The 122694-nt window shown below is 42.2% G+C and overlaps 1 long non-coding RNA gene across 3 annotated transcripts; it reads left to right on the top strand.

Moving 5' to 3' along the window:
* Positions 1 to 1129: 1129 nt before the first annotated feature.
* Positions 1130 to 65763, top strand: LOC111769107 (uncharacterized). Of its 3 annotated transcripts, XR_011428860.1 has the most exons (6): positions 1130 to 1256; positions 21148 to 21229; positions 46002 to 46282; positions 47550 to 47605; positions 62550 to 62742; positions 65365 to 65763. It is a non-coding gene; the product is annotated as an uncharacterized lncRNA (long non-coding RNA). The 3 variants fall into 3 exon arrangements; XR_002801877.2 differs by lacking the exon at positions 47550 to 47605 and having other exon boundaries at positions 1136 to 1256; XR_002801879.2 differs by lacking the exons at positions 62550 to 62742; positions 65365 to 65763 and having other exon boundaries at positions 1137 to 1256; positions 47550 to 48069.
* Positions 65764 to 122694: the final 56931 nt, after the last annotated feature.

The following is a 122694-nucleotide window of genomic DNA, read 5'->3' as shown; positions in this document are numbered from 1 at the left end:
TCCATAGTTTTAAAGATCTTGTCTTTTTAAAAATCATTTTAAAAGGGAATAGGAAATCTGCTAGTGCTGCTACAAAAGCAGCGGAAGCAAATTGAAAGCATTTCAATGTATCTGAAATGTGATTTACTCAAGACCTTTGAAAACTAGATGATTGCCTACCTTGCAACAGGCTATATTCCTGAGGAAAAGTGGTTTTCTCTGCATGGTGAAATTTCAAATTATACTCCTTTGTTGGCTTTTTTTTTCTGATATATCTCCAAAAATTGTGTTAGTTGAGTAACAAAGCATGATGATGAAGAGGGTAGGGAAGAAAGACAGAGCATCTTCTTAATCACTTGAAATTTTCATGGGAAAATGGCCATTAATAAACACACAGAGAGGCAATTCCAGAACTATAGGAATCTGTTGGGAGGAACAGACTGAAAATATGTTTCATAGCACTTTGGATAAGATCGAGACAACATCAATTCCAGTTGTCAAAGATGGGGGGGGCCAGCCCAGTGGCATAGAGGTTAAGTTTTCAAGCTCCACTTCAGTGGCTTGTGGTCCACAAGCCTGAATCCCAGGCATGGACCTACACCCTGCTCATCAAGCCATGCTGTAGTGGCATCCCACATAAAATAGAGGAAGACTGGTACAGATGTTAGCTCAGGGCCAATCTTCCTCACAAAAAAAAAAAAGAAGAGGGCCGGCCCAGTGGCGCAGCGGTTAAGTTTGCACGTTCTGCTTCTCAGTGACCTGGGTTCGCTGGTTTGGATCCCGGGTGTGGACATGGCACCTCTTGGCGCGCCATGCTGTGGCAGGCGTCCCACATATAAAGTAGAGGAAGATGGGCACGGATGTTAGCTCACGGACAGGTTTCCTCAGCAAAAAGAGGAGGACTGGCAGTAGTTAGCTCAGAGCTAGTTTTCCTCAAAAAAAAAAAAAAAAAAAGAGGGAGAGTGGCCGATAGAGATCATGGCCAAAGTTTCCCCTCCTCCGCTTTCACCTGGACATCTCCTCTAGCCACTAAAAGGTGACGTTCCACATGGCTGCAGTCTAGGCTGGGATCTCACCTATTTCCATGACAGTATAAAACTGGCTTTCTGACGTCACAGAAGAGCAAGGCCAGATGGCCTGGAAGAGGTTTACAAGCAGACTTTCGAAAAAGCCTTCCTCCTTTCCCTCTGACAACACCGGTCAGTGGGACTGGTCCAGCTAGTGACTCCCCAGATATACACGACTCTACACGAAATGGCACCAGCTGTATAACTAAGGTAAACATGTTAACTGTGGGCCCTCTTGCAAAAACTGCTTTTTTTTGGTTATTTTATTAAGGTAGGGTAGTACCTTGTTTCTTTAAAATAAAAACACAATTATTTCCTAATTTTTTAAAAATGATGTTATTTTTAAAGTGCCATATATTTTTAAAATGTATAGGTGCCCTGGCTGAATGCAGCTCTAATAAATTCTGTACAGTGAAGTTAATAAATATTTAGACTTTTCAGTGCATAAAAAAATGAAGGTTGATGGGCACTGAGAAGAACAGAGACATTATTTAAATTTCCTGCATTTTAATAAAAGAAATGGCTCAGTTGTCCTTCCTTTCTTCAAAGCAATGATTTTCAGGCTTGGCTTTTCAGCACCCTATGGGATCACCAATTATCCCAAGGGAGGCCACAGGATTGTCATTGCCTTGGGTTCGGCTCATCCCATTCATTGATTTAATAGGTCCACCCGGACATTTTTCAAAGGTGGTAATTGAAAACGCAGGCTGACAGGTTAGCAGGAGTGGGGGACTGGGCGGGCCTGGGAGGCAGGGCTGCAGCGCAGGCTGGTGATGGCTCGCTCATCAGCCACTCCAGTGGGCACATCGAATGCTGGTGCCGAGGATGCTGACCCAGGGGCTCCCTGAACACCCGAGGGTGCAAGACAGGGGCTTCCCTCCTGCTCCTGACTGACCTCAGAGAAGGGCCGAGACCCGGGAGAGAGGCAGGAGACTCTGTGACAAAACTCAACTGCTTGCCGTGGATCTGCTAAGATCAACAGCAGCCACGTTACAAAGACTACGTGTTATTTTCTCCTTTCCTCATTATCTGACATCTTTTTTCTTGGCTGGGTCTCAAATGTAACTAATCTAGATCTATTTACACACATCCATTATTATTGTTGGTAGCAATAGTGGGATACTAAATTTTATAAAACATTTTGTTTTATAAACTATTAATGGGAGTTCTCACCTCTGTGTCAGTGTTTTCCACTTCTGCCTCCATCCCTGCAGGCATGGGGGCAGTTCTGTGCTCATTACCTCAGGGGAGGATGTGACTCAGCGGAGAGCTGGTGAGAGCATGAGCAAGCTAAGCCCACGGCCTCAGGGAGCGATGAGGGCTTTGAGGGAAACCAGATCTTCAGGAAGGAGTTTACGGGGAGATGGCTCCTCTGGGGACTGGGCGGGATTTCCCCAGAACCAGTGGAGAGACCAGAAAGCAGAAGAAAGATGTTTCCTTCTTGTTAGTAACTAGGAGCCCAAGAGACAATCTTAGAACCAGGTGACAGATGAGAGAGGAGCTGTCGAGCCCAGGGACAGGAAGACCTCAGAGAGGGACTTCAGAGTGAATATAGGAAGAGGGTTCCTACATAGCCTCACAGAAAAATTCCCATACCTCCAAGGAGGTACAGACACAGTGGGGAGAGCCACGGGGTCTACAGGTGCCAGTTGGACAGAAAGAAAGGATATGTCACTGGCAACTTGTGTGGGTCAACAACTAAGGACAAGTGGACACCCCAGCAGACATCTGTGTGAAGACTCTCAAACCCGGTGCCCCACCCCTGCCATACATTGGTACTCTGTGCACCCCCAGAACCTACAGTCAATTCTGTAGGAAGGAAGCACACGAGTGACTAGACTGTTTCTAGGCTTGAAACAGACATTAAGTTTAGCGTTAGAAAATAAACTATGTTTTTGTACATCTGAAATATGAACAAGGTTACGTTGCCCATAGTGTTATTTGTCCTTATCCTGTTTTGTGGATGTTAGAATGATAAAACCTACGGTTGTAGATTTTGCCATTTCAAAGCATTTCTACGAACTTGTTAAAAATGTGATATTCCCCCAAAGCATGTGATGTCAGCAGGAAGGGTATTAGGCTCCTATCATAGACGAGGCTGCTGGGAAACGGTGAGAGACTAAGGAACGTGTTCAACACCACACAGCTGATACCCTCGGCCAGTTTCACTAGATCAGTGTTTATCAGTCCTTCTAGCCCATCCTACCGCCGCCTTCCACTACCCTGCCCTTCTCTATGATAACCTAAGAAGTTTCATGTCTTCTTTAGCCTGAGTTTTTACAATCTTTTAAAACAAATTAAATAGTGTATTTAAGAAACCATCAAAGCAATGGGACAGAGAATTGCTTTGCTTTTGAAGTGTGTCCCACGCACCCCCATGGTTCTAAAGATCGTATAATTGGTAAACTTTTTGAGGGCAAAGGCCCCTCTTATTCATCCCTTACTATGTTTTGCATGGAGTCAAATCAGTGAGTCATCCCCTGATTGGTTCCTCGTTACAGAGCTGTCAGGGCAGCATCAGTTGGAAATACCCAGAAGGACGGGGCTGGGAAGACTTTGACCACCAGCTCAACCCCCTGCGTGTGCAGCGATAAATGTAACGATTGTTCAAGGTCACACGGCCAGACAGGGGCACGCTGAGTAGTAATAAAAGCTGGTCTCCATATTCCCTATACACTGCATGGCCAGTCAGCTTGAGCAAAAATAAATTCAAACTTTGATGAATTTAGCAACGTCCCCCAAACCCCATCTATAAAAAATAGCCCTCAAACTAAAAAAAAAAAAATTTGTTTAGCACATAATGCTCTCCTTACTTGAGATGCTTTAAAACTTTCTTCTCCAGAGAAAAAGGAGCCACAATAAATGTCTCATATGGAAAATGTCAAGTTCCCATTTGTTAAATGATGATGTCAGTGACTACAAAATATGAATTTCTGGTTTAGGCTATAAACTCTGAAAGGCCTTGGATTCCAATATCTGTAGAGATACGAGTGATAACTAGGAAGTTGCTTTGCAGGAGCTGTTTTGACATAGTTGTGATGACTGTCATTGTTTGCAGCAAGGCTGTATACAAGCATGTCTGAAAGAGAGATTGCCACTGCTGATATTGCACTTGTATTTGTCACTGTCACCCAACTCTGAAGCAGATATTACCAAAGGGTCTCGTTCTAATGCAAGAGACTATGGCTGACAACAGGAAGGACAAGGCACCAATGTTTGTTGAGTCTCTAACACGTGTAGGGACCATCACAGGAGGTGGTACTTCCATTTCTGAAGGAACTGGCTGGCCTGCAGGGGCTTCAAGACACTACGACTGACTCACATGTCATTCATCGGTACATCCATGCACCAGACAGTCTACAAGTATGCACTGGGCTCCTGGGTGTTGTTCTGGGCGCTGGGATACTGCAGTGAACAAGCTAAACTCCTTGCACTCCTGGAACTTACATTCCAGAGAGTAAAGAAAAGCACTAAAAAATAAGCAAATAAAAGAACAAGCTAATGCCTCTCTTTCTGCACTGCACTGAGGACTTAATTGCACCATATCATTTAATTATTAGAACAACCCACCTGGGTGCTACTATTCATTTAACGTTTCAAATGAGTAACATGAAAGCCACAGAGGATAAATAATCCTTCCCAGCTCTCAAAGCCCGTGAGAGGCAGAGATGAAATACAAACCCAGGAAGCCTTATTCCAAGCTCCTGCTCTTAACCATTATGCCATAAAACTTTGTGAAAATCACCTATCAAATGCTAGGACTGCTCCTCCAGGCTGGTGGGGGAGACAGAAAACACAGTGTGACAGGTGGCATATGTCGGCAAGCAAAGTTTCAGCAGGCGCATGGAGGATGGGCAACACATCCAGATTGGGGTGTCGGCAAAGGTTTTCTGGAGAAGTTAAGGCCTGATGTGAGTCTTGATGAGTAACTGGCAGTTAACCAGGGAAAGAGAATTGAAGAGCATTGCAGCCAAGAGGGCGACTTTAACTTGATGTATGGCCCGTGGTGTCGGGGAGCCAGGAGACAGGAGCCTGAAGGAAGTCAAGGGCTACATTGAAACGGCCTTGGGTGCCACCACCTTTCCTTCTAAAGGTAATGGGAGCCATTGACTGACTTTAAGAAAGAGAATGATGTGATCCCATTTGCACTTTAAATGGTTCCCTTTGGGCTCCTTGTCCTCCAGGAGCTTGGTAAGAGTTGAGTCCCTTTCTCTCCTACCCCCTAACCCTAGCTCTCAGGATCAACCCGGGCCAGTATGGTAATAATCACCCAAGACATCCTGCCACCAGTAAAACATTCTACTGTTGAGATAAAGAAACAGATTTTGAACTGGGATGCAAGCTGGCTAGAAGATATCATGGTCAGAAACTATTCTGAATCATGGATCTTTTCTTTTTCTTCTCTTGCCTTTGTCATACCTAATGCAAACCTCGAGACCAGCAAGCTAACAGTTTAATTGTGTGCAAGCCTCTCAGCACTCCTCAGGTCAACGTCAGTCCTAGAGCCTTGCGGACTGAGCAGAGCTGGCCGGGGAGACTGGCTGAGTAGGAGGATGGCTCAAGATCCAAGAGGTTTTCTCTGGCTTCTCCCTAGTTAAGAAAGCAGTTTTGCAGGATGGAGAGACGTTTGAGCTTTGAAGTCTGGTAGAATTGGATTCAAATTCCTCCTATGAAGGCGCAAACTGCATGGGAGCATACTAACTTCTGTTGTTGTTGTTGTTAAATAAACAGGAGGATAAGAGTGTCTATTCATTTTTTGCTATGTATGCATACACAAACTCTGGAAACCAGCACCAAGAGGTATGGCAGCTGGGAGAAGGAGAGCTGAGTAGATGGAGGTGGCAGAGGGAAAATTTCTCGGGTTATGTATACATGTTTTTAAATCTTTGAATTAAGAGACTAAGTTACCCATTCCAAAGATATCTTGTCTCTAAAAGGGATATAATTGTGCCTACTGATTAGACTGTGGAGAGGACTGAGATGAAGCATGTGAAATAATAGGGCCCTGAAACCCAGGGTGAAGGACGCAGCTTCCTTCTCCTTAAGGAGGGTCACGTCCCTCATTGTTGGGGGGCGGTGTAAAGATGATGGTAAACCTAGGAATGTACTTCTTGGTCACAGTACAGAAGGCACAAGATGGTGCCAGAAGAGTTACTGACTTGACCACAAACCTGCCACTCAATATAACACAGAAAAATGACAGTTTTCTCTTCCAGAATGATCGGTCAGCAGCCACTCCTTTTACTTTTTTACGTTACAAATGGATTTGTGAGCTGGAGAAGTGTCTCATTGTTTCCAAATGGGAAAAATGTGGACATTTTCATGCAAAAGAAATCTATTTCTCAGTAGAAGTATCTTCTGTGATTTCCTTCCAAGCCCAGACATTTTGATTTGGGTAAAAATCTATTTGAGAAATATGTAGTTGAATGGCAAGTGCAAAAGTCAGAAAAAGGCGTCTTGGTGATTTCAGGCAATACTTGTGAAATTATTTGAACTCTTTGTAAAAGGTGATTAATAGCCACAGTGATTCATGGGTTTGACTTAACTTTTGCTCCTAGTTTCATTTTAGCAAATATTTATGGAGGGCTCCCTACATACCTAACACTGTTTTAGATGCTAAATAAGCTTTTTTTTCTTTGAGGAAGATTAGCCTCAGCTAACATCTGCCACCAATCCTCCTTGCTGAGGAAGATTGGCCCTGAGCCAACATCCGTGCCCATCTTCCTCTATTTTATATGTGGGATGCCTGCTAAAGCATGGCTTGATAAGTAGTGCGTAGGTCTACACGTGGGATCCAAACCGGTGAACCCTAGGTTGCGGAAGCAGAGCCTGCGAACTTAACCATTACACCATCGGCCAGTCCCACAGATGCTGAATAGGCTTTTAAAGAAATACTGCACGCAGTTCAGTCCCTATCTTCAACAAGTTTTTTTTTTGTTTTTTGCCTTTTGGCAAAAATATACCAAACAGCATGGAAATGAGTCTTCCCTCATATGCAATAAAACACCAGGGCAGGGAGAAAGCCATGTTGGATGGGGTTGTCATGGGGAGAGGGAACATTAGACAAATTTGAAAGGATTAGGCAGCCAGGATGTGAGAAGACACTAAAATGAATTATTTTCAGCAATAAGAGTAATCTCTATTTCTTCATGGCTAGACAGACTCAAATGTTAATTGTACTTTGCAATGGAAAGATTAAGCAGAGAATATAAAACCATGCAAACACAAGGACAACTACATCTTCCTGCTTCACCATTTGCTCCATAAGTCACTTTTTTATAAGGAGTTGTTATGAGAAAACTGGAGGCAGGAGCTGGCTTCTGAAAACAGGAAAATAAACTCTCTGAGGTGTGAAAATTAAATCCCTTTCTACTTCCAGCCCTGGGATTGTGGTGGACCCAGACACAATGGGAGCACTCCCCTGGGGTTGGCAGGAGCTTATCATGGGCACCCTAGGAAGAGCTTGGGAAATTAGTTAAAAAGTGTTTAAGGGGGACTTTGAATAGTTGCCATCACATAGATTATAAATTTGATAAAGGTACTTAACAAATTGTTATTTTTTCTGAGAGTAACGTCTTTTGATTAAAAAAATATAGATATGTATATGTACTTAAGAACACACACATATGCATACACATATATGTATACTCATATTATTTCATAATTTAAAAAACAATAATCCACTGATAAGGCTGTCACTCGATATCTTGAAGCCACAAATCACAACATGGTGGAACTGCGCCCTCTCCCTACTCTCCGCGGGTTGTGGGCGCCCGCCCGCCTGGCTAACGGTTCCCATTCGGGGCCTCCGCAGGCCTGACCACTGCAGGAAATGAGAAATGCAAGGCAGAGATAGCAGGGCTGTGCAGCTCAGAGCCACGTCTTCTGTAAAGTGTCTCCCCTCCATCCCACAAGGGCTTATCTTTAAGCCTAGAAGCCGAGGGGGACTCCTTCGAATTAGGCCAGTGGTCACCATCGTGGTTCTGATAAAATTAATGAAATGACTAATTAGATGCAGAATATCATGCCATTGTTACAGTCCACTAAGGAGTAAAAATGTGACAGTCTCCGCTTAGGAAGCTTATGGCAGAAAGGAAATACAAACAGACCTCAATTTCCTTTTTCCTCACTTGAGTGAATATATCCTACACCATTCTGTCAAATCAGAAGGCCCTGTCAGGCAGAACGGCTCCTTCGATACGCATGCAGAAAGAAACCTGAAGACTTAGAGGAGAAAGCACAACACGGTCACCTGTCCCAAAGGCTGGTAAGGGCCCCTTGAAGGAATAGCCTTGAAGTAGAGATGGTCTAGTCCTCTCATCCCTGGGGTTGAATCCGAAGCCTGTGCAATTCACCTTAGACGCTGAAGAAAGTCAACTTCGAAAGACAGAAAATTAACGGTTGTGAACGCTCTAAAAAGAGATTTTATTTTATTTACCTGAATTACTATTATTTTCCTTGTGAAATTATGGTGTTTTACATCGGGTGACTCAATGCTGTAATGTTTGTGTACCTGAAGGGAGAGCCTCCAGGTACCCGAAGAGCTGCATCTAACGGATAGGAACATGAACCATGATGCTTTTCTCAGAGGGCAACCCTCTAATTTCAGTAAGAAGTGAGCGACATGGTGTTTTTATGTGAATAACCGCAGTGAAGGTGTGCCAATTGTGAATAAAGGAATTAAAACATTTCTGAGAATAAACACTGATGATATCTACGAGGGTGGTTTTCCCTAAGTTGTTTTTGAGTGAAAATTGGAGGTATTTGTTTTAAGAATTCTGTTCAGTTGTTTTCTGCGGGTTCCTGCCTTTCTCCCTGCTGTCTAAGAAAAACTGCTGTGTTTTCCTTTATTCTCTCAATTTGGTGGACACCTGGTGTATGGTTTTTTCCCCACGCTGACCCATTCTGACACCAGCTGAGTGTCCTACAATTCAATTCAGTTCTGACACTATTTACCTGGTATTAGCATGGATCAACTGCCCCTACTTCAGACACTAATCGCAAGTCACCCATACTTCTGACTGACCGGCTATAAATCGGGGTTTCTGCGACCTCCTCCTTGGATTTGATAATTTGCTAGAAGGGCTCACAGAGCTCAGGGAAACACTTACTTACATTTGTTATAAAAGATATGATGAAGGATACAGATGAACAGCCAGCTAAAGGGACGGATGAGGCAAGGTCTGGAAGGGTCCCAAGTACAAGAGTTTCTGTCCCCGTGGAGTTAGGGTACACCACGTTCCCAGCACATGGATGTGTTCACCAACCCAGAACTTTCTGAACTTCATACTGTAGGGATTTTTATGGAGGCTTCATCACATAGGCACAATCGATCATTAACTCAATCTCTGGCCTCTCTCCCCTTCCGGAGAATGGGGAATGAGGCTGAAAGTTCCAAGCTTCTAATCATGGCTTGATCTTTCTGGTGACCAGCCCCGATCCAGGAGTCCAACAAGAGTCACCTCATTGGAACTGTCAGGGTAGAAAAATTTTCCTCTGTCCTTCTAGGTTCTTCTGGTGGATCTAAGAATTAAATTGACATGAGACATTAACAGGAGAAAATCAAATTTAAGTGCATACATATAGAGACCTCATAAGAATATGAGACCCAAAGAAATGACCAAAACAGATAGCTTTTGTACTTTTTAGACAAAGAAACAATAAATTTGCGGAGAATTGACAAGACAAAGAAGTTTGGGGTTGGGATAGCAAATTAGTAAAGAAGTAACAAGGTTTATTTACGCAGCCTTCTCGGCCCCAAACTCCCTAACTCTGGTGATAAGGACGTCTCTCTTCCAGGGAAGTTTCACGTATTAAAAGCTGGTCTGGTGGCTGTGGAGAGAAGAATCGGGTTAGTAGCTGAGTGGTAAGAGATCTGCAAAGGGAGAAAAGAACGTAGACTAGAATGAGGATGAACAAAGAGAAAAGAACAAATGGAAGTACATTTCCCCACAACCCATTAAACCAGTCCCCGGACCCTGGGAATAGATCAGTCCAGTGAACTGGCTGTGTTTCCGTTATCTGACGGAAAGTGTTAATCTTCTCTTTTAATAGATGTGAGCCAGATATTACTTGTCCTGTTTGATTTACATAGAAGCAGATTTTTCACTGATGATCTCACAAGCTCCTCGTTGCTGGGCAGACATGGATCTAGGACATGAGGATTTTGGAGTACAGCAGAGGCTAAGCTGCTAACTCTGACTGGAGAATTCCCAAAGTTTGCGTTGTGGCGTTGAACTCTTGTTCTGTTACCATGGAAAGATTTAAGATCACTCTGTCCATTTCGTAAGTTCCAAAGCTTGGAAATAAGGCCCTTAATACTGAAAAGAAATAGGAGTGGTGATACACAGGAGGGTTTTCTAAGACTTCTCATTCAATATGTACGTGGAGTATTTGGTGACAGAAGGAGCTAGATATCCCAGGTCACCATCCTGACCATTTAGTTGGGAACCCTTCATATACTTTGTCACCACAAAAGATAAAAAGTCCAATGTGATTCAAAAATAGAGTCAGAGTGGAATCTAGATCCGGGGCATTCCATGACCTTTGCTACTAGTAATGTTAGTATCCTTGCATCTCCATCTTCCATGTACTCCTGTCAGTTTGTAAGAAGTTAGGAAATATCTGATATAGAAGCCTGAAGTCTGGCTTTGGGAGTTATAAAGCTTGGTTTTGTCACTTGACCAAGTTAGTCAAGATTTTTGGTCCACTCATTCACAGTTTGGGGGTATTTGGAAGTCTAATCAGGGAAGCAGCTGAGATACCCAAAGTTGGACAAGGCTGGCCTTGAACCATCCAAAACATTTGGTGATCTGGCAAACATCTGTGCCAGAACCACTTTTAATCTCCTTGACAGGTTTGAAGATGCCATCTAAGGAATCAAACCACAGAGTTTGATTGCAATAGTGTCCTGGTATGTCTCCCAGGAAAGGTCCAATGAAATGTCTGTTTTTAATACAAAGGGAAAAATTTTCACCCGTTGTCTTTATCTGGGCAAGGGACAGTCTGTGAGCTTCTGTAGAGATTTTCCTGATCCCAACTAACTCACAAGAAGAAGAGGCATAGCAACGTTCTAGTCGTGGATACCATACCTTGTTGTTCATCCATCTTTGTGCTTAGTCCACCAGGTACTCACATTGGCAGGAACAAAAACCAGTTCAGGTTCTTTTGCACTATCTACATGTTGGCATAGCCAACAGTCACATTGATTAGTTAACATAGCCAGAGTTTGGTAAACTGGCGTAAGTTTACCCTTAGTCTGTGCCTGACCTGTTGAAAAAGTAAAAGTTTTCAAGACCCAGTCGTTGAAAGAGAGCCCATAGTGGGGACTGAGAGAGGGGAGGTAGGACAGAGAGAAACAGCACTCTCTGGCCAGCCTTCTGATCAATGACTAATAAATGTGGGGCAATGTTCATTAATAAGAGAAGGAGTTTTTTAAAAAAACTTCTCTCATTTTTTTGTATGTGTATATATAGGGAATCTTAAATGGGGGGAAATTGGTGGAAGTGAGGTTTCTTGATTCATGATCTTGGGAAAACCGTCTACTTCATGGTGATGTCTGCTTCTGGGGCCTGGGAATTGGCCCTGGAAATCCTGAATTTCAGGTCACCTGGAGGGGTTGTCTCCCAGCTGTCTTGAAAGTGATGATCTGGGTCTATTGTGGTGTGGCTTGCATGAATTCAGGAGGATTTTTCTTTATTTTGATGGCAGTGTGGGTGGTTAGCAAAACCTCCTAAGGTCCTTTCCAGTGAGGCAATAGCACATGTTTTCTTCTCAGGACCTTAATGTACACCAGGTCTCCTGGTGGACAGAGATGGTAAGGCTTCTCAGTAGATGGAGGACGTACCCCTTTACCTGTTGGCGCTATGCCTCAAGTTTACTAGTTAGTTGTTGTGTATTGTATAGATTCATGTTGTGTACAGTCATAGCATCAAATTGTTCACTTAAGTTCTCATAATGTTCACTTAGTCCAGGAAGGGAAGGTTTAGCGATGCCTGTAGGCATTGGGTATCCAAATACCATTTCAAAAGAGATCAATCCATGTCTCCTACTTGGAGTATTCTGGATCTTTATAAGGGCCAAGGACAATGCTTCTGGCCATTTAAGTCCAATTTCTTGATAATCTTTCCTAAAGTCCTTTTTATGCCTAGATTTTTACGTTCCTGATGATGGAGGAATGGTATGGGGTATGAAATTTTAATGAGTACCCCAAAGTTTTTGCAAGCAGGTGATTTATCTCTGCTGTAAAATGATTTCCTTGTCTGATTCAATTCATAAAGGAATGCGAAAACACAGAATAATCTCAGTTATTAATTTCTTTGCCACTTTTGAGGCATCGGCATGTCTCATCGGATAGCGTTCATTCCATCCACTAGACATGCAGACAATAACCAAATAGTGAGAAGGGCCTAAGTCTGGGGGCAAGTCTATAAAATCCACCTGGAGGGCCTTGCAGGGCTTCCTGGGCTATATTGATTTCTTCCAGAAGTTTGATGAGACTTACAAATGGTGCACTGGGAAGTAATTTGGTGAGAAATTTTGTGGATGCCAGGGCAAAACCAATTGTTTTTTAGTTCCTTAACTATTCCTCATTGGTGCATATGCCTCATTTGGTGGGAGATAGTGCAAGCCAAAAAGCCAAAAGAAAACGAGCTACAGGAAGTCCGTCTGGCCCCATGTATAACCTATCTGATAATTGTTTATCACCCTTTTGTGTCCATTTGCCTTTTTCAGATTGTGGGACATTTACCTGATAGTGAATAATGTCAGTCAAGGATAAAGGCAGGTTTCAAAATTAGGTGGAGAAAGGACAAGGGGGTCCACTGTGGGCTGCATGGTGAGCAGCTCTGTCAGCCCTGTCGTTTCCTAAGCATACAGCATCAGTCTGCTTAGTACGGGCTGAACGGTAAACAATGGCAGCTTTAGAAGGTAAACGGCTTGTAATACGGCAGCTAATAAGTGTCCATTAGCAATAGGAGTACCACCGAAGTTAAGAACCCATGGGATTTCCAAGTTGTGCCAACAGCGTGGCAGCCTCCAAAAGCAAATCTGGGGTAAAGAGAGGCAGTTTTTCCTTTTCCAAATATGCAACCTCTAGTAAGAGCTATGAGTTCAGCAGCTTGGGCTGGTTTTACAGTGGGCAAAGAGCATGCCTCAAGTGTTTCATGTGGGGAGACGGTGGCATAACCAGTTATTATGTTTCCGTGGAAATTTCAGTTACAGGGGCCATCACAAAATAGAATTAAGTCTGGGTTGTCTAAAGGCGTGTCCAGCAGGTCCTCTCGTGTGTGGCTTTGAGACCATTTCTGTACCTGCAGGGCCATCACGTGGATGGAGAGAGGCGCTCCATCATCAGGGAGAATAGTAATGTAGCTGGATTTAAAGTGTTACAACCACGCGAGGTGATGGAAGGCTCAGTCAAAAGAGCCTGCTCATAGGTGGTCTGACGCCGCGTAGAGAGGTGCTGTGTCCTGTGAACTTGTAAGACAGCGGACACAGCATGGGCAGCATGGAGATGGATGGTGAGGCTAATGTGAGAGTACTGGCTTTGCCAGTCAGGGTGGCAGCTGCAGCCCCTGCACGTAAGCATGGGGGCACACCTGATGCTACAGGGTCTAGTTGGCATGAGAAATACGCTATAGGACCTATCTAAAGATTGTCCTAGAATGCCTGTAACAATCCCATTATTTTCATGGCAGGATAGATGAAAAGTTTTGTCAAAATTAGGGAAGCCAAGATCCAAGGGTGTAGAAAAAGCTAATTTTGAGGCTTCGAAGGAGGTTAATGCCTCTAAAGACCAGGAAATAGGCTCTGGAGTGACATCTGGGAGAAGGGCACATGGAGGTTTAGCAAGGGCTGCAGAATTAGGAATCCATTGATGGCAGTAACCAGCTGCTGCTAGAAATTTATGAGATTATTTTTACATTCTGGGGAGAGGGGTGGACAAAATTGACTCACGGAGTTTTGGGGTGAGCTTTTGAATGCCCTGAGCTATCTCATGTCCTAAGGAGGTAACTGTTGTTTGTTTCTTATGCCCGTTGGAATTTAGATTGGGAGACTTTCTGGCCTCGGGCAGCTGGCGTTTTGAGGAGGATAAGCGAGTCTGTAAGGGCTCCCCGTAAAGGTCATAGACATCCTGGACAAGCGTGGAGGCTTGCGTAAAGGCTACAGAGCCCAAGTTGGCTCCAAGGACTCGGGAAAATATTGAGAGAGACTCACAATATCCCTGAGGTGAGTGAGTCCATGGAGTCTGTCCGTGTTAATTGTCTCCCTTTAAATGTCAACGCAAAAGGAAATTGCGAGTCAGGATGCAGTGGGATTGAGAAGAAAGCCGAGCAGAGGTCCATTACTGTAAACCAGGCTGATCAGCAGGAATTGAGGTGAGAATGAGGGCTGGATTAGGGACTACAGAGTGGCGAGGCATTACAAAAGAGTTGCCAGCTTGTACAAATCTATAGATCTGGTTCCCGTCTGAGCCACTTTACCTCTTTCTTTACTGGCGAGATGGGAGTGTTGCAAGGTGAGGAAGTGAAGACCAGTGGACCTGCAGGAGAGGGTCTATCATAGATTCAGTTCATCTCTCTGCAGCTCTGGAGAGAGGATGCCGGGCCACTGATGGAAACGGTGTCTTCTTTTCCAGGTAATGCACACAGGCTCTGCACTCAGTAACAGCCCAACTTTATTTGCATGTGTAACCTAGAGACTAACTGGGACGTCTTTTAATGACTCATCCTCTTCAGAGGAATTTAAATCAGAATAAGTTTACAGTAAGGAAAGGAGGAAATTTGGGGCTTGGTCTGAGGGCGGAGAAATAAAAACGCCTTTCTCATTACATTTTATAGTGAAATTCAATTTACATAGCAAATCTCTACCAAAGAGATTTGCTGGTGAGGACCTGGAAACCAGAAAGTCATGATGGGTGTTAAGAGGCCTCAGGATATTGGGACAGGCTGAGGTGTGGGCAATGGAGCAGGCTGCCCAGAGACTCCGACTGCTTGAACAGGAGCAGAGGTGGCAGGCAGAGATAAATCCTCTGAGCAGATGGGAGAGATAGTCACCCCAGTGTCACTTAAGAAATCCAGTTCCCCATCTTCTATTTTAGGTTTAATGCTAGGCTCGAGGGTGTGACTGAGGATTGACTGGCCCCTTCATTTGTGGGGGATTTTTCCCTCAGGAGGAGAAAAACAAACTTCCTGAGGGTGCTCGGGTTCAGGGAAATTGCTTCTTAAATTTTCCTCTCTTGAGTGCGGGACAATTTTTCTTCCAATGTCCTGATTTTCTACAATACCTGCAATTGTCTGGAAGCAGATAGGGAGGGCTTGGAGTGGGTTTTGAGTTACTCTCAGAGTCATCCTCTTGTTTATCTAAAGATTCAAGTTGCAAAGCAAGAATTGTTGCTTTGGACTCTTTTCTCCTTCTGCATTTCTGCAAGCTGCTTTCAAAGAATTGAGTCGCAGCCTCCATTAGGACGCTCAGCGGTTGGCCCAACCACCTGACCACAGTATTTTGAATTTGTTTTTTACTGTTGGGGAGAGAATTTCCTGCTAACGTGGACATTAGAAGGTTCCAGTGCTCCTGGGCTTCCAGATTTAATGCAGTGTGCCTTCGAAAAGTCTGTATAAAACGCTCAACAAAGGCCTTTGGAAGCTCTCCCTTCCGGGTGCGTAATTGAACCTTAGACCAATTTACTCTGGGGGGACCACCTCTAATATTGCTCCTCCTGAGCCCTGAATATCGGCCTCTAGCTGGGCCACTTGCTCGTCATTTGCCGGAGGGCCTGGCAGAGGGGCTGGACTTCTGTTTCCTCTGTGAGGGGGATTTTCCCCAGGGGGTTGTCTGGCATCCTGAGCAGGAAGAGCACCCTTACAGCCAATCAAGGTCCCTATGAGTGGGGTGCGAATAGTCGCTAATCTTTCTGATTCCTCTCTCAATGTTGTAGGATCTTCTCAAAGTGGAGGTAAAAGGGCTTTGTAATTTAAAAGATCTGCTTCTCTCCAGGGTTCATGAATTCTTTGCCATGGAGTCCAGGATACACTGCCGAGGTTGCATAGGCATGCCTGAAGCTAGCAGAGCCCCAGGACAGAGCCCTGGAAAGTAGGAGCAGCTGTAAGGGGCGGCAAAGCCGGCCTCACCGTCAGTCTCAGGTGCTTCTGCTAATTTACCTCCTGGCTTTCAGCATTTACACAAGTCCCCTGTGTTCTCCAAGCCTGGAGATCCGGCCAGCGTGTTCCCTGTAAATCTTGTAAAGAAAGAGAGGTCACAACAGGCAGCTGGGTGTTTAAGAGATTTTTCTGGGGAAGTTGGAGAAGTTTTAGGATCTAAGACAACTGGCTGAGGAGGTGGGGCTGGGTTTTGAGAGGGGGCGTTTAGACCAGGGGCTCAGACATCCGAAAGAGCTTCTGGAGGGTCAGGAACAGGGAGTTGGTATAAAGTGGTGTGTAAGAGGGAGGGGAAGAGGAATTTATGTCAGATTTGGTTTTTAATTTTTGTTTTAAGTCTGACTTTTGTTCTTTTATTAAAGGATTCCCTAAGGCTAGCTTTTATACTTTTTTGTGTTTTTTTAAATTTGATCCCCACATAAATACCAGTAAACCAGCTATTTAGGATGAGAGCTCCCTAAAAAAGTTTTCAGATATAGTTTTTCTGATTCAAAAGCTCTGTCCTCTGGCCATTGATGAGTAGGATCTCCATTAATATATTTATTCCATAATGACTTAATCCAATAAGCCTTTTCATGGAAAGATCAGAGGTAACTTTCCAGGCTTAGAATAAATCTTTGCTGTAGACACAAGAGGCGTCGCTGGAGTGGGTGCAGATGGTGCAGCCCCGTGATCCAAAAAGTTCACACCCAGAGATAGTCTAAACAAGCAAAGGCCTGCACTGCACAGGCAGTAAGGACGGTACAGTGAAAAGCTGTGTCTCTGGTCTCGCATGGGAACGTAAAACGCCTCCAGTTACAACCCCACTAATCTGCGATGCTGGGCAGGTGCTACTGGAACGGGACTTTCCTGCCACTGACAAATAAACAAAGGTTGAGATGACAAAGGTCCCTCATGGACTGGGACTCCCATGACAAACTGAGGGCTGGCACGGCCAGACAAAGACAGTGCTGCTTGTGACTTTGTGTCTCGGAACCCCACTCTTTTCGACGGGCCACCGGATGCACCCCAGTAAGTATACCTTCTGGATGGCAGGGACCAGAGAGAATCTTCTCACTGGCCACAAAGCCGAGCTCTCAGGACATAGAACAAGCTAAAAGGAAAAACCTCATCTGTTTTTTTTCCCCCCAATTATTTACTGAGGTCTTAATGGTTTATAACATTGTGTAATTTCAGATGCACATTATTATGTATCAGTTTCTGTATAGACTGCATCGTGCTCACCACCAATAGTCTAATTTTTATCCGTCACCATACTTATGTGCCTATTTACCCCTTTCACCCACCCCCCAACCCTGCTTCCCTCTGGTAACCACTAATCTGTTCTCTTTAACCATGTGTTTGTTTACCTTCCACATATGAGTGAAGTCATGTGGTGTTTGTCTTTCTCTGGCATATTTCACTTAACATAATATCCTCAAGGTCCATCCATGTTGCGAATGGGACAATTTTGTCTTTTTTATGGCTGAGTAGTATTCCATTGTATATATGCACCACATTTTCTTTATCCATTCATCAGTTGATGGGCACTTGGGTTGCTTCTATGTCTTGGCTATGTGAATAGTGCTGCACTGAACATAGGAGTGTACAAGTCTTTTTGTATTGTTGACTTTTACATAGGGGACCCAGAGCAAAGTTGTCTAAACGGATGCTTGCCTGATGAGAACTGTGAACTCACCAGTCTGTGGGGCCAGCTTAAACAGTAGGCTTATAGAGCCAATGCTTATGTTCTGCCCTGTGGATTTTCCTCCTATGACAAATAACAGACAGAGACAAAGAAAAAAAATGACCATTTCTAGGGGGAAAAAGATCAATAAAAACTCATTACCAAATTTTTTCTGCCGGAGTCACTATGCCAAAATTGTCTCTCACAATTTTTGCTTCCGCCTGCCCCTGTGGTGAGAGACCTAGGAGGCTGAATATCATAGGAAATCTTACCTTCTGCTGGCTTTTTGTCAGAGGTCCTGGGATCTCTTTATCTGTAGCAGTTCTGGGAGAAAGCAGGATTCAGCCCGTGAAGAGGCTGCCAACTACACCAACTGTTGGGGAGGAAAACTTTCCTCTATCCTTCTAGGTTCTTCTGGATGGTCTAAGAGTTAAACTGACATTAGACAGATTAACAATAGAAAATCAAATTTAATTATGTATGCACAGAGGCCTGGCCTCATAAGAATATGAGACCCAGAGAAATGACCAAAGCAGGTTTTATGCTTTTTAGACAAAGAAACAATAAATTTGTGAAGAATTGACAAGGCAAAGAAGTTTGGGCTTAGGGTGGTAAATTAGTAAGAAGTAACAAGATTTGTTTACACAGCCTTCTCAGCTCTAAATTCCCTCTCTCTGGTGATAAGGATGTCTCTCTACCTCCTGGCATGGGGAGGGTACCTTTCACACGGGAGATTTATTTCCTGCTTTCAGGGGGACAGACAGGGTCAGAGTGTCCTTCTTACACTGGCTGTCTCTCAAGTAACTTTAATTTAAAATAATCACTATACCACTTTGGCACATTTGGGGGCAGCCTGCCCTGAGCTCCAATAGAGCAAAAGATGCTCCTGTCATGCAGAAAGCTCCGCGGGATTTAGGAGCTCTGTGTCAGGAACTGGGGTCAAAGACCAAATATTAGCAAGAACTGGGGGCAGAGACCAGTATATATATTTTTTATTATTTCACACCTGCCATGTCGGCTTCCTGAAGTTAAAGGCCAACAGCATATGGTCCATTTAGGGATCTGCATTAAACTTATGTGTATGAAAGGAGAGACGTATTAGGACAAGGCGATCTTCACACATCCTCCTTTCAGGGTGCTTTAAGATCAGGCAAGGCCGGGTGACCATCTGGGTGTCACACAGAAAACCTTCCAGAAAGCGAAGGGACCTCAGACCAAGAGACCCTCAGTGTCAGCTTCCAGATCTTGCACTGTTTTCCAGGCCCCTTTGAGCCGGTCCTCTCCCACCTGGGGCATGATTTGGAGTTGTCTTATTTGGTCCTTTGATTTCAGCTTTTGCTTGGATTCCTGTTCCACCTTCCCCCAGCCCTATGCAGCTTTCTCTTTCCCCAAAGTCTCTCTATTGGATGAGGTCAGAGCTTGTTGTCTGCTTTTGTGTCTCAGCTATACCCTGGGTTCATCCTTAATTTTGTACTCTGAAAACCTTCAATTTTGTAACTCTGAAAGCCTTCAGTTTTGTAAGTTGGGAAAAAAGTACAATATCCCTGGGGTGGGGAGCCTGTTGTGGCCTCTATAGCCCTCTTAGACATCTGCCACAGGAGTGGGACAGGTGGGGGCTCTGCCTCTGGGCTCCTGGCTGCAAGATTTCTCATGAAACTGGGTACCATAGTGGGTGTTAGCTTGTGAGTTCCAGTATAGAAAGCAGAAAACAAGAAAATGTACACTAGAAAAAGTGCTTTGAAAAAATGTTTAAAAACATCTGAGTTTTATGTTCAAGTACGGGATACAAATTGCTTGATTATCGTAAAATGTGAATATGACAAAAAATATTATGTGGGACCAACATCTGGCTGTTCACATGTTATGGAATTAACGAGATTTAAAGGTCCTTTTGATAAAAAAAAATCTCCCCTAGCGGCCTGTCATTGAGTCTGAAAATTTGCATTTTCATGTCCAGAAGGCCTCTGTTCAAATGCAACAATCTTTTCTGAGAGGTACACATTCAAATTAATCACCATCAGTGTATTAGTGCAGTGAGTGGTACTGTGTCCTAGCTGAACAGGCTCTGAGAAAAATCAAACATGGAAAAGCAATATTTTAAACACAGAGTGAGCTGAGAATGTTTTAGAGCTGTGATGTCCAATCTGAAGGATGCTAGCCACATGTGGCTACTTAAACTCAAATTTAAATTAATTTAAATAAAATAAACAACTCAGTTCCTTAGCCGCATTTCAAGTGCTGAGTGGCCACATGTGATGAGTGGTTAGTATATTGGACAGTGCAGATATAGAGCATTGCTACTGTTGCTGGAAGTTTTATTGGACAGTGCAGGTCTAAGAGAAGGGACTTAAGGCAGAGGGCATGTCTAAATGGGCTGTTCCTATGCTGTGCTTGCAATCCGGAGAACAGCAAAGAAAACACTGGAGACGAGGTGGGGGAGGGGGAGAGCTCCAACAGAGAAATGGAATCCCATAAAGTGGGGGTGGCCTAAAGACCAAAGGCAAGCATTACCTACTTCACAATTTTGCCTGGGGTCTCCTGATAATGTATTCTACTGGGGAAAGGCAGAATTTTCCAGTAAGTCATGGGTTCAAATTCTAGCTCTGCCAAACACTAGCTCAGTGGCTATGGGTAAGTCTTCTTAATCTTTCCTCATGTGAAAGATAGAGATTATAATTCCTACCCCGCACCAGGGTCATGAAGATCAAAGATAATATATGTGAATCTGGTACATCGTAGGTGCTCAATAAATAGGAGCTGTTGTATCGTAAAGCCCATTAGCTGCTTTGGACCACTGACCTTGACTCCCACATCTTTGTACCTTTCTCAGTGCCCAGCATGCAGTAGGCACTCCATACACAGTTGTTCAAGTTAATTGAACTGGAGTACTCCCTGTCTCTTTTTTTCACACCCTTGCTTTCACTATGAATAAACGTTCTGTGAAAGAAAGATGCTGTGCAAACTCTGGTGTTATTGGTATTGCAAGAGTAATCAACATGAAATAGGATCAGAAGACAAGAATTCCTTGAAAGCTAATCCTTTTAAGTTAATGGAATTGAAATATTGTAATTCATGAAATAGCACTTAAATGGTACTGCTCGGACAGTTACTGCTTGCTATTTATATACGTTGAATTTTTAAAATTACGCCCTGCACGGAATCGCTTGAGGGCCCAAGTACAAAGAATTAATACATTAATTATCATAAATGAATCATTAAACAGCAACAGTAATTAATAGCTTAAGCTATACATACATTTTTAATTTTTTTTCAACAGTGGCCTTAGTGCTCCTCTGCTGGAAAAAGTTGGTTAGAAGAGGAGCTGATTGGTAGAAGACTGGAGGTGAAAATGGAATCATGTGAGTTCATCGTGTCTGTTCCACTGCCTTTGTATTTAAACCAATGTGGACCGGTGACCCCTCATTGTGAAGCTCTTTATAAGATATTTTGTAATCTTTCGTAGGCCTGCACTCGTTGTCGTGAGTTTTTTCTTTATAAATATGTAAAAAGACTATTAATCTGTTCCTAGGCAGTAATGAGCATCATCTGGGTCTTCACTTCCGAATCCATCCAATGAATTATTTGAAACTCTCACATGAGAAGTTTTGAAACTTGGCTCCAAGGAGGCCAGGAGCGCTGGAGGCCTTGGAGGACAGAAAGGAGGATGGGACGTGTGAGCAGGCTGGAATTTGCACACCCTCTGCCCAGCGCCAGCACTGCCTCCCAACCTCGATTAAGTCAACACAGCTTGAATTTTAGATATTTAATATGTTTGCTTTAAGGGAGTTTGAAAAAAAGGCTCCAACAATTTAAAAATAATTATTTTGAAAATCACCAAATTAGATAATTCTAAATTTCCTGTTCACTTAGGTGCTCTCGTTCTCAACCCTGCCGCTGCATTCCACCCCCATGTACTCTGATCCAGGGACCTTGACATTTTAAGAAATTTCCCCAGAGGATTTTAACTTGTAGCGAGGGTTGAGAACTACTTTTTAGTCCAACTGTCTTGATCTCTTTTTAAGTAGAAATGAGTAGAGGTCAGGTCTCATTTTTTTTGTTAGAGAACAGAGTTTTGCCCAGGAGAATTAATGTTTGTGGAGCTTATTTTATTCTTTCTTCCCATATTCATACGTAAATCAACATTCCCACCTTGACACCCAGCAAATAATAGTTGCTATCACTCTCAAACTGTCTCACTTCACCATTTAATTCTCCTGATGTGCATCTGTTATCAAGAAGAGGTGTGTTTGATTCAATTAAGATGATCTATTTTAGTAAATCTGTAAGTGCCCACATATAAATGTTAGTTTTGAGATGGCAAGAACAAGAGTTATTTTTTAAGAGTGTATTTTGCCTTACATGTGTTATTTTTTTTGCCAAAATTGAACCTATTATTGTACCTTGCATGCAGTAGGTTCACACTGAATGATTACTATCAAAACAGGAACCCAGGCATTGGTCTACTTATCTGTTAGAACATCTGTAAAGATTCAGCTACTACTATGTACCATGTACTCTGAGCTGGGTGTTTGCCATCACTGTAGGACCAGCATCAAGTTGACAAGGTCAGGGCCTTTTTCTTACCCCTTTCGTGCCCTAGTTAAGTAGCTACAAATTTGGTAAACAGGCACCCAGGTGACTAAGGAAACCTGGAGCAATTTTCTGGTCTGAACAGATAGATATAGCATTTGTATGGGTGACTCCATCAGAGGGAATAAAATCCTCTTCCTCCCTTCCATTCCTCCCCTCCTTCCTTCCTATATTCCTCCCTTCCTTCCTTCCTCCCTTCCTTCCTTCCTCCTTTCCTTCCTTCCTTCTTTTCTTCTCCTTTTGGAAATATTCAAGGAAGCAGAAAAATATAAAAACTAATATCATAAACACCCACATACCTATCACCTAGCCTTGTCAGATCTTAACATTTTGGCACATTGGATCCAGTACTTATTTTAAGAAATAGAAATTCACAGGCAGAGCTAAAGTTACCTGTATAACTACCTGCCCTTAACTTGTCTTCTACCCTAGCAGTTCTCAAACTTGGCTACCCATTAGAATCACCTGGAGAGATTTAACGCTCCCATTGCCAAGGTCTCATTTCATTTCAATTAAATTGGAATATCTCGGGGAGGCAGCCAGGCACTAGTATTTTTTGAGATTCCTAAGTAATTATTGCAATGTGCAAAGTTTGAGAAGTCCTGTCCTATCCCAGACTCTGACAGTAACTACTATTATACATTTGATGTTTATGTTCTTGCTACATATGTGTATTCATAAGTAATATGCCATTTTCCATGTTTTAAAAATGTATATAAATTGTATAATACTGTATGTTCTGTGACTTGCTTTTTGTACTCAATTTTGCCTATTTGAGGTTAGCCGCGTTGACGCATGTAGCAATAGTTCATCATTTTAACTGCTATAGAGTATTCAACTTTTTAATAAACCACATGTTATTTGTCCATCTCCTTACTAGTGGATGTTTGCAATATGACTTTCATTCAAAATGAATGAATTCAGGAAAAATGAATTTCATTCATGTCTCCATTTATTTAAGTCTTTCTTTTTACATCTTGGTAAAGATCTTGCACATCTTGTGTTAATTTTTTTCCTAGTTTCCTCGAGTTTTTGTACTACTGTAAATGGTGTCCTTAAATCATGTTTTGTTTGTTGCTGGTTCATAAAAATAAAATCAGCTTTAGGCGTTGATTTTGTGTCCAACAGCCTTGCCAAATTTTCCTATTAGCTTTAAGAAATTTTGTGTAGATTCTTTTAGATTTTGTTTGAGACAATCATACTACTTGTAAGTAGTGACAGTATTTTTTTTTCTGACCTTTATAAATTTTGTACTTTTCTTTTATCTTCCTGCCTTGTTTAGGACTTCCAGTATAATGTTTAATAAAAGCCATGAGAATGGAAACCCTTGGCTTCTTTCTGACTATAAAGGAAATGCTTCTAATGTTTTACTTTTAAGAATTATGTCTGCTATAGGTTTTTTGTGAGTTCCTGTCACAGATACCCTCTGTCAGGTTTAGAAAGTTTTCTTCTCATTTTGCTAAGAGTTTTTCTCATGAAAATATGCTGAATTTTACGATGTGCTTTTATTTGCATCTACTGACATATCATATGGTTTTCTCTTTCGATTTGTAAAGAGGATAAATTATGTGAATATACTTAAAAAAATATTATCGTATGAAATTTTATTATTGTTGATTCTTAGTTTTAAGATCGTTCTTGCGTGTTGTCTACTGTTTCTGTTAGAGCCTTTGACATTCATCACAGTTAATTTAACTGTCCTGTTTTATAATTCCCACGTCATTGTCATGTCTCAGTCTGGTTCTGATGGTTACTTTGTCTCTTCAGATTGGGGTTTTCCTGCCTTTTGGCATGCCTTATCCTCTTTTGCTGAAAGCTGGCTGTGTTATATTGGGTGATAGAAATTCAGGTAGATGGGCCCGTATGAGGATTTGTGCTAATCTGGCTGGGTGTTGCGTTGTGTTGAATGTTTTTTGTAGCTATAGGTGCCAGAGGCTCCAGATTCCTCCAGTGTTCTTGTTTTCATCTCCTCTCTTGACTTTGGGCGTCTCTTATTCTTCTTCCTCAGAGAAAGTCTATGTGTTACAGCTCTTTTAGCAGCATCCGCTGTTATACTGGAGCCTTGTGGTGAGTGCTAAGGTATGAGGGACAGAAAGCTTTCTATAATCTTCCAGTTGAATCTCAGTCTAGTGGTGAGCCTGTGTCTGGTGTCCTTCAGCTTCAGAAGTATTTCTCCAGTCGTATAGTTTTCCCCCATCTCGTAATCCTCTTGCTAGCTGCAGTATTTCCAATCTATTTCCTTTGAGCCTTGACCTCTGTCACCTGCATTTTCCCCTCTTTATGTGAAACAGGAAGATCAAAGGGGGCTGGACTTGGAGAATGCCCTTTCTCTTGCTGGGCTAAGGCTCTGGCAAAGTCTTTTCCCCCAGAGAGGATGTCTCTGGATGTATTTCACGATTATTCTTTCTCTCCTGTGGCCAGAGTAAAAAGGGGATCTCTCCTGGATCCTCACCATTAGAATCTAGTAGAGTTCCTGGAGGTAAAGAGGATGAAACTCAGCCCACCCTTCCCAAGACTGTGTCTCCCAAGAGTTTCTTACCCTCACGTTTTCTCACGCTCAGCCTCCAACAGTTCATCAAAGTTACCATTTAAGTGTCCCTACCAGCTTACGGCTCCACAGCTTCTGTTTCAGGTAATCAGATCGCAGCTGTGACTCTATGAATGCACCTCCCTCTCCCTATTTCAAGGTGGTGGTTTACTTTGCAAACTCAGGTCTATGATGTGGGTCCAAGAAAAGTCACTGATTTTCAGTTTATCCAGCTTTATCTTCTTATCAGGATAGGAGTAACAATTTTCAAGCTCTTCACATGTCTGAGCAGCAACCCAAAGTCTTGACTCCAGACATTTTATAGATTCCCTTTCAAGGTAGACTTTCAAGGATCCTGGATTCATGTGGATGAGGGGTTGACACAGTTCCAACCACTCCCATCTACTATACGGACCCCAGATCTCATTTCCTGTCCCTATCTGGACTATCTGCAGGATCTTGAAAAGCAGCAAATTCAGTGAGAGATTTTCTCTGAACTCCTTTATCTGCCTGAAGCAGATCCTTGAAAAGGAACTCAATGGTCATAGCTCCCCACTCAGGAGTTCAATCAACCAGGGAAGATTGGCTTTTCTTACAGGAGGGGAGACTAGAAGTCAACACGACACCCAGACAAACTTTGTCACAAACATCATAATCTCTCATCTATTCTTCTAAGGGCTCATTCATCTTTTCTAAAAATCGTTTACTCTCCCCCGAGAGACCTATATCTCTCCTCCCTTTTCCCTTTTAAGATGGTATTTAAGCTTGAATTCTAAGCCACCTTTGGGAGTTACTCGTTTTTCCCTGGGTGTCTCCCATATATACAGGAGGTATATGTAATAAACTTTTGCTTGTCTCTCTTGTTAATCTGTCTTTTATTACAGGGATCTCAGCTAAGAACTCAGAAGGGTAGAGGGCAAATTACTTTTCCTCCCCTACCTACCCAAGCCCCTAGGCAGTGGAAAGAGGTACCGCTCCATCTCCACAGCTGCTACAGCATGGACTCGGGCTCTTACTGCTCTGCTTTTTAGTTTCCTCTTTGTTTTTGGCCACTAGGAATTTCCTTTACTTTCTAGTATTCTCAGATGAAAATTTATAGGAACCTTTATTTATGTTTATCTAGCATCACTGAGTGTTTGGCAGATGGAGGATTTGGGGGTTACTCAGTCTATAATATTGCTCAAACTAGCATCTAACCAGTTTTTTAATTTAAATATTCGGTGGGCTGGTGGGACCCTATTACTCCTGAGACCTCACTGGCCTAGGCAAAGCCCTGGGCAGGGAGTCAGGACTCCCAGACACTGCTTGCTGTTCTGTCTGCCCTTGACTGTGTCACGATGAACGTGAAAAGCCCTTCAGCACCGGTCAAGGCTTGGGCCTGGAGGGATGACAATGATGGTGTAGTATTTCCAACAGATTTCTCTGAGCTCAGTGGATACTGTCTACCCTGGCTTCTCCTGTTTGTGGTCTGATATGCTTTTCTTCTTGAGTGCCGTAACTCTTTACTTCCGGATTTCTTTTGAGTTGTCTCTGTTGCACCTGTCCTATGGTGAGCCCCATCCTAAGCACCAGTGGGCTGAATTTTGGCTTCTGACTCTGATTTGCTTTTTCCATCTCTCCCTCCTCCCTCTGCCTTATCCCAAAATTCCAGCTTATGACCATTCCTTTAGAGATAGGATTTTGAAAATCCTGTCTCTTTCTCGGTGATGTAGTTTGTTCCGTTTAATATAGGGCTCCAACACAGGAATATATTGCAGTTAAATCTGCACAACTACTTTGGAGAACTATGGGATACCCAAGTAATGAATCCCTGGGACTTAATTTGCCTCGGTGGCCCGAGGTCTCACAGTTAGGGGAGCCCCATGTGAGGAAGAATAAAAGGATCTTGTCAAATATCTTAGTTTCTTGAGTTAGTCACTGAAAGAAGGAATTGAGGGCCATGACTCTGCAACATGCAATATGGAAACATTATGTTGGAGTACAGAAGCCTGGTATTTTAAAAGCCTGAGTGTTTTAAAAGAGCATTTTGTTTTTAAGTATTTTCTTTTTTTTTTGAGATAAGAATGTTAAAACCTTAATTTCTGGACTTCGGATTAAACTCTCTTAACAAGTGCAGTAGGTGGGGGCGGGGATGGGGCTGGGGAGACCACCCTAAAATATCCCATAGTGGCATATTGATTGTTTTGAATTAAAGTTAAGAAACAGTCAGTGCAAAAAGAAGACTCTGATCATCCTTTGTCTCCTTGAAAGCAGGAAATAAATCTCCCATATAAAGGTGCCCTCCCTGTGCCTGAAGGCTGAGAGAAACATCCTTATCCCCAAAGTCAGGGAATTCAAGGCTGAGAAGCCTGTGTAAACAAACCCTGTTACTTTTACTAATTTACTACCTCAAGCCTAAACTCTGTTTAAATTCCTCCCTTATTATGTACCTCAAACCTAAGTTTCTTTGTCCTGTCATTCCTCACAAATTTATTGTTTCTTTGTGTAAAAAGATGTAAAAGCAGCCTTATTTGCCCATCCCAGAGAACATCAATTCTCGATGATGTCCAATACCTACATATTAAATTGGATGTTTCTCCTGTTAATCTGATCTTATGTCAATTTTATTGTTAGTCAAGCCATAAGAACACAAGAAGGGTAGAAGGGGAAATTTCCCCTCCAAGACAGGAGGTTCCTGGTCCTTCACAAGAAGCCACTCATCAAACAGTCTTCTGAAACTGAACCAACAGGTAGAGGCTCTGGAGAACAAGCTACAATTACCCATACAAGAGGCTGGTTAATTCAAGTATAAATTAAATGGAAAAGAAACAGCAATTTTCTCTAAGTGCCTGAGGTGCCCATAATGAAGAATGCCTTTTCCTTTAAGCTGACTTAAGCTGGTTGGTTTTAAAGAAATCCTACAAAGCTCAAGTCCTTAGGTGCATATTTCTGTGTAGACATGGCAGCATGGTTAGTCATAAGAAAAAAGGCAATCTCTTAGTCATGTTAAGAGAACATCTTCTTGGACAACTTACTGGTCTAATAGGCTTTTATTCAGTGATTCACAAATTGGGCAGCATCTAAACTAGCAGATAGAAAGAAGCTCTGAAGAGCTCTACAAAGCGAGAGATTTTTGTAGACCAAAGTGATCAGGAACCAGGAAGTTACACTGGGTATTTTGGGATTGGTTGAAGCAGGGTTACTTTCCCTTTATGGAGCAAAGAGAAGTCTTGGAGTTGGGTCAGATAACTTGTGCTGAGCAGGCAAGTGCTGATTGGTTGACCTAGGCCATCCTTTTCTGGGAGAGACGAGCATAGAGACTTAGCTCAGTTTTGGGGTTTAGCATGAATGGCTCCATCTTGGGCCTAATCTAGTTACCTTGACAGCAGAGAAAGGAGAGGAAAGTATAAATATGATGTCACATCCCATATAGGCTTGAAGGGTAGCAGAATATGCCACCCCAAAATATGCCTTTTTGGCAAAAGGATGATTTTGAGTAAAAGCAGACACAGGAGAAGCTCTGAAAGTAAAGAAGTTACCCTTTTGTAAAGGATATTTACATTTATAAGAAAATCCCTGTTTTTGAGGGTGTCTCTTTCTCTGTTCCAGGAAGAGAAGGATTATTCTCACAAGAAACTTTTCTCGATGGAGAAGGTACACACCTCAACGTGCATAGCAAACTCTGTCCTTGTTTACCACGCTTTTCCTGGTAACTTCTCGTTACTGGCCTCCCCTCTACCACCCAACGTTTTCTTTTGTCTTCACGGAAGATGGTATTAAAGGTGGTGGTTTGGGCCATCTTGGAGAGTTACTCATTTTTCCTGGGAGTCTCCCATGTATACATGAGGTATATGTGTTAATAAACATTTTTTTTCTTCCTCTTGTTAACTTGTCTTTTATTACAGAGGGTTTCAGCTGAGAACTCAGAGGGGTAGATGGAAAATTATTTTTCCCCCCTTCAGGCTCATCATGTCAATCTTTCAAACTGACTAAACCTTTGAGAGATTAACACGCCTTTACGTCTTCGAAAATAGAAAGTTTTCAGTTCTTCTTTCTAGTGTCTATTGCAAACAAAAATCTCCTTGTTTGTGCCTCTCACCTCATTGCACCTCTCAAAGTAGATTGTCTAGAAACAAAGTGCTCAAGACTATAGGGAGACCATATTGTGTGACCAGTGACTGTCTTCTGTTCCTGAGCAAAAGAATGTCATAGAACAAGCAGGCAAGTCTTGTTGATGTATGTGGTCTCAATTCTCAGGCAGAAACTTCTGAGCTTCATTCCACTATTAACTGTGATGAGTCAGAGACCCTCTGAGGACTTTTTGCCCCATTTTGAGACCCAGTAGGCTGCTTTGTGTATTTGCGTCTGGTGGGGCCCTGGGGGTTTACCTGCTTCCCTTCCCTCTGTATAGCTACCCCACCTTCTGCATTCACGGGCTGGCTCCTAGTCATCATTTCAGCATCAGATGGGCTCCGCCTCCCTCAGGAAGCTTCTGACTCCTTTCTCCTCTCCTATCGCCCACTTACTCCAGGGCCCCTGCCAGGGGGCTCCCACACTCTCTCTCAGTCATTCAGTATTTTCAAAATCCTCTCCTTGACTATCTGCTCTCAAGCCTGTGAGATCCGAGAGGGCAAAAACTGTCTTGGTAAAGTATTCTTCTCTGTTACTCATTACCTGACACATAGCACACAACAAAATCTTTTTAATGTAAGCTTTTTTGTTAAGCATTACACAGTGCAGGAAATTACATGGATTATACAGCTACAGCTCAGTTAATTTTCTGACAGTGAGCACGCCTGTGTAACCAGCACCCAGATCAAAGAATAGGACATTTCCAGAACCCCAGAAGTGCCCCTTGTGTCCTCCTCCAACTGCTACCACTCCCCCAAAGCTGACCACTCTCCTGACTTCTAACTCCACTCACCAGTTTTGCCTATTTTTGAACTTTACATAGATAGAATAATACAGTTGTGTTCTTTTATGTTTGCTTCCTTTGTAGAACATTACGATTGAAAGTGAAGTGAAGGAGAATAGAATATGCCACCCCAAAATACGCTTCTTTGGCATATGAATTATATTGAGCTGATTATTTTTAAGAAAGAGTAGACACAGGAAAAGTTCTGAAAATCTAATAGAAGTTATCATTTTGTGTGGGAAATTTATGTTTATAAGGGAAATATCCATTTGTAAGGGTGTCTTCCTCTCTGTACCAGGAAGTGGAGGATGATTCAATCTCTAGAAACTCTTCTCAGTGGAGAAGGCACGGACTTAAATCTGCACGACAGCCTGACCCTTGTTAACTGTGATTTGCCTGATAGCCTCCCGTAACTACCTCCCCCTAAGTCCAACATCTTTTGTCTTTAGCTGGATATGGTGTTTAAGATGGTGGCTTGGGCCATTTCGGGCCATTTTGAGGAATTACTCTCTTTTCCTGGGTATCTCCTGTGTATACGGGAGGTATACATGTTATTATGCTTTTGTTTATTTTTCTCCTGTTCATCCATCTTTTATTACAGGGGGTCTCAGCCAAGATCCTAGATGGGTAGAGGGAAAAGTATTTTTTCTCCCCTATAGAAGATTCTTCCAACAATTTTTGTGTGTATAGCTATAGTTAGTTTATTCTCCTAGCTTGACTGTATTGGGCATTTAAGTCTCCAGTTTGGGGCTATTCTGAATAGTACTGCTATGAACATTATTGTACATGTGTTTTGGTGCACAGATATTTGCGTTTCCAGGAGAAAAATTGATGGACAGAGGTTTTGCATATTTTCTCCTTCTGTAGAAATCACCAAGCAGTTTTCCAAAGTGGTTGTACTAATTCTCACTCCCAGAAGCAGTGGACAAGAGTTCCACAAATGTGTTTTGAATAAATTAATAAATGAGTAAAGGAACTCATTTCTTAGTGTTTCCTCCCTAAGTTTGGCTCCTAAGGGGGTCACAGTCTCTCTAGCTGGCTTGAAAACCAAAAGTCTTCTGTTCTTTCCTTTTTAATTTTCTTCTTATATTTGTTAATGAGTGACTTAAACTACGGCTAAATGAGAATGTATACAAATTTTACCTGTGAGAATAGTCCCAAGTCACTGAAATAGAGCTATCCTGTGGATGTTTCCTTTCCTGTCTTTATATTGTTACTGCTGATTACCATTCAGGGAACAACTAGCTTTCCTGGAATATCAGCTTGTGAATAATTCTGAGGGTATATTTAATTTTTCAGACACACGTGAATAATGTATATCTTCCTTTGTGGGATGACTTAGACTCTCTTCTAGCTGTAAACATATCCTAATCAAAAGTAATTGTCAAGTTCAACAATGGAGACCAATTAAAGTGCCATTCCCATTTGCTACATGAGTTCACCAGCGCCGTCTGCCTCTGCGATGGACTCTGTTTCTTTCATCTAGGCAGCCACAAGGTCTGAGCTGCCTTGGATCTCAGTAGGTGAGAAGGATTGAGTTAAGAGGGAAAAACTAAGTGCTGCTAAGAGTCAGGCAATTTATTTAGTAATCGGCTTTGTTCTCTGAGAATTGCTACTTAGGCTTCCGTGCCTGGGAGTCTTCATAATTATTTGCCGGAAGGCAGCTTACATTTTAGCAGAGAATCAACAGAAGACAGGCCTCGTCAGTGTAGTGAATTTGCTCTTATTCATAGGGTCTCATCTGTGATGTGTGGAGGGAACGAACTGAACAGCCTCCATTGCAGGCCGTGTACTGGGACTTAGGAAGCACTTGCTGCTATTAACCTATTAATAGTCATCTTAGACCTGAGGAGAAACTGCTTAGCTCTTCTTCAAGTCACCACGTGTCTGCAGCTCAGATCCACAACCCTGTATGAAAACCTAGTGTGAGATGAAATGAAATAAAGAAGACCCATGAGAACCAGATGGACTCTGTATAACTAACTGGGACCTAAAACCAAAACTGAGCCAAGTAGCTGTGAAGGGACCAGGATGCAGTCACAAACCCTGTTCTAGAGAAAAACAGACTGTACTCTTAAGCTTTGACTCTGCCAAAATTCCCGATTGTACAAAAACCCCTAACAGCCACTTGAACCTAAGCAATAAAACTGTGACCTGCACCAACCAATCAGGACTACGCAGGCTTGTACCCCTCATTTGCATAAACCGACCTGAGTGGGAGCTTTTCTTTAAAAGACAGCTCCCTTTCTTCCTTCTCCTGGAGCATACTTTCGGTTTGCTGCTGAAGGCCATGTCTCCCTAGTTTGCAAACTGTATGAGCAATAAAACTTTCCTAATTAAATTCTTGTATCCTAGAGATTTTTGTTGACATCCTTTGTCATCAGAAGTGGGATCTGAAGTGACCCCTGGACCCTTCCCTGCACCATCTGGGACCAACACATCAGTGCCTGCAGGAGCCCCTTGAGCTCAGTTGCTTCTCGGAGGTGTTGAGAGATGGCTGGGTATGGCCTTTCAGGTCCAAGACCTCCCACATTTTCAGGGAGAGGTCTCAGAAAGCTTTTCGCCTGAGGGGTCCCTTGATCCAGGTTCAGGGAGGGGAAAGAAGGGATCCGATCCAGTTGTCTGGCGCCCATCCCCCCTTTCCTATTTCTGGTCATGGCAAGTAAGGTTTTTCAACGGGAAGTTTCCTTTCAGAAAGATAAAATTTGCTGGAGCTGAACATAGGAAACCCATGTTAAAGACAGCCTCTGCTGATCAGCCACTCTCTGGTACCCGGGCTGGGTTTATGTTTAACAATCATGGCCCTGGGTCTCATAAATATCTTGTTCTCTGGACTAAGATCATCAGGGATGATCTCAAATTGTACAGGCCAATTGGGGGGTTCTTTTGGAATCCCGGAATTAGTTTCTCTCTATGCACAATTAGAAACAAGGACATATTGAACTTCCCAGGACCAATGGGAAATCTGTTTTAACTGGTATTTTGAGGCTTCTAAACAAAATCAGGAATCCTTTATTGCCTTTTTAAAAGAAAATAATTCCAAATTAAATGAGAGACTTGCCAAATTAGAAAATGACAACTGTGCCAGTGGCCATGCTAGCGAAAATGAAACCAGATCTGCCGCTCCTCCTGCCACTCAAACCGCTTCCCCCGTCCTCGCATTCCACTCTCGCTGCCCACCCCTACCCCTCTGTCCCTGAACTCCCCTGCTTCAAATCCCCCCCAAATCCCTGCCCCATCCTCCTTTTCTGAACCCAATTCACCTCCCTCCATAATAGCCACTTTCAATGTTCAAACTTACACTGCAGGAAATGGGGTCTGACAGGTCATTCATTCTCCGTGGACAAAATCTGAATTGTTAGCCTTAGTTAAAGATTTTCCCAATCCTAAGGTTGATTCCCTTGAATTCCAACACCACTTTAGCCTTATGGTTAGTGCTTACCAACCTGGCTTCTCTGACCTTTACCAATTGGCTCACATGCTGGTTGGAAATGTCCCGGCCCAAGGATGTATGAAAGCTGCTGAGTGGGAGAACCCCTTAGACCATTTTAATCTGACTGGGGTCCCAGTCCTGAAACAGGCCCATTTGATCAAATCCTCTCCATGTCTCATTGTCTTTGCAAGGCATGGCAAACATTTGTTTAGCAAACATTTGCTTTTCCACCTCCATGTGAATTGCCTTCTTCCCTTTTAAATTCCAAAAGCACTACCTGCAACATCCTCCTTTGTATTTAGCTGAAGATGGTATTTAAGGTGGTGGCTTCAGCCATTTTGGCAAGTTACTCAGTTTTCCTGGGTTTCTCCCACGTATACATGTGATTAAATTTGTTTGACTTTCTCCTGTTAATCTGTCTCATGTCAATTTATTTCTTAAGCCAGCCAGAAGAACCTAGAGGGTAGAGGAATAGTTCCTCCTCCCCTACAGTTGACGATGAAGATGAGAGGAAACTTAACTGGCTGCATGCTGCTCACTCTGAGACTACTGCAGCTGAGAGATCCTGGACCTCTGGCAAGAGCCGGCAGGAGATAAGAGCTCTTACCTTGTCAGTCTCCTGTATCTCTGCCTGCAGGGTCCAGTGAAAGTGAGAGTGGTAAGGTTTTTCCTTTTCTAAAGTTAGATTAGTAAGAGAAAATATTTGTGAAGCTAGTATTTTGGACTCAGCTACTCTGGGAAAGTTAGTTTGAGCACTTTTTGGTTTATTGATCCTTCTCCCAAAGAGGGTCACTATTCTTCCTTGTCTGTCTTTTGTGTTGTTTGTCATAAAAAGGAAAAACTGTAGGACTGGAAACAGGCATAGACCCTATAAGTCTGTTGCGAGGGCTGACCTTCAGTAAACTTTGCTGTGGGTTAATATGCACATGAGGTAAAATCTATTGCTAAGGGACACCTTGGAAGCCAAAATGCTGCAAAATTTGTGGGCACAGGTTGAGCATTTAAGAGCCATTAGGGTGCTCACCACCTCAAGAAGACTCCCTTGATAGGATTAGTTGGTCACAGAATGGAGTAGATGACACACACAGGTCGCCTACCAACCTCAAGGAAATTTCCTTCAATGACGTACTCTGTAAAACAACACATAATTCCCAACCCATGGCACATCCCTCTTAGATATTAGTTTGGCTCCAGGAGACCCAAGACTTAGCTAAAGTTGTTAACGTGCACATATGATGAGATTTTTTTCTTTTGTCTTATTCTGTGTCTTGAGAGTTTGGCTTTGTGACCTCTCTGGTCTCCACTATCTGGATGATGTACATACCAGCATGCATCTTGGTGGCCAGTTGAACAGATTGGGATTGTGAGACACATTCTGTTTGTCTGGCTGTATCAGCTCTCAGGGGAGTTTGTCGTAAAGGGTCCCACTTCATGTGGGGTCTTTGTCGTCTCAACCATCATTGCTTGTTAGTACTAGAAAAATCTCATTCCATTAGCACTTGCCCCATGCCATAGATTAGCGTGTTGGTGACTGTAGGCCTCCCACATTTCCATGGGAGACTGGAGAGACTGTTCTTCCTATACCATCTTTACTGCCCGTGCAATGAATTCCTTCGCTTTCTTAGGTTATTTTTTGGAGTAAACTTTCTGGACCTTGTGAGGGCTGCTTTTTTTGCTCTCTCTTTTGGGGATACCTCTTATATTCCTCGTTAAGCCATAAAAGGATTATTGGTTTGAGTTGCTATTAAGATCCTACTCGTCAATGGCCAGATGATGGATCCCTTAAATTGGAAAAACTTCTAAATTGAAAAACAAATTTTAGAGGGCTCTCATCATAAACAGCTGTTTTATTGGTACCTATGGAAAGACCAAATTAAAAGAAAATACAGAGAGATAACGACAAGCTTAAGAACTTAATCAAATCTGATGTCTCAGCTTCTTCTTATGGCCTTACAGATGCTAATGAAAGCATTAACTTAATTAACAAAAGAATAAAAAGAAGCTGAGGGGAGAATCAAGGAACTCTTCTCAACAAGGTGGATTTTTAAAAAAGGGTTTCTAGGAAATTAGGTAAATAAAGTAAATATTAAAGAGAGGGAACAAAGAGGAATCAGAAAGGGAAGAGTTACAAGACTCATCCCAGCAGGATGGGAACCTTTAGACATTGATGGAGTTACAAAAAGGTTTAATACAGTATTGCCTAAGGTCAGGCAGGCCAAAGGGACCCCCTACGGGCCCTCTCAACATTAAAGGGCTCCAAACAAGTCCACTCTATTTACCCCAGTTGGAGGAAATTTAAAAAGCTGGAAGGCAGAAATCACAATGAGAAACCTGACCAACAGTTCCTTGGAGCAACAGTTAGGCTGCTTAATCAAGTGAAAGATTGACAAATGGGCCAAAGTCCCTTGACTTGACCTCTTGCTGGGAACTCAAAGCCTTTTGCACAGGAGTGGGTAAAATAACTGGGAGATGAAAAAGAAAAATTTCTGAGACTCCTTGATGCAGGAACCCCACGATCTGTGATACCAAAACCCATTGGTGGGACTCTGACTCAGGCTACAATTAGACTGAGAAAACATAAAAGAGTAAGGGTTGATAAGATTATAGAGGTTAAGATTAAGATGTTTGAGCTAGCATTATGTGAACAGGTTATGTCAACTTTGAGTGGTTTTTTGGAAATAAATGTTATGTCTGGTCAGGAACACTTCCCCTACCCAATATTATGAGACTGAGACTTGTTGATGAAGTCCTAATGAAACCTATGACTACTGGTGTAAGAGTTGATGAAATTGATAAAATTTTATAGGAGAATTGGTATATTTAAATGGGCTTTATGTGAAATGATTGTATCTCTTTTTCCTGCTAGTATTGTAGATTGCAGTGTGGGGATAGACATTGTGTTCACTGGGGAAACTGTCACCTGCCTGATATTGTAAAACAGAGCATATAAATCCATCCCTCCAGGCAATGTTAATTAAACATGCTAAGGTGGGGTCAATAGGCTTGCCAGTGTGAGATGAAACTAGAAGCTGATATGTGAGGGGGGGATAATAGAAAAGATAATGGACCCCTCCCTCCCCCAGGGTGAATTGGTCTAGGGTTGAATTGTACACTCAGAAAAAGCGCCTTTGTTAAACACTTTGTACAGACCTTTTAGAGTTGTGGCACATTGTCCTGAAGTTTTAGAACATAAAAATCTTTTGATTTACCTCTTAGTTAAAACTCCCCTTATACAAAGAAGAAAATGTAGTTGGATGAGTGGATCAGCCTTTAGATATTATTCAGACTACAACCCAAGTATCTGAGAAATTTAAGGCAACTATCTTTTTCTTACAAAAAGGGAGAGGAAATATTTAGAAATTCAACAACGGCAGCAAAATCTTAAATGCCCTCCTCAAAAATATCAGTAAAAAGATTTAGCAGGTGAACTTAACTCTTTCCCACTGTTAAAACAAAATTTGGATTCAGCTATTCTTTTATAGACTATTGAGATTTGTATTGTACCTGATACATAGTGAAAATTTAATGGAAGCTATAAATAGGTTTCTGTGTCTGCCTGCGTGTTCATGTACGTCTCTATGTATGTGTTGTAAATGTGAGATATTTTTCTACCTTCAAAAGGCATGACCAAAATTAAGAGCTCTATTTAGCTGGCTTAAAGTAAGAGGTTATATAAAGTGCTTCAAAATGTAATGGAAACTAACCCAAATGTTTTTCAAGTTAACATATAAAATAATCTTTGGTAAATAAAAGCTTATTTAAGTTTGTTGGTTTGATTAAAATAGACATATCTTCAAAGTTATCAACATTGGAAATGATGCAGACATGCAGCCTGGGTTTACTAGTCAAATAAGCTCATGTTATCTCTGTTACAAATTTTTTGGCAAAAATAATAACTTAGAATGATAGCTAATTTTGTGTAATGTCTCATGAAATTTTCATGGGTAATCTAAACATAATTGTTGGGAACAAATGATTTAGATAGTTCTAAATGAGGTAAGAGTATAGATAAACTTTCAGAAATAATTATATTTTATGACACGTGTATTTAAAACAACTTCCAAAATCTCTTTGGTACCTTGAAACTTTGAAGTTTTGCTGGATTAAATTGAATGACTGAAAATTCATGGAATATTTAGATCATTTTCAAATAGGATAATATACTGAATTATTAATTGCTGAACAAGTATAAGTTTACCTACTTTTGTCTTCTTATTACAAATAAACTACAAATGTTTGGGTCTATTAATAAACCTGTCTTGTGCATTTTTGAAAGATCATACTATGTAGTAACATATGTTTCTAGAAATTATAAAAAGTACTTGTAAATTTGCCAAGCCACCAAATGCTAATGTGAACAACAGTTCATAATTACTTCTTAGTTTTCACTAAAAATTAAGTTTTATAAGTGTCAAGAATTCTAATTAATATATATCATTGAAGCTGCTAAAAATTAATAAGGGAAATATCTCTGTATACAAGGAAAGTAAGGTATATGTTTTCAGTAAAGGAGATATAAGCAATGGAGATATTTTTGTTTGCTTTGTTAAGAAAATAAATTTGTCCTAAAGTAAAACTCATTCCAGAAAAAAAAAGTAATTTTTCTCTTAAAGAGAGGCTAAGAAGAGGGGAAAGCATGAGACAAATTCTAAGTGAAAAAAAGGTATAGAAGGTTTGTGGAAGAGGAACTCTGAGAAAAGAGTTTTGCACGTGGTCAAGTTAGCTAAGATTGAAGTGAATTTAATTAGGTAAATGAGTTTTAATATCAAAAGTAAGCTGGTACAAAATTAGAGTTTAATTTTCTCTCTTTCTTAAAAGGATAATTTTCTTGAATTTTTAGTGTGCTCTTGATGGAGAGATTATAAAATGTTTTTCTTTGTTTTTGAGTAAGTCTACCTAAAAGTCAGAAATTCTGTTTTGTCAAAATGATTTCCTATGTTCAAAAAGCTGAGGTCTCTCTATTAAAAGAACTACAGTTTTTCTTTTCTTTTTTTTTTTTTAACCATTTAACTCTCTATGTTTGCCTTTAACATCTTCTGTTGTCACTTTGGTTAAATGGATACCTAAGCATTGTATCACAGTGCCCTATGATCCTTTCCCCAAATTCAAATTTTAAATATACTACTTAATTTGACCTGAAAGTAACTTTGAGGGTTTCCAGCAGCCCTTGGGGGTTCTCAAAGAATTTTTCCTCTTCCATTTGTCATAAAGTGGGAGATATTAAACTAATTAGGTTTGTTTGGTCTGTTGAATTGCATGGGAATCATTGTCAAATAAATGATGATAAGTCTTGTTTATGTTGCATGGGTGAATGTTATTAATAAGTGTTTAAAAAATTATGTAACATTCCTAAAATTGTGATCTTCTGATCTGTCCTGGTTATCATTCTTAATTCTAGTTATTATCTTAAAATGTTGTATGTCACAGAAATAACCAAATTTCTTTGTTAATTGCCAACTTTAAGTCTTTTGTCAATTAGGGACAGTTATTGCTTTACTCTGATGCTTTTGCAAATATATTCCATCTTCAGAGAGATTCATGGACAGGACTTTGACTTTATTCTAGAATACAAGTTTCTGATAAACTTTCAGATCATAAAACTGAACTAGGTGAGAAGTTACAGAACTCTAACGGAGAAACTGATGACTTCATGAAACTGCTAACAAAGATTAAGATCAAGAGTTGTTTACATGGGACTGAATGAACTTATGAGGATGATTATAATTTTTACTACTTTTGTTTGAAATATTGCTGATTTTTTTAATGTTTTGTTTTTCCAGACTTAAGGAAACCTTTTTCTCTTTTCTCTTATGCTAACTGTGACTTATAGCATTTTGGTAATTGTACCTTTGTAAGCAGAACTGAAATATTTATCTTTTTATCCCTACCTGATGCCTTCAGAATTTGGAAACTCTTGATGAGTGTGTATTCTTATTTTCATGGCAATATGGTTATTTTCATAAGTTCAATAAGAATCTGTTCTCCCTAGAACAGAACACAATTGGAAATACTGGTTATATTACCAAAGCTTTGACTGGAATTTTATATTTGAGAGAAACATACATAGACTCAGATATGACCAGACAGCTTTAAGGAACAAAAGTTGACTTTATAGAACAACAAAGCCACTTGGAAACATTGGCTTGGCAACTTGCTTAAAGGGTCTCAGCAACCCTACCAGAAGAGTAAAGAAGGTCACTTCCTGGTAGGTGCAAGAACCTCAAGATGTTTTGGGGAACCTCAAGACGAGAGGAATTCACTCATATAGGCGTTGCAGATGGAGTCTGATGACAAGTCCTTGGTTTGGCTTTCCTGGCCTCAAGAGTCCTTTAAAGTTAATCTGAGATTCCATATTAAAAGTTCCAGCAAAGCAGATTTAAAAGGGCCTATATGATCAATTGCTATTCTAGCTAACTTACACAAAGAATTGGGCCAAGTTTATTGAAACTAGACTTATTTTGCAAACAAATTAGTGCTAATTTGGCTATCTTTGATAAAAATGAGGGTGATTTTAGAGAGAAAAATTATGTTTCAGTAGAAACTATAGTACACATTTGTAGATATTAGATTCTAATTCTGTTAATTGTCTTCAAAATTTCGTATTCCACCTGTAAACTGGACTGGATCTTGAATTCTTCTGGTTCCCTCAAATATCTGCTACAAATCTCCAAACTAACATTTTCAATTTTTTTCCATCCTTTTTATTTGGAATCATTGAGAACTGAAACCACTCTTTTTCCTGAAGCCCTGCAAACTGAAGCTTAACAACTTGATATAAGCTTAAGAGAGATCACCACAATAGCCCATGTTTAGACAATCTTCATGCTTGTTGCTGTATAAGGCACTCAAAAATTTTACCTGAACACCTGATGACATCACCAGAGACATTTCAAACTGCATGAATGTGGGGGATCAGAATTTGCCACCCCAAAATGTATCTCTTTGGCTTGATTATTTTTAATAACAAAAGACTCAGAAAGAAACTTTGACCTTCCTGCTAACTGTCTAAAAGAATTTAAGATAGAAGGCCTGTTTCAGGAAAAAGTGAATACTGTAGATACCTAGAGTATAATGTAAATGATGTGTGGTAGACTGGAAGGAGCCTAGCAAGGCCACTCAGATTCCACCCCTGCACTAGTTTGACTTTAACTTCCCAGATCTTTTTATTTGGTTAGCCTCTGGTCTGGGGTCACTTTTATGATTGGATCTCCAGGTCTTCACATTATAGTTGGCTTTAGACCTAAGCATCTGATTGCTCTTTAAAATAATTCTGGCTTGCTTCCACAAATGCCTCTGTAAGACTTCAATCCAAATCATGATGACTCAACATCTTTGGGCCCTCAACAGGGCTATCACTGGAACCTCCATGAACTTCCACTCTGAGACTTAATTGACCTATAACAAGTACCTGGCTGGACACCTGAGAACCTGATGGACTCTGTGGCTAATAAGGACCTAAAACCAAAATTGAGTCAAATGGCCATGACAGGACCAGGATGCAGTCACATATTCTGTTCTTGGAAAAACCAAACCACAGAATGTACTCTTAAGCTTTGACTCTGCCAAAGATCCTGATTTTACAAAAGCCCCTAATAGCTACCTGAACCTAAGCAATTAAAGGATGACCTGATCCAACCAATCAGGACTAAGCAGGCTTCTATCCCTCATTTGCATAAGTGAACCTGAGTGGGAACCTGGGTGGGAACTTTTTCTTTAAAAGATAGGCCCCTTTCTTTGTTCTCCCAGAGCATACTTTTGGTTTGCTGCTGAAGGCCACATTTCCCCAGTTTGCAAACTGTCTGAGCAATAAAGTTTACCTAACTAAATTCTTGTATTCCAGAAATCTTTGTTGACACTAGTAAGAGTAGGACTGACAAAAGCTCAGTGTCTTAGTTTTAAAGATTAGAGAAAATTTAGCGGCCACATGCAAAGATTTTAAATCTTTGTGATTGCTGCCATGCCTGAAAAAGGGACAGGAGGGTGAAAATGATGTGCTTTTGCTTATTGACATCAATAGGGTAAAATGCTGTATTTCTAAACTGTGGTCTCTCGTACAAATAGTTCCTGTAAATGATAAGATGCAGACTGAGTTAAGCAGGAGAGAGTTTCACTGCCTTTAAATTGGATTTTTATGGATTAATGGAATTCAATTTAACCGGTACTTCTTAAAAAGGCACTGTGGAAGAGACAAATACAAAATTTATGTCTCTTTCAAACTTTTGATCTTGTAGTATATCAACATGAAAGAGGTATCCATGATCCCTACTGAGTCTGTACCTATCGTCTATGAGAATTAAGGCTTCTCTCCCCATGGCAGGACCAGTCAAGAGGACTTTGGGATTCATAGTCATGGACCCATCGCAGTGAGAGTGCTGAGTTTTAACCACTAGATCACCAGGGCTGGCTTATTATTATTCACAGTAATAATCTTATTGTTTCTCCTTTGCCTCAATTCTTCCCTTGGAGAGATGTGATGAGAGCAGGATGTCATCCCACACATACCAGGTTCTGTACTGTAGCGAGAAACCTCCCCCAAAATATGAATCTGGGAGCTTGTATAAAATTTCCCTTCCTGAGTGTGAGGCATAAATTTACTTTCCCTAATGAAAACAAAGTTCCCTTGGGAAGAGAAGAAGGATCCTGAGTTGCCATCCTTTGAAATATAAATAAATGTCACCAGGGGAAAGAGAAGACAATCATCTGAGTTTACAACCTCCAGAATGTCTCCAAGTCTTTGGGTCTCATCCCCTCCTTGAAATATAAACATGTACCTCCTGAGGGGTAAATCTGTTACTATCTATACAGTTATCATCTAACTTCTATGGCTTATCTTGTAATGAGTTGCCAGTAAAATTTGCCAAGAAGGGCTTAACCGTGTGGAAACATAAGGGTAGTCACTTCCTGACACAAATCTGAAATGTGGCTTCCAACTCAAGTAGTTGTTTAAAAGAAATGTTTATAGTGTATTCTTGTCTTTTAATCACCAATTTCATTTTGAAAAGCATTTGACTATTAAGGTCAGAGTGAGAGATCCCAAAGTATTTCCATACTTTGTGATGTTTATCAATTTTTAACTCATCGTAATGTCCTCATCTATTCATTTGCAATCCCTATACCCTCTACTGCCCCCCACAGGGCTGTGAGAGGAGCTGAGGAAGGGAACCATGTATTTAGCGTACAGTGCTCCTGGAAATAGGCACATGGTTGAGATGTCATAAAGTATCCTCAATCCTCTAATAACTAAAAATTAGGGTTACTGTGTGTGGTAGATTATATTTTCCAAAACTGTCTGCAATAATATTTCCAGTTCCATGTGCTCCTCTAGAACCTTGCCACATCCTTATCAGGAGCCGGAGTCTCTGTCCCCTCCCCTGGAACCTGGGCCGGGAGGGTCTGCGTGCTTGTCTTGACTACAAGAGCATGGCGGAAGTGCCGCCCGCCATATGACTTCTGAGGCTGGGCAATAAATGGCAGTACAACTTCCACCTGGCTCTCCTCTCACTTAGGACAGGAGCCTTTGGAGCCTGGAGCCACTCTGTGAGATGTCCAGCTAGCCAGGTGCTGCTATGCTGGAGAGACCATGTGGACAGACACATAGAGACAAAGTAACATGCCTAGGGGCTTCTAGAAGCTCCAAACTCCAACTGTGTGAGTTTTCCCAGCGTACACGCCAGACATGTGAGAAGCAGGTTTTCAGAATATTCCAGCTCCTGCCGTAATCTGACTGCTGCTGCATGAGATGCCCTGAGTGAAAACCGCCTAACGGAGCCCAGCCAGCCTTCTAAACCAGGAGGGCTAATAATCAAATGATGGCTGTATTTTACACCACTCAGCTTGGCGTGGTTTGTTATGGGCAATAGATAACCCAAACATTCTTTTATTGTTCAACTAGCGAAAACACTCCACGAAAGGATGATATTAACTCCCTGCCGAAGTAACATTAGATGAGAGCTCTCAGTGTGGGGCAGAGGTGACTTGGGAACACGACATTCAATAAAGGCAAAATCTCCAGGAGGAAAGAACAAGTGTGATTGCAAACAAGAAAGCTACTTCTGTCAAAAGTAACATGCCAGATCTGAAGACAGACAGAGCAAGGAGCATGGAGTCTACAGAAAAAGAGTTGCCAACAAGGTTTTATCGGTTTTTATCCCTCATTGTTTAATAAACAAAGACGTCAATTCTGGTGAATTATAAAAACAGGAATGATTGCTGGGGCTTTTACTCTGACCTGGATTATACGTCCTTTAGGACTAACTGCTCTCCTTCTCCCTGATTCGTTTCCGTCTTCGCTTTAGATCTGCCCATAAGGAGAAACTCTGAGGACCCAACAGAGCACAGTACTGTGCTAAGCCAAGCGGCAGTTATAATTCTGTTGGTGAGTGATGTCACCTTTATACATCAATGTCTTCCGAGATTAGTTCATGTAAATCAGTCTCCTATAACCTTGTCACCTCAGAGGGAGCACATAAAAACTGAGTTCCTGGATGTGCAAATCTGACAAGTGGAAAAGGACCTTGACAGCCGCTCAAAGGCCTTGTCATTCTGGCCTCACACCAAGTTGGCATTACACATATAACACTTCAAATATCCAACTCATATCTGACCAACAAAATTGCTGTTTGTAATGATCGTTGCTGTTTAGCAACATTCCACCCAAGACCTTTCACTTTATTGAGTTAAAATATGGAATCTATAGAAACAAAAATTCTGGACTCTTAAATAGACTAAATCCTAACCTATGTTCTACAATAAATGGAATAGTCCCTAATTTATTAGTTTTTCCATATTACTGTCAACTTAGACAATAATAATAATGTTAACAACAACAATAACATTAAGTGCCTATTTAGTGCTGGGCACGTTGTTCAAGAAGCATTTTTTAAAAGGTTTTAATCAATGTTTAATGGTATCATTAGTGATTTTCACAAATGTAAACAATCATGTAATCACCACCCAATCAAAATATAGAATATTTTCATCACTTCAGAAAGTTCATTTGTGCCTTTTTCTGGTCAGTCTCCTACCCCCACTCCTAGCTTCTGGAAGCACTGAAGTGTTTTTGGTGCTTATAATTTTGCCATTCCTAGAATGGTGTATAAGTGGAACAATATAGTATATCACCTCTTAAGCCTGGCTTCCTTCATTTTGCGTAAATCTTTTGAGGTTCACTCATGTTACATGTATCAGTTGTTCATTGCTTCTTATTGCTGAATAGTATTCCATAGTAGAAATATACCACACTTTTTTTAGCCATTCACTAATTGATGGACATTTGGGTTGTTTCCAGTTTTTGGCAATAATGAATAAAGCTGCTGAAAACCCCATTTGTATATAGGTTTTTAGGTGGCATATGTCCCTATTTCTCTCGGGTAAGTATCTAGGAGTGGGATTACTGGGTGGCATGACAAAGAGTTTTAAATATAGTATGTCATTTAATCCTCGCCAGCAGTCATTTGTGGAAAGTATTATTGTTAGTTCCTCTTTAGAGATGAAAGCTAAGACTTGCAGAAGTTATGTAATTGCCTAAAATTACATGGCCAGTGGGGAGAAACCCAGGCTTGTTTGACTGCAGAGACTGAGATCTTAGCTGTTACTTCTGTCGCTGCTCCCAATGTGTTCCCAGCTAATGCCTAACCACTTTGGAAATTAAAGTAAAAAATGTGACCTCATCACCCCTGTGATCAAGTATGATAAAGACTTGATTTCAGATAGAGAAATGAAAGGATTAGAGAGTACAACATGAAGTCTTTATAGAATCGATTTGAAGGAAATTGGAATGAGTCACAAAATGGCAAATACATGAAGATGACAATGAGAGTCAATTCAAAACTCAATTCAAGGATGAGTCATCATCTTTATCTTTTGATCCAGTTCAAACAGTATAGGATTGCACTGGCTCCAGCATTGAAATAGAGCTCTGATGGATGTTTTCTCATAAGGCTCCTCTGCTGTTAATGCATACTAAATACCATGTTAGCACTAAAGCAAGCAGGAACAACATCTCCCTTCAAACACATACTTACATTTGGGAACTTCTAACGTTCTTTTGTCACAATAACAATAGTAATAAATTTACTGTATGAATAGTTAACATCTTTAACAGTTGTGTTTTATATTCAAATATATATTGCTTGGATTCCAAAGTGATATTCATAATATGAGCAAGAGAGAAATTGTTGAGATTAACCTCTAAAAATGTATTGTGGAGATTGTGGAGCTCTTCTGTAGAATCGGAAATAATGGGAAATTGACAGTGAAATATAAAAGTAGATCATGAATAGTTAATACCCAATTCTTCTATGATGAAGGAATGAAAATAACAACTAAGTAGTCACCAGTGACAATTTAAGACAAATATGTCATCCCTCAATGCCTAGCACAAAGTCTTGCCTTTATTAGAAGCTGAATAAATATTTGCTGGGTTGAATTTAATCTTTCCGTGACGAATGTTCATAGGAATGGTGAGATAATAGTGGCAAGCACTCTCTATAAAGTCTGGGTTTAGCATTAATAAAGGCAATGTATTTTTGTCTTACCAACAAAAACTGAAAGGGAATGCAAATGTTATTATTAATATGGTAACCAGCTTTCCCAAAGAAGACCAGGTTGAATGGGATTGTTGACAGTGGTGACTGACACTTGACTCGCCTAGTGTCATTTGAGTACTAGTGTATCCTTTTCTCTTAGAATTTAGGTACCAAGGAAAACTCTCATCAAGTCCTTCTGATGATCACACACTAGGAGACTCTCGCAGAACAAAAACAAATGCAAGGGACCCAGCATCTGGAATTGTCCGCCTTGTGAGGCAGAGCTCGCCCCCCAATCTAGAAGCTTAAATCAACAGAAACTCTCTGCCCACCGTTGCAGCCAGCACCAGGGTGTAGGCTCTGTTAATCAGATGCACTGGCTCCTGTTTTAATGGGAACCCACTGACTTGAAGAAGGAAGAACTCTAAGAAATCTACTCTGGTAAGTCTGGGAGCAGAGGAGACAGGACATCTAGCTTCCAGAAGCTGCAGAGGCCACAGTTCCAAAGGCAGCTTTTGGCCTCCGCTGCCTGCATTATTAGCAGCTTATGCTCCAGTGTCTATGCCCATTGTTGGTAGCAGCGGGGTCCTCATGGGACTAATTCTGTGGTGTGATGTTGGGTAGTGTTGAATGATGCCTACCCTTTTTTTTTTTAAGTGAGGAAGACTGTCCCTGAGCTAATATCCATGCTGATCTTCCTCTATTTTGTATGTGGGGCGCTATCACAGCATGGCTTGATGAGTGGTATATAGGTTCACACCCGGGATCCAAATCCACAAACCCCAGGCCACTGAAGCAGAGCACATGAACTTAAATACTACGCCACTGGGCTGGCCCTGGATGCTTAACTTTTTGATCTGGAATGAAGAGCCTATCTGATATGTGCCCATTTTTATAAAGTAGCTGCAAATAGCCAAAAGACATGAAATATTCTTGAAGAGTAAAGTAAATTGGGGCATATGTTTAGCTCCAGAGGAAAATAGGAAAACTACATAACGGTCTGGGGCTCCAAATCAGTGAAAAGAAAACAGAAAGAATTTATTAATTGTGCAAAAGAGTGGTTCCCCTGGTAATTGTAGAATAAGGGTCCTGCATAGGTGGTGTTCATAAAAGTAAGTATTTTAGGCAGCCAGGCTTGACTGTGGTGTCACGTTAGGTCAGACGCGTAAACCAGTGGATAACAGTAAGAGTCAATTTCAAAATTTTAATTCTGTGGGTAATATGAACTGTTTAATTTTTTTTTAAAGAAATTACATTAAAATAAGCTTCCCAAGGAAATGCAGTGGTTGCCTCCCCAGCATTCATTCTCTCTCTCCTTTCTAATGGGACCCAGTGCTTCCCAGCCTTGTGGATCAGTTGGAATTGATCTCACAGCGGCTCTAGGGACGTGCCCTAGTCATGGTGGTTGGGATAGGATTCTGACTCAAATTGTGTCAAAGGGATAGAAAGGTGATGTTTGATGAGTAGCACCTGGAAAAGAGAATCATTCTCTCTCATGAATGCTAGAAAAAGATGCTCCTTTCTTCCACTGGTTGTGAGTGAGGAGGAAGTTAGCTCCAGTTGATGCCTGTGGCTCGGTGCTATCATGAAGAATGACAGCTGTAGTGAAATTCTGCCACTGGGGAAAGCAGAGTAGAGAGACAGAGAGAAAGTGGGCCCTGTGGCATCATTAAACTCTGGACCAAGTTTTGCCCAAATGTCCATTCAGGTCCTCCGGAAAGCAGACATGGAGATGGAATTACCAGTGCCCGAGATTTGTTGGGGGTAAGTCCAGTGAAAGATGAAGGTGGAAGAAGCGTATTGGGGAGTGAAAGTCTTTAGCCCTGGATGCAGGGGCTGAGCCAAGGGGGAGGATTGGGCAGGAGAGCCTCGACTCTGATGCAGATTTTGCAGTCTCGGCTGACCCAACAGGGAGCTTCAGAGCAAAGGTTGCTTGTTGGAAGAGTCTCACATTGGGCAGAAACTCAGCCCCTGGTACTCCTGCTGTGCTATGGACCAGGGCTGTCCGGAAAGAATGTGGTCTCAGCTCAAGGCTGTGGAGGACCCCGAACGTCCAGTAACTGGTGGCGGTCGGTTACCTGCTCCCTCACAGTTGGACAGTTTGTTCTTTTTGGAGGAAGATCCAAGTGGTGCACGTCCTCTATCTCTGGACTTCTTAAATTGCTTGAACCGCTAAATCCCTTTCTTCTTCTTGCTGTTATTATTATTATTAAAACAGTTGGACTTCAGTTTCTGTTACTTGTGACCAAAGGAATTCCAACTAGTATGTGAAATAAATATTTTTAGATTTAAGAAGTCAACACACTTAAGGAGCAAGGTAATTTATATTAGCTCTCTTTTTTTTTTTTTTTTTTTTGAGGAAGATAGCCCTGAGCTCACTACTGCCAATCCTCCTCTTTTTGCTGAGGAAGACTGGCCCTGAGCTAACATCCATGCCCATCTTCCTCTACTTTATATGTGGGACGCCTACCACAGCATGGCTTTTGCCAAGCGGTGCCATGTCCGCACCGGGATCAGAACCAGCGAACCCTCCTTGGCCGAGAAGCGGAACATGCAAACATAACCGCTGCACCATTGGGCCAGCCCCCAATTTATATTATCTCTTATCTTCAAAAACAAATATATGAACAAACTCAGCATCTGTGACAGAACTGGCACGTAGTTGGTACATAATAAATGGGAGCTACTAGGATTGATCTCCATTGCTGCCATGTTGTTCTTCAGTGTTTAATAATGGTAACTGAGTTTTTAGGCCCAAAAGGTGCTTTTTTTACACAGAAGGTAATATTTATAGTTCCTTGTGTTTGTGTTAATATTCCATTTATAAAAGGTATAAATTTTATAACCTAGTTTTATGTTTTTACTTTTAACCTATAAATCTTATTACTATTTGCAAATAAAATTGTTACAATTTTAAACACTTAACTTTATTTGCTACCTAATTAATGCACAATTAACTTATAAATTTGATGGATTAAATCTCTTAAATGTTAACACTGTTTAGAAACTGTATTAACTAGATTTTCTTAGACATTTCAAACTATCATTGCCAATTTGATAAACTGATTCTCTCAAATATTTCAAACACGTAATAAGGCAAACTGACAAATCTAACATGCAAGATAGTTGTGATCTTTGTAAAACTCTCGTGAATTTAATAAATCAGATTTATAAATTTACTAAAGCAGACTCTCTTATCCGTTTCAAACATCTTAAAACAGATAAAGCCTATACAAAGCAGGACAATAACTATGAAACAGCTTACACAAAAGGATCATCTCTATTTGAATTTCTACCTTCCTGGAACGGCACACTCAGTTACCCTACTGAAGGGAGCAGACTGCCATCAAGAGCCTGCTGTGTGCGACAGAGAAAGACAAACACTGTATGATCTCATTTATATGTGGAATCTAAAAGAATGCCAAACTCATAGACACTGAGAACAGAGGGGTGGTTCCCAGGGGCTGGGAGGTCAGGAAATGAGGTGATGAGCTGGTCAAAGGGGACAGGCCCTCAGTTACAAGACAAATAAGTTCTGGGGATCTAACATACAGCATGGTGACTATGGCGAATAGCACTGTATTGTAGACTTGAAATTTGCAACGAGAATAGATCCTCGCATTCTCACCAAAAAGAGAAAAAACATAACTACATGAGGTGATGGATGTGTTAATTACCCTGATGGTGGGGATCATTCCACAAAATATATGTATATTGAATTATCACATTGTACACTTTAAATGCACATGATTTTATTTGTCAATTATAAAGCTGGAGAAAAAGAGAGAGAGCCTGCTGTGCTTGCTTGGGTAAAGGTTAGGACCATGAGAAGGTTACTGGTCCAGGTCAGGATAAGGAATGTGGCTTGGGAACAGCATCCAGGTACCACTTCAATGATGGTGCTGCCTTAGCCATGGGGTCACGCCTTCTGTGTGTCTTCTCACAGTCAGGTTTTAGCGGCTTCATCCCCAGCAGACTCCAAGCTTGCAGTTTTCAACTGGGATCAAATTTAGTTTTCCAGTCCAATGGATCATGTGTGTCATTTGTGTTCCTTTCAAGTTTATCCTTACCTAAATTTTCAACTTTTTATTGATTTCCATAGACAGAACTCTGAATCGCCTACCAAAATTGCCAATCTCTTTGCTGTCTGATTAGACGTAAATTCAGCATTCTCTTTATATTTTATTTTTTTATTTGTCTCAGATATCTGTCTTCCAAAGTAACTTACTGAGAAAGGAAACATCTTCTCTACCTTAAGGAATTATCTTTCTATCGAGACAGCTAAGACATCTACATAAATCACCTATAAAAAAGGGCAAAAAAAGAAGACTGCTATACAAGCATTTTAAGCACATTTCTAAAAGATTACTGTGATTGACAGAATTCCAAGATGGCTCCTATGAGCTGTGCCCACTGGTGTTACTCATATTATGATGTTACCTTGCATGGCAAAAATGGATTTCCCAGATGTAACTAGGGTTGATAATCAGTTGACGTTGAGATAGGCAGGTTACCCAGCTGGACTCCCGTCATCACACAGCCCTTTAAAAGTGGGGAGTTTTCTCTGGCTGGTGGCCAAAGGAGGAGTCGGGGAGATTGGAAGCCTGAGAGGAAGTGAATGTGAAGGAAGCTGTTGTCAAGATGGAGGGAACCTCAGAGCAAGGACCTGAGAGGGCCTCTAGGAACTGATGCTGTCCCTAAGTGAAGCCACCAAGGAAGGGGGGACCTTAGCCCTGTCACCACAAAGAACTGAATTCTGCCAACAATCTGAATGCATTTGGAAGCAATTCTTCCCCAGAGGCCCCCAATAAGAGCCCCATCAGACTGACACTTTGATTCAGGCTTTGAACCTACGCAGAGAACTCCGTCGAACCTGTCCAGTCTTCTGACCTGTGGAGCTGTGAGCTAAGCAGTGGATGGGGTTTTAAGTCACATGTTCGTGGTAATTAGTTAAGCGGCCGGAGAAGACAAATACAATAAAATTTCTCCTCAAATCCGAAGACTCAATTTGTTAATCTTTGAATTAATATATACTGATTATATATGTTATATGTATGTAAATAGGCACGTATATATACATGAAATATATATGAAGGCATCTCTAAGGTAGGGAGATCTTGGGATATAAGATCTGGTGATTGATGAGACTTCCTTGGCGGAACTAGGGACTGAGACTGACGATCTAAGTCTTCGTGGGGTTAGGGAGGGCTTAGGAATATAGCTTAAAAGGTCTATTTGGAGAAATTTTAAAGGCCCGCAGGGTTTTCCTCTATTGGCCTTGCCAGAAACATCTATGCCCTCTTCTTCTGGCATAAAGCATTGAAACGAAATGTCTTCCAGGTTGGATAACATACTGTGCCATTTATCAGTGAGCAACGTTTTAGCTCGGATTGTTTATCCAATTGGCAAGTTACCTTGCAAGACTCTGGGGAGTGGAGTTCAGAGCAGGTAAATGCTGTAGGGAAGGACAGGGTGAGAGAGTGGAGAGATGAAAGGGGGCTTTCCGGAAGGCAGACACAGGTGCGGGCCACAGTGAGCAGCCTTGGAACCACACCAAGGGAGGGGGCACAGTAGCAAGAGTGGGAGTCAGTGCAGGAGACTCGATGGAGGAGGACCGGCGTGTGTGACTGCATTAGATTTCTGTCCGGAGCATGAGCGCAAACCCCGCGTACCTTTTACTTCCCTGTGGAAGCCCTGAGTACAAAGGAATGGAAAGAAAGTTATAAACAGCCACTTTTATGTTGTGTACACTTTCTCCCCTGCACCCTTTCTGGGAGGTAGTAACGACCTGATCGTACGATGCCTTTAACTCACAGAGCACTTCCACGTGCTCAAAGCACAGCCTGTACAAGAATCTTTCATTTCCTGACGGGCCATGAGGATGAAGTTTATAGTCTTTTTATTGCTGGTATTTTGACATTTTTATATACCTTTCCCCACATAGCATAGAACATGTTACCCCCATAATTGTTTTTATATACTGCTTGTCTTAAAGATTGTTTCAAACCTTCTTGCTCCTAAATCATTTTTACTTTTAGACAGTCGGAACGTGGACTAGGTGGTTTTTAAAAAAGCACCAGAGTGTTCAAGTTGAAGGTATTGTTTTTCACTGCTTTATTATATTTTCACCCACCTAAAATGATACCAATGGTTTTTTAAAGAATGAGATAAAAGATATTTTGAGTTTTTATCTTATTCAAGCCCGGTTGTTATTTACGTATAAATATATTATAAATATATATATTTAAATATACATTAAGGCTTCTAGATTAGCTTAGCAGATACATAATTTTGAGGTAACTTCCTGGTATGCTGCTTTTGCATTAGCTAGTTTTTTTTTAGAATTTAGATTGGACCATATGTCTAATGATCTCATCACTGGGTTTGTTTGTTTGTTTGTTTGTTTTTTGGCTAGGAAGATTGAACCTGAGCTAACATCTGTGCCATTCTTCCTCTATTTTATATGTGGGATGCCGCCACAGCATGGCTTGATGAGCAGTGTGTAGGTCCGCACCTGGGATCCAAACCCTCAAAACCCAGGGCTGCCGAAGCAGAACATGCGAACTTAGCCCCTGTGCCCCAGGGCCGGCTCCTTATCCTTGGTATTTTTATAAGTGATAATAACAGTTAATATTTGTGAAATGTCCTTAGTGCACCAAGAGTTTTATATAATCTATAACATGACAAATTTCTACTCACAATCTTATTTAAAAACGTATTATTCTATACCCTATCATTTTCTAATGATGAGAAAATAACCTAATTTTGTAAAATATTTTATCCCCAACTTTTTACTGTAGTCATCCATTAAGGTTTTATTTCATAATTTTTAAAATCAAAGGTCCCATTGATCTTTATTTTAATACACTTTTGTTAAAAAAAAAAAAAAAACCCTAACTCAGAGTAACGGCTATAAACTTGCACTTCCCATAACAGGACTTTAGGTCCCTCCTTAAGCATCAGGCTCTCAGGGTGTTGGACCTCAGGGTGCAGACCCCTAATTTCTCGCATCCGAAGTCGCTGGCTTCCTGGGCTCCAACTGTGGACGGGAGGAAGGAATGTAAACCAATAGCCTTCTGACTGTGTATTTATTATCTTGTCAATGATCACGTACACAATTTTCTTATACACAAATGCCTACTCTGAAAGACGATATGTAAACACTTTCATGCACGGGACACGCCAAATTCTCTAAGAATGTGGAGGAAGAGGGTTTGGGTGAGGAGGACGGAGCAGAGTCGTTGCCGCAGACAGAGCGTGGGGCTCATCCCGCCTCTGACCTTCCTTAGAGACCCTGTGGACATATTATTGCTCAACATTTCTGGACTTCAGTCTCCTCATCTGTGATAACAATAATAATAAACAACAACAATAACAATTTTATTACTTACAGGGAAGTTTAGAATTAAAGCTTCTGATGCATACAAATCGATCAACAAATATTATTTTATTTTCTCTTAATTGGTTGTCTGTAACGTCTCTAAAATAAAAATCAATAGTAAACATAAAAAGACTCCCAGGCCGAAACAGGTCTATTGGTCTGCTCAGGCCGCCACAACAGAATACCATACGCTGGGTGGCTTCGACAATAGAAATTTACTTTCTCATAGTTCTGGAGGCTGGAAATCTGAGGTCAGGGTGCCAGCATGCTTGGTTTCTGGTTAGGACTCTTTCCTGGCTGCCCTCTTGCTGTGTCTTCATGTGGCGCAGAGTGAGCAGCACACAAGCTCTCTGGCGTCTCATCTTATAAGGGCACTGATCCCATCAGACCAAGGCCCCACCCTCATGACCTCTTCTGCCTCCCAAAGGGCCCATCTCCATTTCTATTGCATTGGGGGATAGAGCTTCAGCTTACAAATTCGGGGAGAAACAAACATCAGCCCCTAACAACAGGTTTTGATCCACATATCAAGTAAGGTGACAACATGAATGGAGAGAAAGGAGCATATTTGGAAGTTATTCCAAAGGAAATTTTGAGATGACTTGTTGATTAGCCATAGTACATTGATATGTTCTAAACCAAGAATTAAAACACAGTTTCTGACCTATGGTATATATTTCAACAAGAAATGACCTAGGCTGCAAATACTGAACAACTCATCTGATGAGATCTTTTTTTTTTTTTCTTGCTCAGGAAGATTAGCCCTGAGCTAACATCATTCTCAATCTCCCTCTTTGTTTTTTTGCATGTGAGCTGCTACCACAGCATGGCCACTGACAGACGAGTGGTATAGGTCCACACCTGGGAACCAAACCCAGGCTGCTGAAGTGGAGGTCACTGAACTCAACCATTAGGCCACTGGGGCTGGCCCTCATCTGATGAGATCTTACTGAAGACATTGGATTATTTTACATACCAATGGGTTCCAGGTTTCCGATTCCAGGTTTGATCTGGTGACTCAGTTACACCCCGAGAGATGCAAGTTCTTTCCCTCCTTTCACTTCATCATCCTCAGCAGACTCACTTCTATCCTCAACTTGCCCCCTCAAGGTCATGTGATTGCCACCACAGTCTGGGCATAACGTCCCAACACTAGCATTTTAAGCAAGAAGAAATGGGTGGAGAAGCAAAAGGCTTTTGCCTCTTTTATACCACCGGGAATAAAAGCTTTTCCAGAAGCCTCTTTTTGGCTCATTAGCAAGATCTGGGTCATGTGTTTATTTACCCCTAGCTGAAAGGGAATCTGGGAAATCAGATAATCTCACTTTTTCAGCCTCTATCGTGGAAGGTAGGGGAGGGAACATAGGGGCTGAGAATAACTGTTGCGTTAGTTAAATAGTAATGTTACCACTGCATGGGAACAGGACGGACATAGAGACACTTTTGGAAACTACTGGACCTCTGATCTACCACATGAGGCTACAGTGAGGGATTTACTGAAATGCCTAAAGTTTTAGGCATTATGTGGCAGCGTTTACAGAAATCATAATGCTGCTGGGAGAGTCGGGCCAGGAGTTGTAAATACTGCTCTGTCTTCTAGGCCTGTTGTAGGAATAGTGGGACAATGATATCTTTGAGGTGGCTGAGAACCTTTTATGGAATTAGGGCTGGAAGGCATCCCTGAGAGCCTCTGTTCTAGTCTGGGGTCCTCTCTCACTCCCGCATTTACAGAGCTGCTCAACAGATATTCCTATACATTCCTAATCATTACCATCACAAGAAGTTCTGGAATATTCTCTTGGAAAAATAACCTACTGAAAAACACAACGACAGTTATGTGTTAAATTGTATGGCATCTCAAAAGATCTCAGAACCACATTTTTATTCATTTTCTGATTACCGTTATATAAAAAAACATGATTGTATAAATCTCTTTCACTAAACATTAGAAGAAAAAAAAGTCCCCCCTTTGGAGCTCTAATACTGGCTGGTTATGATTAAAGAAATTACAGGTCAGCTTCCTGGGACTAATGACACCTGTGGAACCGAGTCAGCATGTCAAGGAAAACAATGAGAGATTGGATTTGTGGCTTTTGCATGTCGTGACACTTTTGCATCCCATTGCTTATAATAATACTACCTGTGCCGTTATTTAGCTCTTTGCATTTGTAAGTCCAGAAGCACTCTACTAACATTAGCTTAATTGCTATGAGAGCCCTGAATTGAGAGGCTATTTTATTTAAGTGGAAGCCATGGGTCCTCCTCCCTTTAATTCTGAAAGAAGCTCCAGTTTTCTAAGTGACGTTTGAGTGACAGGAAGGAAAGACGCCGTCGTATCTCAGTCCTCCACCTGTCTCTGCCCTGAACCTAGTGCTGTTCTGTGATGCCTGGAAGCGGTTGTCGTTGCTGGACAGAATTTTCTGTACATGGGCCGTTGTGTACTCTCACCGCGAAAACACGGTGCCCTAACATCAACACACAAGAGCAGTGCCTGTCGGTCCCTCACGTCTAGGAAAGTATCACTCCTTACAAAACGCGGTGAGCTAGCCTCGGTTAGGAGGCATCTTTAGGAAGTTTAAGAGTGGCGGATGCCAGCCTCACAAACATGACGGCAGCAATCAGCCTAACACGGAGGGGGAGGTGTTTTCATGTTTTAACCCTGTCTCCTGAAACGAGTTAGAGAAGACAAGAAGCCCTACAGTCTCATCTGAATGTGCAGAAACAGAATGTTTGGGAACAACCAAATGGGTTCTCCTCTCCACTTGTGTTAGTCTATCACCAACCACAGAATGGGGTCAGAACTCCACCTCTAGAGCGCTGGTTCCCAATCTTTACCCTACATGCAGATACCCAGGGCTTGTTAAAACACTGGGTCCTGTTCCCAGAGTTTTGCTTCAGGAGGTCTAGGGTGGGGCCTGAGAATTTTCATTGCTAACAAGTTCCTCCTGCTGGTGTCGATGCTGCTGGTCCAGGGCACACATTTTGAGAACCACCATCCTAAAGAAATGATATGAAATTCTGCGTCTACCCATATCACTCTTTTCTGGTTGAATCTCGGTTTCTAAAGTTTAATACGATTTGGATTGCTTTTTCAGATGACAGTGGGTCTAAATTATTCCAACGCTTTAACCGTGAGTCCGCACTGGCCGTGGCATTGGCCGCGCTGAAATGTGATCGTTGTATTTGTGCCCTTTAGGAAAGCCAGCCAAGCCAAGGCACCATGGCTTGATTCCAGAAAGGCTGCAGGTGTGCAGCACACATGTGTACCTTGTTAGGCAATGACAGGCATGTCATGGAAATGCCCTCCTTGGCTATAGATAAGAAAACACACTTCCCGCTCAGTGGCGGGATTTTTCATACATCTTTGTTTGGAATTTGCAGGAGAAGTGGCAGGCTCCTGGAGAGTGTTGCTGTCTTCGAGCTCTCAATGGTCCAGCAAATTATATCTTTCCACAGGTTAGATTGACTTGACTTGAGGCGGGCTGCATTTCCACGAGCAGAACAGTGACTTCCCGGGGCACAGACACCTTCCACACGCATACTGCCGTTCCTTTATGAGAGGGGCCTGATTTCCTGGCGAGTGTCTGTGTGCATGTGTGTTTAAGGAAAACCTGCAACACCTTAATTGCAGGTTTCTTAAGAGCACTGTATGAAAACACTCAGGGCTTGCAAGCATTTATGTAATCTGGATCCTTAGAGTATCTCTTACGCGGCTTTTTGATCTTTGAGGGTTTTTCCCCCCCCTCATTTACTCTGCTTAACTGAGATGAAATTCATTTTCCATCTGTGCCACAAGTTTCCTGTTAAAGTGTCTAAAAGTTTCTGGCTGGGAAAAGCATGATGAGTGCTAGGTTTCTGACTAAATTGATGTTCTGTGATCTGCCCCTCTCCCTTTCATGTCTGTGGTGCTCCGTGGAGGGGAACGCTCAGTCTCTGCAAGTGAGAAGAGGTTCACTCGATGCTGTGGAGATAAAATCCGTGGGCTTATCATTTAGGAGTCAGTGAGTGATCAACTCCAAGCCCTTACCTACGAGGGCATAATTAATCCGCTCCTAGTTCCGTACTTCACAGCCCAGCTCCTCTCCCAGAGGGCCTCTCTGGTGTGGTTGGAAGGAGGGCAGGGGTGTCTGCCATAACATCAAACTCAGAGGGCTACAGATGCCTCCCTCAAGCATAAGTCATTTTCCTTAATAACCAAGTAAGATTCTGCCATCATCAGGCACAGGCACTGACACAATAGGTGCCTTTAAGTGACCTATGAAGAAATGAATATCATCCCTAAACATAGCTAAGTGCTTCTTGAACCTAAGAACACACTCACTCTATTACACCTCATGGGTTAATGAGTGCCCTGAATTTACCTCCTGCCTTGGAAAATATTTCCTTTTTTTTTTTTGGCCTTAAAGTTTTCTTTTTCAGAGGATTGCAGAGAGAAAGGAGAGCCTATTTCTAATATACTGGGAGTCGTTCAAAACAAAGAAAGTCAATGCATATATTAGTTACCTTTTGCTGTCTAACAAATTACCCCAAAGTTTAGCAGCTTAAAACAACTAATATTTTTATCTCACAGGGTTTCCGAGGTTGGGAATCTAAGAGCTTTTTAGTTGGATGGTTTGGCTCAGGGTCTCTCACCAGGCTGTAGTCAAGATGTTCTAGGGCTGCAGTCATCCGAAGGCTTGACTGGGGCTTGAGGGTCTGTTTCCAAGATGGCACATTCACAGGCCATGGCAAGATTCCACAGTTCCACAGCACATGAGCTTCTCTGTAGGGAACTTGAATGTCCTCACAGGCCAGCTAGCCTCCTCCAGAGCAAGCAGTCCACAAGGGCGTAAGTGAGTGAGGAGAAAGCCATAGTGCCTTTTATGATCTCAACTTCTAGACTCCAAAGTCTCACACCACTAGCTCCACCGATTTTACTTTCTAGAAGCAAGTCAGAAATTCCAGCCCACATTCAAGGAGGGAGGAATTAGGCTCTACCTCTTAAAGGGAAGAGTAGTAAAAAATTTGTCTACATATTTTAAAACCACTACAGGAATGAACAATAGAATTAGAAGATAGAAGTATTTTTTAGTACACTTAGTGCCTGGTAAAATTAAGTAGCAAGACTTATAGGACCTCAGTACTTTCTACAGACACTGAAGTTGTCCCACTGGAGGGTGACATGACATTTTGGAGTTGGAAGTGGCTTGTTAGCACACACATGTCGTTCACAGGTGTTAAAGCACATCTAGACTACGTGTCTACTGGATGTTTGAATTCCTTCTACCAGCCTCTGCTCGGACACAGGGAAAGGGAACTGTCTGCTTCCTGAGGCAGCCCAGTGTATTTGAAGAGAACTTCATTGCATTTATTCACCTACTCATTCAACCTACACAAAGCACCTACAACGTGTCAAATGATCTTAAGCCTTTGGTATACAAAGATGAATAAGACGGTCTCTATCTCAGAGAGAGTAAAATCTAATGGGGGAGAAAGTATGTAAAAAACTAACTAACCAACTAGCGTGAGAGGGTTATTGTACGTATTTCATGGAGAAGGAGCTATGGGGTCATGGCAGGGGGAGGTGGGCACACTTCCCTGGGTAGTGGGGGGTGGGACAGGGTGGGAGAAGGACTGGAGGAAGTTTGACAGAATAAATAACCTTTGAGCTAAGCCTTGAAAGATGAGGACCAGTGCTCTGGGGAAAGGAGGGGTAAAGAGATTCTAGACAGAATCACGGCATGTGCAATGCATAGAAGTAGGAAGCTACGTGGATCCATCCAAGAAAGACCAAGCCCTGTGCTCTGGGTGGAGCAAGAATGGAGGAATGAAGTGTGGGGCTGGAAAGGCATTTTGTGGCCAGTTGTTACAGGTCTTATACATTATGCTGTGGAGTTTGCACTTTATTACCAGTAGTCTTCAAGGGGGACAATACTCTACTCTAATGAGTGGTCTACTGTACTAAAGAAAGAAAAATGTTCTGAACTGAATGTTTATGTTCCCCTCAAATTCATATATTTTAAACCCTACCCCAAAGTGATGGCATTAGGAGATGGGGACTTTGGGAGGTAATCAGGATCAGACAAGGTCGTAAAGGTGGAGCCCTCATGAATGGGAATAGTGCCCTTATAAAAGCCATGAATGACCTTGCTTCTGCTCTCTTTGTGCCATGTGAGGATATAATGAGAAATCAGCAGTTGGCAGCCTGGAAGAAGGTCCTTACCAAGAACCCGACCATGCTGAACCCTGATCTCAGACTTCCAGCCTCTGGAGCTGGAAGAAATAAATGTTTGCTGCTTATTCTAGTCAGTCTGTGGTGTTTTGTTATAGTAGCCCAGACAGACTTGGATAAAAATGTCAGAAATTCTGTTGATGCTTATTTATTTCAACAAATAAGAAAGAAATTTAGCCTTGGTAATTAAAAAAAAATTGTATGACTTGAGAGAAAGTATATTAAGCAAAAATATTTCTCGTATAGTACAGATGTTTCTGAGAGAAAATGTACAGAACTCCATGCCTGAGTAGTTATAGAGATGATGACTCTGAGATTCCAAGTTTGAGTGGCAAGGAGATGGCAGAACTACCTCCTGCAAACTATTGAGTAGTCTGTACACTACACAAAGACACCCAGCAAAGGGGATGTGAAGGCAAAAGTCTTTCCTGAGCTCCACTGTCCACTCTGGTATAGGGCTGAACCAGCCTGGGGAAAGGGGCCTTTTTGTAATTCACCCAAGACCCAGTGTGTGCCAGTAAGGGCTCTGGCACTGGTTCCATTCACTGGGACAGAGATTGAGGAGGAGTAGATTAGGGGTGCAGGGAGAAGCTTGAGTTTGATTCTAGGCATGTTGTCTTTGGATTTGTAAGGGACAATCAGCTGCGATGCCCAGTGGACACCTAAAAATATGGATCTAGAGCTCAGGGGAGAGATGGTGGGGAGAAGGGAGGACTTGGGAAATAATTAGAGAATAGGTTATAATTGAAGCCTTGGCATGGGTAAGACCATGGGTAGGCGTGTAGCTTGAGAATAGGCAAGGATAACCTAATTGAAGGGGCAAGTAGAGGGAGAAGAGCCAGTGAAGTGACAAGAAATAGTCAGAGAGGCAGAGAGAAAGCTAGGGAGGGGGGAATATAGGAGCTGTGGGAGGAGAGAAAGTCAAGAAGAGAATGGCCAAGGGAGAAAGATGAAGTAAATGAGAAGAAAAAATTCTCGATTGGATTTGGAGTTAGGAAATTGTTAATTCCTTTAGAAAGAGTTATTTCTCTGGAGCCACGAGTGCAGATACTTGATTAAATAATTGAAGAGTGAAACGGAAGTGGCGAAATCAAAATTGGAAATGTAAGATATATACATTATTAAGAATGTTTACAGAAGAGAGGAAGGATAGAGATTATGGCCGTACGGACCCTTTCAATACCCCTTGGAATTTCACTGAATGAGTGTCCATTTCCTCTTAGCTTGATGTGTGAGATGTATGTCTCTCCTTCCGTGGGAATCAGGCCTCCATCCTTCTAGCTGACTTTCCTTTCTCAGTGGCTTCACTGCTTTTCTTGATTCCAGAATTGAAGCACTTTTCCAGATGTGCACACAACATGATTTTGTGCCAAGGTTGAAGAATATTTGCCACTTTGCTTCTAATGTGCATTGTAATGATAACCAGAGCTTATTTTCCTTTCTGACTTTAGCAAGCATTGGTCCCATGACTTTGGGATACTTTATAATGCAACTTCCTCCCTCTCCAGAATTTGCATACACGTACGTTGCACATAGGAGACACTGATTATTCACTATTTGGACAGATCATGTCAGAGTCTATAATTTTATAGGTAATTTTTGTTCTCTTTTTTCTTAAAAGTATTTCCTCTTGAGTTGGCCATCCTGAAGCTCAAATGTCACATAACGTACCACACAGAGTTGACTGTTTCCTTTCGAATACCATTAAACTGCCCTAAGACCATCTAATGTCTTTATACCTGCAGGTATTCTTTTTTTTGTATTCCCTCTTCCTGAGCATTTATAAAATATGCTAAATGGATTTTTCTTGGAGGCCCTGCTGCTTATGCTTCTTTATCCAGAGAAGCACTCATTTGCCCCTAAACTTTGATTTCTGTCTCAAAATGTGTGTTTCTTAACAAAACAGTCCCCTTCATGGGTTCCCACTCCACCTCAGGCTGCATTATTTTAAGCCGTCTTGGAAATAAAAACTTGCTGAAGGTTTTAAAATATGGAAATAAAGTGAGTTCCCTAGCATCTCATATTTTCATGCCTAATATCTCAGAGCAATCTGGTGGCTCCATCAGGAATAATTTCCTCTGACGGAAGCTGTATTGCTTTATTTGCGATATGTGCCGAAACGTTTAGCGAGCCTACAGTTTATGGTACTATAATTTTGCTCCGTTTTCCAAGGTCTGCCTGCCAGGGTCCTCATCAACAATGGCAGGGTGCCCGTTTTGATCAATATGTACACATTCCAGCTATAAATTCCCTCAAAATGCTTGGGCGGATGCCCATGATTTATTTATTTCTGTTTGCCAATTAGGTCTAGGGAGTCATGCTAATAATAGACTCCCTGGAGAAAGACAGAAAGAAACCTTGGAGGAAAGGAGCTGAACTAAAAAAGAGAAGCCTTTCTGTTCTCTAAATTTAGAATGAATCCATCACTATTTTTGTTTTACCTCAATTAATGTTCTCCCTCTGAATTCATCTAGTCTCCAAAGAAATGTTAGAGCCTGGAGAATTCCTCCATTACCCTGATCTTTAAAAGTTCTCGTGAAATGTATAGTCCGTGTGATCTGGGATTCTGAGTATATTGGTAGCTCATTATTATGATGGCGCTCGTGGGCGTCAGGAACGATAATGTCTGTATTTAATGATATTTGTGGCTTGCCCCTGGCTTGCAATTACCTGCAAAATGTAGTGCCAGGATTGAAAGTGTGATTGCAGCAGCCCATTTTAAGAGGTATCCTACTGGCTCCTTGATGATAATTTGACCTAAAGCATGTTTGTGGGGGGGTGTGGGGGGTGTGGTGCACTGCCATTTCCTTGTTCCTCCTGAGCAGTAAGAGGAAACTTCCTGGGGAATCGAACAATTCAAATAATAAATTTCTTCAGTATTGGCGTTGCTCAGCCACCTGAATATTCTTGATAAAACAGCAATTGGTCGTCCTCAACCTACCCCATAGGCAAGAGATGCGCAGGATGTGGAGAACGAACATGCTGTGTGTGCGTGGCCATGGCAGCAGAAGGCTGTGATGAAGCTGTCTCGTCTCAGGAGAGCTTTATTGTCCAGGGGCTCAGACTCTTTCAGGAGCTGCTGAGGATTTATTCGTTTTGTATTCTTTTGTCTACAGGGAGTGAGGCAGCGGCTGTTACCTTTTCATACTCTCAGAAAAAAAAAATGCCCTGCACAGCTTGGACAGCTAAGCAACATTACCCCCACCACTGACGGCTGAAATACCGACATTGCATCTACACAGAGTTGGCTGTGAACAAAGCAGGATGCAGCGCAGCACGTCAGGGGCCCGCTGCTGCGCAAAGGGCCAGGTAAAGATAATAGCAGCAAGAGCTCAGGGAAATCTGTAAACCTCAATCCTAAGAACTTTTATGTTATTTTGAATGGAGCAGGAGAAAGCCACGGTCATTGTTGTTTGATGTATTGTTTTAACAGTTTTAACTATTTTATTTCCATTCAGAATAGAAATTAAAATGTCTGCCGTTTATTAGCAGTTTATCTCTTATAAAGACCCTTTTTTTAGGTTTTATACATTTTCATGTTGTAAAACCAACATTTAATCACTGTAGAAAAATTAGAAAGCAGGAATAAGCAAAGGAAAGCAATATAAATATCTAACAATTATATTGCCCTTACCACGTGCTGGACGCTATCATAGACGATTTTGTATGTCTCGTTGTTTAGTCCTCAAAGCAACCTTCTGAGGTGGGTTTTTACCTACCCTCATTCTAGAAATAAGGAAACTGAGGCACAGAGAGGTTACACACTTTCCCCAAGTCCAAAGGCAGTCTGGCTCTGAAGTCTGTGCTCCATACCTCGCTGATGTCCTCCCCCTGCAACTACCCACAATACCCCTCACTCATGGGGAGCTTACTGTTAACTTCAGCAGACAGCATCCCAGACCTTTTTCTGTTCATATAAAAAAATGAACATATGATTCACTAGTATATCATATATAAATATATTTTCTATGTATATCTTATCTATCTTCTACTATGACTCAAAATAGGCATCTTTATTTTTCCAGTCTTATGAATGAAGAAACAAGCTTTGAGGGGCTGAGGAACTTGTCCTAAATCTCAGGGCTTTGGTGGGAGAGAAACCTCTGTCCAGGGCCACCACCTTCCTCAAAGGGATTCTTTTCTCTGCGCTAAGCTGCCTCACTGTCTTTCAGTTTTGATTTTGACGAAATCACATTATTTGTGGTCATCTGAGGTGTCCCTGGGTGGAAGGTGGTGAGGTGGCGTAGAGGATGCTCTGGAAGCCCCCCAGATCTGCCCTATGGGCTGACACTGCTATTCCCCTGAAGCGGCCATGCTGGCTAGTGACAACTTCTGGCTGTCCTCTTCTCTCGACAATAGCCGTTGGTCGCATCGCCCATCTCAGGGTCTGCATCGAGGAAACCTGACTTGGGACAGGTAGGGAGCTCCAGTGTCGACCACATGAACACCCTCTGTACAACAAAGATCAGAACCCATCCCGAGGCAAGAGCTGCCTTTTGGAGCTCTGCAACAATTTTTAGCCACATAGTTTGCCTTGAATCGGCAGGGATATTTTCTTCCAAAGAGTTCAATGATTATTTTTTCAAAATTTTCTATTAAACTGTTTTGTTAAGGTGACTTATATGGACCAAAGAAAACCCTAAAAACCATTTTAAATACATTTAATTCAGGATCATTTCTCATGTTTCCATATTTCCGAGCTTTAATGGTCTCCTATTTCAAATCAATTACATTCTATTCATCCTTTAAGCGCACGTATTTTGGAGTTATAACAGAAGAAGAGCTATTAATAACCAACCCGCCTCCTTCTTTAATTTCATAGTACCCCCATCTGCCTTCCATCTCTTTTGCTGAAATTTTCCTTTTTTCCATCACTGTAATTTCACAGTTAGCTTTCTCTTACCAACGTGTCCATCCAGCTGTTAAAGTGCCCCTGTTGTCGCCATCTCCCTGGGTCCTCTCTCCCGATGCAACGCTTTCACTTCTCCCCCAACTTTCCTCCTTTGAAACCATATGTAGGGACAACATCCAAAATTTTAAAATGGATTCTTGGATATAGTTACCTTCATCATTTATGTCTTGGAAATGTCTGAGCAATACTGTAATTCTTCATATGTGGAGATTCTGTCACCATACAATTTAATGTTGTTTGAATTTTCCTGTATTTCTGTTTCCATCCCCATCCCAGCTGTCAATACTTTTTGTCCATATTATTGCAAGAGCCCCTGAGCTGAGCTGTCTCCCTTCCCATCCTCATCGGTCTGCTGATAAACTCAACTTCTAAACCTTGCTCTCCTCAAGGCACAGCCATGTTCAAAAGCTCTCCCTTGGCTCCTATTACCTGTGGAAGACCATCTTGTGAGTTCTTTAGACGAAGCTGGCAAACCTCTAACGTTCGTAGGACTGTAATAAAATCTCTGGCTCACTCCTCTTCTCTTCTCACTGTCAACCCCATCCCACCACAAGGGGCCAAGGAGGCATGTGTGTGAGCACCCAGCCTACAAGCAAATTCTGTCCACAACCCTGTAGCCTCCGCCTGCAAATAGTTACCCCCTTGCCCACTCTTGGATCTAGGGGTGTCCATCAGATGTTCTTGATTAAATTAAAATTATGGTATATAATGCAATTGGCTGAATGTTTTCTAAGTCCATTTTTATCTGTAGTTTTCTCCTTCATTTCCTTTTTATTCTCTATGATTTTTTTCCAAAGAAACTGGAGGTTTGTCTTGTAGAGTTCCTCACAGTCTGGACTTTGAGGAGTAAACTCCTACAATGTCACTTAACATGTTGCCCTGTCCCTTGCATTTCTTGTCATTGCTGAGTATGGAAACTTGCTCAGTGTCAGTTTTGATATTTTCGGCAAAACTATTTCACTAGCAAACTCTCCAGATCTCAGGGGCTCACTATGACTAATGCTGTTTCTCGCTCACAGGGTTTGCAGGTCAGCTCTTCCCTCCCACAGGCTGTGGCTTGTGTTCTGGTCTTTTCTACATGTCTTCTCATTCCGGCACTCAGGACAAGGAAGCAGTCATTATCTGGTGCTTGCCGTTTCCATGGTTGAGGACAGAAGCTCAAGGAGGGCAGAGACAAACCACACACAGGCATTTGCTTCTGTTGCAGCAAATGTTGGAGGTGGCATATGTCAGGTTTGCTCCCATTCCATTATTTAAAGGCAGTCTCGCGGCCAAGTTCACAGTCAATGCGGATCTGCCAGGACATCACAGCAAGTTGGAGAGGAGATGAATAATTACAAACAAATAGTTGTTACATAGTCTATTTTTGTGTGTTTGTTCTTTGGCGATGGAGTCATTAAATCAGAAGGGCTACAAAATGGTGCTGTTTTAATCCTACCATTTTTTCTATCTTTATGAGCTGGGATAGTGTATAAAGAGGAACTTCTCTTTAACTATTTGTCTTAAGCTACAGTTTGTAAAGGAAAGGCAAGATGAACACTTGATGCTTTCTCTTTAATTGCTTATTATTAAAATAAAGTTGCTCCTGTCTTTCAAAGAGACTCATGAGTACTTTGAAGTGGGGGTGTCCTTGTGAACTCATGGATTTATATATATTTGACACATTTCAATCTATTGACGTTATCCTTATGGATGCTAGCTTTGTTAAATGATCGCATCGTCGACCATTGGGAGCCTATTCAAGTTCCTGACTCCCTTGACCATGATCCTCGCGGTCTTGCACCCTGTCTTTGCTTTCTGGTATGAGATATTTCAGGTTCGTCCTGTTCATTTTCTGCCCCAGACCTGGAATCTGACATTTCTCCAAGGAACTAGCTTCTTTTGGTGGAAAATGGTATTTAGAGTCTATAATCTTGGCACTAGAAGTGTTCTTTGCAACTGGGTTAGTCATTGTTTCTAGGCCTTTTTAGTGTACAGAGTTTTAAAAAATGTATTTTGATTTTAGATAAAAATACATCGTGAGTTCATATTAGTATTTCCAATCCAAAGTCAGGGTTTTTGCCTGGTTTCTCACATAACCCAAATCTGATCCTGATTCAAACAGTTAAAATATAATATGACAACCAGGAAAAAGTAAACACAATGCAATATGATGATATTAAAGAATTATTACTAATTTTTTAAGTGTGATAATGTTATTGTAATTATATTTCTCAAGAATCCCATGTCTACTAGAGATACATACATACTAAAATATTTACAGATGAAATCTCATGGTGTCTGGGATTTGCTTCAGGAGAATCCAAGGGTCTGGTAGGAGATGTGGACAGTGTATGGAAGAAAGAAAATTGGCCATGAGTTGTTAATTGTTGAATTTGGATGATGGGTACATGGGGGTTCATTATTCTAGCCTCTACATTTCTATATGTTTGAAAATTTCGATAACACTTTTTTTAAAAGATAGGCTAGAAGAATATTTAATGACGTGGGACAATGTTCACACATAATTAAGTGAAAAGGTAGGTATGCTATCTTTTTGTAGAAGAAAAACTGTTAAATATATATATTTAAAAGACTACAGGGATTTACCCTAAAAGTTGAATGGTCCTCTCTGTGTTACAGATTATTTTCATTTTAGTCTGTGTTTTCTGTATATTCCAATTTTTCAATATGAACATATCCTACTTTCATAATCAGATAAAAAATAAATGTTATTGACAGTGACTTTAAAAGAGTGAATCCTTCTCCACTTTCTTGTTTGTATGCTTTTATGATGATGGCCATTTTCAAGCTATTACCAAACGCTGTTTTACTGTGGCTGCTTGAAAGCCTGTGATCTCTCCTCTCCTCTCGACATTTTCCTCCAAGCTGCATCTTCCCTGCCTCAGGCGGCCCTCATCTTCCTTTCACTGCTGGATGCCCAGACTTGTGAAAGTCAGAACCTTAACTCAAGGCAGGATAGAATACAACTTTTCCTCTCCCTGCTCAATGTTTCTTCTCTGTTCCTTGTCTGGCTTAATTTTTTTTTAAGATAATTTTTTTAGAACAGTTTAGGTTGACATCAAAATTGAGAGAGAGGTACAGAGATTTCCCACATGCCTCCTGCTCCAATACATGCACAGCCGCCTCCCCGGTTATCAACATCCCCCACCAGAGTGATACATTTGTTACAAGTGATGAACCATTGTCTACATTGACACGTCATAATCGCCCAAAGCCCATAGTTTACCTTAGGGTTCACTCTTGGCATTTCCCATTCTATGGGTTTGAACAAAGTATAATTGCATGCATCCATTATTATAGTATCGTATAGAGTAGTTTCACTCCCTAAAAATCCTCTGTGCTTTTCCTATTCACCCCCCTGTCTCTCCGCCCCCAAGCCCTGGCAACCCTGATCTTACTGTCTCCACAGCTTTGCCTTTTCCAGAATGTCTTGTAGTTGGACTCATACGGAATATAGCCTTTTCACATTGGCTTCTTTCACTCAGTAATTTGTGTTTAAGTTTCCTCTCTGTCTTTTCATGGCTTGATAAACTCATTTATTTTTAGCACTGAATAATATTCCATTGTCTGGCTTAGATTTTTTTCATCTCTAGTTCTCTTCCTTGTATCTGATAATTTTCTTAACAATATTAATAAGAATACATGACATTTACAGAGCTTCTGCTAAGTGCCGGGCACTTTGCTAATTACCTAACATCCATTAATTTCTTTAGTCTGCAAAACAACCTTAGCATTTAAGAATTACTTCCAATCCTTGAGACTCTGCAACATAGCAATTTCTAGCCACGCTGGGTGGGTGCGGCTCAGAGAGAGCTTACGAGGCTTATCCAGCCACACTTCACCCGAGAGGCAGAACTGGTTCAAGTTCATGTTTGTCTGGGTCGTGGTTTTCCCACTCTGCCCTGCTGCTTTCTTTTAAATAGAAGAGAAAAGGGGGCAGGGGGACTCCTCAAATTACCCTAAAGCAGAGATCTACAAAATCTGTTAGAGGATTTAAAAAGGGATTATGTCGTATTTGTTTAATTATTCTGTGTCCACTTGTATTTCACATTAGCCCCATAACGTGAAATAACTTGCTGTTTTATAGTTGGCTTCATTTTAATAAAAGTAGAATTCAAAATGCACAATAATAAAATTTTGGGTTTAAACAAGTCTTATTAGGAAGGATACAGAGAACCAACCATCTAGGGGTGCTCTGTGCAGAAGGAAGAGCCTTAAGGCCAGGGAGAACATCAACAGGAAGGAGAAATCAGGAAGAGAAAAGAATCACACCAGCAAGAAAGGAAGCTCTGGAGCCCTGGGGCTGTGCCATCTCTGGGTTCTAAAAGCAAGCAAAGGCTCTGAAGCACATCCACATTCACATCCTGAGTAATGTCATCTTTGGCATGGCGTTCCTTAGTGAAAACATGTTCTTCCAAGTTGTAAAAAAAATAGAAAGTCCCTAAAACATAAAGGATGCCTTTTAGAAATTAAAACCAAAACTAAACAGTATTTCTCACGGTGGCAGCTCTTTGCCAACGAATTGCGTGTGTCCTTGGTGTTTCCCAATTCACCCTTTGGAACCGTCCGCCCCCCTCCTCACATCTGATGGCTGAATACTGCCATGGCCCCAGCACTGTAGACCATCCGTGGCCAGGACCTCTGCAGCCCACTCCTTTGGCTGCATGGAGCCTGCTGGATGGGAGGACTTTTCTTCTTATCACATCCTACCTCTCCCTCCTTCACAGACTAGCGTGGTGCCTTGGGACCCTGCTGCCACACTGTAGCAAGTGGGAATCTGACAAACCGAGGGGACGTTGCCAGTGAGTTACCTCTCCTAGGAAGATATTTGCATTTTTGCAGGAGTCTTGGGGAGAAAAGGCCTTCAACCAGAGAAAGGGGTTTATCCATGGAAATTTCAGACTCTGGGAGAAGCTAAAACAGGTGATGTTCGGGGGTAGATATAGCCTCATCAAATCATAGTGTATTTGAAGCACAAACCAGTGGACACAAACTCTTCAAACAGTAACGGTTTTGGCCCTGCTGTCAGTGGACATTTTTATTACACTGAAAGAGCTGAGAGATGGATAGGGCGGTGGGGTAAGTGGGAAAGGAAAGAGAGGAAGAGGATAGTGACAAAAATGGGGCAATATGGAAAGAATACATAGGGGAAATGACTTCTAAGTGCTGAGGAGGCTTTTAGGTTGAATTCATCCTGGAATTTTTTCTCTTCCCACCAAAAGCTAGAAGAGTCCACAAACGCATCCCACCAAAGCAGGGAAAGTGAGAAAAAGCATTCCCAGGAAGCCACAAGCAGACATTTGGAAGAACTTGAGAAAAGACTCCGTACTGAAGACACAAAATTTGCCCAAATCTGTGCACTAGCACATGGAAACAGAAATAGCTGGATACAGGGGAACACGAAAAAAAAAAAAAAAAAAGACTTGATAATCCTGAACTGTGAACAAATACAGGCACATTCTCTGACATTTGACTCATCCCTCTGGTAAGGACTTGACTCATTCAGCACGAATTTTGGTGGAATATTGGGAAACATGGACAAGTAGAACATGTAGAAAAGGATGAGAAGGCAAATGCAGAATCAGACCTCAAACCAAAACAAGAACAGAGTCAGACCCCAAAGGCAATCTTGGCTGATTACTTTTTCTTATAACTAACACTTCCTCTTTACTATGTTCCAGGTGCTGTTCTGTTTTCTACAGACGAATTCAATTTTACAACAACACTTTGCAGTAGGTACTATTTTTATCCCCATTTTATAGGTGAGTCCTTTGTGACTAAGGAACAGATAAGATAATTACATTTGACCCGAGTCATGTAGCTAGTCAATGGCAGAGACAGGATTCAAACACAGGGGGTCTTAGATGGAGGGTTGGTGCTGCACTGCCATGCAATGTTAGTCTACTTTGAATTGGGGAAATCTCACCACCAGGGACAGCTCGACGGCAAAGGCAGTCCAAAGCTTCATAACTCCACTTGTTCAAGTTCAACTTGTATTGCACAGATCAATTTATCAACTGTGGAAAACAGAACCATGTCCCAGCATTCTAGGCCCAAAAGATAGAAATATAAAGTTGATTATAGATTCCATTTCCTCCTCCCTAGAAGTCTCCTCTCCTGATGCACATGGACGTCTTTCCCCCAGCCCACGTCTCCTGTGAGTGGTCCTGGTCTTCCCTTCCTTGTCCCATTTCCTCAGTGGGTGTCTTTGTCCATCTACACAGAATTTTAATATTACTATTCCTCCTGGGAATGCAAAAACCTATTCAGTCCTTTCATTACCTCCTCCTGGGACATCCTCTCTTCTCTACTTTGCTCAAGACCAATGACTCATTTCTTGAATATATTCCTATATATTTCTCCTCTACAAAAGAGCCACTAGCCTTCCAGGAAGCCAAATTCTTAAGCAATATTGAAAAGGGGCTGAAGAAGAGGGACCTAGGGTCTCCTTCAAATATTTGGAAGGCCAGGACCCTTCTAATAGGAAGCATCAGAGATACACCAAGGATATGAGGCTGTGTCATTTACAGTTTGTGCATTTAGTGAAGTGTGGATAATTCATTTCATTGTTCTAGTTCAATAAGTCTCACTTCTCCTTTTTATTATTTTCATTGAGTACCAGGGTAAAGAGCATCTTGAGCTATCACAAAGGGGAAGTATTTGAGCTGAGTTGACCACCCTTTGCCCCACTGCTGCCGCCACCAACCATTGTTACAATAAAAATTCAGGTGCCCAGAGTGTGCAGAGAACCCTGGAGTGGTGCCTGAACAAGGCCTATTCCTAGCTGGGTGCCCAAGCATCTGTTGCTCACTCTGCCTGTTGAAAGGTAGGACAGGACACCCTTTGTTACTCATTCTGAACTGCTTTCATGTTTCCACATCAGCAAGAAATAGTTAGGGTCTACTTAGGTGACGGTGTTCTGACCGAGGGGACCAGTTTGTGTCCTGCGACTCTTGGAGGAAGAGAGAACGCAGGCCCTGGCCTGCAGGACCAACTGCCCCAACTCGCCGACAGGCATGGGGATGGAGGCAATGCTGCAGTCTGATTTGAGATTACACAGTTGCATGATGTTTCTCTTGGCTTCCACATGTAAAGGCTGATGTCCAGGGCCAATTGCTGGCAAAACAGAGCAGAGGGAAGTTTTTTCCTCCTAAGCTGCCCAGCACTACATGGTAGCACTGCGGTGTTACTGCAGGGGGCAGAAAGCAGTTGGTCCTCTCAGGGTCCACTGGGTCCCCCTCTCTCACCACTTGTTCTGAATTAAATTGTGTCCCCCAAAGATAAGCTGAAGTTCTAATCCCTGGAACCTGTGAATGTGACCCTCTTCAGAAATGGGGTCTTTGCAGATGTAATGAGGTGAAGATGAGATCGTAGTGGAGGAGGGCGAGTTCCCCGATCCAGTGTGACTGGTCTTTATAAAGAGAGGAGAGACGCAGAGACACGCACAGAGGGAGACGGCGTGAGGACACACAGGGAGGGGGCCATGTGATGTCAGAGGCAGAGAGTGGAGTGACGCGTCTGCAAACCAAGGAACGCCTAAGACTGCCGACCCACGCCAGAGCTAAGTCCTCCACAGGTCTCAGAGGGAGCCTGACCCTGCTGACACCTTGATTTCAGATTTCCAGACTCCAGAACTGTGCGGCAATAAGCGTCTGTTGTTGTAAGCCACGCAGTTTGTGGTACTTTGGTATGGCAGTCCTGGCACACTGCTGTACTCACCCTAAGCCAACCCCCACTGCCGTCACGTGTCCAGGCAGTCAGCTCCTCCACCCCGGGCTAATGCCAGCCCAGCTGGTGACTCAGCACCCCGGCTTATCTTCCTTGCGGCCACATCTCTGGTCAGGCCTCCTGTGGAGCATCAAGTCCATGACCTTGGGCTGCTTCCTGACCTTTCAGGGGAAGATGAACAGGCTGTGGATCTACTTGGGCACCTTTAGGATTAAACCACAGGCCGCCAGCTGTGAAGGGAATCAGAAGAGAAACCAAGTAAAGCTCTGACTTCAATCCTAAATTGTCTGTTTCTCTGCAGCCAGGGAAAATGGGCTTTTTGATTAGAGGCAGGGCCCCGCCGGCGTGTCTCGGTCTGAGAATTCCCTGTGGTCTGAGTCTTCATTATGTTGGAGTCTGCATTTCCTCCAAGCACGTCTGTGATTTGTCACAGAGGTCGCTGACTTTCTGTGCAGAGGGGGAAAAGGAAAGGGTGTGGGATGGAGAGTGTGGCAGAGCTCTCTTAACCTTCTCCAGGTCCAAGCAAACTGTAAACATTAGAGGGGGTCTTGGAGGCAAGATGATCACAGGGATTATTCCAGAATGCCTGTGGTCTGTCTCATCTCGGTCCACTCTCAGACATTCTTGCTCTTGGAGTGTGTATCTCTACAGTGTCCTGGAAAGAATAATGTAATAATAATAGCAAATATTAAGAGAAGAAGAAGAATAGTCAAGAAAACTACCGTTTATCAAGGGCCATACACTGTATGTCCAAGCAGGCACCATCCCCACTTTACAGGTTGGCCTCAAAGAGACTACAGAATTGCCTCCAGTCCACAGAGCCGTGGGTGGCTGAACCAGCAATGGAGGCTGGAAGAGACTATCTTCCCACGAGAAGGCACCACTTGTCCACCAAGAGGAACACACCTTTGGCCAGCCTCGGCCACAGAATTCTCTGGCACTTACTTTGTCCTTGAGTTAGGGTAGCTCTGTGGAGGCCTAGCCCCTTCTTTACAGCTCTCATAGCTGTTTTCAGTAGTCTTTGCCTTTTTTTAATTTTTGGAGAACTGCGCACAAAGAAGAAAACAAAGTAAATAAATTACAACTCTCCCAGGTGGAGCAGAAAGAACAGAAACTTCCTTGATTACTCCATGGTTTTGCGATAGCTGTACTTTATTAAAGCTGAGTTGCATCTTACTTTGGAAGCCCTTGTTCCTCCCGTGGTATCCTCTCCACACACAATGCCCGAAGCATTTCCACAGATCAAGACAACACCCGGAACTTAGGGGAGCAGGAAAGTGAAACTGATCCGAGCCCCCCGGGGGATCTAGGTGTGCCTCCCTTCTTGAAATGTTTAAGGGCCTCTGGTTAAGGAGAAAATTTGTCTTGCTTCTGAATTTCTGAAAAATATTTGATCAACGTTTTAGGCTTGTGTGCATGGATTCCTAACCTGTGAGCCTGTGAAGAAATTAAGCATACTGAGAACTACAAATTTTGGTTCCAGATAAGAGAGAGAAGGTTAAACTAAGGGAATTAGATAAACAGGGTCATGCAATTTTACAAGTACCTATTTAAGACTTCTCCTACGAGGGTTACTTACAGAAATGGCTCTGATGGGGGTTCTTTGCCTCCCTGAGGCTATAGCTGAAGAAAACGACCCCCCTCTGTTGAAAACGACTAGGATGTAGGCTAGTCATGGGGTACAGCAGCGGAAAGGAGGCTTTTTCTGTAAAGGACCAGAGAAATATTTCTTTAGCCTTTGCAGCTACTCCACTCTGCCATTCGAGTGTGAAAGTAGCCATAAATAATGCACAAATGAATGAGTGTCTGTGTTCCAATAAAACTTTGCTCACGAAAACAGTCAGCGAGCTGGGTTTGGCCTGCGGGCTATAGTTTCTGACCGTGGAGACAGAGCAGCCAGAGGAAAAAGTTCTCCAAACATTGGAAGAGTTGGCCAAGGTGCTCCATTGCAGGAGGTTTTTAAAAACACTTGTTGGGTTGACTCACATACATTAGTTCCTCCATTTGGTGCACTGTTGGCACTTCGCTGTAGAGAGCTCTGTATCCCACAAATGCAGTAAGGTTCTTACAGGACACACTGGTGCCTCAACATGCAGAATCTTATACCCAGTGTTGTCGCAGGACTGCCAGTTAGGTTTACAGTAACTAAATACCGTTCAAGCAGCACTGAAACAGTAGAGAGCATTTCTCTCCGAGCGTTGCCTTACGTCCTCTAAACAAAAGATGGGACATGTGCGGGGACACGGCAGCCACAGTGTGGGAGGATCTGAGCCTTGCAAGCACTTGGGTAGAAGAAAATGCAAATTTATTAACTCGTCAAGTCTTTCCCCCCAGATAGCATCTTGTAATTCCAGAAAGAAAGTGCTCGAAAAAACACAACGATGGGGATATGTGAGATGAAGGAACTCCCAACAGCCAAAGCTGGGACGATTTGAGCAAAACAATGAATCACGTAGTATTGGAATGTAACCTAAAGTATAAAATAAATACCAGTGAGTCCATACTGATGCAAATAGATGACTGAATAAAGAAAGGAAGAAATGGGGCAAACAGGCAATCTTCCCTACAGAAGTATTCCAAATAACTTATTCAGATATTCTACCTCAGGGAGGTGGAGTGTGGGCTGTGCATAGCGACTTCCTTCCAGAGAGTACATTATGGCAAAAAGAAAAAAAGAGCACCTCTACAGTGGAGAAGCCTGACACACATAACCTCAGCCATGTGATCAAGGTCACCATCAGCAGCGATCACTCATGTTGGCGGCGTGTACCCTTGATATGATGTGGTGAGAATGGCGCTTAACCTCTGTGGTCTTTTCCCAAAAAACCCACAACCCCAGTCTCATCATATGAAAGATATCAGACAAACTCCATTTGAAGGACCTTCTAGAAGTAGCTAACCAATATTCCCCCAAACTGTCAAGATCAGAAGCAAGGAAAGTTTGAGAAAGTGACAATGGAGAGGAGCCAAAGGAGTCATGGAGACTATCCTGGATGGGCTCCCTGGACGGGGCGGGGGGGGGGGGGTGCGGCGAGGACATTAGTCAAAAAGAAAGGAAATTAGAATCCATATGAACTTTAATTAATAATATTGTATCAATATTGGCTTATTAGTCATAACAAATGTACCACACTAATGTCAGATGTTAACAGTAGAGGTGCCTGGGTGTGTGGTTTATAGGAATCTTTGTACTGTCTCTGCAACTTTTCTGTAAACCACAAAACTATTGTAAAATAAAAATTTCATTTCTAAAAATGGGCAATAGATTTAACAGGTACTTTGCTGAAGAAGACATACACATGGCTAATAAGCGCATGAAAAGATCCTTAGCATCATTAGTTCTCAGGAAACACAAACTGAAACCACAATGGGATAGTATTCATCCACTAGAAAGGCTAAAATTATAAAGACTGACAAACACAAGCAGTGGCAAGGATATGGAGGAACTGGAATTTTTATGCACTTCCAGTGGGAATGAAAACAGCTACTTTGGAAAACAGTTTGGCAGTTTAGAATAAAGTCATATGTATACTATGATATGACCTAGACATTCCACTCCTAGGTATTTACCCAAGAGAAATCAGAACATATATACACATAAAAACTTATACGTGGAGATCTGTAGCAGCTTTATTTGTAATAACGCAAAACTGGAAACAACCCAAATACGCATCAACAAGTGAATGGATGAGCAAATTGTGATATATCCATATAATGGAATACTACTGACCAATGAAAAGAGACAAACCACAGCAACACTATGGATGAATCTCAGACATGCAATGCCTAGCCAGACACAGGAAAGTACATGATATATTATACCACTTAGAGGAAATTCTAACAAATCTCAAGGGGTGGAAAGCAGATCAGCAGCTGCCTAGGACAGAGGAGCAAGAATTAACTTCAAAGGGGTGAGAGGGACCTTTTTGGACAGATGAAAATGTTCTTTATCTTGATTGTGGTATTACATGGGGGTATTCATTGGTTAATATTCATCAAACTGTACGTTTACACTGGAGCATTTTCTCTCATGCAAATACACTTTAACGAATTTTTTTTTTAAGTAGACAGAATCTTGGCAGGGATTCTGAGGATGGTCCTCTGAGATCCTTCAGGATGACAAGTTATCTTCTTCAGCTTCAGGGCCCTTCCACCATCCCATTCCATCCCCACCACGCCCACCACCTCAGGGAGCGAGGGAGCTGTTTGCTATGTAACCCTTTAAGATTGAAGGCTCCTGTGCCTTAGGTGGTTTTGGAAGGCAGACGGCTCATGGAATCATCAACACCAGAGTTTGGAGTTGGTGAAGGTAGAGTAGACAGTGTTAGTTCAGAGAGAAAAAGTTGGGAACTATGAGCAGTGACAGCTAATAATATTGAATTTTGACAGACTATTCAACAAAGAGAGCCTGAGACTATAATAACCAGATTGGATTACAAAAATCAGCAAACTAGACTAATGTTTCAACAAGAACAGGCAAAAAATAAGATGTATGCTCTTGGTAAATTGGAAGATTCAAGGAAGTTTTGAGAACATAGCAAGCTTTATTTTGAAAAATATTTGCATTGGTACACCTCAGTCCAACTGTTACATTTATATATGAATAGCATTTTTATAACATACTGTTTTGCAACCTACTGTTTTCACTGGGCTAGGCATCAAAGTGACACTTGTCCACACCAATATATCGTCTTCTACAACATAATTTTAATGTCTATGCAGCATTCCATCATACAAACATACATATTTTACTCATCTAGTAGCTTATTGTTGGACATTAAATCTCTTTCAGTTTTTTAGTGTTCTCAGTAAATTTGATGAAGAATCTTACACATATATCTTTTCACACATCTCTGATTATTTCTATGAGATAAATTCACAGTTAAGGAATTGCTGGAACAGAGGGTATTCACATTTTCAGGTTTTTAACACCCTTTGGAGGTTTGTACCAATTTACACTTCCACTAGAAATGAATGACTTTTAAAGGCTAATTTTCTACTTATTTATACTTCTGTTCTGGCTCAACGGTGATTTGAACTGGCTAAAAGGATGGTCACAAACACCTCTCTCTTTCATCATTATGTCATTGGGTTAAATCAGGGCTAGTAAAATTAGTAACACTATCAGTGTTGGAGTTTATCCTCAGTTTAACCACAAAAATGGCCGTGTCCATGTGAGGATCGCAGCGGGAACGGAGTAACCCTTCCCGAAAGCTTGCGCTATGGCGGGCAGCATTCACGGTGCTTTACAGGTATTAACGGTCCTACAAGGGAAATACTATTATCCTCCCCACTTTTTTTTTTTTTGAGGAAGATTAGCCCTGAGCTAACATCTGCTGCCAATCCTCCTCTTTTCGCTGAGGAAGACTGGCCCTGAGCTAACATACGCGCCCATCTTCCTCCACTTTATATGCGGGATGCCTGCCACAGCATGGTTTGACAAGTGGTGCCATGTCCTTACCCAGGATCTGAATCGGCGAACCCCAGGCCTCCGAAGCAGAACATTCGAACTTAACCACTGCACCACCTGGCTGGCCCCTAGCCTCCCCATTTTGAAGAAGAATAAATCGTGTCATAAAAAGGGTAAGTGCCTGGATCAATGTGATTCTCTGTATTAATAGGTATCATCACAACCTGGACTGTCTTAGTGGTTTTTTTTTTTAATATTAGCCCTGAGCTAACATCAACCACTAATCCTCCTCTTTTTGCTGAAGAAGATTGGCCTTGAGCTAACATCTCTGCCATCTTCCTTCACTTTATATGTGGATGCCTGCCACAGCATGGTTTGATAAGGGGTGCATAGGTCTGCACCTGGGATCTAAATTGATGAACCCTGGGTGGCCACAGGAGTGCGTGAACTTAACTGCTATGCCCACCACAGGGCTGGTCCCCTGTTTCAGTGCTTTTACACACTCTATTTCTTTTAATTTGTATCAGATTCTAAAGAGTTCGTTTTCTCTCCCCCAGATTAAACACTGACTCATGGAGAACTTCTGCTCCGAAGATGAAATATTGTGTTTGACAGGTCTCAGGGCCCTCTGTGGCAAAATCCTGGAGCCTCCATCCCTCACTTCATCTTGAACATGGGGACACATCGTAGCTCTAATTCCCAAGCACAGCTTGGATATATGTGACATATGTTGTGACATATGACACAGTTGTGACATACTGCTCCAGCCAGTCGTGGAGTCTGCCATAGGCAATTTGTTATAAGTAATAAAGTTCCGAAGTTTGCAAATGGGGCACTTTTCATTTAAATTGGAGTGGAGATAAGGTTGTCCTTGTGCTAAGGTCACTCTTGCTCTCACACACACGCGTGTGCTTTCAGGGGAGCAGGAGGCATGTGAGGAGGAGGAAGACACACAGCCTGCAGCGCATCTTCTCTCTGCCCCGGGGAAGCTGGTGGCACACGGCTACCTGGGTTTGTGCAGGAAAAGCATTGTGAGCCACAGCTCCGACCTGAAGGAATTAAAGGGCGGGCAGGGGTCGGGGGCAATTAAAGTGACTGAAGAGAGGGAAAAGGTGTTTTTGCCTGAATACAACAGAAAAGATTTTTTAAACATTCATTCCCAGTCTTCTTTCCTTAATTAGCATCAAGAAGTCAAATTCAATTCCCTACCAAAAAAAGACAAGATACATGGCACAGCGGGCTGAGATGGGGACAGCACTACGTTTAAGCCTGAGCATGTCAAAGGCCATCACGATGGCCATGAAAAGAACAGGACCTCCCGAAAACTTTGTTGTCAAAGAAATGTTTTCTCATCAACGAACAGCTTGCCAAAGCCAGATAAGCTGCATGAAAAGCAGATGAAAAAGAATGCTTCTATTTGTTTATTCAGAGAGTAGTTCTTAATAATTCATTTGCTTATAACTTGCAGAAGGAGATTTCCATCCCCAGCCCATTGACTGCCTGGGAAAGGCCTGTTCTCAGTGTTGAGCTGTCCTTTTCCTTCCTTAATCTTTGCAGTTTAGGCTACCAATGCTCTTGCTTGCTGGTGAGCAGTCAGGGTCTCTGTCTGCTAATGAGGTCAAGGCCATGGACTATAAACCTAATTAGGATAGTTAACTCATTGCATTTTGTCGTTGCAAACTGGGTATCTCATCCAAGATAAACATTCTTCAATTTAATGTCTGTGTTCACAGCCAGCAAAAGCCCAGCCTCTACCGGAGAAACAGCTCAAAGCAGCGTCATTTCAGTATATATCTTGTGTACAAATCACAAACCACTGTTATTATTTAAAAAAATAGACATTTCCCTACTTAAGGGCAGCCTGATCAACAGTATTCCCAACTCTCAGGCTCCCTTTCTTGTTTCTACGCCGGCCCCTCCTGCTGTTACGGGCATCTTGCTCTAGATGACTTTTGTTGGGGATTAATATCAAAGGAGCATGCTCCCATTCTGCAACGATCCTTTGATTTTGAGGTGGTCTTTTTCACATAGGATGAATTTTCTTTAATGTTTTCGCTTCTTCCTCTTAGTGAAAATCACATATATGCATTGTAGAAAAAATTAAAAATGCAGAAAAGTATAAATTAAAAAATTAGGGGCCAGTCCAGTGGCCAAGTGATTAAGTTTATGCGCTCCGCTTTGGTGGCCCAGGGTTTCGCCAGTTCGAATTCTGGGCGTGGAGATGGCACCACTCGTCAGGCCATCCTGAGGCAGCATCCCACAGGCCACAACTAGAAGGACCCACAGCTAAACTATACAACTATGTACTGGGGGGATATGGGGAGAAAAAAGCAGGAAAAAAAATTAAACTTCCTTTAGTCAATGTGGGAAGAAGTTTTTAAAAGAACTTTGACTAAATGATAAAGCAGCTTTTAGCTTTTAACTGATTTGATTAAATTATGGACGGTCCTCTGATTAAATTCTATACTGCAGGAATGATTCATAACTCTCTCTCTACGCCATTGTTTTTACCAGGTTGTTTATTTGAAAAATCATACTGCTGTTTTCTCTTGCATAAATGTCAATCTCTGTTGAGAAATGCCATTAGATGCTTTTCTATAAATCATAGTTTAGAACGGTTTCTTCTTTTGAAAAAGACTGCCATTAAATATTACTGTCTTGGTAATACAAGTAACAGACTGTGATAATTCTGGAAAGTAAATATTTCAGAAGAGCCTTGTGTAAATAAGGACAACAATATTTACCACTTGAAATCATTATGCTGTACGCCTTAAACTTATACAGTGCTGTATGCCAATTATATCTCACTAAAACTGGAAAAAAAATGATTTACACAATACATATTTACCACTTACAGAGATTAAAATGAATTAGTGAATCTGAGCAGATAGGACTATACCTAACACCTAAGATCCATCATTATTAAATACTCCACTAATCATTATTGTGAAAAATTTTATTTCAAAATGATGTGATAGACAAACGGATTTAAACCATTTTCATCTCGACAATTGACTGCATCTCACGTTTCTACATACCTTAGGAAAAAGAGACAGACACTTCCGTGACTCTAATGCGGAAGTGCTTCTTTAGCATAGGAATATGATTTTCAGTTCCAGTCTACTTCTGAAATTTTCAAAGAAAGGGAGGCAAGAAAATAGAATGGGGGGAAGGCAAGGAGCAGCTCGCGTTTCCTTCACTAACTTAGAAAAGCTCTGTTTGCAAAGGGTCTGGTGCAGAGCAGGTCATCAACTCTTCCTTTATAATTGGGAGCTTCCCACAAGGGCAAGAGTGCAGCCTACCAGCCCTGAAGGAAGGAAATGATCCATCGCCCCTTCTGACTCGGGGAAGGATGATCTGTTGCCAGGAGCTGGGTACCTCGGGCAGCACTGCCTGGCCAAACGCCAAGCTACGCTAAAGGAAGTTGGGGTCCCGTCCTGAAGAACTGCAGAATGGCGGGGAGACCCCAGAGACTCGCATGCCTCATGGAGTTTGGATGAAAGTGCCTTGCCAGTGTACCAGCAGTCCAGCAACCTCTCCTTATGAAGAAGAAGGCTTGTGTGCCTAAGAGAGAAAGTCTTAACCTGAGAGGAAGAGTGGCATAGGAAAGAACCCGAAGACCTATTTTTTCCCCCCTGTTCACTTACAGATCTGCTGTGTGATCTGGACAAATCACTTCCTCTCTCTGAGTCTGTAGTTTCCCAATGGGTGCAATGTGCTCCTTCCAGCGCTGACACTCTGCGCTCCTCCTCATATGGGGGACCGTAAACCACAGTGCTGCTGACTCGTCCTGCGAATCCCACACACATTGAGAGTTGCTGCTGGTTGGTTTCTTCAGGTCCCTTTGGAGCTACAGACTCCAAGTTTTATAGCAAAAGCAAACACATATACCACTGCCTCATTGTTTTCCTATTCCATTTTACCCACAATATTAATGTTTACCTTTTCGACTGCAGAGGCAACAACAACAACAACAACAAAAAGGTCATTTCCATAAAGAAATGACAAATCACTCAAAGCTTGCTTTTGAAGTCTCCTTTCTGTCTTGGGCAGTCAGCAGCTTTTGCTCTTCAAATAAGAAAGGCCCCAACGAATTGTTGCCTCGGCTCATTCCTCTGTTTGTGTGCATTGGATTTGTAAATGATGTCTCATTTAATCCTGTGCCTCAAGCCGGAAACTGGGAGAGATCTCAGAGACTTCTCCATCCCTCAACTTTCCTGTTTAATCCATCACCAAACCCACAAATAGCTCATCCACTTCTCTCCATCTCTAATAAGCCAGGCCTTGTTCAAGCAGCCATCACGTCTCACCTGAGCTATGGCACTAAATTCCTAATTGTTTCCCCATGTCCATTCTCCTGTCCCATTTCCCACTCATTCTCCCCATCAGAGAGTGGTGATCTTTCTAAAATATACACCAAATCACTTCACTCTCATGCTTAAAACTCTTCAAGTGGTCCTCCCATTGTGCTTAAGATGATGTTCAAAATCCTGACTCTGGTTTACAAGACCCTATATAAGCTCTCCAGTCTCTTCTCACACCCTTCTCCCGCTTGATCACTACCTTCCCAGCACCATTTCCTCCTCAAAGCCTTCCCACGTCCGTCTATGACACACTCACTCCCATCCTTCACCTGGCTAATGTGTGGGTCTCCGCTTGAATGTTGTTTCCTCAGACAGACCTCCCCTGGCTTCCTCTCCCCAAATAAATGATGTCCCTTTTATGATCATCACAAATCATAAGCACATGTTTCGTTGTTCACCTATTTATAACTCCTGCCCTCATAAGTTTCCATGAGGGGATGGACCACATCTGTCTTCTCCATCATGGTATCCCAGGGCCCACGACAATAGCCAGTCCACTGTGAGTGAATATTTGTTGAATGATCAGCCAAGTGAAGGCCCTTTAGTGAAAGTTCCTTTTTTTCTGGTCACTTTGTCTCCATCTTATAAGCTATTGTCAGGAGCAACACTGCAGATGATAATTTCTTTGTACATTTTCACCTTGTAAGAGCTCTCCCAATGAAAAGCCTTTTGGCTTTGGCCCAGGCAGGCCTTATTTGAGAGTTGCCAGCCTCTCTTCACACGCACGCTCCTTTGCTCAGGAATGCAGAAGGTTGAAGACTTTGCCAAGAGTAGGCATGTCTTCAAGACATAGAAAGTGGTGATAGCACAGAGCATGTGCTCTCTGGGGTCACTCACTACTGAGGCTTGAATCTCAGCTCTGCTGCTTTCTGGCTACCTGACTTTGGGCAAGTAACTTAGCCTCAATTTCTTCAACTTTAAAATGGGGATAACAATGAGACTTAGCTGACAGATTGCCTTGAGGATTTAAGGAGGTAACAAATGTAAAATGGTTAGTACATAGCAAGTGCTTGATAAACATTAGATTTTATTTAGTAAGATGTTTCACTCAACCCCAGAAGGAAGGTTCACACGCTAAATTCCAAGGCTGGGAAATTTCTGGCGAGGCATCTTTCTTTGTCTTCTGACTCCCTTCCCATCACACACAGTCCACCCTACACTTTGTGGTCCCAAAAGATGGCAAGCAAAACGTGACAGGCTTCAATTGCCGACCCCCTTCATTGGAAGCCACAAGCAGATGTGAAATGTACAAGCCAGCGCTATAAAACTGCTGGTGACCGTTATTTAAACTTTGAGAAGATGAATCATGTTTAGGAATAACTAATAATATTTTAAAGTCAAGTCATCGTTTCCTAGAGGGCACTGGCATTTGGTGACAGCGCAGTAGGGAGCCGGTGATATTAACCTTCTAAACAGAAGCCACAGCACACCCAGTGCCAGAGTACCAAGAAGAATTTCACATTCCACTCCCACCGCCCTCCCCCACTTCCCGGCTTCAGCAATGTGGTTTTGAAACGAGAAGCACATCCCCAGTGCTCCGTGTAGGTGGTGGAGTGGGAGGAGGTGAAATGCAAGCTTTATTTTCCCGACTGCCTGTCAACCAATTCCCCACTTTCCCCCTGACTTTCATGAGTGATGAGGTCATTCTGGCGCAGGAAAATCAAACTCCTATTTTTCAAACCCAATAAAGGCCGGCATTGTGTCTGCGTAAACAGAGGCCAGACGGGGAGGGCGGCGGGACCACGAGCGGCCCGCCCTCTGGCGGTCGCATGGGGCAGTTGTGCCCTGCGCTCCGCCGAACAGCGACAGGGAGGCGGAGAGGGTGCGTGCTAAAATGTAAGTTAAAATTAGATCAATAGTCAGCTTAGCTCTCTCAATCAATGCTTCGCAGGAAGAGCGTACAACCATCTATTTATAAGCCAAACCCGGCATTATCTTCCTCTTTCAGGACGCAAGGATCCATTACTGCGCGCGGCAGGGGAGAGGATGCTGCGAGGAGCTGATGCATGCCACGTTCCAGGCTGGCTGGCTTGCCCCGGACTTCATCCAGCCCCCGAGGCGCGCGGAGTGGGGAGTGGGATCTGCTCCTGCAGTGGGTGGCCCCCCTGCTCTCCGAAGGACTCTTTCTCTGACATGCCCCCCAAGGAGCCGCTCCCGCCCATTCCTTACCTCGATGGAATCCTTAGTCTTTAAGTAGAGAGGGCCAAAAAGGCAAACACCATCATCAGGGGCCCTCCTGTAGATGCAGAGTGCACACTGGCCGCATCTAACCTTAGAGAGCTTGACTGCTATTGACAAAGGTTTCCAACCTTGCTTCCCTGAGGGACTGCATTACTCAGTCCTTGCTCAGACAATTGTTGCTGTAAATAGCAGGAGTCTCCCTCCTCCCACGTCAAGGCACGGATGGGAATGGAATTTACTGCAATCTGTCTGATTGGGTTATATTTAAGGGCTTGGTGAGATAGCTGCGTGCCCCTTCCAGCCCCTGGCATACTGGGACATCTGGGCATTCCCATTTTCCCCAATGGGCGGAAGTCACCTCCAACATATAAAGAAATGTCCACACCTAGCATTCGTGTTAAAGTTGCCAAATTGTTTTCAGATTTTGAAAGATGCTACAGAAAAAGAGGCAAAATCTGACGCAGCACACCCTCCTCGAAAACACAAGATCAAATCATAGTTCCGGGGGGGACAAAAGCATTCTAGTCTTAGATATGTAGACAGCATATTTTAAATTACATATATATGTATGTATTTTTTCCTAATTTTTGAGTTTCTCTATTTTACAACTTTCCTTAGTAAGCAGGCACTATATTTACCATAGAAAAACTTTAGAGCCAAGGAATTTTAATATCAGCTTAAATGTACATTAGATATATTTATAGAATTAATTTATTATTGTTAGACATAAAAGGATTTTGAAATAAAGAAACTGAAACATACTTCATTTAGAAACCATCTTTTTCCCCCTCTTCAAATTCTTGTTGGCTCGCATCTGTCCTTTCTCCCATCTAGACGACTACCAGCTTAGTGACAAGTCACCACTCATTCTCCTTCACCTGGATTACAGAAATAGCATCTTGTCTGGTCTTCCTGGATCTGCTTCCTCCCCCCTGCAGCCTGCATGCCCCACAGAACAACCAAAATGTAAATCAGATCATATCTCTCCTTTTACTAAAGCCTTCCTTGGCTTCCGTTTACCTCAATTAGAGCCCAAATTCTTCCCCATAACCAAGTGTGGAGTGTGATCTGGCCCCGGCCACCCTTGCTCATCCCTTCTCGCCTCATCTCATGTTTTGTCATAGCAGGCCGTCACTCAGCGCCTTATTTCTGAGCCTCAAACTCCTAAACTCCGAGGGCTTGTTGCTCACTCTGTGTGAACTCTCTTTCAGAAGATCTTCTCAAAGTTGCCTTGTTCTCATCATTCCTCAGCTCAGGGACAGAGACCTTAGCTGACCACCTCTTGGCCCTCCAGAAGTCATTCTCACATTGCCCTATTTCGTTTTCAGCCCAGCCGTTAAATGAAATTGGTTTGTTTATCACTGGAGTATGAGCTGCTTTTCCCTTTTCACATTCTAGAATGTAAACCCCATGAAAACAGGCTCCTTATCTCTCTTGTTCACTACTATCTCTTTGGTTTCTAGAACCGTGCCTGGCCCATAGCTGATAGTCAATATATATTTATTGTATAAGTCCTGGATATGATTTCCTATGCATATTCTGACTTGAATTCTATAGTTATTTTTATACCCATCTGCTTCCTCCTCTCAAGTGTGAACTCCTTGAGACAGGATCATGCTTAGTTCATTTTATTCTCTGTGGCTTTATGGAGTCTGGCATATTACAGGTCCTTAACATATTTATTAGATTGAATCACAATACGTGAAAGGGTAATACGCTGATACAACATGACTTTACCCCAGATCTAGCTTTCACCAAGGAAAATGCAAAAATATTGTGATATCCAAAGGGATAAATTGTTGCTTTGATCCTTATAACACCCTACACACACACACATTTATTTTCAATATTTTCAAAGAACGTTCATATCCATCATTTTGTTTGATCTTAGTACCAGCTCTGTGAGATGGGCCTTGTGATCTACACTTTACAAATGTGGGAACTGAAGCTCAGGGGCGTTAATTGACCTGCTCAAGCTTGCACGACTAACGTGAAACAGAGATAGGGTTAGAGCCTGCTAATTTCAAACACGCACAAATATGCACAGATAAAAGCATGCACACATCCATGCCCATGGTCACCAACATCCTCCCTTGTCAACCACCTTTGTGGTTTGGATCAAATAGGAGCATAAATGCAAAGTACTTTGAATGGAGTCTGGCATGTGACAGGCTCCAATAAGTGACCATGCCTTTCTCTTGCTTATGCTACAGTTGCCATAATCTACCCATCCCAATAAGAAAGAATGCATGCATCTTCACTTTGTTCTTTTTATTACCAGACTGATCTCCAAGATCCTCCTTATCGTGAAATTTTAATACATAATGTTAATTAGATACTTTCATAGATCTGAGCAATAGTAAATGGATTTTTGCTAACTGACAACCTATTGCTCTTTTATCTCTTACTCTAATACAAACCAACGGGAAACATTTGTGAGTACCTACCAGAACACGGCTTAGTTTAAGTTATGCAATCAGTGTCAGTGAGGAAATGGCACATAAAATGCTAAAGCTTATCAATCATAGACAAATACTACACATAGTACTGCCAGAGGGGTCAAGTAATGTGCAAAATTAGTTTCATAATAGGCAAAATAAATCAAAAGCCCATTTTGATCATTCATTCATTCATTATTTATTGAGTGTATTTTAGTGCCAAGCACTGAAATCAGCGTGGGGAATACAGAGGCAAGCAAAACTTGATGAGTTATCTACCGATATAGTAGAAAAGACAGACTTAAACCCAAGAATCCCATAATAGAGATAAACATTGTGAAAGGGCCAAACAGGAGGAACTGACAGAGAATTCAGAGGAGAATTCTTTGAAGAAGTGATGACTGAGCTGAGCTATGTCCGGAGTTTCAGGTATGACTCGATACCTCCAAGGGTTACTAAAGAAGGAAGAAGAGGAAGAAATGATCAAATAAGTTAATAATAATGGTGAATAACTTTAAAATTTTTTCATTTAATAAGTTTGTTGAGTGACTCAAGTGCCAGGTGGTTGTCTAGGTGCTGGGGTTACAGTTGTGGGCAAAGACAAAACTCCCCGCCCTCGTGCGCTTACATTGTATTGGGGGAAGGCATACAATAATAAAGAATTCTAATAGAAAAGAATGTTAAATGATGGCTTCTGCTAAAGAGAAAAATAAACCAAGGAATTAAGTTAGGGATGTGGGCTGAGGTGGGGTTGTGAGGTACAACTTCCCATAGGGGAACCCACGTGCCTTCACTGAATAATACGTTTGAGGAAGTGATGCTGATCTGAGGGGCGGGACAGGGTGGGTGAATGCCGAGGGAGAACTCTCGGGGGAGGATTGTACGAGTCAGTGACCCGAGATGGCTGCACAGCTGACTAGTTTGAGGAGATACAAGGAGACCAATGTGTTTAAAGTAAGTGGAGTAAGCAAGAGGGTTAACTAGTGGATGAATTCAAGGAAGTCATGGATCTTAAGGAACTGTGGAGGTGATCATAAGGATTTTGGCTTTTACTGTACGTGCAATTGGAAGACATTGGGAGCTTTTGAGCAAACGATTAACGTTATCTGACTTATATTTTAGTCGTCACTCTGGCTGCTGTGTAGAGAACACTCATTATGTCCCAGGCAATGTGCTAAGTGTCTTAACAAATAACCTCACTCTATCTTCACAATTCTGAGAGGTACCCATTTTACAGGTGAGAAAACCAAAGTATAGGGAGCTAAGTACTTACTAAAGGTCCCAAGGCTAAGAGCTGACAGAGGTGGAATTAAAGCCAAGCCGTGTGATTCCAGCACCCATGCCGTTAACCACCAGATTAGCATCTCCTAAGAGAGGCCGGGATGGCGGGTGGTGGGGATGAGAGTCACACATACCTGTCATTAACTGAGCATCTTCTAGTCACTGCCCCAGCTTTTCTCATTAATTTTCTTTCATTCTCACAAAAACCTTATCAGAAAGTTATTCTTGCCTTTCATTAGGGATAAGGGAACTGAGACTCAGAGAAGTTATGTAACTAACCTAAGTTCAAACGTATAAGCAGAAGTTAGAATTCAAACTCAGGGCACTTCCTCTCCAAAGCCCATGCCTTACTTCCTTCCGGAAAGTAGGTTAAACGTTAAAATATATTTATTATAAAGAGCCTATAATTGAGTCTTACATTTAAAAAAAAATCCAAATCCATTCTATCTTTCTTTCTTTGATTGGAGTGTTTAGTCCATTTGTTTGCATAATTACTGAAATAGTTGGTTTAATTCTCTCTATTGTTATTTTTACTACTTATCCCATCCACTCTTTTTTCAATTTTTTTTTTTTTTCTTGAGAAAGATTAGCCCTGAGCTAACTACTGTCAGTCCTCCTCTTTTTTGCTGAGGAAGCCTGGCCCTGAGCCAACATCCGTGCCCATCTTCCTCTACTTTATATGTGGGATGTCCACCACAGCATGGTGTGCCAAACCGTGCCATGTCAACACCCGGGATCCAAACCGGCAAACCTCGGGCCACCGAGAAGTGGAACATATGCACTTACCTGCTGCGCCACTGGGTTGGCCCCTATCCCACCCACTCTTTATTCTTTTATTCCTCCTATACTACCTGCTTTTGAAAGATTTATATTCCAGTTTTCTCCTCTATTAGCTTTTTGTTATCCATTCTTGGTTTTCTTTTAGCTTTCACCCTAGAGAATCAACATGCTGTCCCAGCTTCTCAGTATGTACCTTAAGTTAGTATTTTGCCACTTCACAAGTCATGCAAGAGCCTTCCAACAGTTTAACCTCATTTCGATCCTCCAGGTCTTTGTGATATTATTTACAATTTTACTTCTACATTATGATATTCTCACAAATCTTTCCTTATTTTTGTTTTAAAAAGGGCCATATTTTAAAACATTTATACACATATTTATTCTTTACAGTTCTCTTTATTCCTTCCCAAAGTTTAATATTTCCTTGGGCCTGAAAACTTTGTTTCAGTAAATCTTGTGGTACCATGCTCTGGAGACAAACTCTTTCAGGGTTTGTTTGTTGGAAAAATATCTTTATTTTGGTTTAACTGTTAAAGTATGTTTTCATTTGGGATAATATTTTTCTTTCAGCTCTTTAAAGATGTTGAAGCATCATCTTCTGGCTTCCATAGTTTCTATTGGAAAGTCTACTAACAGTCTTCTTGTTGTTACTTTGAAAGTAATGTGTCTTTTTTCTTTGGCTTTTTTCAGAATTTTTGTTGTCTTTAATTTTCAGCACTTTCCATATGATGTCCTAGATGTGGTTTTCATTGTTTTTGTTCTTCTTAGTGTTCCCTGTTCTTGGATCTGTGGGTTGACATCTTTGATTAGTTTGGAAAATCTCCATTGTTATCTCTAATAACAATTACTCTTTTGCAGTCCCTTTCCCTATGGGACTTCAACATACATCCATTGGGTCTTTTGACTGTGTCCCATGTGTCTGTTATGTTTTATTCTATTGTTTTTCACTCTTTTTCCCCCACTTTTGGGCTTTTCTCTTCTGTTTTTTTTTTTTTTCCACCTGATCTTGTCTTTGAATTAAATACACTGTGCTCCACATGCTGTTAAACTCATCCAATTAATTTTTCAGTTTAGATATTGTTGTATTTTTTCAGTTCTAGAATGCCCATTTGATTTTTTTAAGCAATTCCAATTCTCTATTGAAATTTTTAATCTTTTAATCCATTTCTCCTCTATTTTCTTTAATATAATAACCTTAAATATTTTAAAATCCTTTCCTACTAATTACCATATTTGAATTATCTGTGGATATGCTTCTATTGTTTGATTTTTTTCTCCTGATTATCAATCATATCTTCCATTCTCTTCTCATGTTAGTAATTTTGAATTGTATTATAGACATTAGGTATTAAAAACACCCAAAACAAAACAAAACAAAACAAAGGGCAGAAAATGTTCAGATGAAATCTTCTGTAAGCAAGGGCTCCTCCTTGCCTTTGGTAGGCAGATAGGTAGAGACTGAGCTGGTTTGAGGTTGGTTTGCAGAGGACACTTTTGGGCTTTTGATGGGCAGCCTAGAAGCTCCCTGTCTCCTCAGCTCTAAAGCTCTGCTTTTCAGAAATTTTGAGCTTACATCTAGGACTTCCACTTCACACGGCTTCAAAGTCTGGCAAATGGTTGAAGGAGAAGAACTGTTGTGCATTCGTCGCCAACCCACATTTCAAGGGGAACTCTGCCTCCTAGCACTACAGACTCTTAGAGATTTTACTCTCTTTTCCTGGTTCAGTTCACTCAAGACTTCCCCACCACACCAGAACAGAAGGGAATGAGTCTTGCATTTTGCGCTTGTCTGTTTTCTAATCCATCATTCTGGTCCCATACTGCGAGTTCTGCTGGTTTCTCTTTTTCCCCGTAGAGTCCTCTTGCTTGGCCCCAATCCAGTCTCACTCGGTACCCATAATGGGCAATGCTCCTTGGGAAGCAAGCAGCTGGTGACTGTAAGCTCACTTAGGAATCTTAGTTCATTGAATTCTCTTTGCATCCATAGCTCTTCCGTTCTTTAAAGATGTTTATGATGTACCTGTTTTTGTCCTTCTTGCTACGATGTGGGTGTCAGCCAGCTGGGATCTTTTGCATTCTATCTGAAAGTGGAAGTCCCTCTCAGATGGTGAAAGGGTTAGAAATTTTGGAACTGGAAAGGACTTTGGCATTTACCTAGTATAGCTACCTCATTGGACATAAAGAAAACTAGAAGCTCAGAATGGCAAAGTGATTTATTCAAGGCTAAAAAACTAATAAGGTGAGAAACTAGACTGAGGAAGCCTTGACATGGGTCTCCTGATCCCAAGGCTGGTCTTCCAGAGGACAAGAAGGAGAGAAGGAGACAGAAATAAAGAGAATATACCGTGGAAAGGACTCCACCTGAAGCAAAGAGCAATTTTGGAGTCCTTGCTATAGCAGCCCAAGTGATCAGCCCTCAAGAATTCAAGGTAGAAAACCTAGCTGAGGTCTTTTAAGTCTGTCATAAAATCTGACACTTGCTTATTTCTTTTTTTCCTACCTGGTTTGAAAACTGGATTTAAAATGGAGTGCCAGTGATGAGAGCTTCTCTGGGGAAGTTACAGATGAGGCCAGTAGGATGGTGATGTGGGAGTAGCAAAGGCTGCCATCCACAAGCCGAGAGCTGACCTCTGGCAGGGGTATTGGGAGCTGGGGGAATGTCAGGGTGTTGCAGGTGTTGTAGGCTCGTGAATTACTCTGCTCAACAGAGTAGCTGAGACAAAGAATGCGTCCATGTCCTGAAAACAAAAACTCAATGTTTCTACCCTTTTCTAGGCAGGGAGAGTTTATCACTGCCAACTTTCTCCCCTCTCTCATTGTTGAGCTAGGCAGGGAGGACAAAGTGCAGGATTAGTGATGAGATGGGGCTCTGGAACAGGGGAGCAGAGCAACCCATCCCTTCCCCAGGTGCCCCTCACCCTTCTGCCAACACACCAAGGTCAGCCCTCCCCTCACATACGGGTGGGAGGAACTGTTCGAATTTGCAGAAAGTCAAAATCATGACAAGATACTTTAAAATAAACCTGATTTTTATGTTTAATATTTAATATGATAGTAGTATTTTATTTAGGATTTGTGGTACTTTGTCCTATTCTTGATTGAAATGTTATATCTCTATGCAAGCCTACAAGAGGGGTTGCTAAGCAACTTAATGTAAACAAGTAAGGGGGTGGGATTCAGGATCAATGGGAAGTAGTATGGTCAAACTTCTTAGAGGAACAAACTGTATTTAAGGATATCATCACATTATTGTCCACATGCAAATGTGTGCTATTCGTAAATGAATCACATCTCTTCATTAAGGAAGGACGTCTTATTTATCATCCCTGTAGCAGTTTCGGTGACAAAGAAATCGCTGTTTCTTTCAAATTATCCAGTATTGATCATAGCTAACACCTTTTAGTACTCGCTATGCACCAGGCATTTTACTAGCAAGGAATACTTTACGGAAGCGATCGCATTTATTCTTTACAGTAGTTCTATGAGGTAGGTACTACTCCTCTCTCAACAAGTGAGGAAACTGAAATTTAGCAAGGTTAAGTAACTTGCCCAAGGACACATAATCCAAAGCCTGCTGCTAAGAATGTTGTGTTTGTCAGAACCATCTTTCAGTGGCTCCCAACTGGTGGGGCTCACCTTTGCTTTCGAATGGCGGTCAACTAATGGCTTGCTTCCTAAACAACAACTCCATTTCTTCCTTCTGTTCTACTCAGCCAGTCACCTTGGCGACCCGTCTTCTCTCTTAGTGGTGGTCAAGCTGAGTTGCCTGAAGCATGAAAAAGGGCCATGAGCGGTTTTTGGAAGCAAGACTCTCCTGGTATCTTCTCTGCCGCAGCCGTCTTGCTGGGCTCCAGCGCATGCCTTGCTAATTGCATAGCCTAAGGCTATTAACTTTAGTATTCCTTTTCTGTAAAATTGGAATAATATTCCCAACCTTGCCAGGTTGTTGGGGAAATGAAATATTGTGTGTAAGATGCTTAGATCAATGCAGACACAGGATAGCACTTGTCAAATATGAGCTCACTTCCTTTTCCTGGTCCTATCATTAATGCATCCTTATGGGATCTCTCTCTTCAAAGTGAGTACCTTATCTAGGAGATTTTTGAGCACCTTGTTGATATCCAGACTTTGCATATAACTGGGGGAAGTTTGTGAGTTGACTCATTTGAGAGCACCTTTAGACAAGCAGTTATTCTCTTCCTGCTTGATAGGTCCTCCTAATTCTAATGCTTTGGGAGTAGGCCTCCACTTTAAATACTACCTGATTTTCCCATTTGGCATTAAGATTTCCTGCCCTTGCTCCCCTCTGCCCTTGATTTAGAAACCCATGATAAAGTACTCAAGAGGTAGAATTCAGGATTCCTTTGTTTCATTTGGAGTCATCTGAAGTTGAACAGCCCTCCTTGAACAGGGGGCACTTTTCTGCTGTGATAAATTTGTCTTGATGACAAACTCAAGCCACTGACCTCCAGATGGAGCTGCATGAAAGAGAGACAAAAAGGAAATGGGAAAAAACCAGCTTGGCGTAACTCAGATAGCCTGAGAAAGACACAAGGAAACACAAAGATGGAGCATGGTCCTTAGGGGATTTGCAGGGAAGAGAGTGACATGTGAACTGATTCAGCCTGTTTAATTCCACAAGAACTTGAAGAGCCTGTCAACGTGCTTGGGCAGCCCAGGGTGGGGTGCAAGAGAAATGAGACATGGTCCCCAAGGAGCTGGCATTCTTTGGGAGTGGCAGCACATAGACTTGGAAGAAGGACAGCAAAAGACCAATTGCCTTCAGTGGTAAACTGTGATGCAGCTCAGGACACAGTTTCATGGATGACAGAAAGGCTATTAGTGCTTTTTGCATGCTATACTCCAGACACTAAATTAGATGGATTAAATAGATTATTTCACTTAATTTCATCCTAAAAACAAATCTTTGACGTGAGCCCATTTTGACGATGAGTAAATTGAAGCACAAATAGATTAAATAACCTGCCCGGGATCCAACAACAAGTGAGCTACAGGATTTCAACTTAGATTCGTAGAGCCACGTGCTGGCTCTGTGACTAAGCCCTCCTGACTTTTCTATGCTTTCAGTTTCCTTGTGTGGTGAGTAGAGATGGTAATACTGTACTGGAATTGTTCGGGAATAATGTTTTGCTCGAACTCTCTTTTCCAGCAATGTGCCCCTCACCTTAGCCCGTGATAATCGGGCATCTCTGTACTCTAACCACAGGATCCTGTCTCCACGTGGAGTCTGTTCAGACCACGATGAGCACCTGACTCAAGGGAGGGAGAGATGGAAGCAGAGGGTGAGAGGTCCCAGCTACCGCAATTTTGTCTGTCCCAAGGCCTGATTGTTCAGTTTGTCCTAGATTCCAGTGGGACTATGCTACAACCTTATAATACTCCCCGCACCCCCCAATTCTCCTTGTCTTCTTGGACTGAAGAGAGCTTCTGTCACCTGCAGCCAGCAGATCTCTGACTAGAGCGAATACTTTCCTCATAGAGTCATTGTGAGGCATCCAAGAGATAAGGTAAATTACAAAGGGCAAGATCGATGAGACCATACTATTTATCTTGGTGAGTAAAATACAATTTGGCCTTTATAATTGGGTCCTGAGAGTTTCAGCTATGGAATGCTTCATTATGTCAAAAGGAGGCTATACACAAATTTCACTTTGACTTTTCCTGCCCAGAGGAGTCAAAGTGGCTGATAGTGGCTTCAAATTAGAGACACACAGCCCCTAGGTTCTCTGTATTCAGGTCAGAGTGGCTCCAGGCTGGTCATCTGGTAACCACTTTAAATTAGGTGTCCAGTGGAGCCAGACTGTACCCTGTGGAATCTTGTAGAAAGATTTGTAGACAGCTTGATTGAATGACGGACCGCCTGACTGGCTGACTGGCCACACTGCTATCTCTACCTGTGTGAAGATGCTGAGAGGAATGTGCAACTCAAATCCAACAAGTTGTTTCACCAAGGAGACGTCTTATTTGATTTGGTTCAATTGCATCGACTGGTCTTGTCACTCAAAATGGCCGAAGCAACTGCATAGACATGTAAACACAGCCCGAGCATACAAAGGCCACTTCTTTTAAAAATAAAATAAACAGCATATTGGACATTCTAAGACTGGGTTATTTAGTATCACAAATGCTTTGCCTTTGGGCTGAAAAATCAGTAGGTTTGAAGAGCTGGTCGGAAACAGCATACCTTCCGCTGGCGTCTGATTTGTCACTTGGTTGCCTGTGGCTTTATTTATCAGGGACCTCAGGGAGCCACGTTTTCTTTTGTTCCTTGATGATTTCAGTAACCCTCGGATGAAAGTCTTCACCTGCTCTCCTCCCCGACGGCCTCCTCGCGCAGCCCGCGTTCTCCTCCTTTCTCTGCAGAGCGCACTGCTCGCCGCCTCTCCTCAGTCAGGCAGCAGAGGAAGCAATATTCTTTCAGTGAGATTTTTTTCCCCACGGCTGCTTTGTTATTTAACGCAGACCCGTGTGAATCACTCGTCAGAGGGTGGCCTTTGCGTGACCTTCATTCTGAGTCTCAGTTGACTGTTGCAAAGATGGGGAGTGTATTCTTCCTGCTACTCTTCACAGATCTCCCTGCTCTCAGCTTTGACCCATTAGGATCAGTTCTAATTCTTTAAAATAAAGTGCCTTTTGTTGGTAATATTAAGCTCCCCCCACAATAGAGCAGCAGGTCAGTGTTTACAGTCTTTGGGAGAATTTTGGAAGAGGTTCATGGGAGAAGATCTGGTGCCGTGTAGATACCATGATGGCCTTTAATCCGCGTGACTTCTCAGAAGAGAATGCTGAAGCCTGCTTTGTGGTTGGTGTCCTTTAATTACCAACATCATCAGAAAAAGAAACCACACCATCATCTCATATTGGAGGATTACATCGTAGGCACCAGACAGAAATCTCTTTTTAGAACCACCTTCTCCAAGGTGGTGATGGAGGAAAGTGGCACCTGCCCAGTTGCCTGCTCTGTGTACTGGAACCTTGGTGGCAAAGGTCAGGTAGGGTCCACCCAGGCCAGGTATCTATCTACAACTGTACTGGATGCGTTAACCTGGGACCGTATGAATTCAACAATAAATATCCACTGAGCCTGTGAATGACAAATGTATGCAAATGTATTATAATACAAGTGAACATTTATTGCGTGATTACTATATGCCGGGCATGAATCCTCTCTCATCTCATCTTCTGAGCAGCCCTATGAGGTCATAATGACAGATAAGATTTATTGAGCTCTCATTATGGGCCAGAAATTATTTCAAGTGCCATTTGTGCATTAACGTACTTATTTAATCTTCCCAATAACCCTAAGATGTGGGTACAATTTTTCAACCCACTTTATAAATGAGGAAGCTGAGGTGACAGACAGATTAGGTGATTTACCCAAGGTCATACAGCTGGCAAGTGGTGAAGCTGGGATTCAGACTCAGCAGTCTGATTTCAAATCCTGTGTGGTAAACTACAACTCTCTCTGCAAAGGACACATGGTAGAAGTGGACCAATGAAAACTTCCAGTTCCTTCCGTGACTGAGGGAATGTTGTTCTTACATATGGTCAGGATTTCTCTGCTCTCAGAGTCTGCTCATCCTCACTTTGGTCCCTGCATGTTTTTGCCACAGGCAGCCTAGGTGGGAATGGTGGTGGCCCCTTGTGGGGCTCTGTTACTACCTGGAGATTTTTCTCCATCTCTGCCAATGTAATTTCTCAGATTTCCCTTTAAATACAGTCTTTGTCTGTTGATTTCTACGGAGGTTGGCTCCCCCAATACTTTCTGCAAAATACCTGCCTCTAATTGCCAAGAACTGCCTCTCTCTGGGTTTATTTACATGGCACTGTGGCTCTGTCTGCTCAGACTGTGCCCTCCATGCCCTGTCTGTGTTTCACTCCTCTATTAGCATTCTCTGCCACATGAAAGCTGTGAAAAGAGCCATATTTCCCTGCCTTTGCTAGGAAGAAACATTTTAATATTGGGATTTCAGCTAAAAAGTGAATGTCTCGTTGGCCACCTCTATGATACAATTAAATCTCTGCTGGTAATAATAGCTTAGGAGTGTTCTGATTTGTTTCAAGCATTTCAGACCCAATATCAAGCTTGTTACATAAAAAATAGGAGTTCTGTCTTCTATGTTGAGACAGAGTAGTAAAGAGAAATGGATATGGACGTTGGAGTCAAGCAAATCTGAGTTTGCATCCCAGATCTGGCATACACAGCCTGTGTGGCCTTTGACCACTTATTGGACCACTCTGACCTGTCTTCTTTCATAAAACAGAGATAACAACACCAACACCTAACAGAATTTTTTTTTTTCCTGAGGAATGTTCGCCATGAGCTAACATCTATTGTCAATCTTCTTCTTTTTGCTTGAGGAAGATTCACTCTGAGCTAACGTCTGTGCCAGTCTTTCTCTATATTGTAGGTAGGGCATTGCCACAGCACGGCCACTGTCAAGTGGTGTAGATCTGTACCCGGGAACCAACCTGGGCTGCTGAAGTGGAGCACACTGAACGTAACCACTAGGCCACAGGGCCTGCTCCCAGAGAACTTTTCGAGGATCCAAAATGGTACTAGATGTGATTTCCTGGTATAGACTAGGTATGCAATTATTTTTCTTTTCTTTCATCAAATTCCTGTCCTGCCAATATTTGGCTGCTACACTTAACCTCTCTGGAACTCATTTTCCTCATTTTAAAAGTGAGGTATTAGGATAAGTCAACTGCCAAGGTCTCGTCTGACTCTGTGTCTCCTGTATCCATCTTTGTAAAATGGCTAAGTGCTTTCCTCATTTTACTCACAGGATCCTCTGAACTACCCTTTGGGTTAGAGTCTCTTAAAATTCACATTTTACAGATGAGAAAACTGAGGCTCAGGAAGAATGAGTAACTGGCCAGGTTATGGAACTAGCAGTGGGCTGGGGAGTGAGGATTTGAACCCAGAGGGTACACATCAAATCAGTGTGCTGAACTGCAGGAGGCAGAGTCATGCTCAATAGATCCTTGAATAATGGCCGCTCAACAATTGCTTTCAATGCTCCGGAGCGTTTAGACCACGCACTGCCTATGCTATGAGGTTATGGCATGCATCCTGCCCAGTAGGCTTATTAACAGGGCACAAATCCAGAAAGATAGGAATGTCACCAGAAAGGCGGGATAGCGCCTCACTCAGGACACAAGCAGATGCCAAGGAGCTACTGATTTGCCGACTGATTGCCTAGATGGCTCACCAGCCACCTGACCAACCTGGACGGACAGTGTCTATGGGTGAACATCATGACTAGACTGACTGTTGAACAAAATATCTGGCAAGGGTGTGTGTGTCACTCTTTGGTGCTATCATGGCATCCGTCTGTAGCAGCCTTACTCCCTCATTGAATTTCTTGTCTGTGTTATGCTATGGGCTCAGAAGCCAGCAAACTAGACTTGTTAGAAGTGTGCTTCCAGTAAGACTAAGTATGTTCTGAGGAAGTGCCTGAGCAGGGCTGGGAGAAGCGTTAGGGCTTGGAGAGTGTGACATTTCAGTGTCATCAGAGAGAAGGAAAAGCCGTTCAAAATAATTTGAAGCCTATCAAATGTTTATACTAATTTGCATACATAAATATATAGATGTTTACGTCTGCTACACCCATATTTGGCTCTGCTTAAATGTTCTGTTCCTTGCTGATCTCGAGTGCAGATTCAAATAGTAGCTATATTCCAGTTTCCCACGGAAATTGCCTAAAACTGCACGTATGGACTCCTGGTAATTTTATTGGCACATATCTCAGGAGCCTGCATTGGCATTGCAATTATCTGTTGGTAGGAAGCTGATGCCCATTTCCTGGGCTTTGTTACCTTTTTTTTTCTTCTGCAGATATATTGGGTTATAGCCTAGCAATGCTACAGATACACTTGTGTACTTAGGTGATTCTAATGCGCTGTTTTCTTTAACTTATTAAATAAAAACATACCCATCGGCAGTGTTTCGGATCCAATTGAATTTTTATTTCACTTTAAAACCTTAACAACCGCCAAGAAAATTGTACTGTGAGACCCTGAGTGGCAGCCAACATCTTTCATCAAAGAAACCCAAAACCCTTCCCAAGCATTAATTAAACCCCACCACACTGGAGACTAATTGTATGCTGCGTTTTTCCCTTCTTTAAAAAAATCAATGCAAGCAAGTAGGTGACAGATGTACATGGCAGAGGAAAATGAAAACTTCTTGAGGGAACAAATGTGAGTTTTCCAGGACCAAGAGCATCTACTCCCTCTTAATAAAATGACATTCTAGTCCCTGATCACATTTGACTGCTCATCTTCTCACCTGGAGAGCTGTGGATCCAATCTGCCTTTTATGAGCATTATTCTCTCGGCACAAGAGGGAAGATTTACTTCTTGCTTTTACCGTGATCAGATGAGATAAGGCTGTGGCCACAGGGAAACTTGAACAGTTTCTAAGGTAACAAGGAAGTTGGAAACTTTCCTTGTGTCACACCCTGTGCCCCTGGTCCACTGGGAATGGAGGATTTTAAGCCAGAGTCTAAGCCCCCTTGGAAGTAGGAGAGCCTGTGGAATGAGAGCTGGAGGTTTGATTGCACCTTGAGGTCAAGCAAGGCACCTGGAGGGACTGGGCACAGATAGGGGCAGGAGAACCAGCAAATGTGTGCTCCTCTCCCGTTCCCGTTACTGCTCACCCCTCCACGCTGCCCCCCGCTCCCCAAAAGAGAAAGCTAAATTGCTAAGCTTGAAATTGCAGAGTCCTTTCCCCAGAAATCCTCTGACTCATCCAAGCGGCAGTTCCACCCTTCGAGCAGAAGTTAGCTGCCAGTTTGCTAGAATTTTTGGTTGGCCTTGAGTCTCGTCTAATTGCTCCAATGCTCATCTCCCTAGACACATCAAATCATGCCTCCTGGTGTCTTGCGGTTTCCATGCCTACTGGATTCAACATCTTGGATGTGTCTTCTTCACCGATTATTACTACTTTTTGCATCTAGTCCAATATTATCATCATATAAGTGTTAGTTGTTGCTGCTATTATTATTATTTTCTGTGTCCTTGAGACTATGGTTGTTTAAGCAACAATTTTAAAGAACTGGGTACCGTATGTGATAATAATAAAAATACCTTTCATTTTTAAAATGTTTTCACAACCAGTATCTCGTGTCTCGGATTCATTTCTTTATTTGTTCATTTATTCACTCATTCAACCAACAGACTTCCATGGTCTCACTGGGGATAAAATGGTAATTAAAATATGGTTCCTGGCTTCAAGGCGCTGACAGTGCAAAGGGGAGACTAGACACGTAAAGAGACACCAAGAAGATACAGCTGTGCTCCAGCTGGTCCTCAAATTGTCTTACTTACCACTGGGAACAAGAGACAGAGAGGGCAAAAGAGACCTTCTTAAGGTCACACAGCTAGTTACATCAAGAATAAAAGCTAAAATCTAGACCTTCTGGTTATCGAGACATAGTATTTTTGCCATTTCTGCCATTTGGTTTCCTTCAGAGGAGTGGTTCTCAAAGTGTGGTCCAAAGACCAGCATTGGCACCTTCTGAGAACCTGTTAGAAATGCAGTTCTCAGACTGCACCCCACACCTACTGAATCCAAAAGTGTGGAAATAGTGCCCAGAAATGTGTTTGTTACTAAGCCCTCCAGGCGATTCTGATATACACTAAAGTTTGAAACCACTGCTCTAGAGCAATGCTTCTCAAACTTTGCTGTGCATGGGAATCACCTGGGGGCCTTTTGAAAATGTAGATTTTGATTCAGTAGGTCTGGGGAGGGGTTTTTGATTCTACGTTTCCAACAAGTTCCCTGGTTGTGTCTGTGCTACTGCTCTTTGCTTGAGTAGCAAGAACATATAGAGACTTAACAGCAACAGAGGGCACTGGTTAAACCCCGCTGGGGCATCAAGTGAACTCAATAAAATTATTCTCTCATCCAGGAGCTTCACACTAGCACAGTGTTTGGATAGATAGACTTTCAGGGCACAGAAACTATGAAATAATCACTGAAAGTGTGTGTGTGTCTGTGTGTGTGTGTGTGCAGGGATGCACATGCATGCATACACTCAAAGAAAACGAGCATCTGTTTAAAGAGACAATATTACATAGCAGCACCTCTCTCTTTGAGAGATGATTTGAATATCCAGGTATTGTAACAAAACATAGTCAAGAGTCAGAAGGCCAGAAACATTTCTCTGAGCAGTCAAAACAAATATCACGAAGTCCAGCATTTTTATAGATAGATTAGCCCTTCATATCATTATTTAAAGTTATTTACTTTTATTTTAGACAAAATTCTAACAGAGTCACATTAAAAACCAATAGGAAAGAGTAAATTGGAGAGCGGATTCAAGATGCCATGGACAGGCATTCTGACAGTAGAGTAGTACCAACTGGCAAGAGAGAAAAGGATGGGCGTGTGTATACATATACACATATGACCTGAAAACTTAGCAGATTGGAACCATTTCATGCAAGGCAAACACATGAGCAAACATCAAGAAAGAGCATTGTACAGAAAGCAGAATGCAGTAATCACAGAAGCATGCAGAAATATTAAAATTACAAAATGTTCAAGCTATTTGGAAAGCATGTAAAACATTTTAGGACAGTTTTCCAAAAAGATGGTAGAATTGCTAGATTTAGTAAATAAAACTGTTTTACTTGGCAACCCTAAAAATGGATAAAAAGAAGAGGGCTTTGATAGTCTCCAGGAATTTCATTGATGTGGCTGCCAGTTTCTCTGAAATGCTCGTCAAACAATCTTGTAAGGGGAGGTAGTGGGGGGCTGAGTGAATCAGAGCTGTTGGAGTTAGAGGTTTGGACAGGGAAGGTCCCGGGCAAATTCACTTTGGGACTCTCAATTGGTTAAGAAGGGTCTATCTGTCAGGGTTGTTCGAGCTGCAAGCAAGGAAATCCAACAAAAGGTGGCTTAGACAGGAAAAGAGGTTACTGGTCTCATGCCACAGAAGGTCAGAGTTAGGCAGTCCAAGACTAGTATGAGTCAGCAATGTTGTCAAGGGTCCAGAGTCCTTTAATCTCCCTATTTCATCATCCTTAACATTGCAAAATGGCTGCAGTGCTTCCAGACACTGACGCTAGGTTGCAGGCAAAAAGAGAAAGACAAGACCAAGGTTAAAGGACCCAAGAGCATGCCAGCTGAAATTGTCTCTAAAAAAAGTTGCCGTGAGCTGTACCCAGTGAATTCCTTTTTTATCTCCTTGGCCAGAACTAGGTCATATGGCCATTCCTGTTTGCTGGGAGTCTGGAACGTTATTTTAAGTTGGACACATACCCCTTCAATAGATTTAAGGTTCAGTTGATAAGGAAAAATAGGGAAGAATAAATGATTATTGAGTGGGCAATTAACAATGTGTGTCTTAAAGGAGCTTGTGGAAGAGGTGGTACAGGGGATGAAAGAGAAACAGAAAGGATGAGGGAATGATGGAAGAATCATGAAGAGATTCCGAAGCGTGAGTGAAGAGGTTGTATCAAATTGGATGTTCATGGAAACTATTATATGACCTTAAGGAGGGGTCAAATTGCCCAAGAGAAAGTAAATATTCATCTCTGAGATCTGGAGCCTGACATTTTGCCTGATTCTCTGTATCCCAGACTCTTTCAGAAAACAAGCTCAGTGCTGAGTGACCGGTGTTACGTATTTACCTGACATTTACTTATGAGTAGACCACATTGGTTCTCCATCCAGTTGAATTTGAGAGACATGGTAGGCAAGGTCTCTGGGCCATTGATAATCTCCTACAGGGCAAACCTTGAGATATGACATGACTTAACCACTATTCCATGCATAATGGGAGCATCTTTGCAGTTTTCATGGCATCTCTGCTTGGACTAGTGAAATCTATAATCCTATATAAAACAAATGACTGTTACATCAGGAAAACAGGGAAAGCTTCACAACATAACATGTGAACCAAATCTTAAAAGATGAGTAAGAGTTCACCCAGTGACGCAGATGGAGACACTTACAGACCCTGCATTGTTAGAGAACTGTTAAATTACCTTCAAAGGACATGTCTTGCTATGTCAGAAAGATGGACTCACCTATTCTATAAGGAAAAATTTGTAAGAAAAAGCAGACAAAATAAGCTTCCTTGAATGCTGCATTGGCTTTCTGCTTTAGTTCTGATTCAATTATCCAGAAAACATCATTCCCCTAAGTCTTTTGACATAACTACCTTTTTCCCTGAACCCTAAGGCGTCTTTCTCGTCACGGTGTGTTTTGTGGAGCTCTCCTTCCTTTCTCTCCTGCAGATATTATGAGTAGCTCAATTTTGTTCGTTTCTTGACAGGTAAAAAGGTGGCAGTCTCTTATTTCACCTCCATCTAAACAACACTGTCGGGAATTGTTCCTCTCTGGCTTGATATTTGTATGTTGGGGGAAGAAAACCCAGAGGAATGAAGAACAAAATGGGGAAACGAGGTTAAGCACACGTCACTCCGGACCCCAGGAGCAGTGGAACCAAGCTGCCAGCTGCAGCGAGAATGTCTGTCATAAGGAAATTAGAGCATGATCATTTCTGGCTATGTGACTCTGATTCTAATAGGTTTTACAAATAGATTGTGATTGAACTTGGAAACATAAACAAATGGGCTTTGCGGAATAAAGGCTGAACTACATCTTGGGGAGAGAATTAAAATGCTTTTATGGAAGGCGCTCTGGGAGGACAGACAGCTATTTTAATGACGGCATATGCATTTCTGAAACTCTCCGGCTTTGTGGGCTTCCCTTTGGAGAGTCAGGTCTGATAAACTCAAAAGAAAGTTTCCCAGCAGAGTCCCTAAGAGGACAACTGATAAAGGCAGAGGATGGGCAGTGTGTATTTGAAATTCCCCATTCAGACGCTGGGAGGAGAGGTGCCATTTAAAAATAATAGATTTTAAAATATCAGTAGCTTAAAAAATTCTAGTCAGCTGTCTCCCTTGGACATTTCTTTTGTCTCATAGAGGGCTGGGGATAGAGGTTCTTTAAGCTCCATTAATACGTTTTCACTTATAAATATTCATGCAGTGTTCCCGGTGGCTCCCCCACTGACTCAGAGCAGGCTCCCCACCCAGGCAAGAGAGTGGTGCCGGAGGAGATGCTAAATTTCTAACAAGGCCCCAGGTCAGCCTCAGACAACCTCGAGCCATTTGAAAACACCGAAGACTTTTCAGTCGGGATAAAGGGTTATAAACGTCTGTGTGTCCAAGCTTATATTCTACATGAGAGGATTACCTTTCACTCTCTGCACACTCTCCCAGTTGTTACAAGTAGTCAAGGTTTTGTGTGTTTTGTGCTTCACACAGTGAGAAAACAGATTTGCCGACTGGAAAGAGGCTCTTTTTTATTTCCTTTTTTCTAAATCCACTGGTTACTCACTAAGGCCTGATCCCTTATTGAGTGCAAGTCAGCAAAATCTCTCTGATAGCAGTAGGTTTGTGCATGGAGAAACACCAAGGGTTACACCCAGGAGGGATCACAGAGGTCCTTGTCTTGTTGGGCAGGAGTTTAGATCCAGGCTGTGCAGAGAATAGTCCACTATCTCAAAATGCTGCTGCTATGGAAATTTTTCCTGTGACCTAACCCAGATCCCTTTGTGCTAACTCTTCACCCCACATCCTGGTATGTTACTGGGGAGTGGATGAAGTCTACAGCTGCATTTACTCCTTCTCTCTTATTGGGATATGGGTCTCTCACATCCCCAGGGCCTGAGTGGTTAATTGCCCCCACTGAATGCTTTCTAGGCCCAGGTGAATGAACATTAAGGCTATATCTATACTTAGGTCTATGGCCCCACTTGACACACAAAAACCTTACATTGTATATAGGGAAATAAACTATTTTGCTAAAAGAAGCTTATATTGTCTCACATTTTTATTTCAGAGATACTTTATCCTCCTTTATGATTCAGCTTTAAATGAGTATTTAGCCCTAATATTTCAGTCCCCTGCTGTTGCTTTTTCTGTCAAGCATACAGAAATTTATAAATGACTTACGAGGTGAGCTCCTTATTTAAACGGAACTCTTAAATTAATTCATGATGAAAATAAACTTTCTGCTCTCCTTAGCTCACCCACTCAATATAAACAGTTTATTTTCTTTACAGTGTGTTTTCCTTAACAAGCACAGTACAGCAGAAAACACACCAAACTGAGCATCCTGTGACCTAAATACTAGTAATAGCTCTTCCACAAATAGGTGAATCTGGACAAGTAATACATAAAAGGATGGAGTTATGCCAAGTTTGCTTCTCAAACTTTACCATTTGTATTATTCTGGGTTTTCCAAAGAAACAGAACCAATAGGGTAGAGACAGATAGAGATTTACTTTAAGGAATTGGCTCATGCGAATATGGAAACATGGCAACCCCCAAATCCACTGGATGGGTGGGCAGATTGGAGACCCATGGCAGAGCTGCAATTTGAGTCCAAAGGTGGTCTGCTGGTGGAATTCCCTCTTCCCAGGGAACAGTCAGTCTTTTTTCTATTAAGGGCTTCAACTGATTGGATGAAGCCTGCCACATTAGGGAGGGTAATCTGCTTTACTCAAGGTCTACTGATTTAAATGTTAATCTCATCTAAGAAAATTCCTTTACAGAAACATCTAGAATATTGTTTGACCAAATATCTGGAGACATGGGCTAGCCAAGTTGAGACGTAAAATTAACCATCACACTGTATATAAGAATCACCTAGGGAGCTTGTTAAAGATAGGCTCCTGGGCTCCATCCTCAGAGATTCTGGCTCTAATTTGCAGTTCTATTAAACTTCCAGGTGATGCTGATGCAGCTCTTCTAAGGATTTCTGTTGGAGTAGTATTGATCTAGGTATGCTACTGTGTGATCACGGTCCAACCTTTTCTACAGATGAGAAAACAGAAGCCCAGAGTTATGAATGAACTTGTCCAAAGGAGCTCATTTACTTAGGTATTCTAACCCAAATCTTCAAATGTTAGTCCAGGCTCTTTCCACATTACATACTGCCTGACGTGTAGTGCAAATGAACTTTCTTAGAAGGAAGTCTAGCCTTGTAATTGAAACTTCCTCAAAACCAAAGGGAACTAGTGGAAGTTTTCACAGAACTTGACAACCTGATCCTCAAATTCACATGGAAGATCAAAAGGCTAGGAATAGCCAAAGCAACTTTGAAGAAGAATAGGAAGGTAAGACTCATATTACCACATCTGCAGGTCCTTTATAAACTATAGTAATTAAAGCAGCATGGTGTTGACAAATAGACCATCAGGACAAATTGAGAGTCCGTTGTCAGACCATAATTATTTGAAGTATCCATGACAGAGGTAGCATTGGGAAAAGATAAGCTATCAATAAATACTGCTAAAAATGGCCATCCATGTGAGAAAAAATAGACTACTCACATCACACTTAGAAAATAAATCCCAGATGGATCAACGAAGAAGCAAAATTTTAAAACTTTTAATAGAAAAATCAAGATAATATTTTTTATATCAAGGCAGATAAATATTTCTTAAATGAGACAATAAAAGCACAAAACATAAGCTAAAATAATAACAATAAGCCAATAGTTATTGAGCTATTTTATGTCCTACACTATATTCTGAGTACATCATATACTAACTCATGGAATCCTCATGAAAACCCTATGAGACAGTGAGTATTATGGTCTTCACAAAAGACTGAGGCCTGGAGAGACTTCCAGCTTCCTTAACCTGTGTGGTAAATGGTCCAGGTGTGGGCTGATCCCAGGCCTCCCGGCTCTAGCGTCACTGCTCGACACTACCTCTCAAGGAAGAAAAGTTGACTATATCTAAGTTACAAGAATGTATATCATATAAACTAATTAAAAATACAAACCAGTGCTGGGAGAAAATACTTTTAATGAATATAACCGCCAAAGGATTACACACACATACACTTACAAATCAATATGAAAAGGAAACAATCCAATAGGAAAATGGGCACAGATTATGAACAAGCACTTATTGAAAAGGAAAGTCAAATGGCTGTAATCATATGAGAATATGCCTGCCAGTACACATATAAATCAGTATAATCACTTTGGAGGACAATTTGGCAATCTCTACTAAAATGGAAGGTGCACACTCCCTATGCGGGAAATTCTTTGTGTACACAAAAATAGTTTTTGCAGAGTTGTTCTAGCAAAAGATTGGAGGTAATAACTCAGTAAAGAAATGGTTCAATGAATTGTAAGATAATTACATTTTGCAATACAAAATAAAGTAGATCAGATATGTCTACACAAAGTTAAAAAATCTAATGTTGAGTGAAAAGAAGGTAAATTAAGAAACCACATATAGCATATGAGATCACTTGAGTAAAGTCTAAAATCTCACAAAATAATGCTATATATTGCTATGGGTGCATGACATTGCCACAAAGGTAGAGATCAACTTTAGGGTAATGATCACCTTTGAGTGGTAGGAGGTGAAGAAAGGGAGGGGGTGGAGGATGAGAACAGAAATTTAGCAGTATCTTATTTTTTTATTTAAAAAAATCTCAAGGAGACATGGAAAAATATCAACATGTATGAAATCTGGATACCTGAGTGTTTTATTATTTCCTATATATTTGAAATTGCCCATAATTACGTGTTTTTAAAGAAATAAAAATACTAACTCCACAATCATTATTTTAAATATACAATTGTATTCTTTTTTCTAAAGACTAAAATGCATGGGCTTTCCTTTCTGCATGTTATTTTTTCTTAGGTATTCTTTTCTACTTATAAAAATCTTAGAGTTGGAAAAAAATGTAGAGGGCATTTGTTCAAACCTACCACTTAACACAGGCATTTGTGGATTGAAATTGGCGTCTCAGGTGAAAACACTTGCTAGAATTTTCTTTTATGCTTAATAATCTGGAAAATACGGTTTTGGTTAACTAGATAATTCATTTTAACTAATTTAAGGTGCATGGATACTGAGTTTTTTTAAAAATAAAACATAATAAATTACACTTAACATTAATACTATGTTGAACTCAGTTTTATCTGGAACGACACAGAAGGCTGTGAAGAATCTCAGGGTCATCATCATAACCATCAATTATCATTATTTTGATAGTATGTGGAAGCGCCAATTGAAAGAGTTCTGATTGGCAAAGTGTTATATAATGTGAGATAAAGGGAGAGAAGGGAATAACCCTTTATTGAAGTATCATGGGAAGTGTTATGGATCTAGCATTTCATTTAAGTCTTGCAGCAATCCTGTAAGGGAGCTATTATTATTCCCATTTTTCAGATAAAGGGATTGAGGTTCAGAAAGGTGAAATAATTTGCCCTGTGTTTTAAGAAAAATGATTCCAAACCTGAAAATAAGGCAAAAAGAGGCTTGCATGTCCTTTCAATGGAGCTCCATCTAATTGGAGCCCATGGATTATTAATTTTCTTTGTTTGACTTACTATTTACTATTGATTAGTACCAGACTCCGTGAAGCTATAGGTTAGCTTGCATACTTTAGTCTGATAAAAATGCAAATGAATTCTGTACAGTAGAAAATATAATTCTAAAGGACGTTTCGATAGATATTCCTATCTATCTATCTATCTATGTATAGATGTATACTTAGTCTCTCCAATTCTTCAGCCGGTTTTACAATCCTAATGCTTCTCTCATTAGTAGATCAAATGAATTTTGACATATGTTCTTTGTATATTTGTATGAGAGTCAAGTTTTTATCTTATTAAAAATTATACTTTGACAGTCCCACAGGCAAAGGCTCAGCTCCAGAGCTCATGTTCTTGCTCGCTCATCCATTTTTTTGGCCATATATAGCATACTTCATTACTGAAATCGTGTGCTTAATTAAGGAACTAGTCCTCCAAAATGAGGGCAGAGGAAACTTCATTGTTAAAAAACAGTCTCAGCTGTTGTTTATCTGAGAGGTGGGAACAATATGCAGAAAGCTCATCTCTGGCTGTGCATCTCCTCATATGCGGAAGGCTCATCCCTGGGACCCACACAGTGGCCACTTCCCCTGCCTAATAAGTAGAAGGATAGGGATGGATTATCCACAATTTCTTGCTATGTATTTTGTACATTTGTACAAAATATATGTGTATTTGTCTTATGTATTTTGTACTTCATAGTCTGGGTTGTATAGAATGTGTAACATAAATGAGTAGAGTCAAAGTCCTTGTCTGTAATTTCTATCACCATCTCTGCCCACCCAATTTCTGGCTCTATACTGAATCCCTATAGCCCAAGGTGTTTTACAAAGATAGTTCTACTCTATAAAGTCCAAGAACACACAATCACAGACATATACTACTAAACCCCACTCATTCTGTGTAATAAAGGAAGATGGGGCTGAATTAGTGAAAATACGGAATTGTGGACTATTTTTAAAGAAACGAAGAGCATTATTTTGAAGTACATATATGCAGTATTTCAGTTATGAAACTATACACAGTATTTGTCCTTGGGGACTTAATTAATGAGGAGATAAAGTGGTATGTAATCAGCTTATCAAGAGAAGGAAGAAATGGGCATTTCTTAAGTGATTGCAAAGTTTGTTCTCTTAAGCAGGTTAAACAACTCTTAGTTTCCTTATAATTCTTTCCAGATTATCAACTGACACAGAATAACTTTTCTTGGTAAGGAAAACCAATACAATTCTTTCAAATCTAAAGCAGAGATTTGTGAACTAAGGTGGTTTCAGTGGTTCTACAGTTTTTTCCCTATAGGTTACTTCGTTAAACAAATTAATTGGCTTAGTCCACATTCCTAGTAACATCACCTTGAAGCAAAATGTTGCACAAGGTCTCCTGGCAACTGGAAACTAGCGGCCACCACCGTTTTGCCCAGAAAAAGGGGGCGACTGTTGTACCAGGCGATGCCCAGTGACACAGCAGGCAGTCTGGCAGTGCTGCCTGCTGAGGCTAATTATCCTAGTCCAGCACTTCCCTTCTGGGGAAGTAGGAGGAAAGAAATTGATGCCAAGTTCTTGCACAAGGTCAAATGTTTCTGGAGGAAGGGAGCCAGGGTTAAATTAGCAGTCAAAATGAGGTAGGAAGCTGGGTGGAGAAAGTCAAGCTGGGAGGGTGGTGAGAAATCTGGAAATTCAAACGGAGACAGCAGTAAAAAGTAATTACTAACACATTTCCCAACTTGGAAAGGCAGCCACATTCCACACCAGGGCCAGACTTGGAGCTCTTCTGTTCCAAGGAGGTTGGAGCAGGCTCAGGGACAGGAAGGCACTGTGTAAGCCAGCTGCCTGTCTCTGCCTTTGGACCTATGGTCCCCCAAAAGGGAAATTCATCTTGAAAGAGAAAGCAAAGGACATTTCTGCCCAAATTCTCCATTAAGATAAACATTCTTCCAACATTCAATGTATCCATCTTTTTAGGACTACTCAACAGCAAAACTCATCGAACAGCAAAACAAAGGAAAAGGAAACCTTTTAGGAAAACATAAGCCTTTGCAAACTTAAAATAATTCCCTTCTCTTCTGTTATCAACATCACTGGAGGAAAGAAACTGTTTGCAGGAGGAACAGATCTCAGGAGAGGTGGAGAAGGAGGAGGAGGGGAAGAAAGGGGAAGGAGAAACAATGCTGCCTGGTGCTGGCGAGAAATTCATGATTGGATTGACTGTTTTGGATTGACTGTTTTGACAGTTGATTTTTGTTATTTTTTCCCCTCCAACTTCAGAGCCATGACAGACAATTGCTGAACCTCAAATTGATGAGTGAACACTTCATCAGATCTGGTTGCCTTAACAACTAAAATAGCCAAAATGTTAAGACAGTCAAATAAGATTGATTATTTTTGATACAATCTGTGGGTGGTTGACCCAGAATTCTCAGCCTAATCACACATATAAACACAGAGGCTGTATCAACTGAAGCGAAAGCAGCCAGAGGACAAGGGAGGGATCCGTCAATCACTGGGGTGCCTCATCTCTACACTGTCACAGAACGGCGTGCAGAGAAACCCCTCAATGAGTCTCCCGATTGCCTCTGGGTGCTGGGTGTCACAGGAGGCAGTCAGCCTTGAAAGGTGAGAATTCGATCCTTTCAGTTTCTAGCAAAAAGACAGAGGCTGGCCTGTAACGGAAAAACAGATTCCCCCAAATTGTTGTCTAGAGGTGCTGAATCATGCATGAATGTCAGCAGATGATGCCAACCACAGCATCATTTCATGGGGGCTTCATCTGGTATAAACCAAGAGAATTCTACTTTATGAATTTTCTTTAAACATCCACAGATAATTGTTGCGCTGTGTCATAGACCAAAAGGGAAATTAAATCTCCCTCATAATTGGATTTGGTATTTGCAGGCTTTCCTGAAGCCAAGGGAAGGGAAATTCATTTTAGATCTTTAAAAAAAATCTTGAATTAAAAAATTGGAATCACCATATCAGATGCCTATCTGAATTCAACTCACCATGTGCAGAGGGACAGATGCCTTAGCATAATGGGACAGGTACAGAAGGTTCCTGAAGCCTCACTCTTGTTTATTTGTTTGTTTGGTTGAGTTTTTTCTTTTCATTTTGAGTTCTAAAAAAATTGTTACTTGATAGCTTGGTGGCAATGCAGTCTGTGTTGAGAAAATAGGAATTGATTAAGAAGTGAGAGACTGTGAGAGACTGAAAATGAGTGAAAAAAAAAAAAAAAGCCTACGAAGCATTTACAGTGTAATTTTCCAATACAGATTTGAGTAGATACCACATGCAGTTAGAAACAGATGCATTTCAAGCTTTCATTTTTGAACGAAGAATAATTTCTGAATTTCCCCCGTTTGAAAGAGAATCCAAGAAAATACAATGCTAAAATCTATGTATTAGCATGGCATTCATTGGAATGCCTAATTGCGTGAAACTTGAAAGAGTCAGTCTTAACTCTTGGAGGTCCTGACATAGCTAGCACATAGCTGGATGTTAGGGAGGAATGATTGCCATGATCATTTATGGAAACAAAACATTAATCTGTAAATATCTGTTGCTAGATTAATTAGCAAGGATGTTAACTTGACGTATTAATTCTTAAAAAGTGAATCTGTGGATACATTTGAATGTATGTTTAAAACAGAATATCGCATCTTCTTCAGTAACTTTATATTTTACAATACCTTTTACTTTTCTTATTTTAATTGCACATCACAATCCTGTGAAGGACGACATCTACATTTGGCTCTGTGGATCATGGCTGTCTTGTCCTTCCAGCTTGAACTGCTAAGAGCTGAGCTTTTCTTTATATAAGAGTGGTGGCTAAGTGGACAAGAAAAAAAATGTGACCCAAACACAGACGATCCACTTTGAGACCAACAAATTATCCTTTTCCTGGGAATTTGAACCAGGAGCTTCGTAGAGAACAAGACAGTAGTGAGAGCTGACATTGAAATGTCTTGATGTAGAGGGAAGCTGGAGAGGCTGTGATGCTAAATCAAGATCTTAGAGAGCAAAAACTGAATCATCAGAAGCGATAAGGAAAGGACAGAGAGACGGCAGAAGGCGAGCAAGGAGTGGGAGGGAGAAACTGAAAGGAAGAGAACAGCCAAGTCAGGCATACACGAGAGCACAGAGTGGGACTGCGTGACTTCCTGCTGCTCATGTCACTAGGATCCACCTCCAGTTCTAGGGCAGCTGCCCCTCCTGTTCTTGGTTTGGTTTTTCCTGGCAACGTTTGGTAACATGAATGAGTCTCTATTGACGTTACCATGAATAAAGTTTGACTGAAATGTATTGTTATCCTCCATGTTGCTATTGAGGAAACTAAAGCAAAAGGAGAAAGCGAAATTCATTTTCTGAAAGGATGGATTGTATTATAGTTCATAGGCACACAAGTGGAAAGTGGTGGAGCTGACACACATGCCCAGATTTTTCTAAAGTTGATGCTGGTTCCAGTTTATCACACCATGGCATTTTTAAAATACGGCCCCCAAATCCTTTGACGCTCCTTCCATCAAGAGGTGGAGTCTATGTCCCCTGCCCTTCAATCTGGATGGGAGCTGGTGATGACTCCAACCATTAGAGAGTAGCAGAAATAATGCTGCATGATTTTTGAGACTAGGTTAGAAAAGATCAAGCAACTTTGACTTGGCCTTCTGAGAAGGTTTTTGGAACACAGCCACCATGCCATGAGGAAGCCCAATCTAGTCCACGTGGAGAGACTGTCTGGAAAGATCCTGAGAACACAGGGAGAGAGAGAGAGAATGATGTTTTGCCAGTTTGCAGCTATTGCCGTCCTCCCTTCCCTTTCCTTGCCCCTTTTTACCCTCCGCTATTCTAAGCCCGACCACTATTTAACTAGAGACCCAAGCCAGACCCAGCCAGATGAGACCTTTCTGGATTCCTGACCCACAGAAACTATGAATAAAATAGTCACTGTTTTTAGCTAAGTTTTGTACATAGCAGTAAACATTGGTCAGAGCATTATCACCAGATATGTAATAGGCTGCAGCCAGAACCTAAAGAGGCCTACCAGGCATTGTGCGTCCTCCTTACTGATGGAAGGGGCAATATACAATACTCTGTTCTTTACCTTGAAGGGGATGTTTTGGTATACCTCAAACTACTGGACTCCTGAAAATGTCACTGATATGGGGAGTCCCTGAATCTTCACTGGATGTATCTTCCACCTTCTGGAGTTCATGTGTCTCACAAGGCCTCCAAAATACTTGCTACTTCTTGCTTATCTGATATGATTAACATGATGTCACTAATAAAGTGAATAAATGTATGTTTCTCTGGAACACCCAAACAGGCAGGTCACTATATTATGAGAGAGGGAGAGAGTTCGCATAGCCCTAGGACAAGATCATAAATATGTACTGTTGTTTATCCCATAAGCAGATCAGTGGCTGCATGCCATATGTTAGATACCATGTTAATGTGCTCCAGTAAATATACCACTTTTGGTACAGCAGCTACGATTGGGGCTACTACTTGACTGAGTTTGTGGTAACCCACTGTCTTAGTGCAGGGTCCATCTGGCTTTTGTAGATACCAGCTTGGTGAATTGGGTGGGGATAGTGTGGTAAATCCCAGCCATGCATCCTTTAGGTCTTTGAGACTGACACTAATCTCTGTCGTTTCCCCCAGAATACAATATTGTTTTTGATTTAATATCTTGTCCATGACGTGGAAGGGGACAGTGTCAGAGGCTTCCATTTGGCCTTTCTCATTATGATACTTCTCATCCCACCGGCTAAGGAACCAATATAGAGAGTCTGTCAACTCCTTATTCCAATTATGTATTCAGGGACTGGGGAAATGATCACTGGTTGGGTCTGTGCACTCAGTTGACCTACTGTGATCCAGGTACCAAGGTAAACACACAATTCTTGAGATGTTTGAGTGTTCCCTTTTCCCCAGTACATGGTTACCTAAGTAAATGATGTGGATCCCTTTGGATAAGGACTGGAAGAATCGTTACAATAATACTCGCCATGATCTTGCAGGACCTTTTTCTCATGAAACCCAGCCTTTCATTTTGTTGATAGGTTCTCGGTTGAGAACTGAATCAGGCCCAGAAGATTCGCAAGGGATTGTGACATTTTGCTGGGGCACTGGTCCTTGCCCTTTGTTTCTTTTTGTTGTATAGACTGAGATAAGCTTGTTGCCTGCTCATTCTGTCTTGACCCTGGAAACACTATATTCCATTAACTATCTCCATAGCGCTACATGAGTCATGCCACCCTCCCCCAACCTTACCACTCTTTACAATAATTGAGCTCACTTTGCTTTTCAGAGTCAAGTGCTACGACCTGGCCTCTATTTTTGCAGGAGTCTCTCAGCATTTTGCCATGCGAGAGCCAGTTCTGCAGCAGCTTCCTCCAAAATCAGTCCTGGTCTACAGAGGTTAACTGCTATGGAGATTCTTAATGATGCTGGTATCCCCATGCACTCCATTTTCTTTCATAAATGGAATGTCCTCTGAACTCTCTATGGGACATAATAAGCTAACAGGTTTTCTGACGTGGCATAATATAGCCACTTCAATATGCCCACTTTCCTAGCTTTTTGATCTCTTCCTCCATCACTTGCCCCAACAATGTTGGCATGTCTCCCAACGTTCTTGCCAGGATCCTAAACCCTACTCCAAGGGCAAGTCCTCCAATATTTATAAACTATTCTTTATCCAACTTTATATTTCGTCCCTCTTAATCCGGTCCATTCATATTCTGCTGGCTCCTGCCAGTAATGTTGACTAGATCTTTCAACTCCTTAGGTGTACAATCCCTTTCCTCGCTTTGCAATCCCAGGACTTCCCCAGCTGTTATTTGTGACTTGATCCTAAATTATTCTTCTGGTGATTACAAGGTGACAGGGTAGACTATGAGGAATGCATGTTGCAAGGTAGAGGCTTGTGCATCATCTTCAAGTAAGGAGAAGACTAGTTTTTTAAAAAGAAGGAATAGAACTTTTTCTAGGCCCAGAGCGTTCAGCAGAATCTGAGGATTTAAATTTCTTGCCCTAAGTCTCAGGGTCCCACTCCTTCCCAAACAGGGCCATGACCTTAGTGTGTAGGAGATTTGTCAAGGTGAAATTTCAACATCCATGGGGCTCTGTTACTCTTATACTTAAATCCTGGTCCTGATCTTCAGGTTTTTCAGCCTTCCTGATGCAGAAGATGAGAGTTTCTTTAAATACTGCCAAGGAGGTCCTCTGATTTTCACACTTTGCTGGTTAGTTGCCTTCAACTTTTCGTTGACACCCTCTAATGCATGGATGGCCCCTAGCAATAGTCATCCAGTTCCAAAGTCCTTATAATAACCATTTACCACAACACTCTCAAATGCCAGAAATATTGTACTTGCTAGTGCAATTCCCTTCCACCAGTATTCCATCCCAGTTCACCACTGGTAAAAGTTTTAATGATTGCATTTCAGGTACATTCCAAGGGCTATTCATGCTTCATCTCCTACCAGTGATGGTCTTCATTGCCAGCTGGCTGAAGTCTGCTTTCTTGGGCCCCTTCTGGTACCATCTGTGGCAGGTCAGTTTCCCTAGGAAACAGACTCTGAAATTCCTAGAATTGTCTGCAGGAGGTTTATTTGGAGAGTTCTCACAGGAACAATAGACATAAGAGGTGAGGGGGAAAAGGTCTGGGTATAGGAACTATCATGCAATTACAACAAAGGTCTCAACCAATCTTAAGAGTTCTGGACCATCAGATTGTCGTTCAGAGTAGTCCTACCCTAAGGCATGGGTGTTGGACCTTCATAGGCAACACCCACTCCCTGCTACCAGGTAGGGAGGGTGAACTTGGTGGGGGCAGCCCTCTTTGGCTGTTGCCAATTCCTGGAGAGGAACTCAGCTGAGAAGTCCCCAGAATCTGGCGGAAGACAGCCTTAGTAAATGGAATGTCCTCTGAAAGAGACAACTGGTTGGTGCACCACAGCAGCTATCATATCCCACAAAATGATGACCATTTTCCATCGCTGTATTAGGTCCTGCCAATTATTCCTGACAGATTGACTGCTTACCGCAATCTAGACACAGAAGAGCAACAGTGTGGGTGGAATTAGAGAGTGGTGACACCGAGAGACAAATGCTGCCCCAGTAAGAACTCCTGGTCCTGACTTCCCAGCTTTCCTCAGGCAATTCTGCACATTTCATGATGTGATCCCATACCACAGAGGAAGTAGGCTTGGAAAGGGCATTCTACTCCAGGCTTTTCACATTCTCACATCAGATTAGGTACACTGTACAGGTCCAAATGGTCTTTGAAATAAAGGAAAGGTACCTGGGATACTGTAACTTATAGTAAGAAATATATGTTTGGTTTTCATCCAGGGTTCCTGGCACAAAGCTCCTAGAACCCTTGGAATTTCCTAAGTGAAGAAAGCATAAAGATGTCTTTTGTTAGGTTAATGAGGTGACTTTTGGAAAACTCATAGGTAACCATAGGATGGGGACTTGGTGCCAGGGGAACCAACCTTCTGATAAGACTGTTGGAACTTGAGTAGCCCCCTCAGTGGGAGGGACAGGAGATTGAACTCAATCACCAATGGCCGATGATTTAATCAATCCTGCTTGTGTAATGAAGCCTCCATAAAAACCCAAAACGATGAGCCTCAGAACGCTCCTAGTTGGTGAACATGTGGAGACTGGGGGTGAGTGACGTCCCTGGAGAGGGCATGGAAGCTCCTGACCCTTTCCCCATACCTTGCCCTGTGCAGCTCTTCAGTCTGGGTGTTCTTGAGTTACATCTGTTTATAATAAACTGGTGATCTAGTAAGTAAAATGTTTCTCCGAGTTCTGTGACTCACTCTAGCAAATTAATTCAACTTGAGGAGGGGGTAATGGGAACCTCAAACCTGTAGCTGGTGCATCACCAGCACAGGTGACAACGTGGACTTGTGATTGGCATCTAAAGTCAGGGGAGGGGCAGTCTTATAGGACTGATCCTTTAACCCATGGGATCTGATGCACTCTGGTGTAGAAAAAAAACACATATCAGAGTACCAAAGCTAGAAGATTTGGACTTTTAACATCATTTAGGGCATAGTCAAAGGATAGCAGCAAGGTGTAGTGGGAAAATTTACTGCCCTTGGAACCAGAAGATACAGAAATTTGGAGTCTAGTCCCAGCTTTACCACTCATTAGCTAAATTGCTTTGGGCAAAATCACTTAACCTCTCTGCATCTCAATTTTTTCAACTGTAAAGTGAGTTCAGTCAGCCCTGATGGTTTAGTGGTTAAGATTCAGCGCCGTCACTGTCGTAGTCGAGGTTTGTGTCCCGGTCTGGGAACCACACCACCCGTCTGCCGGTTGTCATACTGTGGCAGCTGCATGTGGCTGTGATGCTGAAAGCTATGCCATAGTTATTTCAAATACCAGCAGAGTCAGCCCTGGTAGACAGGTTTTGGAGGCGCCTTCAGACTAAAACAGACCAGGAAGAAGGACCTGACTACCCACTTCTGAAGAAATTGACCGTGAAAACCTCGTGAATAGCAGCAGAGCGCTGTCTGATACAGCGCTGGAAGGGGAGAGGATGGCACCAAAAGGCAGGGCGGGGTTCCGCTCTGCTGTCCACAGCATTGCTAGGAGTTGGACTCAATGGCATTAACAACAAGAAAAATATGACCAAATCGTGTTATACTCACTTTACAGATGGTTGTAAGAACCAGAGGGGCAATGTTTGTGAAATATAAACTATTATTATTGTTCTGATTAAAAGGGAAAATTTTTAAAGGATTGTAACAAGGGCTCTAAATCGCTTTTATTTTTATACCTCACTAGTTTTGAATCACTAACGGGCAAATTTTTCCAAATTATACTTACTACTTTACCTTAAAATGGCTGTTTTCTCCTCTCTACAGGATTCTAAAGATAAACCCAAAGGAAATCTTGGCAGATGTGACTCATTGACAATCAGTCTAGGATGCTTTGGTTAGGAAACCTCCCCTGGATGGTATAGAAAAGCCGGATTTCATACAAATCATTAAATAATAGGAGACGACCATTTTCCACAATAGCAACCAAAAGCAGAACCACAAGCAGCGCCCACTGAGGCTCCCAGGACAGCAATCCTCCGAACAAGAGAGAGAGGAGGAAGACAGAGGGGAGTGATAATAGCACTTTATATTCACACATAGATTTTTCCCTCCATTGACTTCCAAGCATTTGGCAAACTTTAATTGGCTAATCCTCACATAGCCCTTTGAGGTTAAGTAGGCGGCAAGTATTATCCCTGATTTCAAATGGAGGCACAAAGGTACAAAGAGCTTAAGTGTCTCTCCTGAGGTCACAGACATGGACCAGTGATAAAGCTGAAAACCAATGGGACGCAGGACCCGGACTCCCATCCGCAGCTCAGATTCTGACATCTCACGCTGTGGAATCCTTTGGGTCATTCGTTGATCTTTCTGAAGCAAAACCCTTGACAATTCATTTTCTCAGACAGAAGATACAATATTTTTGTTCCTACGTACCATTTGCTTTGGATCACAGGCAAAGATACATATTTTCAGGCATGACAAACTTTTCTACAGTTAAGCAAAGCTCAGTGTGGGCAGCAAAGAAGGCTTTTGTGTGTGTGTTTAATTTCCAAGTAAGACATTGATGTTCTTTTCTGGGGCTGAACGCTCTTTGAATCCAACAGCAAGGCAGAGCCAGTGAACAAAACCCTTCCTATTCACTTCAAACTGTAGTATCTTTGCTAAACATTCCTCAGAGAATTCCCAGCTTTGTTTAACAGATTACCAAGGCTTCTCTTCAAACTACCCAGCTGACCCCCGTTCGTCTAGTCTCCTCGACGTTGCCAGGAGAAACAGACTGTCTTCCCCAGATTAAAGCTTGCTGTGGGATATAAGACAATTCTGCATTAAAAACAAATACTCTGGTGAGAATTGTAACAGACCTCTAGGGATACATACAGGCAGACAATCTATGAGTCAGTAAGAACAGAATTATTTCACCTTAATGAGACTCACAAAACATTGGACATTTCAGAGCCCAGTCATGATGTGGAGAAAATCAAACTTTCATCCAGAGTCTAAGCACTGTCATATGCTCTGGACATCCTGCCTTGGGCTTTATCAGAGTCCTGAGGCCCTTTAGTTCAAGGCCTTAGGCACCTGTGAGGCTAGAATGTGCCCCTAAGGCACTAAAAACCTGAGTTTCTTTGAATTGCAAGTGCAGAGGAAGAAGTGGGGGGGGGGGGGGTGGGTAGGGATTTCTTGGAGGGGGCAGGGGAGGAGAAAAGGCCAATTGTAAAAGATTTATACCACAACAAATTGATGGTAATTCCCAAGCCTTATATTTAAGCCCATCCATGTCCAGTTTCTGGTGCAAGTATGAATATGTGTGTTAAAAGATAAACCGAGGCATATTAAAAATTTTAAGAGTTTATTTGAGAATTTATCCACTTGAATGGGGCAGCGCCAAACCAGAAGTGGTCAAGGAGAGCTGTGCAGACAGGAGCCAGGAGAAGGATTTATATAGAGATAGAGAAAGCGTAGAAGCAAAGAAGGGAAATTATTGTGTTGGCTGTGGCTTAAAGCCTAGTTGGCTGTTGTGACTGGTTCTCCCTGGCATTTTGATTTCCTCCCCTTGAGGCATTTTCAGGCTTGGATTTTGGTTTGCTTTCGGAGCTGCCAGGGCCTTAGAACCACCTCAGTCTAATGGCCTCCTTGTTTCATTAGCTCACTAGACTCGGCCCCAGACATCCTGGGTTGGGGTCAAGCTCTGCTACTCCCAGGTCTGTTGGCAAGGTTTTTGACATTATGGGTCTCAGTTTCCTCATAAGTCAAACAAGGGAACTTGGGGATTTTTAAGGTCCTTTCTAACAGTCTCTGAATGACTAGTAGGCGAAACAACCCATTAGTCCTCACCTCCTCTTTCCCTTCCTCTCTTCTGATCAGCTCTTGGCCTGAGAGGATACCAGGATTCCTCTTTGTTGGGTTGTGTTCAGGGCCCACTTCTTTTCTGAGTTGCCCAAAGCTCTAACGACCCATTTCTGAGGAAAGTGGGACAAGGGGGCGCTGGTGGGAAAGGAGGGAGTCTGTCCTGGGTGGTGGCCCACTCTCTCCAGCAGCCCCTTTACAGAAGAATCTCATTCACTCATTAACCCTGAGAGGCAAGTGCTGTTAAGACCATTTTACAGATCAGGAATCTGAAAGTCAGAAGAGATAAAGGACTCATTGAGATCCCGTGGTCATAAGAATAGTCATCACTGGCTATGCAATTTAAGGGGCCAAGTGCAAAATAGAAATGTGGGGCCCCTTGTTCAAAAACTATTAAGAATTTCAAGATGGCGACAGCAGAGCATTGAGCCAAGCGTGAGGCCCTTCTAAGCTCAGGCCCTCCGTGACCGCACAGGTCATGAGTCCATGAGGCCAGCCCTGAGGAACGTCAGATACAAACTGGCTCTCTCTCGGTGTACTGCATCTGGATTTTTTACATTTGCCCCTCCTGACCCCTCTAGACACTTCTCCACCATGCTCCATGCTCAGAGGGTATGACCTCTAGGCCACACCCTCTGGCTTCTGGTTGGGTTTGGCCAGTGGGACGCATGGCAAGAGGCCAGAGGACTGGACGGGGTGAGCTTCCTCCCCACCAGCGGCGGTGTGGTGGTTGCTTTGTTCGCCCCTCTCCATCCAGCTGGGTGACCGATCACATGGTCACAGCTCCGTAGCTGTAGTTAACAGTTCCCTCCCTCAGGCTACGTGTCCCCTGTTGTTAGTCCCAGCCTTATTCTCCATCCCTGACCAATGTCCACACCTTTGGAAATGGCCCTATTCTAAGAGTCTGTTTCCTCCGGCGGTCTGCTGTTCTGGCTTGCCCAACTCCTCCCTTTTCTTTTGGGGACTGCAACCTGTTTTCTCTCGGGAGAACTCCTTTTCTGCTCCCAGGTACCCAGGGGTCATATGACTCAAACATGGTCAATCAGAGTCCCTGCCCTCCCTGGCCACGTTGACTGCCTCAGGGAAGGGCATGACTCCCGGGGATGTGTCTGCTAGAATTGGTGGAGGAGGTGAGAGACTGTCTCTTTCCTTTCAGGATGGGAGAATTTTTCTGTAAAGGGCCAGATAGTAAATATTTTAGGCTTTGCAGCCGACATAGAGCCCTGTCTCATAGCCGCCTTTGTTTGCTATTTCACTACCCTTTAAAAATTTGAAACCATTCTTCACTTGCATGTGTGGAGTTGGGGACATATAAAAACAGGCAGCCAGGCCAATAGTTTGCTGACCCCTCAGGGTCATAGTACAGGAAAAATGAGGCCAAGAGCTACTCGCAGCCATCTTCTCTAGTGGCACAGAGGGAGCCAGCATGCATGTGCACACACACACGTGCACACACACACACACTGCAAGGAGAGAAATTCCTGGAAGCATTAAGACTCCCATCAGAGTCCCTAATGCCCAGGTTCTGAAATACTGTCTTCTGCCTGTGAGCCACCCAGCACACTTCCCAGTCACTAAGCTACCTGAGCTGGGTTGAGCTGGGTTTTTTAACCTGTAAATGATAAAATCCCAGCGAACACATCTTTCTACCTCCAGAACCCACCGCCAGCCGCTCCTAGATTCCAGGGGTCTCGGCAATTCCCATGCAGCCCAGGACCTGCACAGCTCTCGGTCAAGGGGACCTGACTAAGACCATTCCTGCTGAAGGTTTCACACACTGGACGTGTACATTTTTTTTAGGACAGAAAATTGGAAAAACAAAAAATTTTTACAAAACACGAAGATGAGTGCTCTTTGCACAAACGTTTTGAGTCCCAGCTCATGGGCCAGGCAGCACTGCTGTTTCCTAACAGGGTCTCCGTGGCGTCACAGATGTAAGCAGGGGCCTCGGGCCAGGAGACGGGTGCGTTAGCAGCAGCAGCTGCCTCTGCTTCTGATTCACTTGGTCCTGACGCAGAGTTGCTGTTCTCAGGCAAGGAGGCATTGAGTCATGTTCAAAAACTGCCATTGCAAATGGCCTGGCTTCCTGTATGTCCAGTGGAAAGAAATGGGCATTTCATATGCAGGACCTGTAACACGCACTGAAGCGGGGAGGCCAGGTTGTCACACGGACCAGCTCCATCAGTGCAGTGACTGACCCCCACCCAGAAGCAAGATGGGAAGAGGGCAGGTTCCCACGAGGTATCTGTAGGAAGTCTTTTTTTCCTTAAAAGAAATGTTTTGGCAGAGTTTATAAAAAGCCACCACACAGCCTTATCCACGACCAGACTGGAGAGGTGGATTTTAAAATAATTCTCCACCCTTTTCAGAAACAGGGAAGCAAAATGGTTATGAAGTGGGAGTTAAACATGGTGATGGTAAAACTCGATGTCCTACATTGTGTCCCCTTGCTCTCACTAAGTCAATTCATATTTGATTTGACCACGTGTCTGGATTTGGGTTGAGGAGAAATACTCGCCACAGGAGAACCTGGGGGAGATTGCCCTGCTGAGTAACGCAGAGCAGGCGGGCTGACCCTTCAGGGAGGCAGGAAGTGTTGACTAACTAACTGGACTGCAGGACGTCTCAAAAGTGACTGTGGGTGGGAAGCTCCTGCGGATCTTGCTAAAATGCAGATTCTGACTCAGTGGTTGTGGGGTGGGGCCTGAGAGTCTGCATTTCTAATAAGCTCCCAGGCGATGAGGATGAAGGCAATCTGTGGATGCACTGTGAGTAGCAAGGGACTGGAGGATAACCGGGCCTTAGAGCTGGTGCCATTTGGTCACTAGTAAATGTTAGTCGTAATAGCTAACACGTACCGAGGGCCAAC

The sequence above is a fragment of the Equus caballus genome, chromosome 19 (assembly GCF_041296265.1).
Source record: "Equus caballus isolate H_3958 breed thoroughbred chromosome 19, TB-T2T, whole genome shotgun sequence".
NCBI lineage: Eukaryota > Metazoa > Chordata > Mammalia > Perissodactyla > Equidae > Equus > Equus caballus.
The sequence above is the reverse complement of the archived record's forward strand: the minus strand, read 5'-3'. Positions and strand labels throughout refer to the sequence as shown.